Source organism: Pholcus phalangioides, unplaced genomic scaffold, assembly GCF_987345545.1.
Source record: "Pholcus phalangioides strain wild (caught in Gottingen) unplaced genomic scaffold, Ppha-v1.0 ptg000022l_1, whole genome shotgun sequence".
Classification (NCBI taxonomy): Eukaryota; Metazoa; Arthropoda; class Arachnida; order Araneae; family Pholcidae; genus Pholcus; species Pholcus phalangioides.
This window is the reverse complement of record NW_028301615.1, coordinates 26222850-26367028: the sequence shown is the minus strand read 5'-3', so window position 1 is coordinate 26367028 and position 144179 is coordinate 26222850. Positions and strand designations below refer to the sequence as shown.

The following is a 144179-nucleotide window of genomic DNA, read 5'->3' as shown; positions in this document are numbered from 1 at the left end:
TGCAAACCATTTTTTATTTCGGTTATTTTTCCGGTTTTTATGAATTTTTAAAGTTTCTACGGACTTTTTGCCCACCCTGTATAAAAATTAATTTCATTTTTTTTTTCACTTATCGATTCAATATGTATCGAGTAAAATATACTTTTAGGGACTATCGGGGGAGCACCAAACCATTCAAGTGCTTAGGGCCTTCAAATGTCTTGACCCTGCCCTGGGAGAGCCTGAAGGACAAAATGGAGACAACCAATCATGAATTCCGATTCGAGGATGGTATTTCAATGCCCATGTTTGGGAAGTTACATAATTTAATTTTAGCAAAATAATAAGTCCCATAAATCATCTAACAAAAGAGGTTATTCATGATAATGATTATTTGTAGGAATTCTTCGAGAATTTTTCCTCGTCATAAAAGGACGTTGACACGGCATTCCGAGGATTCTCGTAATTGAGATGTATGAGGTACCTGCGGACAAGTGTAAGGGATCTCTCTCTCTCTATTATACTCGTAGTTTTGTAAGGATTCTCTGTTCTCCCATGAACAAGATGGAGTCTATCCCCCACAAAAAAGAATCCCAGCTGTTGATTCCTCCTCATTAATATGGACATCCGGAGACCCTACATACACAGGGAGATTATCTGGCACATTGGAAAGTTCCGGGAGACAATTATGCGGCTTCACTATTTTTTTTAAGTTAACATGAGCAGGTGCGAAGAGCCGTGAAACGGGATAACGACAGATCGTATTCAAATTTTAAACAAAACAGCTTATTTGTAAGTGCATGGGTTGAATCTCACAAACCCATCTTTAATACGTATATTAAAGATGGGTTCCAGACCCATCTAGAATACGTTTTTTCATTCAGCATTTCTATAAATTCTGTAACTATGTAAGCCTTTTCCTTGGCGGGCCAGTGAAAAAAAAAGCTTCGAGAGCCACATGTAGCCCACGGGTCATACGTTGAAGACACCTTCATCGAACCCTTTCACCAGGAACGTAATGACAGTGCCGTCTTAAGGCATGGGCCCGCCCCCGGCCCCCCTCAAACGAAATGGGGGCTCCACAAAAATGAGATCTGGTTGAAATTTTCAAGAATTTGCCTGGTAGGGAATCAGAAAAATCATTTGGCCCGAGCATCCATGATACTCTTAAGACGGCCCTGCGTAATTTGATTCCATCATCCTCTTAAATCCTGCGCATAAAGGTACAGGGTGTCCCACCCTCAAGAGAGGACACTCAAGACCACTCCCTTCCCCCTCTCGTGGGCAGGGCTTGAAAAGAGCCGAAGATTGGGAGCTTTGGGTGCAGGGCACCCCCCCCCCCCCATCGAGCTCGATGAACCAGGCGAATATAAAAGGACCCATGCAGTGAGAGGAGAAGTATAAAGGGGCTACAGAGCGGAACAGTTCTTTTGACGAGGAGAGATGTTTTTTTGGTGCAGAAAAAATTAGTTCGGTTTTTTTTCGATAGAAGACACTGTATGAAAGCAAATCAGGCGTGATAGGACCTGAGCCTTTCTTCAATCTCTCCTGCGTCCGAAACGTTCGAAAAACTTCAGCCGGTGATTCATGACTGCGGTAAAACAACTTCACCAATAGTGCTCTATCCACTAATACCAACATCCCAATGTACACCTTATGCAAGAGCAAGTAACAGGAAAAGTAAGAAATATGAGCTGTTAATCGTACACTCAGCATTTTATGACTCATGTGCATATTTACAGTCATTTGCTTTCGTGCAGTGCCCTCTATCGAGAAAATTTGAACTATTTTTTTTTCCTTTTCAAAACACACACGCCTCTTCGTGAGAATAACTTTTCACAAACCGCATTCAAATGACCAGTGTTTCCCAACCTGTGGTCGCGAGTACTTTGTAAGGCAGGGAGCATTAGTCCTCTTCCACCCTTCAGACAAAATTGAAAGTTCCCATGAAGCCCGCGGGGCACCAACTCATTTAACTTACTAACATCTTAACAGAAGAGGGCCAATGGCCCCCCCCCCCGAGATAAACAGGGACAAAAATAATTGGTGACTTTTATTTATTCTGAAATTATTTATTTTATGAATTATCAATTAGTTCTGAAATAATTTTTTTCACTTATTGTAAAAAAAGGTTGTGATTAATCACTGATGAAATTAATTAATTCTGAGATTAATTTTAATCTGTAATAACTTTAAATGATTCTTTAATTATTTATTTCATAGTTATGAAATTATTTTCCTATTTGAAAAATAATTTCTTTCAATAATTATGCAATTATTCATTTATTTGATTATGAAATAATTTCTATCAGAAATTACGTACGTACTTTAATCAATGTATTAATATTATAAGTTACTTTCTTTCACTAATTCTGAAATTATCTGTTTAAAAAATTCTAGAATTATTTTCAATCCATTTCCTGCAAATGATCGGCTGGCCACGACAAAAAGCTCCGAGGGCCAAATGTGGCCAGCGGACGACCTCTGTTGTAGGGGTGTCCACAGCATCATTTCCATTCGCTACCATTGCATTAATAACACATTTCGTACTGTGTGAAATTATAGTTCTTTCATCAATTTTCTTATGATATGCAAATTTACACAAAATAATACGTTTTGCATGTTATGAGAGGGATGCTCCAAATTTACCTTGGGGTGGGAGGCACGAAGAATTGATATGTTTCTGTTAGTGGGGGTTCGCGATGCATTGAATTTCACTGAAAGGGGTCCGCGTCAACAAAAGGTTGGGGGAAACAATGAAATATACCAGTTCCTTTGATTTTTAAAAAAAATTTAAACTACAGTGTTCACGAATTTATGGGACACCCTGTGTTTGGAGTAGCCACAAAATTTCTTTCACATAATTACAAACAGGGCCAACAATTTCATCGGCTCGTACGAGGGGGAATAATGAGAATTCAGAATTAATGAAAGAAATAAAAGGCACACAACTCAGGCCCGTAACCAGAGATTTCTATCGGGGGGGGGGGGGTTGGATGGGACCACTTTCATTTCGGGGGAACCAAAGTGATAAACAAAATAGATTTGGCCATCTTTTTAACTTTTTTCGGTCATTTCCTCACGTTTCGGGGGAGGGGACTTAGAGGGGTTCCCCCCCCCCCCCCGTTGTTGCGGATTTGCCACCACTGACGCTAAAACTTGGCCTCGGAAATTATACCATCTTTTTAAATACATATGATTTCACATTCTCGGAAACTGGGACCCACGTAGAAATATTCCTCGTACAATAACGATAATAATTGCTATAAATATCCTGTCTATGATTCACAATTAATCATCGATCTCGGAGAATCGGAGATCGAATGTCTGTCTTATCGGAAGATTGTTTATTTTCATTGGTCAAAGTTGCAGCGTTATTGGATTTCCGTTATCGGGAAAAAGGGGGACCACTTAAAAGAGAATCATTTTCCGATGAACAAGAAGGAAGTGAAACTCTTCCAAGACATACAAGACGTGTGTGGGTGGGGGTCCCGGTACCCCCATTCCTTTTTATTTATCTTTTTACCCGAAAAAAGATCAGAAGTTTGTAGTTTCGAACCAATTCCAAATAATATGAAAGCTTTGCTCAACCTTTTTATCCTTGAAATGATGTCCTTTAATAGGGCAGTGTTTCTCAATCCTTTTTAGCCCATGGCCCTCCCCACTCTTTGTACCATATTTTCTTCAGGCGGATCCCGTGTATATTATCCAGGGGCACCATTTACTTTTATCCAGGAACGAGACCCTTTATACTATATTGAACGGATTTTTTTTGAGTAAATTTATAGCGAACAAAAATGTGTGTAATAAAAAAAAGTCACCGAACCTCTGGTTCGAACCTACATCGATCGACCTGTTTCCTAACTAGCCTAGAGCTAGAGTCTAGTGAGCTCCCCCCCCCCCCCTTGTGAATGTTCTATGCAAGGCCGTAGCTTGTGTCCCATGATTCTTACCCTCCCCCCCTAACGCCCCAGACTCAGCTGGAAGTAACAGTCTATATATTTGCACAAGAAAATCATAGTATCTTATCATATAGCCCCCCCCCCATAGATGTGAGGCCCCTCCCCCTTGGTCATGCTCAAATGGTGTCGTCTTATTTGCGACCGAAGAGAGAAACGTAGTGTTTGCGACCGAAACCACAGGGGGCAGCTAAGGGACGATGATGGGGATCTAGGTCTCCTCATCTCTTTCCGTTCTCAGGCATTTTCGTGTTGACCTTTGACCTATGGCCATCTGCGAATTTCCCTTTTGAGCAAGAACAGGAAATGAAGAAGATTGAATCACAGTACGTGCAACACCGCCGAAGTTAAAAATTTTGCATTTCAAATCAGTATTAAAGTTCATTCAAAAAAAGTACAAAAGGAAGTTTGCTTAGAAAGAAGGATGGGCTCGAGATAGACATGCTAAAAATAAATGTAAAAAACCTATCTTGATTTTTTACTGCAGATTTTACACTTCTCGTGTAATCTATAGCTTTTTTTTTCCTGATTTAATTGGATATTTCAAAGATTGACTAGTAAAAATAAAATTTCAAACATATATAGATGACGCTTAAATTCAAGTTGAAAAATCGACTTCTTTTTAACAAGAATGTGACCCATAACACCTTCAAAAAATTAATATTTCATTATTGGTGCATAAAATTTGCAAATGGGGATTAGGAAGTACTATAATCTTTTCTCAAAGTAGTGAAATTCGTATCTACTTATTATAATACGCTGGAAAATACGGTACATTTATCTCATAAGGAAAAGTCAATTTCTTCTCTAAAGCACTTCTTCATAGCTTTTATTTTTATTCATGTAAACTGAAAAAAAAAAATTCAAGTTCATGTGCGACTTGATTTATTTAAAAATTTTATCACTCTTTCCTTCCATTCATTTTGTTTTTTGAGAGTAACATTGAATTTCCATTGAAGCACATTCAGCAATTATGCCAGTCAAGTTAACCTCTTCACCCGTGAGCCAAAACTGGCTATTAAAAAGTAGATTTTTTTTATTGCATGTCAAAATGTCCCTTAAAAAAAGTATATTTTCTTTAGAAAACGTAATTAATTAATTGGGTTCGATATCCTTACTAGGACCATTGGAGTTAGGTACACCCATATGTGTACCTCAGGTCTTCACTTGAAAAAGAATCATTACAAACCAATTAAAACAGAGAACTCTTAAAACTCTTGGAGCGAAAAAGTCGAATTGTTGAACTAATTAATTAGAAATAATATGACTGATGTTCTATCCTAGTGTATATACTCTAGATCGGTTTCAATGTTTCAGGGTTGGGTTTCGGCCAGTTATTCAAGTTTCTTGAAATATTTATATGAAAGAGACTGTAACAAGTATCACACTTCGTTTTAAGAATTTGTCAAACTAGTGTAACCTTTTCTCTTTACGTATACTTGACGTGTAAATTACATTTACGTTTTAATTTAGTGATAGGTGTGTTGTAATCTACCTCAAGTTTATCTGAAATATTACACTGGAATTAATTTCCCCCAATAAGACACAACATTGCCCGATTTAACGGACCCAACTTCGGATTGAATGGATTGTATCCGGATATAATGCAGAATAAATAAACTTTCCAATTTTTGACTATCTGATCGTAATAACGCAAAAATATTAATTATGGAGATTCCACCAGAAATGAACAAAAAAGATCTATTTATCAAAAATAGTCTAAACATTCTATTCCGTTACTATCGATGATATTTATGAAGTTACAGTAAAACATTACAGCTATTTAGTCTCAGAAGAAAAATTGGATTTATCGAGAAACCGTACGCTGCTAGTCCGTTGAACTGAGTGTGCAATCCTTTCCTACTTCCAGATACTTCTGACACGTTGGGTGCTGTAAATCACCCCTCTTGCTACATCTTCCTTCAACTTACCCTCCCTTCCGTGGGTTCGGTCGCAAAAACTACGGTTTTTGTTTCAGTCGCAAATGTCCCGGTCGCAAATAAGACGGCTTCGCTAAAATGGACTCATGCGTTAAAATGTACCTATTGGACTATGGGGCTATGGACCCTATGGGGCTATTCTACTGGATTCCGCAGTAACATTTTTTCCCACCATATTTTATTTGAAAATTTTTATTTCTTCACATCTATACTTTTTATCACAGCTCTTTGTGGCCCCTGCAACTGACTCTAAGCTCTATAGCTCCTCTTTCACTTCATTTTCCACCCTGCCCACCCCCACCCTTAAAATATTCCAGGACCACAAGGAGCCGTATGGGCCCAAATCGAAAACAGCTGTTCTAGGAACCCCCCCCCCCCCTCCACCAGAATTATCTCTCATCCTCTCCCTAATAGCTAGGCTGCCTTATGTGTTCGGCCTAAAGAGGAATTACTCGTTACTGGCCTTTAAATATTATTTGGGCACCCTTATATTTGCCGCGGGGAAGGGATCTGAAAATCCATATAGACAGAATGTACAGCAATGCTGGGAAAATACCTGCAGGAAATATTTTAATAAGAATTAATGAAAATTTTCATATTTTATATTTAATTCATATTTAAAGTAAAAAAAAAAAAAATCCAGAATAATATACAGGTTGCATAGCAAACACAGGACGCATGGCATTTTATTGGCGAACTATTGATCTTAGCGGTATACTTCCAGTTAGGGAAAAAGTTTCCAAATAACGTGTAGCACTCAGATATGTCATCATTTATGTTTCAAGGGGTGTCGTATGGTTATTACTAGAGCCCGGATTATATGCACTAAAAAAGTGGCACACAAAATATGCTCTAAAAATATGCAAATATGCACTTAAAAATGGAAAAATATGCACTTAAAAATGGAAAAATATGCACTTGAAAATGGAAAAATATGCACTTAAAAATGGAAAAATATGCACTTAAAAATGGAAAAATAAGTACTTAAAATACAATATTTATACTTAAAATCCCAAAATATGCATTAAACACCCCCAGAATATGCACTAGAAATATTTATAAAGTAAAAAATTCCGAAATATGTACAAAAAAATTGAGAAAGTATGCATAAAAAAAAATCTCCATGCAAAAAAAAGCAGATGTGTTTTTAAAAGGCATCTTTTCTATTTCTTAGTGCATATGCATTAAATTATCTCCTCATATATATATATACCACATATGCAAATAACTTCTACGTATTTTTTATTCAGGCATTTTTTAATTTTCACTTTGTTGTAGCTGCTCAATAACCAAAACAGCAGTAACGAAAGAATTTCGACACAATTTCTAAAACAAATTTAACATTTTGATGCATCTCTAGAAATAGCCTTACGGTAAAACGGTTAATATTCGTAAAATATTTTATAAATACGTATTAATTCACTAAATTTCACCTGCGGGGGGAAAAAAACCCGATGTTATGAAAATATTATGAACAATATTCATTTGAAAAATTATAAAAATAATTGAGCGAGCTTTTAAATAAACCTTCAAAAATATGCACTTATACTGAAAATTCTTTGATTTCATGCATTTATATGCATTAATGCTAAAAAAATGCCAAAATATAAAAATGCATATGCACATGTGCATTTGCATATAATCCGGGCTCCAGTTATTACTTATTAAAATAAAAAAAAATTAACTTTTTATACCGTCCCCGTGTGTCCCAAAACTCAACTGGAAAGTTATTGCCCTGTCTCTTTTGATGCCAACAAAAACAATTCCACGTTTCTAAGTGAAATATTCCCGATTTTCCCACCGTTTTTTGGAATTCGAATATCTCAGTGAATATTGCACTTAGAAACACGGAATTTTTTTTGTTGGCATCAAGAGAGACAGGGCAAAAACTTTCTAATTGGAAGTTACAGAACACAGGACTGTATAAAAATTTAGCATTCTCTTATTTCGGCACACTGCATCTTCACTCTCAATAATGGTATAGGGTAATTTTTGAACGCCTTTTGAGCATTTATTTAAATTGGAATTATACCTCTACGACGGACGATTGATTAGCACTTACAGGCGGCATTTGTTCTTACAGGACACCCTGTATAGATGAAATTGAATGGGGGGAAATATTGTTTTCAGATCTCATGAAAATTAATCTTTAAATAAAGTCTTCAATAATTCGAGGCACCACCGGTCTGGTAATCACCGAAATCCAGTTGGTGGGCAATTCGGGCTTTAATCAAAGGTCGGGTCCCACATTCACGAGCCGGGCCAAAACTCCCTATGCTAATATATATCATAGATATTTTATCTATAGAAGCTGTTGGCCGGGCTCCTAGGCAGGTACCTTGGCTGGGCTGTAAATTTTCTGAATACAGAGTGCAATTGATGTAACTATCTGACACACGACTAGTATACTTTAGGGACCGGCCGCCATCGTTGAAATTTTTAATGTAGCCCATACTGTAAAAAATTGGAATACCCTTTGATAAAGTGATCATCGATTGGTGAAAACGGTCGGAATCAAAGTCTGATTTCAAATAAGGAAATAAATTCAAAGAACAATATTGTTAAGAAGCCATTGTAATTTCAGGGCCGTTAGAAAAAGTCATTGTTACTTATTGCACTGTTAAAGAGCCATTGTTGCTGGAAGCATTCAGGAAACTTGTTGCTCGAGGTATTGCGAAAATCTTGTTTGATACATTGTTCATGAATCTTTGCAATTCGGAACATGGATTACCCATTTGAGCCACCATTATTGCCTGAAGTGCCTCCTATTGTTGAGCAACCTTTTTCGAAAGTCGTTGTTGCCCGAACAATTGTCACAAGAACTATTATTGTTAATGATGGCACTTCGGGGACCTTCAAAGAAATTGTTTCTCGAATGAGCGGAGAGAATACAATGGCACTTGAGATGCGACTCCAGACTCCAGACTTGTTTTCTAGAGGCGTGCCCCGTCCTATCCGTGTTGGGGTGGTAAGACAACAGGGCTTTAGCAAAGCCTCCTAGATAGACTAGATCAGTGTTTCTTAACCTTTTTCAGCTCGTGGCCCCCCTGCTCTATTCATGGCCCCCCTCTACCCCTCATCCAAGAGTGAGATACTTACTATTTTTTTTATTATAAATGAAATTTTAATAAATCGGATTAATCTCTCGAATCCTGGCTAGGCACGGATTCAAATTGTGGATTATCATCTCTCCCAGGAGTCAAACTATATGGTAAAAAACGGTCTGTGTAAAATACGGAACGATCCAACGAACCTGCACAATAAATCGACTCTACCAATACATTAACGAGTTGCGCCCTCCATACTTAGCTGGAAATAACAGCTTACGTATGAAAATAGTAGTATTAGATCCCATATAGTGCAGTCCATTATAGACATGGAGACCCCGGGTCATGCCCACATAGACCCAAGGGTTAAGATGCCCCTGGTGAAAAGATTCTGAAAGTATAATATTTTACAACCTGTTTCACTTATAAAGCTTTTCTCTTCATAGCTCTCTGACTCCCTTCACCACCTGTCATGGATCATCTTTCTTCTATTTTTTTTCCCGTGGCCCCCCTGGAATATTCCAGGACCACAAGGGGGCCATATGGCCCCAGGTTGAGAACCACTGGACTAGATCAAGGGGTGGTCAACTCGCGGCAAGCCATGGTATCAGCTATCTTTTATCCAACCATTGTGTATGACCAGCAATTTAGCAATTTAGTTGCTCTCGGCCTGCAATTTAGCAACTACATAAAGAATAAAGAAAATTTTAGGCATAATAGCCACCAAGTAGGAAAAAATCGATTCGATTAGGCAATGGCGTATTTCACGAGAACATCGGCACCTTTGAGAATTGTGGTAAACCCCGAAATCTCAAGAACCTTGGGTGGTCCTTTCTCTCCCCCCCCCCCCCAGATTGCACAAAAAAGCGTCGATGACAAACATTTTTACTGCCCGGTTTCACCAGGCTTTTTTTTAATGTGCTTACTGTACGAGGAGAACCATCTTTCGATTCCAGCCCATCGACCACAAAAAACCACAGAATTGGTAAAAAAGAGGCTAGGCTTGCCTGGCGCTGGTTATGGGCCATAAAAAAAAGGCCCCCCCCCCCTCCACAGCAATTAGCTGGTGCTTTATCAGATCGAAATGGCTCTCATCCGTTGTAGATGTTGAAGAGGGAGGGATGAATATCCGCCAAGAGAACGACTTCCTTCAGGGCACGAGGGGAATGAATGACTGGTGATGATGGTGCACTCTTTGTGAAAACAAAGAGCTCTTGTGACTGTATCAGCACCCGTCGCCATCTTGGAAGCGTGAAGAATAGCGAGTGTCTTGGAGGTCCCTTTGTAGTTTGGTTGTAAAATGAGATGACCAGTCGTAAATTTTGAATGAATGACTTAAATGCCATGTCTTTCCCAAAAACCAGAGAAATCCATAAATTTTAGGACTGATTATCAATTTGGTTGAATATAGGGTTCGGGGCCAAGTTTCAAAATGATGAAACCGGCCAAAATTTCCACTAAATTTCATAGATTTTCGCCGAATCTTACCCATGGGCCATAGACAGGGATGAGCTGGTTGAGGGCTGACTGGGATCTAGCCTAGGACGATATTTATTATACAGCGGATCTCGCTTATAACGTTTTTCAAAAACAGTCCGGAAAAAAACGTTGTTAGCGGGAAAATGCTTTGAACGGGAAATATAAAATCAAATCTAGATGAGTGTTGGTAAGAGTTGTGAGACCACAGGGACTGTTCCTCTAAGTTCGAGCCCTATGCAAATATGAATTTTTGGAGTTATTATATATATATATAGTGCTCTCTCTCTATTTTTGAGTCAGAGGGTAAGCAGAGGGAGAGGGCATGTGGGGCGTGCCTAAAACCAGTGGCGTCTTAACGCAGGGGCCCACCCAGGCCTGGCCCGCGGGTCTCAAGAGAAGAGGGTCTCACAAAAAACCACTTGGCCCGGGAGCCCATGATGCTCTTAAGACGGCCCTGCCTGAAATACAAAAGAAAAAAAAAACTTATTTTGGAGGCTCTGAACACGTTCCCTTTGCGATAAACAGGGCTTGGTTTGTGGACCACGAAAATGAATGAGTCGTACTCATACTAAGCGAGAAAACGTTATAATCGGGATCCAATGTATTTTACACTATAACTATAGACGGGGGGAGGGGGCGTCAAAAAGTTTGGCCTGAAGGCCGTGTGAGCAGGGGGGTTGTGGCTCTAGGATGAGGAGAAGTATCTCAAAATTATTAGAATTATACTTGTGATCCTAGAAACATTTTAAAAATCAGCCAGGACCCCTGATCAGGTCCCTCAAACCGAAGAGTCTTGTCGCACCCTCACGATAATAATTGTATAAGTAATGGATTTAGGTTCCATCTAACCGGGATGCGGGAGGGGTGTTCTTAAACTTTCCCGTGACAAGAGCACCATATTACCCATCATCAAAAGAGAGCACTAATATTTCAACTCTAGCATATGCTCAAATTAGCATAAAACTAATTAATCCTATGACCAGAGGCGCCGAAAATTGAGGGAGCTGACAATTGCCCGTCGTCCCGCATATACGGGACTCAAGCCATTCGACTAAGGACGAACTTGTTTTGTTAGTCCAGGTAGCGCCGTAACTAGGATTTTTGCCACTCAGGGCACACATGATTCAGCCACCCGGGCAAACATTATTTTGCCGCCTCCAAAACTTAAAAATTTGATAATTTTGTAATGGTGTTCTTTGTTCCCACCTGAAACTCTCGCCCTCCCTAAATTTTGCCGCTCGGGGCAGTTGCCCCCCCCCCCCCAGTTATGACCCGGAGTCCAGGGGTTATCAACCTATTCCCAGCCGCCACACAAAATCCGAGAAGGGTCGAATTACATTAGAAAGATTAGCTTCGCGACCAATGCGACTGGTTTTTTTTTTGTCAAAATTAGTAAAGCCATCAACGCAATAAGTGCATTTATAACAAGATTATAACCGTATTAGTATGACCCATCTTCGAAGTCCTTGCGTGTCAAGTTTGGGTCGTGACCGAAAACTCAAGAATCCCTGGCTGTAAGTGGATTTGTGTGACTCTTGTCGGAAGCCCGTATGAATAAAGTTTTGGTCCATGACCCCAAGGGTGGGGCTGGCAGGGCTCTAGCCCGGGATGATGCTCATAATTTCACGCTGTATAAATTAACTATAAAGGTGCCCGTGAAAAGTCTGGTCTGGGGTCCCGTTCTAGAATGTGGGGCCATGCATGACCTTAGCTCTGGTAACTGTATTTGTACGACCCTATCTTGGAACAGTTCCATTCACAATCCCGACAGGGTCGAAATCCCGACAAGTCAAAATCCCGACGCGGTCGAATTTAAAAATTCATTTTGGCCGTATAAGCCGCACTTCGCATTTTCTGTCGGTATTTACATTCGAAATTGGCCACTTCGCGTACTGACTAGCCCAGTTGACCCTTCCAATGTCCGAAATACTGACTTTGGCCAGCCTTTGTATATCGACGCCTATGATTCGAGGTTATCACCGCATTGGAATATTTTTTTTGTGATAATTATGGCCATTTATAATTAGCCATAGCTAATCATAATTATTATGGCTAGCTATGGCAACTCTAACAGTGAAATAAATCTGAATATCGATATCTTAGTGATCCATATATACGGATCGACATGTAGGGTCCGGCGAAAGCCCGTCATTCGGACTTCGCCGGTCATCCCAACGCATCTCGCGGCGAGAAATGCTAATCCAAGCGGAAAACGCAACGTGCGGCTTATACGGAAAAATTAAAATTTGAAAATTTATTTGATCGCAATTTATTATTCTTATCGCCCCAACGTTCCTCGCCGCGAGAAATGCAAATCCCGACAGAAAGCGCGAAGTGCGGCTTATACGACGAAATTTAACATTTAAATACGACCCTGCAGGGATTTTGACCTGTCGGGATTTCGTCTGTCGGGTTTTTGATCCAGATCCATCTTGGAAGCCCCTGCGCATGGGTCGTGACCGAAAACTCAAGAATTAAAGTAATTAACTTAAAACTCAAGAATCCCCCGCTGAAAGTGGATTTGTGTGACCTTTCTTGGATGCCAGTAAGAATCAAGTTTGGGTCGTCGCCCATAATTCGAGAATCCTTGGTTGTTAGTGGACTTGAATGACTCGTCCTAGTAGCCCTTGCGACCTTGCTTTGAGTCGCGACCCGTAGATTAAGAAATCGCCACTGTGCGGTCGTGAGGGCATCGTGCGATGAACCAGCTCGTCCACACTGGACCACACGAAACAAGCGCAATTCGACAACAAAAATACGGTAGTGCCACATACACGCACGCAGAACACACACATTCCAGCATATTTGCTGATTCGTAAGAAATTCCGTAGAGGAATGTGTACGAGGTTCATGTACGGTTGAGTATTAGTAGTAGGTTAAGAAATCCTGGGGGATTAGCCAGTGAATATGTGTTGTTTAAATTTTCGGGGGCCTGGGTAAATGGAACAATAGTTCAATAAATCCTGGGTTGGTCAGTGGATACACATGTTTTTCAAATTTTCGGAGCCCTGGGTAACCACAGTTTAAGACATCCTGGGTTAGTCAGTGGATACACATGTTGTTTAAATTGTCGGAGACCTGGGTAAATGTAACCATAGTTTAAGACATCCTGGGTTGGTCAATGGATACACATGTTGTTTAAATTTTGGGAGCCCTGGGTAAATGCAACCATAGTTTAAGAAATCCTTGGTTAGTCAGTGAATCCATTGTTTAAATTTCAGGGGCAATGGATTAAAAATTCTGGATCAGTCGGTGAATACATATGTTGTTCGAATTTTAGGGGCACTGGGTAAACGTAACCGTAGTTTAAAAAATACTGAGTTATTCAGTGAATATACTTTGTTTAACCCTGGGTAAATTCAATTTTAGTTTAGGAAATCCTGGGTTAGTCAGTGGTTACACATATATTGTTTAAATTTTAGGGGCCCTGGGTAAATGCAACCATATTTTAAGAAATCCCGGGTTAGTCAGTGAATACATGTTTTTTAAATTTTAGGAGCCCTAGGTAAATGAAACCCACTTACATGCAAAAATCAGATTCAATCGTGAGCAACAGGTTGATGAGATTACGACTGTTTCAACTAATTGAGTAGGCCCACATTAATATTCTCGACTGAACGCGACGCCATCGAAAAATTTTGTCGACGTTGACTTTTTTTGGGCCCGCGTGCGTCTTTTCGCCCGTGGGAAGCCGCGGCCGCAACATTGATGGCATTCCTCTCCGTCATCTCTACCCACAAGAGGATTAATCATTGCAGGTTGAGGTCGTTTCGTGTCCACGCGTTGATACCATTTTCGACAGCGAGGTAGTTCCGCATTACCATACTGGGCCATGGCCATTCATCAAAAGAAGGATTTAAATGCATTATACAGGCGTCCGGACGAGCGGATAATCCTGGGATTAGGATTCATGAATGGAGATGATAGCAATCACGAGGGAATCATTTATCGCTCAAAGATGGCAGTGAGAGTTATGAGAAATATCGAATAATATGTTGTCCATGGTTTTCCACACAAACCAGATAGCCCCCCATATTCATAAGCGAAGGGGGAAGGGAGTGGAAACTAGTATGGTGCCCCCTCCTACAGGCAGTTCATTGATCGGTACTCCATTCAAGTTGTATCCTAGAATTAATTGGTATTGTGCCAATATGAGTTAGAGCATATCCGAGTTAAAATATGGGCGGGCCGCAATTGAAGGGAGGGGGCGCCAGCAGGCTGGTTTTGTGCCCCGGTCGTTTGCTTCAAAAACTTCACCCTTTAACCTCTCCTTCGACAAGCTGGGGGGGGGGGGGTTGCTAAAAGTTTGTGCTTGGACTGGCTGACCAAGCATCTAGTTGCGACCTTGAATATAGGTGCTCTTCTGCTGGTGCTCACGACTCGAAAAATGAGAACCCCGTGCGATGAGTGTCTTTTCTGACTTTGCTCGACGAAAAGCATTTCGGTTTTCTATGTGTTTTCTTTCTGTTTCGGCTCCGGATATTACCCATTTTTTATATATCTGTATCTGTACTCTATATATATCTCATGGGTTTCCAACGTAAAGTTTCTCGTAGAACCCTTGATGATAATGAGACTGTTTCTACAAAACTCGAACAAATTTTTGAATATTTATAAAAAAAAAAACGTGTGTCGCTACTGCCGTTCCAAGAATATCATAGCCCTACGGAAAAACGAAAGAGGGCCTAGGCAGCACCTCTTAATTTAAATATTTATTACCATAAATCATTGTGCCAGACCTTATCGTGGATGCTCCTATTCAACTAAGCCCCTCCGGGATGGGGAGGGGGGGGGGGCGCATGATGAGCATCGAGATCCTCGCGGCAAGAAGAGAAAATTTTATTCTTACACCAAATGTCCCCTTTAACAGTTTTTTTTCCAGATAGTGGGCACATAGTCTTTTATTTCACTTGTACAGACCTGTTCCTCTGCTCACGGAATTTCGATACCTGTGCGGAATAACAAAATAACATGCTACCTTATACAACATAGGGAATATTTTCTTCTCAGCAAAAAAAAAAACAAAAAACCTGTGTACACGGAAGCATTCTCATACTCTAAACATCCATATTTTGTAAACTTTTTCCCATGAAAAAAATGGTGTATTTCTTATAGGCACCAATAACCAATAAACGAGTAAAAATAAAATTTCATCAGCAAAAATATGCCTTCTAGAAAATATTGAAAGCAACTGTACAGCACAGTATTGTTCATATGTCTGTTCCAGATAGCTCAATTAATCCTTCGATGGGCAGACATTTTTCCAAAATCCATTGGAAAAAATTTAAACAGATTCATCCACTATGAGACCCACCCTCCCCCTTCAAAGAAGAATTATTATATTGATTTGATATATTTACTCTCATCAGGACGTTTTATTTATGAAATTCTTCCGCCACATGCTCTAGGTCACTCACTGACCTGGTCCCTCACTCTGTAGGTCATTCAATATGCTTGCTTTCGCTCTAAGTCACTCCCTTGCTCACTCACGTGCTTGCAAACTCTCTAGGTCACTTTTTGGTCTCTCATTGACCTAGCCCCTAGCTGTCTGGGCAAAGCTGAATTTATTGAGGGTTATAAAAATTTTGCCGCCCTTCTCCTATTCTACTAATTTTCTTCGATCATTCCCTCCCCCAGAACTTGCCGCCCTGGGCTATAGCCAGCTAAACCTCCCCTGTAAATACGACACTGAGCATAGGCCCAAACTAAAATCACCATAATGCTAATTATTGGATGTAAATTGACTAAGAAATTTAATTAAGTGTCGATCAATAACGGGCATGATGGGATGAAGTGGTGCTCGTCAACAACAGGTGTAAGATTAGGTGCCCTTAACCCTTCCTTCGGCCCTCTTAATGTTTCCGTATCGGATCTTGAGCCAAGAAAAAAAGTTATTTGGCGACGTTTTCTTTTGCCTTCATCTAAAATTAGCCAAGGATGTACGAAGAAGAGATGGCTGAATGTCCATGGAAAAATCTTTTCTTGGAACCAAAAGCGTCTTCAAGTGTCTCAAGGATGATTTCTTCTCCTTAGAATCTTGAAATTATCCTTAATCTGTACTTGGGTGCGATTTGTCTTGATTTTATTGCTTCATAAAACGAATAAAATGCCATTCATTTGAGCAATAACGACCACAGATGTCGCTATAAAAATAAATGTCCGCGGATATATAAGTACGAGTAACACTTTGAGTGTCGATGACCCATTGATGCAAAGATGCTTGAGCACAGAAGGATTAAAGTTGGTTGAGGGCCATCTAAAGAGCATCATTGGTCCCCGGGCCAATTCTCGAGAATTTCAACCGGTTCTAGTTTTTGTGAGGACCTCTTCTCTCGAGGCCCCGGGTTTTCCCATGCTTTAAGATGGCACTGAAGGACCCTTTGAGCAGAAAAAAATAATGGGTCCCTTAAATTAGAAAAACTGAAAAGCTGCGGTTTTACGGGGGTCCTTCAGAAGTCGAGGCCCAGGGCACGCGCTCGGTGCGCCCACCGTTGAATCCCAGACTTTCTTGTAAATACTAAAGGACGATAATTTTGTTCAAACCATTCGGTTGATCGATCGTTTGTACTTATTATACTGATTAGATCAAGGGTACTCAACCTTTTTAAAAGAGTGCGGGCTGCTGGTGTGGGCCACTTCATCGATTTGAAAACGCGCCGCGTGCCACTTAAATAATATGTGAATGTGCCGCGGATCACTTAAGTCAGGGATGGTCAATTTCTTTCTGTTCGTGGGCCAACATAATGGTCAGCCGCACCAGTGGTGCCACTTCGGCGTATAAGCCACACCATTACTTAAATTAATGAGTTAATTAATTACTTTCGTCTCCAGAAATAATTAGTTCATGAGCAGTTTGTTCATCGGGAAATCTGCTTTTGGACCGATAGCTCAAATATTCACAGTTCACAGATCTTATTTAATACGTGGCACTTTACCTTGTCGGGGGTCGCACAAAATCACTTCACGGGCCTCATGCGGCTTATTTGCAAAATCCCTTGACTGGCAAACAATTCCAGAACACTTGAGAGGCACGCGACATATTTCCAGATCACTTAAATGATCCGCGACACATTTACAGATTCCTATTCTACTAATTTTCTTCAATCATTCCCCCAAATTTTCCACCGCCCCCCCCAGAACTTTCCGCCCTGGGCTATAGCCAGGGGCGTAGCCAGAAATTTCGTTCGGGGGGGACCACTTTCATTTCAGGGGGGGGGGGAACCAAAGTGACAGAACAATGGATTTGGCCATCTTTTTCCCTTTTTTCGGTCATTTTCTCACATTTCGGGGGGGGGACCAGACCCCCAAGTCCCCCCCCCCCTCGCTACGCCCTTGTCTATAGCCAGCTAAATCTCCCCTGTAAATACGACACTCAAGTGACAAGCCACATTTACAGATCACTAAAATGGCCCGCGGCATGTTTAGGAATCACTCAAGTGACCCGCGACGGATTTAAAGATGTTTTAAGTGACTTGTGGCACAGTTCCAGAGCACTCAAGCTGCTCGTGGTGTTTGAGAGTTGTATTTATATAACATACACACTCACTCACTCACTCAAGTTATCCGTGGCATAGTTCTAGATTGCTCATGTAGCCCAGGACAAATTTCTTGATCTCTCAAATAGCACACGCCATATTTCCACATGTCTTGAGTGGCCCGCAGCACATTCCCAGATCACTCAAGTCAGGGTTGGCCAACGGCTGCCCCACGGGCCGCATGAGGCCCGTTTGAGAGATCAAGAAATTTGCCCTGGGCTACATGAGCTCAAACCAAGGCAGGAGCTGGTGAAGGAGTGGTTTAGGAGGATGAGCCGGCTCGAAAAAGAATCACGAACTCTTGAGAATCTCGTGCGCTATCTCGAAAAAGAGGGCATTGAAAAACTCCACAGGAGGAGAATAGACATAGGCAACCACACAACTAGACCAGATCAGCCTACGAGAAGATCCAGCAGACTGGCAGCACAGGCAGCAACACGGCGCCATTGAACAATAAGTTAGCGACCAAGTCACGGCCCAAGAGACCCCCGGGACAAACTGTGATCAGGGCTATGAATGGTTGTGCATAAAAAAAAAAGAAGAAAAATGTCGGTTTACATAGCGGCGTGAAATCTTTATGTATATAATGTATATATCATGTAAATATTTTTCTTTTGTCTTGCTTTGTAAATATTTTTTCATAAACAATAAAAAACCCGCATTAGCCCCCCCCGAAAGGGATTCGGCAGTAAATTGTCCCTAGACGATTTGCCGGGGCTATTGTCGGCGAATTGAAATTGAATTGGGCTACATGAGCAATCTAGAACTATGCCACGGATAACTTGAGTGTGTGTGTGTCTGTGTGTGTGTGTTATATAAATACAACTCTCAAGCACCACGAGCAGCTTGAGTGCTCTGGAACTGTGCCACAAGTCACTTAAAACATCTTTAAGTACGTCGCGGGTCACTTGAGTGATTCCTAAACATGCCACGGGCCATTTTAGTGATCTGTAAATGTGGCTTGTGACTTGAGTGTCGTATTTACAGGGGAGATTTAGCTGGCTATAGCCCAGGGCGGCAAGTTCTGGGTGGCGGCGGAAAATTTGGGGGAATGATTGAAGAAAATTAGTAGAATAGGAATCTGTAAATGTGTCGCGGATCATTTAAGTGATCTGGAAATATGTCGCGTGCCTCTTAAGTGTTCTGGAATTGTTTGCCAGTCAAGGGATTTTGCAAATATGCCGCAGGTCAGTTTAGTGATGTGGAGCTGTGCCACGGGCCGCCAAGTGCTCTGCAAATGTGTCATTGGTCACTCAAGTTCTTTGTAAATGCGCCGTTTAGTTCATTTTTTACAAAGTTCATTCAGAGCTGAAGATATCTGCCTTGGCTTTATTCGTAGCTGAGGGTGTCTGTGCCTCCATTTCATTCACAATTCAATTCAATTCGCCGACAATATTTCATTTACAGCTGAAGATGAAGTAGGATGAAGTACGATTTTCGAAGCGCCTCTGCTCCATTCGAAGCTGAATATGTCTGCCTTCACTTCAATTCGTAGCTGATAGTGAATGATCGATTTCGTACGCAGCTGTCCGCGTCCGCGTTATTTGTAGCTGAAGATACCGCATCAGCTTTATTTTCCAGATGACGATCAGCTTTATGAGCCCCGATTTCGTCTACCTCGGCTTCATTCGTTGTTGAAAGTAAATATCTGCCTAGGCTTTATTCGCAAATGAAGATGTCTGCTACGCACGGGAAGGGGGGGGGGAAGCAATGGCGCGATCGCCCCTTCAAAATAACAAAAGTGAGGGGGGATTTTTGTCCCGTAAAATACGGGACGATTCAACGAACCTGAACAATGAGAGAATCGCCCTACCCAACACATTACTCTGGGCCCTGCTGCAAGAAGTGGGTTCCATAGCTGCTGGGGGGGGGGGGGCAACTGCCTCGGGCGGAAAAATTTAGGGGGGGGAGTGGCAATTTTAGGTGGGAACAAAGAACACCGTTATAAATTTATTGAATTTTAAAGTTGTGGGGAGCGGCAAAATAATGTTTGCCCCGGGTGGCAAAAATCATAGTTACTGCCCTGGCCCTGGTTGTAGATGCCTCGATGTGCAGGGTGCTGCGGATGTAAAAAGATTGGGAATTCCTGTACCAGAGTGTTTTTCGGAATTTTCGAATGGCCCCTAGTCAGTATCAGCTTCCATACCAGCCGTAATTTTTTAACCGTCCCTATCGATTGTATGTCTTTTAAAAAAAAGGGGGAAGACACACCGGACAGTGGCGGAAGTGCAGTGCAGTCAACCGACTTTAGATCATTGCCCGTTTCTCTCTCCGCTAGAAAAAACATTGCAACTTATTATTATTATTTCATTTTGGCGTCATTAAATTTGTTCGGAAGGGGACAACTTGGCGACGTTTGATAATTATTTATACCGTTAATTAAATGTGCATAAAGGGGAGAGAGTCCGAAGCTCACTTTTTTGGCTCGTCACGTTCTCATTAACCGTGTTATAGATCAGAGTTCACCCCCTCATTAAAAACTAATAATTGTTTTACCGAGAAATGGTGTTAAATCTACAAACACGGCGTTGGACTTCCACGCCGTGGTGGCCCTGGGTGGAGAAAACATTAGGGCAAGGGTGCCGTAATGTTTTGGATACTGCGGGGCCTCTTCATTGATTTGAAAACATGTCGTGGGCAGCTCAAGTGATCTATGCTATGGGTCACTATTGATTAGAAATTAAAAATTATCTATACGTAGTATAAATGCGTCGTGGACCACTTTATTCAAATGAGAATGTGCCACGGGGGGCATTCACTACAGTACGGCCTCATGGAAAATCTGAACGAGTGGGGCGAGGGGGGCCGATCGGCCCTCGCAATAGTCATGAATACCATGGGAAAAATTGGATTTTTTTTAATATGTAGATAATACTACAGTGTTTCTTAACATTTTTTCACCCATGGCTCCCATTTAGACCATATTCTCTTCTCGTGGTCCCACGTTTTATTCAAGGTACCCTTCCCCCCACCATCAGACCCTCTTTCTACTTATTATGCTTATTTTTTAAGTAAATTTATAGCGAAAAAAAAAAATTATGAACCAAGTCGTAAATGTCCTTTGACCCTCTCGCGTATGTTCTGTGAAGAGCCCATGCCCCCCCCCCCCAATGGCGGGGCTAACAGGACTCTAGCCTCGGGGCCCGAGACAATTCTCATCATTTTTTGCTTTTTCACGCTGTAAATTATTTACACAAGGGCACGTGAAAAGTCTGATCATCGCAAAAGATCTAGCTGCTCCAAGATGTGAGGGCCATGGTAGAGCCATTTCTCAAAATCATGGGTCCTTGGGCAAAGTGATGTTCAGGACTGAAACTATGGGGGCTGGGGAAGGGGCAACTGCCCAGGGTGACAAAATTTAGGGGTTGGCAGTTTTAGGTGGGAACAAAGAACACACCGATATAAAATTATCGAATCTAAGTTGTGGGGGGAACATGTTTGCCCACGGCAAAAATTCTAGTTACGGCCCTGCTCTGGGACCCCGTACTTAGCAGGATGTAACAGTTTACATACCCTCGAAAATCATATAGCACCTTTTTTCCTCTCATCATATTTCACATTTTACTGTTGTTCCTTCAAATCTGTTTCTCATAGCTTTATGCACTTCTCCCTTAAACCACTTGTCATGGCTCCCCCTTAACCCGCAGCCCCCCCCCCCCATCCTAAGACCGAAGGGGAACAGGTACAGAACTACTGGCTGAACTTTCAACTTCCAATATAGTTTCATTCCCTGATATAGGGGGACCAGACCCCTAGCCCCCCCTTCCCCGCTACGACCTTGCCAAGGCCCCATGTGTTAAGAGGTCGGCCTTAAATTTATAATGGCATATATTTTGCTCAAATTTTTATTTTTTTTTTTATTTGGTAAAACTTTGGAAAATCTTTGGAAGAATTTCCCCTAAATTACATCATACTATTTCCAAAGTGCACATTATTAATATAAACCCTACTAAATATAAATTTTATTATATTATCATATCAATCGGTAATATACTTTACACAGCATGTACCAATGCACCTATTGCAATATGCTCCACGACAAAATCTTTAATCCTGCGAACTACGCGGCCGCAGAAGGCACCAACTGAAAGGGGCCGGTTTTTTTTTGAGGGTGTCAATTGAAGGGGCAATTTTTTATCACCAAAATATTGATTTCCTTACACTTGAAAAAATGTTTAGAACCCACACAATGCCATAAATGTTAAATAACGCTAGAACTTTAGAAGAGAAGTTTACAAATGTAGAGCCAATATTGAATCATTGTTGACAACATCACCAATATCAAACTATTCTAGAGAAAAATCCTTCTTCTTATTAAAAAAAGGATAAAATCATCAGTTCGCTCAAGTCTTTTAGTAGAAAAACTGTTATTTTTTTTAGCTTTATGTTGTGTATTGAAGATGAGATAACTTAAAAATTAGATTCTTAAGATATTTTATGGGGAATTTTACATCGCATTTTTCCGATGTATCCTCTTATATTTAATAGAATATACTTTTTTTGATGTGTTTACAAATATGCATTTGCTGACGTACCAAACCTATTCGACCACATTGGGAGGGGGCCCCAAGGCCCTATCAAGTCAAAGTCGGGCCTCGAGTTAAATGCCGCAACGGTAATTAAGTAATCACCCTGTATACAGTATAAGTCATGATGGACTTCATCTCTCCTCTTGACCAATCTCATCGTCCTTCAGGCGCAGATCGCGAAGGGGGGGCGAAATATTTTCCATCCGGATTATATGGAAAAAAGTTTTCTCCGTAAAATATGGGATGATCCAATGAACCTACATAACAATTGCCTCTCTCCCATCCGAGATCCGCACCTGCTGTCTTTTTCGTGTGCCATACCGTTCCGGACATGCCCCCCCCCCACATCAGCAGGGCCCACATGGGTGAGTTCTTCGGTCGGCCCCATGCCAGATTTTTCATGGGCTCCTATATATTGAATTTATATTGTGAAAAAATAAATAAATGAATTAAGAATTGTCCCGGGTCTCCGGGCTGAAGACCTGTCAGCCTAACCTTTGCGGGTCCCATCATTTGTGATGATTCAGTTAAACCTCTCTGTAATTCAGTTAAACCTCTCTGTAATTCAGTTAAACCTCTCTGTAATTCAGTTAAACCTCTCTGTAATTCAGTTAAACCTCTCTGTAATTCAGTTAAACCTCTCTGTAATTCAGTTAAATCTCTCTGTACTCTCTGTAATTCAGTTAAATCTCTCTCTGTAATTCAGTTAAACCTCTCTGAAATTAGTAAGTTTATACAAGGGGAAATTATTATACACAAAGGTATGTTATTATACAAGGTGAAATTAGTATTTGCCCATAAAAGAGGGTTGACCGCATGTCCGTTAACAGGGGTTGTACTGTGATACCACTGAATTATTATTATTATTTTCTAATGATAGCTTGCAATCACTGATGTATTTCAGAGAATTTTTTTTGATAAGAGAAAGAACTTTTTCCTCTGAGAGAGAAATCATTTTGGCGAAAAACCTTTGGCGAGATCCGGTCTGTGGCGAGCACGTGTTTCTGGGAGAAGGAGGGTAAAAAAAAAAAGTAGCTTGAGAATGAAGTGTAGAGAGATGAAAAAAAAAAAAGACAGACGACAGTTTGGGTTTCGTTTTTTTTCCTTCGCTGCAATTCTCATCATTTGGCATCTTGTCGTCGTCTCGATCGGATGGAAACGGACTTCTCTTTAAGATGATGATGAAAATCCGATTTTCAACGCACCTGTGAATAGCAGCAATAGGATTTTCTTGGTGTGTTTGTGTGTGTTTTTTTGTGTGTCTATTCTCTTAAAAGAAATTTCAAATAAATCCAATTTTCATCTGAAAAGAGAAGAAATTTTGTGAATTTACGCATCTGAATGGTATTTTGTTCCAGCCAACAATATTTTAAAAGTATTTCGTGTAATTTGTGACTGAAAAAATTCAGTAATAACTATGATGATGACGATGATCTTTGGAGTCATGATGCTGATCCTACCGTCGATAGGTGAGTGACAATATGCATTTAATACTTTTGACTTCTTACTGTGAAAACCCCCCACCCCTCTTTTACGGTCAAATAGTAATTTCCCCTGTATGATAAAAATATGAATTTCAAGCCCAACCACCAACTCCTCTTTTGCGGACGAAGTTTTTTGTCCAGCTGGTGTCCGCAAAAGAGAGGTTTCACTGTATAATGAAGCCTTGCTACAACCATACTAGATTTTTCGATAAATCCGTCTACAACGATATTTTTCCAAATCTTGTTTGGGGAATCGCCTGTAACAGCGTTTCTCAATTTATGGTGCGTAGACCAGAGGTAGTCCTTGACGATGACAAAGGTGGTCCACAGGCAGACTTGATAATTCACAGTAAAACCTCTCTCTTTAGCGGTCCCCGGCGGAACAAAAAAATTCGTCCGTGAAAGAGGGGTGACCGTTAATCAGAGGTTTGAAATGCATGCTTTTATTATGCAAGGAGAAATTATTATTTGGAGTTAAAGGGGGATACAGCATTTCTAAGCGTTGTCCGTTTTAAGAGGTGTTTTATTGTACTTCCAAATCAATTGTAAAAATGTTCAATTGTTGAAATTGATACTAGTAAATATCCTTATGGGCTCAAAATAAAAATTACAGCTTCATATCTTTTTACAGTTACCATATCTTCACGAGGAAATTGCGGCCCTAAGTAGAGAATATCACTAATTATAGAAAAAAAAGTTACGACGAATTCGATAATTATTGCAAAAAATGCAGTAAACAAAGATGTATTTCTCGAAAAAAAAACATTCGTTTTGACTTGATGACTATATTTCATTAAATAAAATACGGCAAAATATGGGACATCATCGATTGTAACCAACAACTTTGCCATAAGTCGGTAAAATCAGCAATTGTTGCTGAAAAAATTACAAGTGTTTAGGGAATGAACGACTACTAGCAATCACTGTGATTGGAAATGTACTTCTACAGCCATACTTAGGCAGGGGGCCATACAGCCCATATTTTTTTATAAAGTTTTATAAAAAGTTTTATAAAAAATAATTTCAAAACTTGAAAAATGCAGATCTTATGCAATGATCTTATCGGTTGCATTTCTTAAGTTTCATAAAAACTTTTCTAAAACTTTTATAGAGTAATGCCGGCCTAAGCTATAAAAACTATCTTCATTCATGAGTTTAGTAAGCATTCCAAATTCAAATAAGCTTCATCGGAAAAAAACGAGACAACTGCATAAAATACACAAAGACACCTCTTATAACGGACACCCCCTCAGATGCGGTCATCCCCCCCCCCTCTCTTTTATTGACAAATAATAATTTCTCCTTGTACAATAAAAGTTCGCATTTCAAACTCCTAATAAACGGTCACCCCCCTTTTTACGGACGAATTTTTCTGTCCCACCGGTGTTCACAAAAGAGAGGGTTTTACTGTAGTATAAAACTGTCTAAAATAGAGCATTCATAAATCTGGCTGTTCCGTTTAGTCCCGTAAAATACAGGATACCATCATGTTGTAATTTTGTGGTCCGTCGAATTGTTTCAGACATTTTACTGGTCATTGTATTCAGAAAGGTTGAGAAACGCTGGCCTTATATAGTCTCACGTTAAACTCCTCTCGATACGACGATATCCTTTACTACGATAACCCCCCCCCCCCTATAACGATATTTTTGAAGGGGATTTTGAAACCACTACAACGATATTTTTTAATATTTCGCTCGAAATATTCTTCAGTATATTTTTAAACTCGTCTCAGGTCTTTCGAGGACGTCTCTAATAATATCGGTATTTGTTGCCACCTGATCACACCGAAAGTGTCACGCGATGAAACTTTCAGTATTGCTAACTTTTTGTTTGATGTACCAAAGTGTATTGCGATATAAACCTCAACCCAGGGGCAAAAACTAAATTTTGTTTAACAACTAACCAATTAAAATTTTTTACGGTGGATAAATACTCAAAAGCGCATTTTTGTTTCAGTGGTACTGGCAACGTCTATCTAGAGAAGATTCCAATAGCAGCGTAAATTAATCGGATTCCACGTGATGATAATGTTGACTCTCGACATAACGGCAATCCCCCATACAACGTTATACTGTATTAATTAACGGTCACCCCCCCCCCCTCTTTAACGGCCAAATAATGCAGTAAAACCCGTCTTAACGGGCACTGTCATCCCTGTTCTTCGGCCAAATAATAACTTCACCTTGTTAAAAAGTACGCATTTATAATAAAAATTAATCATTTCAAACCCCTGATTAACGGTCATCCCTCTTTTACGGTCGAATTTTTTTTGTTCGACAGGTGTCCGCAAAAAAAAAAGAGAGGTTTTTACTGTATATACATTTTTTTTTTAAATTTTAAATATTTCAATACGAACCACCTATTTTATGGTTACCTTTTTTGTCAAACATGTGTACGCAATGGAGAGGATTTATTGTAATAATAATATACAGTGAAACCTCACTACAACGATACTATACACCATAACGATAAATCCATCTACAATGATATTTTTTCAAATATTGTTTGGAATTGCTGATATTCCAATGTTGAACTCCTCTCTATACAACAATATCCGCTGCTACGATAAACCCCTCTACAACGATATTTTTAAACAGATTTTGGAGAACTGCTCTCTCTCTACAACGACATTTTTTTTTAAATCTTTCGCTCAAAATCGTCTTGAATTTAGTTTTGACTTTGTACATTGTTTCCGTTATTATCGGTGTCTTGCACAATACGATTGTCGAAAGTGTTGATGAAGTTGTTGGTATTACCACTCTCTCTGTGGTAATATTGGAGGAAAGTTGAAAAGGGCAGGGACGTAGCTAGGATTTTTGCCGCCCGGGGCAGTCGCCTCCCTCCTGCCCCCCTTCTAGTTCCCGTCCTGCAGAAAGGACAGCATAAATGATAGAAAGGAACATTGTCCGTTAGTTTTTTTTTTTTTTGGTGTTCTTTTCATAACTTTTCTCCAGTTTTTGAATTCAAATATTTCAATTCATGGAATTTTTCTCTGTTTGGCCCCTCAGGAGATACAGGGCAAACAACTTCCTAATTGGAAGTTAGAGGACAAAGGGACCGTATAAAAATTTAAATTTCTTATTTTGTGACACATTGTATTTTCACTCTCGAATCTGGTACAGGGTGATTTTTGAACGTCTTTTGAGCATTTTTTAAACCGGAACTGTATCTCTACGACGGACGGTTGATGAGATCAAAGGGGTTGTGTAATTATTAAAATAAAAAAATTAGGTTTTTATATAAAAAGTTGTTATATATTTAAAGTTGTTCTTTCAAACTGGTCTCTCCAACAAAAAAATATTCCACGTTTCTATAAGTGCAGTAGGTATTTGCTGAGATATTGATAGCGCGGGGCCGACTCAGAGCCACCCGGCCTTAGTGCACGTGTGACAGGAGCCGTCGTACCGCCCCTCCCCCACAGCAATAATAACTTCTTTCATAAATTCCGAGTTTTCATCTATTTTGGAATTCTGAATTTTCATGGTTGTTGGAATAATTTCTTCCATTAATTCTGAATTTTTAGCGGTGCTGGAATAATTTCTTCCATTAATTCTGAATTTTCGTCGGTGCTGGAATAATTTCTTCCATTAATTCTGAATTTTCGTCGGTGCTGGAATAATTTCTTCCATTAATTCTGAATTTTTAGCGGTGCTGGAATAATTTCTTCCATTAATTCTGAATTTTCGTCGGTGCTGGAATAATTTCTTCCATTAATTCTGAATTTTCGTCGGTGCTGGAATAATTTCTTCCATTAATTCTGAATTTTCGTCGGTGCTGGAATAATTTCTTCCATTAATTCTGAATTTTCGTCGGTGCTGGAATAATTTCTTCCATTAATTCTGAATTTTCGTCGGTGCTGGAATAATTTCTTCCATTAATTCTGAATTTTTATCGGTGCTGGAATATTTTCTTCCATTAATTCTGAATTTTCGTCGGTGCTGGAATAATTTCTTCCATTAATTCTGAATTTTCGTCGGTGCTGGAATAATTTCTTCCATTAATTCTGAATTTTTATCGGTGCTGGAATAATTTCTTCCATTAATTCTGAATTTTCGATGCATGAATTTTTGGATGTACACTTCCCTCTCCCACAGAATACATAAAATCGGGACTGAAGGGCGCCGAAATCATGAAGACCCCTCTGGGCCCATAATTATTTTTCGCACCGAGTCCCGCGTCTGGTAAGAGCGGCCCTGGGCTGACTGTATTTGTAGAGAGGACATGATATACAGAATACATGTCTTTGCATGTGTATAATTTGGATTGATTGTCGACGTTACTGAAAGAGAGAAAGTGGGGGAGGGAGGGTATGCTCGCGGAATGGCGCCGTAGTATCACGTCCCGATACGCCTAGATCTGATTACAAGTTATTTTTGAGCTTTGAACACCTGTTCTTTCGAGACCCATCTTTGGGCAGCTGAAATGACGAAGTGGTGATGAATCTCAAAGAAACGCGGCGTTTCTCTTCGGAGCGGAGCGTGAAACTTTCTTACTCACTTTTATATAACGAATTTCTTCTCTATTTACAACGAAAATCTCGCGACGAAATCTCCCGAGATGTTAATCTCGTTTTTTTTTTTTTGGAAGATTTATTTATTCCTACACGCAGTTTACATTTCAGAATTTCAATTAGGCTTGGCTCAGGGCGAGTATCGTAAACGGGGGAAAAGACCTGGGATCATATTAATATGGGTCATACTAGGATGGATGTCAATCGTTCTCGTAATCTTATTGGCTTTCCTGTTATTTAGGCTCGGGGTCCCGGGGTATTGCCTCGGTGGTTCCAGCGTATTTATATGACTCGGGGGATGGGGGTGGGAAGATGGTGTTTTGTTTCTTTCGGAGCTGATCAGATTCAACAAGTATTTATGACATTCGCATCCGTGTCCGGAAACAGTAGACCCTACCCCACGCTAAGATTTTTCATGGCTTTTTCTAGTAAATTTAATGTGCAAAATAGTTTTCGAAACTGGGGATATTGCCCACTGGTGAAGGGGGCGATTGAGTTATGCAAGGGGGCGATTGATGCTATGGGTATACAGTGGATCCCGCTGATAACTTTCCCACTTGGAACGTTTTACCGCTTACTACAATTCATTTCCGTTGTCTCCGTCTTACTAATCGGGATTTCCTGTTTGAAGTGTAATATAGGACACGGAATAATATCGAAGTGTAACAAAGGATCGCTGTAATGCCGGACCCTACGCCAGGGTCGGAACTAGAGGGTGCGGGGGGGGGGAAGTGCCCCGGGCGGAAAAATCTGCGGAGCGTCAGTTTCAGGTGGAAACAAAGAACACTGTTATAGATTTATCGAATTTTAATGGGTGGGGGGTGGCAAAATCATGTTTGCCCCTTGCGGCAAAAATCTTAGTTACGGCCGTGGGTCACTTTAGTTGTCTGGGAATGTGTTGCGGGTCACATAAGTGGTCCGGGAATGTGCCGCGAGTCACTTGAATAATCTTGTTATGTTCTGCGTGCTTCATTTTTACAAAATTAAATTTAAGGACGCGGGTCACATCAGATGACTCCGAAGACCACATTTGGCCTGCGGGTCATGGGTTAAACACGTATGTGTTGAAGTGTCCGGTGTTTCTAGGACAACTGCCGGAGTTCTTGACCGTTCCTCTGTGAGCGAATGTACATTGGGGCCTATTAATTTGTCAATAGCCCGTCACATCAGAGGTGATGCGTCTTCCGAGGATTTATGCATGGATTGGTCTGTTTCACGGTCTGAAATAACCATAGTATGGATCAGTGGACACCACTTTCCTCTCAGGGATCGGCATTGCGTATAAGAAAATATACGAGTATTTCGCCTGTTGTGTCCAATATTATCAATTTTAGGGTTGACTTCTTGTAAAATCTTTTGGTGCAGTACACTGAAGTAGAGGCTAGTTTCATCCCAAACTCACCCCCCCCCCCACCACCACAACATCCTTTCACAGGAATCTATCGCTCACGAGCACCGCTGTGCTCACTGAAGCAACACGATGTTTGTGCCTGATTTCGTGCCCAGGGAGTCTTCATGGATAACCCAATTAAAAGGCCCCATTCGAGTTGCATTTAAGAATTCACATTTTGCTGTGTTTTTGGGTTTTAATTTGAACAAATTCTGATGGGGAGGGGGGACTGCAGGTGCGTCAGCCTTCCCAATCTGTGGGAGACACACACGCATGCTGCTATTGTCGTTCCTGTTTGGCTGTCGTTGATGACGAGTCTAAAGCAGGATGATTCATCATAATTTAAAATTCACTATGTATGAGGCCCTGTGAAGGTCTGGTTAGGAGCCCACCAAAGATCTGAGCCTAGGGGCCCGATGTAAGACGTGAAAAATTCGCCTCTGGCATTTCGCCCCCGATATTTGGTCCCGAATAGAAGTTTCGACTTAGGTAAGTAGCTGACCGTATGAGTGATCAAGTGAGCGAGTGAGCCACCGAATGAGTAGCCAATTGAGTGGGTAAGTGACCGTGTGTGCCAAGTGAATGATGAAGTGAGTGGGTGAGTTACCCTCTTGAGTACATACCCACTCATGATTGCACTCATACGATCACTCATTCATTCATAAAATCACTCCCCTACTCACTTGGCCACGTCCAGGGACGAAACGTGCTGGGAGCGTAATGTCGGAGGGGCTAAGTTTTCGTAAACAGCCGTGCTAAGTGTTGGTCGGGTGAAGTTGGTTTTCTGCGGTTTTCCAACTTCAAGGCGTGAATGCGAACCAGTCTCTCATTTGAAAAAAGTCTCTCCACAGAGAGCAGCAGCAGGCAGGCGTTCAACACGAATACATACGTTCGAACATTCAAATTCAAGCACGTTTACAATCAAGATATGGAAGACAGCAGCACCAGCTAGAATAACTAGATAAGCGCTATTCTAACAACCTAAATACGTTGGGAGCTTGCACACATACCCTCACACAACACGTTCCGACATGTACCGATTGGTTAGAAATTCCTCAGGGTCCTCAGGGGGACGTGTATAAGGTGCACGTTCGGTCAAGTAGCTGCAGCAGCTCTTGACTATGCCCTTCAGTAATTTCGGCAGTAATTAGCAATTTCGTCGTAAATTGAATTTTTAACCTTTACATCCCGTATTTAGGATCGCAATTTCCTGTATTTTTTTTCGTAAAAATATGGTTACCCCTAAGCATGGGTGCGCTTCTTAGATCCGGGTCCCCTAGACAGTGATCTTATGGTCCGCGGACTATAGGTTGAGAAACGCTGCTATGAAGTGCCGTGAAATCTCGGTGATGATTGAGGAATCGATCGCTCTCGTCGAGGCAATTTCGCACCAATCGCTCGATTAGGGGAATGGTGGAAATCGAACATTCGAGATAACGATAAAAAAAGGAGACACAAGGAGGCGTTTTCCCGGACGTACATCCATCAAAACTTTCTCTTATCTCAGAGAAAAACACACAGGCAGGTTTTGAAAATTCTCATTTGTCAACTCGAACTTTTCGGCGTTTTATACGGGTCTTCTTTAGAGGGAAGAGGAAGAGACAACGCGTGTCTATTTCATGTCACTGGAAGTTGATTAATTACCGCTTAATGAGTGTCGCGTTGTCATAATCTATCAATTGGACATCGAAAATATTTAGACACGTCTGAAGTTTATCGGATGCATCGTCTCACCGTCGTCTGTCCAATTTTGCTGTCACCATGTCGGTGAGGACATCAACGACATTATTGGCTCGTGAGTATACCGTTAATGTGATATGCCTCAGAGATTTATAACACTGAACCTCGCATACATATTCTGCGGTTAAAAACACTTATTTGAATAGGGAAATTCAGGCATCTGCCATTTTCACTTCTAACATTAAAGCGAGATAGCAGCACCACTAGTACACAAAACACGCATAACTCTGACAACATAAATACTTTAAGGTCTCCCACAGTGACATACACTCGGAACCCACCCCCCCCCCTTCCGTCATGTACCGATTCATTAGAAATTCCCCCGGGACAATATTTACTACGTGCATCGTACATGCTGGAATCATTTATAATGATTCTGGAATCGCATATGATTCTGAAAGAACTTCAAATCATTCTGAAATCACATACAGTCGATCCCGCTCATAACGTTCCCACTTACAACGTTTTCCTTCTTAGTGCGACTAATTTTGGTGGTCTCAACTATAAGTGATTCTTATTAAGATTTCCGTTTAAAGCGTTTTCCCGCTTACAACGTTTTTTTTATGATGACTTTTTTTTTGAAAAAGTCATGAGCTGGATACACTGTATTATATACACATATTTTACAATTTTTTCTCGAGGGAAATATGGTCAGCTAATGACTAGAACACGTCCAGATCCACTTCCAAAGATTTTTTTTCCCCAACCCAGACAGACAGACATCTAAAAGAACTTCAAAAAGATTCAGATTTTTACGTGGGATATTTATCTATCTCTTCATCTAGAAGGCGTTGGAGGTACGTATAATGGTTGATTGATTGTTGCACATGTGAAGGGTCCCCCCCCCCCCACCCACCTCCATTTATGCAGATTTTTCACCCGCCGCAGGTTCCCTGTTGATGACCTCTTCCACTATACACACGTGATGGGGCTGAGAAAATTGAGGTTCCGGTCCTTGAAAAAAAGGGGGGGGGGGAAAGGAAGAAGGTATCCGTCTTTCCTATAGTTTTATGGCGGTGATGACCACCAGGGGAAAGATCAAGGCCAAGGTTATAGCCGTTGAGAGAAAGAGCAAAGCAAAACGGCGGGAAAGTTATTATTATTATTATTAGTAGTAGTAGTAGTATTGCCGTTTCTCTCCCCCCCCCCCCGTTCAAATTCTTGAATCATTTCCCATTGTTGAATCCAATGCGTTTTATGCATGATGACATCTTGGTTGCGTGTGTATGAAAGGGGGTAAACGGATTCTCTGTTTCTTGCACCGGTCAGTGTTCAAGGTTCTGGTCCTAGTGACTAGGGCCTCAAATTTCGCTCTTATTGTGCCTCTCGGTATTATTATTTTAAAAAACTGGTTCCCTTTGGAGTGGGGGGGGGGAAAAGAACCATGTTATTATATTTTTTTGTGGATAGCCAAAATAGAAATTTCGAGGATTGTTATTGCTGTAATAGTTTACTGTGACGACGACGACGATGATGATGATGATGTTGATCAGCTTCGGTTTTTCCGCTGGTGCTGTGGAATCGTGACATGCAGAGTAGTAGTAGTAGTAGTAGTGTAGTGTCTGGGAGCAAACTCTCTATGGAAAAAAAAGGGGGAGATAGAAAATGTGAAATGTGTAGAAATTCGGCCACCCAAGAAGTACAGCCCCCCCCCCTCCGTCACCCAAGCTTTAAAAAGTGGTCTCTTTGTATTTTTCTTTTTTAAATTCGTCAATATACGGACAAACAAAACTTGACTTGAAATTGTTGGGGAACAACAAGGAAGGTCACGCTTATTCAATTTCCCATGTATATAGAAAGGAGGGGGGGGGATCTGTGTAAGAGAAGTCTTGTAGCTCTGCTAAACTGATCACGGTGATTTCTTTTTCTGAACCATTTGTGAGACTGATTACGGACGGTTCAAGTGAAGGGTGCTCAACCTTTACGAGAGCGCGGGGTCACACTTCATTGATTTGAAAACGTGTCGCGGGTCACTTAAGTGATGTGGATCGGCACTGGGGGTCACTTAAGTGATGTGGATCGGCACTGGGGGTCACTTAAGTGATCTTTAAGTGAGCCGCGGGCCATCTAAGTGACTTTTTATGATTACGAGGGCCACTTAAGTGGTGTGGAATTGCACTGTGGGTCACTTTTGTGATCTCCAAATGTACTGCGGGCCACTTAAGCTCTCTGGAACTGTGCCGTGCATCACTCGAGTGATCGGTAAATATGCCATAAGTCCCTTAAGCAATGTGGAAATGTGCTGAGAGTACTTGAGTGATCTGTAAATGTGCTGCTTAGTTCAGTTTTAAAAATTAGGTTTGAGGTCACGGGGCCACATCACATGACTCCGAGGGCCATGGGTTCGGATTGCCAAAAACTTGAGATTGTAATGAAAATGAAGGCTTCTTCAACCTGTTGCACACGAGCACCACAAATAAACATGAGAGTGCTCGACGTTTCGTATTCTCACGAGGTATTGATCAATACTCTAGTATTGTGTTTCCGTAGGCGGATTTATGATTTTGCAGCTTTTCTCCCATTCTAGTGTAGTTTTTTTTAATTACTCGCTCCTGAAATTTTCCGCCCGCGGCTATGGTTCGCTTCCTCCAGACCTTTGTGAAAATATTCTTCCCCCCCCCCCTAAGGTTTCGAACATACTGGGACTAAGAGGTCCGCGGCACAAGAATTGCAACTAGGAAGAAAGAATCGCATAGCGGTGAAGGAAGAGATGTCCGCACATAGTAAAGGATGAGGAGTATAGAGAAAATGACCGGAGGGTTATGAAATGTGAGGGTATGATGATGATGATCCCTCCACAACTCTTCCTGTTTTTTTAAGAGTGAAGGGATAAAAAGTGGAAAGAAACCGACCAATCAGCAAATAACAAAAATCAGCAGATCGAGGCGGAAACAAACTTGTTTGTTCGAGTCATGCACCCTTGGAGGGGCCTCTTTGTCTGGCTTCTCCAGTATGTGCGGTGTAGAACAAAACAATACAACTGTTTTCGTCACTAATCTCTATTATACACTCTGGTACCTCTTGGCTGCCTCACCACGCGCGCGGCCTAAGTCATTCTTTTGGTCACTTACTGACCTGGTCCCCTCTTTTTCTAGTTCACCTCCATATTTTTACAGTGTTTGGGTCTTTCTCATGTTTTCACACTGTTTTTGGTCACTCCTGTGTGCACGCACTGTACGTCAATCGTTTGGTCGTTCACCGACTCTGTCCCCTGCTCTTTAGGTCACTCTGTGGGTCGCTCCCATGTGAAAACCACTCTGTCTTGGTCAATCACCGACCTGGTCCTTTGCTCACTCAAGTGATCTGGGAACGTGTCTCGGTAGTCTGTAAATATGCCGCGGGCCACTCAAATGATCTCGGGATGTGCTTCAGGCCACTTTAGTGATTTTAAAAGGCTCTGCGGGCCACTTAAGTGCTTTAGAAATCATTGATCATTTTTGTCGCCCCACGGTCATTTTCTGCACACGAGGGCCAACTAGACCGGGACCTAAAATTTATTGCCGATTCCGAACGGCAGCTTTTTTCTATACTCACCGAGATGCGCTAACTCCCTGAGGTAGCAATATCTTTCTGTGATGATGTCGCCGTTTTCGAGAAATCTTAGTTCATTTTTACAAAATTAGGTTTGTGAAGTGCGGCGGGCCACATCATATGATTTCCAAGGGCTACATTCGGCCTGCGTTTCATGGATTGGGCATGTATGGCGTAAAAAGACTCGGCAAGGTATTCGGATGTTACTGGCAAAATAAATGCCTCAATTGAAAAAGCCTTCAATTGAATGAATCGGTGAGAAAAAAAAAAGGGGGTAGACGTATAATTTAGTACATAAGGTATTATGCAAATGCCAGGTAGTTGCTGTTCCCCACTAAACTATTTCGTTAATTGATCTCTTGTGGTGATTAAGGCGATCTTATCTGCATTGGAGCGTTAACGTTGTCCTCATTAGGAGAGACCTGAAGCAATTAGAGCCGAGCACAAGCAGCTCTTTTCCGTTAAGTGAGTGTGTCTCGCTCGGAGAAGGTTTACACACACACACACTGTGAGCGGGGATCTATCTCTTCATCCGGGACACGCTACTCTCACTGCATGACCTGTCAGCGAAAGGGTACAGGTTCGTGGTCTCTCATCGAAGACATTGGAATGGTTAATTAATTTTGAATGGCGGCGGCGGCGGCGGATCGGAGAGTTTCTAGGTCGGTGAGATCGAACCACTTTCTCTGTAGGTCGACTTCGTGAAGACCTCGCTCTACCGAACATACACAAACATCAGCGCACGTTATTTTGATTACTTTTCACCAAACCACAGGTGGTTTTGCTTTTTCCCCCACTCTGCAGATATGGTGATCCCGCTGTGGTTAGCAAATATGGTCTCACTGTACGAACCTGATTAGCAGGGAAGAATTTGGCTTAATTAAAAGATAGGGGACAACAAAATAGCAATTTCTTGGCTACCAAGATAAATGAATTTATTGAGTGTAGTCAAACTGACCCAAAAATCTACTCACATAGAGTATATGTAACGGTAAATGTGATAAATCGTTTATTATATATAATAACCGGAAATTTTGCATACTTACCAATCGTCTTGGTAAGTTTCAAAAATTTATCACTTTTACTGGAGATTATGCATAATACCCAAGGGCCGTTGGTAAATTTGATAAATACTTGGTCACCTTTATCTGTGATTATGGTTTACCCTGGTATAATTGGTGAATTTGATAAGTATGAAAAAGTTCCAAATAATTCTAGTACGTGTGATGAATATAGTCGGACTTAGATATAATGATTACGATCGTACCCCGGTATAATGATACAATATGATATCCATCAGGGCTGGACAAATCCCATGCACCAAGTCGCCATGGCGACTAAAAAATTATCGTTGGCGCCTAAAACTTTCTTTGTGTAGTTGCGAAATTGCAGCCGCATATTTGCCAACACGAGAGAGGGTCACTATGCCCGGAAAAAGTCAAAAGAAACATTATTTTGGCGCCTAAAATTTTTTTCCTGGTGCCTAGACTTTTTGCGATTTTGTATCCCCAGCCCTGCAATACATGTATGAATTATCATGTATAGCAACCATATCATATAGTACGATTTGTCATGGTCACCAACGACGCCACGCTTGAGTATTAATTATGCATAATCGCCGGTGAAAGGGACAAATTTAGGGAAATTTATCTATCTTACCAAAATGCTCGGCGATTATGAATAATAACCGGGTTTATATTACATTTACTGTAACATATACGTGGTTCTAACGTGTACTCATGATGCCAAAGGTGGCATGGGTTCGTGTTCGAGAAGTGCATCTGTCTTCTATATTGGAAGTGAAAACAGCAGATGCCTGAAGAGAGTTTCGTGCTGTATGTAAGTACCGTGTTGAAGGTCAGCCTTTCTTTCTTTCTTTTTTCTTCTTTCAAACAAATCAGGCTCAGGCTGCATCGGCTTTGGCCAATTTTAGCCATTGCCCTTATGAAAGGGCGGCGGGACCGTGTCGGAGAAAACTTTATTAAACACAACTAAATGTACGTACATATAATTTCATATATACAAAATATTATAACCCAAAAAAAAAAAGGAATGAATTCAAAAATACAGAAACAGTGTAAGTATACAAAAACAATGAAGAAATGCAAAAACACAAAATGAAGGTCTGTCTGCTCTCCGTGGAGAGATGGAGACTTCTTTAAATGCGAGACCGCTCGTATTCACGCCTTGTCTAATCGGAAAACTACAGAAAACTTATTTCAGCCGAAGTTATTTAAAACTCGACTGGACCACGGCTCTTTAGTCTCAACTGTCTTATCATCATCATCATCCTTATTGGTTCTTCGAAAAAGTAACTGCGTGGAGAGCAATGAATGCTACAGTATCTCAAAACAGCAGCCATGGTGTAAATACAGCTGAAATCCCCTCGGTGTTCATTTCGCAAAGCATACCGACCGCATTGAAGGAGAAAAAAAAACCATATCGTATATAGAATTATGAAGTGGCGTAAAAAGAAATTCAGTGTCATGACATTTGAAAAGTGTCATTTATTAACCACCTTCTGTGGCTCCAAAGTGTCAAAAGTTTTTCTCGTCGTGTGTGTGTGTGTCAACGAGGTCCAATGCCTTCTCCTCATGTAAGCGAGGAAGATGAATGTCCCGTGTTCCGCATTCGAAAGAAAAGTCTGAATGGTTGTTTTCTCCCTGGTATATATATATATATAGGGGCAGCGTCTGGAGGTCTGCAAGGAAAAGAAAAGCAAGGAGAGAAGAAAGATGGTTCTTAAGTTGTCATCGTTCTGCGTCTGTCCGATGTTGTCATCATGATGCCTGAATCATCTCCAACATGGCCAATTAAATTTCAACAGTGTGTGAAATCCACTTTTCTTTTCTTTTTTTTATCTAATTTCAATTTTGGCTCTTATTTTATAAGCGAGGTTGAGAAATTAGACCATAGAAGGGGACGGACATTAATGGAATAGCCAGAATGTAGAATTGTTTTCGAGTCGACGTAGGGAATTTCTTACAACAAGCATAGTTTGAAAAATTCTATCCAAAAACATATCTGAAAATCCTACCGAAAAGCATTCTTGTAAAATTTCTTATGAAATGTTTTGTTGGGAAAATCCTATATACCGTCATGCATTGTTATAAAATTTCTCACGGAGAAAACATTGTTATGAAATTTTTCATTAAAAAAAAATTCTCACGAGATATCGTTGTAAAATTCCCACGAAAAACATTGTTGCGAAAATACTTTTATCCTACCGAAGACTTGTGAAATTTCTCACAAAAAAACATTGTTGTGGAAAATCTTACCGAAAAGCATTCTTGTGAAATGTATTGTTGGGAAAATCCTATATATACCGTGAGGCGCATTGTTATAAAATTTCTCACAGAAAACATTGTTATAAAATGTTCTCCCCTTTCTACGCCTTGCCTAAAAACCTGCAATGAAACTCGTCTCTTTTTTAGAATAAATGATTGTACATTATATAGTCGACCCCGCTTAATCGGACAGCGGATAAACGCATACCCCGCTTAAACTGATAAAATCCTCCGGCACCAAAATTTCTCCCATAGAAACAATGTTAAAGTTTTTAGCTTAATATGTTAATTTCAACGAATTTTCGCCGCTTAATCGAATATCATGCTTCACACGTCAACTGTTGATACACACCAATCACTATACACATATTATTTTTATTAAATGAAACATTTTTGGAATTAATGGGAAATATGCTTCTACAGGTTAAGATAAACACATTTGAGAGTAGGCAATGGTCTCCAATTATTCAAGTTGACTTCAATACGTAAATTTAATTATTTCATTTTTATTCTCTGCCGAGCCAATAGACAACGCTTTTTAATGAAAAGTTTTTAATGAAGAGGATAACTTTTTAATGAAAAGTAAAAATTTTAGGTACTGTGATCATTGTAATTATGTCTGATTTATTCGAGAAGATTTATTAATATTGATCCTTTATCAGTACAAACTCTACTAACGTTGTAAAATGACAATTGAGTTGTTCCCCCATATCAGTGTTTCTTAACATTTCTGAAAATGAGGACCAGTAAAATGTTCGAAACAATGTGATAGATCGCTTGCGTCCTGTATTACGGGACATTCCTGTAATTTTCGTTGTTCCGATTTTGTTTACACATTTGTCCCGGTTTTTTTCAACGTAGGCTACATATTTGAATTTGTAATATTTGCTAAAGTCGTGAATACACGCAGCGTTCTCTCATAATATAAATTATATTATATTATGAAATTACGGCAAAAAATTACAAATATTCATCTCACATATTTGTCAGGCTTAACGTTTCGTCCTGAATTTTTCTGGAATTTTGATTAGGGGTTGGTGATTATATATGTCTGCTGCTGACAATGTTTATTATGACAATTGACGATGTCCCGTATTTTACGGATTATTAAGATATCAACTATCCGAATTTTATTTTTCTCACTGAAATATGGTCATCAGATCATTTGAATATTTTTTTCGTGAAATGCATTTTTTTTTAAATTGCGATTTGCAGCAGTCCTTTATTATCCCACCCTTCAGCAATTTAGCAGGGATTATCAAGTTACATTTGAAGCAATAAATTATCATTTTTGGCAAAATTTGGTGATATCCGGTAATTAGGATCGCCATTTCCTGCATTCTCCTCAACGATATATGGAAAGACCAAGCATGAAGGTATAATTTTATTTGAACCCATATGGATATTACTAATATCAGGGTGAATAATTTTATCAAGTCTGCCTGCAGACCACGTACGCCATCGTTGCGGACCATAGGTTGAGAGGCGCTGTCCCACGTAATCGGATATTGTGTGTTTGCTGGAATCATCAATATCGGATTAAGCGGGGGGCCGACTGTGTTTGAAAATATTGATGTCACGAGTGAGGTACCGTTGTGTTATTGTAAAGAAGCTCTTGGACGCACACAGCACTGTATATATAGGTCTATGTTGCAAAATATCTTTGAAGACTCAAGACAACCACGAGGGCGAAGTCTCACATTTCCCCTTTAATAAGCAAACTGTTCGGGGTTTTATTTTGTGAGAGACAGAGAGAGAGAAGATAAAAAACAACAAGGGAAATATGAAGTTTCACGTACATAAACACACGCACGTCAGGGCCGGTAATGAAAACAATTCCCACGTCCGACCGAAACCACCCCCCTTGTACAGAAAGATTTGTCATCAGCTCTGCAGGATCACGATCCTTCGGCTGCGGTTCAACAGTCAAAAAAAGGGACATCCTCCTCATCTTGTGGATGGGTCGCAGGTGGCCCTGATGATGAAGAGCTCAAACGGAATTCCTCCACCGAAATGAACTACGTGTAGGATAAGCGGGGAGGGCGGGGGGAGGAAACACGACGGGATTCCACCCGTCGACCACCTACCAGAAAGGCAACTAGGGTCGAAGAAGATATTCTCTTATTCCCCCCCCCCCCGGAAGGATGAGCTGGATATAGGCAGGAAGAGCTCATCATTGATGACGGGATACCAGCAACTGGGGAGGGAGGTCCACGAACAACGTTTCAACTTTGACTCCTTTTTCTGGTAGAACCACACACACACACACGCACGGATATTGAAGGGAGTGAGGGAGGTTGCTGCTATCTCATTCCAATGCTCTCTTTTCCATTATAAATTCATTTTCGGTGGCATTCGGCCATTCCTTCGGGTACCGTTTCTTTCCCCCCACCCTGAACTGAATCTGAATCTCATTTTCCCTTCTTGGATAATGAAATATTCAATATGATTCCCATTTGCGCCCCCCCCCCCGGAGAATCTCTCCCTCTCTCCCACCCGTGATTTTCATGACGTGTCCGTGGCCAACAGATTCATGGTTTTTTAATGATCGTTAGGTGACTACGAACAACATGCGTGTGTATATTTACTGGTAGACACACATATCTACATAGTTCTTGGCCCATGAGAAATGGTCATGGCGGGGCGAGGGACAGGAATGCTTGAGTGATTTTTCGTCCTGAATATTTAATGTAGTCGTGAATCTTTCTCTTGATTTTATACAATTTCGATGATTGCCCTGAATTTCGGCCTCTATCTGGGTACACGTGATTCCTGTGCTCACGGGATCAGTTCAAATACTCTATATTGGGGATTTCCGAACTTTCGTGGCACTTTTTGGAAATTTCTAATTTTGCGGCACCTCGAGGCACTATGATGAGGTGTCGCATGTCATGCTTAGTCACTACGACTTAATGACTGAAAACAGAAGCGCCGACATGAAGAAAACATTGGGGGAAGGAGTGGCAGAAAATCGCCATTCGTCTCATATAAACAGTACTCAAGCCCTTTCAGGATGTGTAATGGTGCGTTGCATTGTATATCAATAAATTATTTGGGGAAGGGGAGGCTGAGCCCTCTCACAAAATTTATTGAGGGGAAGGCCCAAATAACCTCAGCCCCTAGGTTCCGGCACGAATCCGTCAGATCGTCCCCTATTTCACAGGGCAGACCAATTTTTCCCATATTATTCGAATTTTGGGAGGTGGCACAAATTAGAGCAGTGGTTCTTATCCAGGCGTCCATGGACCACTTTGACCGTCCTTAGAGGTTTCAGGGGTCCGTGAGCTTGATTTTTACATTATTATGCTCTGAAAATTATTCTGTAAATGGATACCTGGCCTTCGTCTTATTGACGCAAAGGGTTCGTGCAGGCACGGATCTGGGAAGGGACGACGGGGTTGACTACCACCTCCCAAGAGCTGAATATTATAAAGAAATGCTCTTGCTCGGTAAGTTATGGCACCGTGTGGTGAAATTCATCGCCGGAAAATTCACCCGACATAACAAATCACAGCAAGGATAATTCACCGACAAGCAATTCATCAACAAAGTGTTATAGTGAGTGAGTGAAAGAGCGGGTGAAAGAGAGCCAGTGATTTAGTGAGTCAGAAAGCAAGTGATTGATCAAGTGAGTCGGGGAGGGGGGTTTAGTGAGTGAGAAGGTGACCAGAATGAGCAAATGAAGTAAGAGAGGTAGTTGGTGAGTGAGCGAGTAAGTGAAGGTGTGTTAACGACTGAACAAGTGAGTGGATGAATAAACAAGTAAGTGAGAAGGTGAGCGAGTGAGTAAGGGAGTTGATAAATGAGGGAGTGAGTAGGTGAGAGAACAGATGAGCAAGTGAATGAGTCACTCATACCGTCACTCACTCACTCATACTGTTACGCCCTCAATCGGTCTCTCACACGGTTACTCGCTCACTTACTAGGTCACACATTCGCTCACTTTCTCAATCATTCGGTCACTCATTTACTTTCTTTCTTTCAAACCGAGCACAGCTCAGGTCTATCACCATCTATGGGCGATTTACTACCTAGAAGTTTTGCCGGAAGTGTAACTGTGTGTGTACCTAACAGTCTGAGTGCGTATGTAGTGTTGTGTTTGATTTTTCAGTGCTACTACTACTACTAAACCAGACATGCACCTCGTCCATATTCCCCTGCGGAACTTCTAACGAAATGGTACATGTTGGAATGTGTGTGTGTGTGTATATGTATAGTGAACCTTTCGTGAAGTTTGTTTTTGTGTAATGCTTGTTATTTGTAGTGCTGCCATCTGCAATCAATTTTTTGAACTATGAGTCAATTTTTTTCAGTGCTGCCATCTATATTTCAGAAGTGTAGTGAGTAATGTGTTATGATTGAATTACATTTGTACTGTTTGTAGGTCTGTTGCTCTCTGTGGCGAGACTTTTTTTTAAAAAGCAAATCTCGGCTCGCATTCGTGCCTTGTAAGTTGGGAACCACAGAAAACCAACCTTCAGCCGACCACCACTGTGGCGACGGTGGGGTTCGAACCCGAAATCACTCATTCACCGGTAACGATGTGTTGTCGGTGAATTACGTGGCGTTGAATTTTCCGTTTATCTTACGGTATTGCCACAAATAAGCCGCCTCCTCGAACATATCACTCTGGATCCGTTCCTGCGTTCGTAAAGGTCAGGGGATTCTTATCCCCCTGAGTTAGGGGTCAGAGTTGTTGTTTTTTTTTTTGGACTGACCCTGTACATTCGTTGAAATTATCTACATCCGACGATCTTTCAAACGCAAATCCCGTTGACACGCACACACACACACACAAGAAGTTCATTGGATATATTCCAGGACACTTACGATATCCATATTCCTTTGCCTTCCCGTCACGGGGAATCGATTCATCAGTTCGTGTGCGTTTGGTACATCCATCTCCCAAATTATTCCATTAAAAACTAGACTGTATTTATTTGAATAACGTAACAGAGACGCGTCCACCCACAACGCATCTGGAATTCATCACTCCCCCCCCCCCCCCACCTTCTGCTTCTAGACAGTTCTTGTAAAAGTATTTCCATCTCCCCCCATGACAAAAACTGTTTCCCCCTTCTATATTTCAATATCGGGACATCAATCCATATTTCCCTTTCTATAAGAACCGATATATGTGCCGTATACTCATGGAGAAATAAAAATATCTTCGGTCATAGACCTCTATCGGGGGGAAAAAAAAAGGAAGATCATCGCCAGCATTTGGCCAATCCCGAAAATTGAAATGAATTAAATCAATGCGCTATAGTGTGTGCGACCGGAACGAAATATTTGAGCTATTTTTTTTAGCAGCTTTTACAGTGCATTTGTCCAGTTTTCTTAGTCGGTGTAATGTTCAAATTATGAAAAATCTCACGGAAACGCGATCGGTCTCTGGTTGAACCGATTGGTGTAATCCAGCGTTTTCTAAACCCAAGGACCCGTAAAATTTCTGTATCAAGCCGACGGACTATCAACTTAGCCGATGTCGTGGTCGAGTGGTCATAGCGACGGACTCGAATCACGAGGTCCTAGGTTCGAACCCCCCCACTGGCACCACAGTGTTGGTTTTCTGAACTTGGTTTTCTGCGGTTCCAAACTTCGTGACGCGAATGCAGCCGATCTCCCCCGTTAAAAAGTCTCAAAATAAGCATACAAACAGTACAAATATTCAATCATTACACTTCACTCATTTCACTTCTGAAATATAGATGGCAGCAATGAAAAATCAGGCACAACACTAGACACGCACTCGGACTGTTAATTGCACACAAACACGCTTAAACTTCCGGCAAAACTCACTACGTAGCTTGTGGTGATATGGTGATAGACCTGAGTTGTTCTCGGTTTGAAAGACCATTAACTTACAGCCTGGGTATCGTGCCGCTATGGCGGTCGAGTGGTCATAGTAATGGACTCGCATGACGAGATCCCGGATTCAAACCCACCATCGCCACAGAGGTGGTCGGCTGAAGTTAGTTTTCTGTGGTTCTAAACTTTGAGATGCGGGTCGATCTCCCCTTTAAATAGCCTCGCCGCAGAGAGCAACAGCCCTACAAACGGTAAAAACGTGATTCAATCATTACACTTCACTCACTTCAATTCTGAAACATAGATGGCATAACTGAAAAATCAAACACAACACTAGATACGCGCTCAACCTGTTAGGTACATACACTTCCGGAACAACTTTCTGGATAGTAAATTGCCCATAGATGGGCAATTTACTTATAGATTGCCCATAGACTTGAGTTGTGCTTGGTTTGAAAGAAAAAAGCCTGAGTATAGTGATTTTATGATCCGTATTTCACCGGACATTCTTGTTGTTTTGGTCAGATCGACTTCTTTTTTTCATAAAATTTATTGGTTCTTTCAAAAAAGCTTGTTTCAAATTTGTGATCTTTATTAAAATCGTTAATGAAGATCATTTTTATAAATCATTAATTATATCATGATAATTGTAGCTATAAATATTCATCTCACATATTTGTCATGGTCATCAGCTTTTCTTGGACTACATTGCAGTTGATCGCATGATTTCCTATGGAATTCCCCCTTCTCTTCCCCCCTTCCCCATTGGTGCATTTGAGCAGTTTTTACTATAATTCTTGATTTTTCCGCCTTACAGCAACTTTTTTGCGATGTCCCGTATTTTGCTGTACTTGAGAACAAATTTCCCACATTTTTATTAATGAAATATGGTCACTGCTCGGGATCAATGTAGATTGTTTTTCTCTCTCTCGTGAAATATATTTTTGTTACTGGAATTTGCAGTGATTCTAATTTTGTCGAAGATTAGATTTTCTGATGAGAGTAAGTGATATTCTGTATTTAAAATCGCAAACGAAATTTCCTGTTTTGTTTTTTTTCACACCACCTATAGGACGTAATTTTTTGTTCTAAATTATTCCATAAGGAATATGGAATAATTTATTAATATATAATTATATAAATATTAATTATATTTTACTAATATCGGTTGCGTACAACTGAATAGTTCTTCAATGAGTTAAATTACCAAGTCTTCCTGCGGACCACCTATCTCATCTTCACGGATCACCTCTGGTCCGCGGACCGTAGGTTGAGAAACGCTGGTGTAATCGAATTCGGAAATGGATGAAGGATTCTTATATATCGGTTCCTTATCATTATAGTACACTCGAGAATCCGAAATGAACGACGGGACCGACCACCTCGGATTACTGAAAACTGAGATTATCCGAAAAGCAATACAAAATGACATTGTAAGTGATTCAGGGGTTACTTACCTTTTTGCCCTGAATTCAACTAGTTTTGGTTCATTAAAAAACTGCCAAAACCAGGGGCCCGTTTCTAACATGAAGAGGTCCAGAGCAAGAGCCCCTTGAAACAAGGATCAAAGTTGTTAGGTTGATCAGTGCAGGATGATAACTAGGATTTTTGTGGAGGGGGGGGGGGAGCAAGGATAAGCCCCCAACACTGTAAAATTCGACGATTTTAGTGGTGTTTTTGTTCCCTCTTAAAATTAGCCACCCCGTGAATTGGCCCCAGGACAAATTTTTCACGGGGACCCCCCCCCCCTCCTTCCATAGTGAATTTATAGTGTGAAAAAACGAAAAAATGATGAGAGTCGTCCGGCTTCAGGGCTGTAACTTTGTGAGACCCACGGGGGCAATTGTCGTGAAGCCACTGAGAGGTGTACGCTTATTCCTGAGGATTCAACGGAGTACATTATTGGATTAAGGAAATGATTCGGTTAAGGCGTGCGTTGATTATAAAAACCAGGAAGTCCGTGGGAAGCTCTGTCAGTTTTCCACTTGTTGCTCGTTAGAACCGCAAAGCGTACGCAAAAATGCTCGATAATTGTACCCGCGAGGCATTGATGAGACACCATTAATCAAACTTCTCGTTCGGGGATTAGCAATCCAGTATGCTGATTTGAGTTTCAGCACATATAATTCTATTTTGAGAAATAGTTCTAATTTTCCTCATTGTAGGGGGGATTTTGAAACTTCTCAAACATGTTATTTAAGTAACCAGTAATCTCATGCAAAAATTATGGGAATTTTCGTTAAGAAAATGGAAGAGCCATCAAAAATCGGTTGATGCAATTAGCTTAAGAAGTTTTTACTAGCGCTCTCTGTTGGTGACTTAAGACACTAATTTCTGAGTTGATGCATGTAAGCATGTAATAGGAATATTTTGTTATTTGAAGAAATTTATGTTATAAGTAATTATTTTTTCATAAATTTATTACAATCAAGCTGTCATAAAGAAATTTAATGTAGTTAAATGTTGGTTAATATATATATTTCAATTTTTAACAAATTTTAAATCTATAAATTTTATGAGCCTAAAAGTAATTTTTTTTAGCGTCACCTATAAATAACCTAGATGCTTTCAACACTTCTTTCCTGATTTTACACGTGTAAAATCTGGATCATATTTTTTCAATTTCCATCGTTTTTTTCATCCGAGAAATCAGTTGCTTAATAATTTACAGATTTTTTTGCCCACTTATCAAGTCATCAGATACAGTGAAATATCAGTTAATACGATATATCTCTTCTACCTTTATGAACCTGAACCATTGCAATAATGTTAAAAGACATGGTGCCCGTTGTAATATCATTTCGTAGTATCTATTCATTATGTCCTGAATGTAGGAAGCGGGACTGGGGAAAAATCTCTTGTCCTACATTCCGATTTTCGCTTAGCGTCTTTGTATATTACAGTCGACGCTGCTTATTATAATCACGGATAATGTTACCATTCGGGTGTTGTTATAATTTCGCAAAGAACAAAGCAGGCCAATATCATAACATATATTGGGGAGGGGGCGTTTATAGGTTATATTCGTTCGCATCAGAACTTGGGATAGTACTATCAAGTATTTTTTTTCCGTTGAAGTTTTTTTTGCGCATTCTGAAGCTAAGGTTTAAAACTTTTTTTTTCAATGCAAGTTATTATTATCTGACTGCAAGATTATGTAGAAGGATATGTAGAAGGTGTTTTCCTTCACACCCCACCTATCTCTTGTTGGCAAACAATTCCGTACTTAATGTCGTAACCAGGCTTGTTTTGGTCACCTTCTCCCTCACTAACCCCCACACTCACTTGATCAATCACTTGCTTACTAACTCATTCGATCTCACTGGCTCTCTCACTTGATCAATCACTTGCTTACTAACTCATTCGATCTTACTGGCTCTCTCACCTGCTCATTCACTCACTTACTATAACACTTTGTCGATGAATTGCTTGTCGATGAATTATCCTTTCTGTGATTTGTTATGTCGGTGAATTTTCCGGTGATGTGTTTCCACCACACGGTGCCATAATTTACCGAGCAAGAGCATTTCCTTATGATATTGAGCTTTTGGGAGGTGGTAGTCAACCCCGTAGCCCCCTTTCCGGATCCTGCGTCAATAAGATGAAGGCCAGAATTAAGGTTGAAACACGCCTACTCTGACGTGACGTGATTTCACGTCATGTCAGACGTTGTGAATCCTGAAAATTCTATGACGTGATCTCCGACATAACGTGAAATCCTGTCACGCCAGCGACAGTGCGTTTTGGCTTTTAGTGAGAGTATAAAGGGCGTACGGTGAATATACATATCATAGGTCCCACATTTTGGCTCCCCTCTGAATTCGCATCTGGTTCAAGCTGCCCTTCTATTCTTTGTTACAATTTGGCTAATTAGATTGAAAAAATTATTAACTAAATGGGGAAAAAAACGTTAAAAAATTAGAGTGGAATTGGCTTATGGATATTAGTTGTTTGGTGGATTTGATATTTTATTCACTCCGTGGAAGGAGTGAGTAAGGTTTTGAAGCTTTCGCCATCCTAATCATGATTTATCCTTGGCTCCGCAGAATAGCCTAGGGAAAAAAAAGCACATCATAGCGCTGGATAGCCAATTTCATCATCTGAAAGCGACGACCCTCCCATAAGAACCACGGCGCACTCTTTAAGATCCCCTGCCTCAAAAATGGAACATACCATCTCGATTTCGTGAAGTGACAATGATCAGCAGTGAGGACCCTGATAAGAGCATATTTTCTCTCCAGAAATATAGCTGGAATGCGAACTGCATCCACAGTTGATTCTCGGAAGCACAACATGAAACAACTTCGAAGTGGATACATTCAACCTTCTTCCAGTATGTGAGAGGAAGAGACAGTTTTTAAAAACAAAAATATATCCTCATACTCGGTTCCCAGTTTGACCTGTAACTGTAACTAAAGCCACCTGTGGTTTCCGTCGATTACGATGACACCTCATTCCATATTATAGAGTAGGGTCAAATATGATGCGAGGATCATGGATGTACACCATACTCGTATATAGCGCTTCCGGTCGGTAACAACAAACTATACTTGAACAAAGATCTCCATTGTTTCTTCAATATAGTTTTCAACGGTGGAAAATACCGCCTCCATTAAGCTGTGGTTGCACGAGCTTTTTCCTGTCCGGAAGAATTTCTGATATGACATTGGAGAGAAAAATGTGCGAAATTCACGCCAAGAGATTATCTATGTGCGGCCTCGATCGTTTTTTTTTTAACTGTTCGGCGTCTCTCTGTAATGGGCCATGGCTCATTAATATCGTTGATATACTGTATGAATGAATCATCGTTATTAATGAGAATTATTGATGCGGTAAAACGAATGGCTTTCTCTCTCTTTTTTTGTCGATGTCTGTTCGATTCATGTACCGTATATGACGAGTTAGTGTTTGACTAGCGGATTAAGAGCAGTGATGACTCATTTGATAGCCGCGGCGGAGTCCTAATGGTCTCTTAAACTCGATTAAAATAGTTCGAGATGTCTCAGTCAAGATTCAAAGAAAGGAATTTTATGTCAGTTCGTATCTCTCGGGCGTATCAGTGAATGTAAGTCACTGAGTTAGGCATTTTTTTTAAATGGAATTTTGTCCAGTCATTCCACGGCATTGATCACTCAAGTGTCAATGCCGTGGAATGACTGGATTATGGGCAATCCTATCAGGAGGCTATTGATATATTAATGCATGTTTGTGTCATGGCGAAAATTGGAAACGCAGGGTTGCCATATGATGTTGTGCTATGGTAAGAATATAAGCTATCTCAGTGGTTTTCTCATCCTTTTATGTTTTAAATACCCTAACTGGAAAAGCGTAGAGGGGTTTGCATGCTCCTAGAAATACATAGAGGGCGTGCTTATTCATAGAAGTGCCTGAAAGAGTTGTTTAGTTTTAGAAATGTGAAGGAGACTTAACTCTACAAAAGGGGAGACTTCCTCAAATGACGCCAAGACTTGCTAGAAATGTGGACTTGCTCAGCTCTACAAATGTGAAGACTTGTTCAGCTCTACAAACGTGAAGACTTGCTCAGCTCTACAAATGTGAAGACTTGCTCAGCTCTACAAATGTGAAGACTTGCTCAGCTCTACAAACGTAAAGACTTGTTTACCCCTAGAAATGTGTAGAAAGGTTGCTTGCCCCTAGAAATGTGTAGAAAGGTTGATTGCCCCTAGAAATGTGTAGAAAGGTTGATTGCCCCTAGAAATGTGTAGAAAGGTTGCTTGCCCCTAGAAATGTGTAGAAGGGTTGCTTACCCCCAAGAATGTGTATCCCAGAAACGAGTAGGGGGCTTACTCAGCACTAGAAATGCGAAAGAGGCTTGATCGGGATCTGAAATGTGAAGGAGACTTGCAAAGCGCTTGCTCAGAACTAGTAATGTGAAAAAGGTTAGCTCAGAACGAGAACTGTGAAGAAGGTTGGCTCAGAACTAGAGCTGTGAAGGAGGCTTGCCCAGGACCAGAAATGTGAAGGCTTGCATACCGCTTGCTCAGGACCAGAAATGTGAAAGAGGTGCTCTCTCAGCCGTGAAAAATGTAAAACAGACTTCCTCACCCATAGAAATGCGTGAGAGGCTTACGTAGTAGAAATGTGGAGAAGGCGTGCGTATCTCAGAAATAACAGGGAGATTTACTCAGGCCTGGAAATGCAAAGGAAACTTGCTTACACATAGAAATGCGGAAGGCTGGCGTACCCCCTAGAAATGCGTACGAGTGCGTAAAATTGGAGGGAAACTTGCTCACGACGAGAGATGTGAAGTAAGCTTGCTCTATGATAGCACTAAATTCACTAAACAGTAGATAAGCGCACATGCTGTTTAGGTGCAGATACGCACATTTCCGGCACAACTCATTCATCTTGATTTGAAAAGAGGCAAAACGGTAGTAAATTGCTTATAATGGCGACGGACAATGGGGAGGGGAGTTGTGTTCGGATTTTGAAGAACAAGTGAAGTACCAGACGTAAAAAATAGCGAATACCTGAAATTGCTGAAAAGGACACGTGAAAATTAAATCTTTACTTCCCAAGTTGTACTTCAACTTTTTGCTGGACCCAGCTGGTTTTCCCAACAACTTGCATCCTTATTTTTAGAATATATACCTATTATATATCTACCGAGCCAGAAATACTTTTTTATATTATTCACCGCTGAAATACGCCAACCACATATATGCACACACACACACACAAAGCTATTAATTCTTTTGGGTTTTCTTCTTTCATTCTCGCTGCGAGAAGACATTTGCAGTACACAGTAAGTTATAAGCCGGCATATTTGTGGATAAGATAATTTGTCACACTTCGCATTATTTGAATACAATGCAGTCGGGGATGAGCAGGAAAAAAAGAAATTCCCAAGCATTAAAAACATCTTATATGTGAGAGAGAGAGAGAGAGTCGAACTCTCACATTTCATGCACAAAGAGCATGAATGGAATGGGAATGTTCATTTGAAATACACACTTACTTTCTCGCCGTGTGTATGCAAACTCTCTACCCGTGCGGAACGATACTTTTCCACATTTATTCAATTCTTTTTTTTTTTTCAATACTCTCACTGACTCGAGGCTGTTCTCCTTCCACTGTCATTTTCGGACAAAGTAAAAGATGAGGCAAGGAAGAAAGATCTCTCAAGGATTCCTTGGAGAAGATTCTTATTTAATGAACGAAGAAGTTGCTATGGTGCAGGCATTGTGTCGGGTGGAAAAGTACAATTAGATTAGTATGTACCTTTTTACTTTGCAAAGTGTCGCCCACTTTCAAAGTGTTCATTTTTCAACAGAAATTATGAAAAGAAGGCTAAAATCTCGCTATAAGCGGAAAGAAAGATTTTGGGAGGGAGAGCTGCAAGTAGAAGCAAAAATTTATCTGTCAACATGGATTTTGGTGCCTCCTGCGATGCTGATCATTTAGTCGAAAGAGGATGAATGACAAGTTCGAAGCACCCCCCCCCCTTTTTATTCGGTACTGAGCACTAGACCCTGATTGCAATGGAAAAAAGGCTTATATCCCGGGAGGGACAGAGCCTGGGTTGTCTGGTCTGATTGCAATGGAAAAATCCTGATTCGGTTTGAGAAATTACGTCCTTCAAATCCTACAAAGTCACCTTCACGATCATTTGATCATTTTTTAATGCATTACCTATTTTTCCTGTACTCCAAACTCTACTAACAAGACCGGGACCTAAAACAGAGTCCTTCACAATCTTTTCAGACTCAGGATCAGTTTTGTATACCTATACGCCCGGTGGCGCAGTGGTAAGAAGGTTGCCGTCTCGCCATGAAGGTTCAATCCTGGGGAACAATGCGACGGATCACCAACTTACACGGGTTCAATCTCCTATTTTCACCGATGCGGTTTTTTCCCCTAAAAAAATTGGTTGAATAATTTTAATTCGATTTCAAGAAGATGAGAAAACTGCCCGTGGACTACTTGTTTCACCTTCGCGGAATAGCTCTCGTCTGTGAACTGCACATTGTGAAACGCTGACCTAAGGGCATTGGGGTGGCATAACTTGATATGATGCCCTGGGCAAAGCACTTCTGTGGACTGCTTTGCTAACTTTTTTATTAGATAAGTAAAAGTTTTTCGAACACCACTCATTCAAATGTCTTGAAACTTTGTTTTTGTCTCAACACTATAATGTTACATACTTTAACACGAGGATAAAATATATGAAAAAAAAATTTATGGCACAAAATATGGGTAAATTTCAGTGATTTTTGAAAAAGTTGCATGTTGTGTTGAAGTTAAAATTAGATAAAACAATAACCACCAACCGAAGTTCTAGAAGCTCGTGTTAAAGTATGTAACACCATAGTGTTGGGAGACACAAATTTTCAAGACATTTGAATGAGTGGTGTTCAAAAAAACTGTTCCTTATCGAACAAAAAACTTAGTTTTGAGAAAAAAGCATTTTAGTGAAAAACATTAGCATGTGTAATGTCTACCAGCGCAGTTTATATTAAAGTATTTTAAAAATATTTTTAGTACAGGTAGAGCAAAAACCAGACTAAGAAAATTTCATAGTATTTAAAAATTGAAATATTGGGAAATGTGTTTTTTGGAAAATTTGCGTGCACCAACCCCCTTTAATCACGAGTAAATGAGACTATTGAACGTTTCATATACGCCTCGTAAACATTACTCTGGAAACTGCTATCAAATTGGTGTATGCCGGAAAGTGATGCGTGTGTGTATATATTTGACGTTAACGTATTTCATCATCATCAACAACAACCGTTTTCAATCCATTGCTGGAGATAAAGGTCTCCTCTAAATTTTTTCACTTTACGCTGTCTGACGCTTCTGCCATCTAGTTGACTCCAGCCACTTTTAAGATCTTGTCAACCCATCTTGTTTGGGAAGGCCTTCTAGGACGGGGGAACCAATTTAGAATACTTGTGGTCCATCTGTTGTTCTGTCTTCTTGCAATATGTCCAGCCCATTTCCATTTTAAACGTTTAATTCTTTCCATGATATCATGCACCGTTATGTGGCTTCTATAATGATTCGTTTTCTGTCTCTCCTTGTGATGCCTAACATACAGGCTCCTTTGTGTTGTCTGTACCCTTTGTATCATCTTGCTTGTGAGTGTCCATGTTTCAGCTTCATAAGTCAGTGCTGCTAGCACACACCGGTTGAGCGCTCTTATTTTCAGGCATAATGGCATGTGGCTCTTCAGAATTACAGTTTTTGTTGAAAGTGCTCCATCCGATCCTGATGCTTCTGTTCATTTCAATACGATTCTGTTACCCATGATAATTTCTTGTCCCAGGTGGTGTTCTTCTATCACTGTGTTGTTGAGCAAGATCTTCTTCAAAGCAAAGGAATTGAACATAACTTCAGTAACATATTTATGATGTTTCTAAATTTGAAGTGGAAGTAACGATCTTCGAATTCCCGTTTTCATGTATCCTTAGGGCTTGACAAATCTCATGTGCCAGGTCACCATAGCAACCAGAAAAATCGGTATTGGCTCATAAAATGTTCTGTATGTGATTGCTAATTTAGAATCTTTGAATGGCACGAAATTTTATGAAATAATGACCGTGTGTCTTTTAGCATAGGAATGGGTCATTGAGTGCCGAAAGCCGTAAAATAATATTATTTGATCCCGTTTTTCTCCAGCAAAAACCATGCTTGACTTCTAAGCAATTTGGCTGGCACCTAATTTTTTTTCCGACCATCTCCTATCCGGAGTCGAATCTACAGAAATATACGGTCGATTCCTATGAGCCATCACGCGACAGGAATAAAGATGGCGTCATTACATAGCTTGATATCTTTGCACAGTTGTTTCCAGAAAAGAGTAGAGTTGCAAATAAACAAAGAAACAAAAACAAAAAGGCAAGTCTTTTTTTGTTTTCTCAAATAAACAATTCAAGCAAAGAAAACATTTTCTTATTATGTCGTTTCTTCTCATGAAGAGAAGGGAATAATAAGAAAAAGATTAACATCTGCTTCTTCAATGATCCCCGTTCAGTCAGGGAAAATGGTGGATTCCTATGCGCCCAAATTACGTTTCTTCTCTTTCCTGCTCGCACTGTGTAGACTGTACATAGATAGCCATGAGAGCGGGAAGAGGAGAGAGAGAGAGAGAGAGTCATCGCACAGCCCAGTGTGATTGACCTATTGACAAGCTTTCGACCACAAACCGTGGACCACAGTGGAGAAAAAAATGCACCCTTTCTCTCTGTCTCACCCACGCTCGTCGGTGTGTAGAGCCTCCTACAACCGGTTCGCATTTATTTTACACACTTTCCCTCTCTCTCTCTCTATCCCTTGCTCGACCACTTTCGTTCTATCACCTCCTCCTTCAAGCCTGCTGGAATTCATGCTTGACATTTTACCAGAAAATTCTGGAGGGTTGGGGGCCATCTGCAAAATATGGTTTTGAAATCTGAAAATAAACATCATTCTCAAGATTTTCAATTTAAACGGTACCTAGTACCTTCCGGAGCAGAGGTTGTCAACCTATGGATCGCGACCAGGGTTTCTGACATGTGCCGTACAAATCTATATGATATCCCGTTATAAATCCTTTTGCAGTGTCACTGGTTTTAGAAGCATTAATTCGGGGTGCACAACCTCTTCAGCCCGTGGGCAAAATGTGGTCCGTCAAGAGGTTCCATGCAGCATGGAAAGTTATTGCTGTAGAAAAGTATCTACAGCAATATCTACACAATACGATAAGTACATCCCCCCTACCCTGAAGAGAAGAATATCAATCATTTTTGAGGGACATTGCCATTAATGGTAATGCGCATTTTAGCAAACCACTGTGCGGGCTTGTACTGACCCTTATTTTCGGCTGGAACGTGATTAAAAATGTAAATGCATTGATCCTGGCCTGAAATAGGAATTAGGGGCTCTTCGGCAACAGGTCATGTATCACAAGTTCGATCCTTCATGAGCGCGGACCGGGGGGGGGGGGTGCTCATGTGCATGGAAGACGTCGTGATAATGAAATACAGTGCTATATGATTATCGAGAGTAATGTTATTCAGGTTTTTTAACGTTAATTTAAGGCTCTGTAACGACGCCAACTTTCAAAATCAGAAAACCTGCCGCACTATGTTCATCATACCCTAAGCAAGTAAATTGGTAGATAGGATATTTAAGTTGAGTAGGGGGGGGGGGGGGACTCGGAAACATCATTTTGCCGGAGGAAGAATATGGTGCATGTGTATGCTTGACCAAAACCAGAATGAGGGACTCTATTGCGAGGGTTATGTATCGTAGGTTCGGTCCCTCACATGGCCATCTTAAATGGACGCAACTGGTCACGAACCGGGGCCTGAAGTTTGTAGAGGGCTTCGTAATAGTGAAATTCCATACCATAATTTTCAGGGAGTAAGCATGGAAAATAATCAGGCACCCACTTTCAGCTGGGTTAGGGTACCAGAAAACATTAGTTTGCCTAAGACCGGGGGGCGACCCAGTGTATGCGTCAATCCTTGGAGCATTACAAGATTAAGGGACTGTAGACTCTCCTAAAACAGGCCATGTGTCCTGCTCCAGTCCTTCTTAGCCGTGCTAACGCACGGACCAAGGAGAAACTCACTCCATTGGGATTTCGTGAGATACGGTACTACTATTTTTGAGAGAAAGCACGTAAATTTGATAGGCAGACAGTTAGGAACATCACTCCACCCACAAACCTTTGTCCCCTCGATGTGGGACTCCCCGCGGTAGCAATTTTTACTGTGGTCATGTCACCGTTTCTGTTGTACCCCTGTGTAATAAATTTTTCGGACAAGGACGAACGATTGCTCGTGGTCCCTTCCATTGAAAAACAGGACCATATGTAAGTTTTTAACTCCCCAATCAAAGAGGTCTTTTAATAGATTTAGGTAGAACGATTATCTCTCACGTAACAGAATTATAATACCAATAGTTTTATAATGACAATGAAGAGTCACAAACACAACGTTCTCACATGCTAGAGTTAATTCTAACTGTTCGTCTTTTTGCTATACGTATACATCCGTATATACTTACTGTATCTGTGGTTTATGAAATTCGAACTGGATCCGTTTCTCCCCTTCCGGAAAGGATCTAACGACTTGTGTTTGGATTTCCCTGTCAATGTCCATCCAAACAAAAACACATGCACAAAAGACTTTTATTGTGAAGACATTCGACAACAGGAACGATTGTTCATCGCGAAGAAAACCGACTTTCTTTGTTTTGCATATTCGCAGTATCTACTGTGCCATCTATGATACTCGAATACACCCAGCTGTGGACTATAGAAAGGAAACGCCGCCATGTGCGTTCGGTCCCTCACCGGTAAACAAAACCGCAGAATCTCACTAACGGCCACTCTAGAACAGGGATTCTTAAAACCCGCGAGCACGCGCAAGAGGGTGTTTGACACCCCCACCAGAATATATATCGCGAATTTTCTAACTTTGCTATTTTTAAAATGGGTATAACCCAGTGTAGTTGCTTTTAATTTGATCATTTTTGTCGCACCACGGTCATTTTCTTCACACAAGGGCTAATTAGACCGGGGCCTACAATTCATTGCCGATTCCGAACGGATGGCTTGCTTTTTTTATACTCACCGAGAGGTTGGTGCGATAGCCCCTGCGGTAGCAATTTTTACTGCGGTCATGTTGCCGTTTCTGTCGTACCCCATGTGCCAGTTTTCTGACAAGGACGAACCGGGTATCGAACTCGACACTTCTAAACATCCTTTGGTACTTTAGGCGAGTATCTTTATCTACCTGGGCTACCGTTTTCCAGCTGCTTTTCAGGTCATCTTTTAGTAGGGGAACATGTCAGATGCGAAATTTTTTCTTTTGTTCACTTGAATGCAGCTACTGGGGTGTTAAATACCCCTTCGCGTATTGGTGTTATTTTACTTGAACGAAAATGTCTCTCAATTTGAGTTACGAAGATGAGATTAAAATGGTTACAAAATTTTTTGAACATATTTCTATGGATGGAAAATCAATAAATGAATTAGATTATATCGTAATTCATTATGGTATATATCGTAAGAGATGAAGAACGTGCGTTCCATATTATACTTTACCATACTATCAGTCCATATTATCAGTCTTTGCGCGGAGTGTGTGGAATAATGTAAGTTTCCATATCAAATAAATGCTGATATTTAGTCATAATTTTTTCCATTTGAATTAAATGTTGTTTTCAAGATATATATTTACTAAAATTTAAATAAAAACCGCATTTTTCAGAAGAAATTAAGTAGTGGAGTGTAAGCACCCCCCACCCCCTTGCGTGCTCTCATATTCTTCCCTGTTGCGCGCGTGCTCCCGCGTTAACGTTTTTCAGCCGCGATCCACAGCACTATGAACTTTACGACCCAGGGGTCTATATTTTATTTATAAATGCTCGTCGTACAATTCGATTTTCTTGAATAACAAAATGTTTGATTTTCAAAATCGGTGAAACTAGTCTGTGGGTCTTTAGCCTATAGGCTTCGAGGGTCCGAGGCCCCAAATTATTGATAGCTTTCACTAATTTTGATATTATATCTTTCACTGATTCTCAGATTATTTATTTCACAAATTCTGAAATTATTCCTTTCACAAATTCTGAAATTATTCCTTTCACAAATTCTTTTCATTAATTTTCAATTACTTCTTTCATTAATTTTCAATTACTTCTTTCATTAATTTTCAATTACTTCTTTCATTAATTTTCAATTACTTCTTTCATTAATTTTCAATTACTTCTTTCATTAATTTTCAATTACTTCTTTCATTAATTTTCAATTACTTCTTTCATTAATTTTCAATTACTTCTTTCATTAATTTTCAATTACTTCTTTCATTAATTCTCTGGTATTACTTTGGTGAATTCTATTACTTTCATTAATTCTGGTATTACTTTCATTAATTCTGGTATTACTTTCATTAATTATGGTATTACTTTCGTCAATTATATTACTTTCGTCAATTATATTACTTTCGTCAATTATATTACTTTCATTAATTATATTACTTTCATTAATTCTAGAAATGTGTTTTGTTTGTTCTAGAATTACGTAATTCGTTCATTAGTTTCAAATTCTCATCGATTCGGAATTTTCATTAACTTATTGTTTAATGTGTAAATGAATGTAATAATTTTTTTTAAATCATTGCTCGAGAGACCCTCAATAAAGATGTCAGATATCCGGGTCCCAGTCGTGGCCGCCGAAATCATCAAGATCAGGAGTGCGTGCATAACCTTTTCATTCCGATCGAGCGGATTTTATGCGGATTATTTACTTGTATTTGACAATTTTTTCGACTGCAAGTAACAACTTATTTGCCTCTGACAAATTTTTCGTCTAAATGGGAACTTTACTTGCTCTGACAAATTTTTTTGGCAATATTCCGTATTTTAATGAAAGAAATATGGTGAGCGCTGGGACGACCAGGAGAGTAATAGAAGCTACGAGTACAATATGGACCCTCTTAGCAGGAAAAAAAAAATGCTTAGAATTTTGTTCTTCTGACAAGAGGGTGGTAGAGTAATATTTTCGATCTACGTCAAGAAACACCACTGACTTCTTGTTTGGAACTTAATATAGGACAGGAAGTCCATACTAACACGGTAACAGTCACCCATCGCTTTACAACGGGACTTGAACCAAAAATGTACTCAAATAAATAACGATGGCACTTCTCTATGTGACATCCGGAAACAGACGTGTCTGTTAATATATGCTGACTCGTGTTTCACTGACATGCTCAAGTTTCTTTGATGATATCAAAGATAATTATTAGCAAAACTAGAGACATTTCAGTGAGGTCTCCCAATTTGAAACATACCGTGTCCATTGAATAGAGAAGAACACTCTGCTCCTGTGGCAGCCATACGCATGGTGACGTCATCCCCAGTGAAGAGTTTTGTTGACATTAATAAATATGCATATGAGGAAACTAGTGTTTTTTTTTAAATCTTTTTCATATTATTTTTTCATTTTTTATGTTCTTTTTCTCTATTTCCTTGTTTTAATTAATTTTGAATAATTTTTATTTTTTTCCATCATTTATCACTATCGATTGTTTTCTTTCCTCTTTTTATTTGTTCCTGATTTTTTTCCAATTTTCTTATACTTTAATTATCTTTTCTAATTTTCTTCTCTCATTGCTATTTTCTCTAATTTTCTTGTTTCTCTTTTCCTAATTTTTTATTTCTCTTTTTATAATTTTTTATTTCTCTTTTTATAATTTTCTTGTTTCTCCCTTTTCTATTTTCTTCTTGTTTGAAATATTTCTTATTTTCTTACTTATAATTTTTCATTATTTTCTCTCTTTTTTTTTATTGATTCTTTTTTTTTAATTCATTCTTTTCTCTGTTTCCCTTTATTCTTTTCTCTAATTTTAATCCATTCTTTTCTCTAATTTTAATCCATTCTTTTCTCTAATTTTAATTCATTCTTTTCTCTAATTTTAATTCATTCTTTTCTCTAATTTTTTTATTCATTCTTATTTCTAATGGTTTTTTTAATTTTTTTCCTACTTTTTAAATCTTTTATTCTGATTTGCTCCCCCCCCCCTTTTTTTTCATTTTTCCTTAACCCAAGTAAAACTTGTTTTCCAAACAATATGTTGGGGTGGGGAATCTACCACTCCTCCTTTCATATTGCTTAGCAACAATCTTTTGAAAGTACAATAACTTTTATTTTTGGACAGCTTTGTTCAAATGGCACAGTAACAATACTTTTTGTCTGTTTAATATAAGCACAGAGCTGACTCAAATTTCGGACAGGATTAGGTTTATTCGATGAGATTGCAGACCGTTATCAGCTGCCGATATAATTTGAGACATTTCAGTGATGTCTCGCTATTCGAAACATACCATGTCTGTTAAATAGAGAAGCACAAAAGCCCGTGTGCCATACCGTGTGGAGAGTTTTGTTGACATTAATATATTCGCAGGAGAAACTGGTGCAATAAAAAACACTTGACCAACATCCCACGCGGGCAAACAAGGAAGTTTCATTTCATTTTAATGTACATATTTTAATGTTTCCGAGAAGAAGGCTCTTGAGAAAAGATGACCTACGAAAGATACTAGAGTTTATATTCGACTCTCCCGCGACAGGAGAAATGGCCGGAAAAAAGTTTCCTTAATAAACTCCGTTCATTTCACCCTTCTCTCTTTCTCTCTCGCTCGGAAGGATTGGACAGTTTCATTGGATGGGCATCAGTCCAGACTACTTGATGAGCCCGGAAGCTATCGGGTTTTTTTTAAGCGAGACCGAAGTAAAAAAACAACAAAAAAGAGAGAAATACGACTCTTTCGATATCGTTTCCGAGAAGAGTAAAATACTTTATGCCATATAACAAAATACTGTCATCATCATTAAATGTTATAATTGAAATTATTGTTCGAGTCTTATAACGGACGTAAATATGTTTGCTGTCTACTACGAATCTTCCAATACGTTATATCGAATCATTCCTTTCTTCATTTTTTTCTTTACATTGATACTTAGAATAGAACCAGAAATGTAGTTCTTTTACTGGAAATCGAATTCGTGGAAGACAAGAAGAATCGAATTTCAACGCCACTCGTTTTCCGCGTACATAATTATACCGCTAGTGAATAGCCCGGTGACTAAAAAATGAGACATTATCGAATATCAGAGGTTATATATTCAATTTAGCAGAGTTCTGTACGTGTATTTGGTGTCTCTGCATTGTCTGCGAAGAAAGCTAAGTTCGATTCCAAAAGATAGAATGATCTCTAGCTCAGTGGGCTCTCAACCTGCGGCCATATGCTCCCGGTGGGGTCCTGGGATAGCATAAGGCAGCGGTTCTCAACCTTTTTGACTCGCGGAGCCCTTACAAGTAGAAAAATTCTATGGCGGAGCCCCGTAGACCAATTTTTAAATTATTCATCAAAGTTAGTGATTTATTTTTACTATTTAAAAATATTTATAATTGTTTTCTTTCAATTTTACTGTTTTTTTTATTATCCTCGTCCTTCCACGGAGTCCCTGGAGAGCGCACAAGGAGCCCCAAGGGCTCCGCAGAGCACCAGTTGAGAACCGCTGGCCTAAGGTGTCCACGGGTGAAAATCAGATGAAAGGGGGAACCACGATAAGTGGTAAAGGGGAGGGGAGCACAGAGAGCTGTGAAGAAATAAAGCTTCCAAGTAATATTGGGGGGTGGGGGGTTGGCGGCTACTTTCACAATCCAGATAGAACCAAGGGCATCTCTTACCCATGGGCCCAGAGCTTCATATTTATAGCGGGTGTACATGATGAGATCTGGTACTGATTTGCAAATGTAAGTATGTAAATATGTAAGTTGTTATTTCCAGCAACCGATGGGGCTCTCCAGAACATCACTTTACTCGGGGATCCACCATTTTGAGACGACCATTCATAAAACTCCCAAAAGAATTTATTCAAACTTTATTATTCAAAAGGAAAAAAAAAAACAAATACAAAAGAAACAAAATAATAAAAAAATAACCAAGGAGCTAAATTGCTCTTACTGGCTATCACAACTTCAAATGAGAAAAAAAAAATTACAAGCAAGAAGAAAGCAAAGACAAAAACATTTACATCAATTTTATAAGTCAATAACAGTATTTATGTATAATATTAAACAGTAAATCATGATGGCAGGCAGGCATGTGGTGAAAAAATTCAAATATTGATAGAGAAATAGGATGTGTTTAACTCTATGTGTGTCAATTTGTAAAGGAGAAAGGGAGAGGCAAAGGTATACATAGAGAAGGAAGCTATACAAGAAATTAAAAAATTAAAAAAAATCTTCTATATTACTGATTGAAAACAGATATAATTTCAATTTTTTTTTTTTTTTTTTGAACGTCGGAAATGAAGTGTTGTTGCTAAGGTCTTGAATAGGAAGAGAGTTATAGAACTTGGGGACAGGGTAGGAAATGTGTTTTTGACCAATCGTTTTCTTGGTTCTAGGGGCAAATATGTTTCTTCTTGCAGATGAAGGAAAGATATTGAAAGATAGAGTATGCTGGTTTTTCATAAGTATAAGCATTGATTTAAAGAAATAGAGGTAGCGCAGTGGAAGAATATTCAGGGAACGAAAAAGATCATAGGAATGTGAACTGCAATTGTTTGTTATCAACCTTATAATTTTTTTATGTAGAATAATCAAGGGACTTTGGTTAGTGACTTTATGACTACCCCAAGTGGTTAAGTCATAAAGTAGTTGCGAATGAAAAAAAAAAAGAGTAATATAGTACCAAAAGGAAAGAAGAATTGACATAATATTTGAGATAAAAGAACCTGTACAACAAGTAGCCAGAGAAGTTTTGTACACGGGAATTCCATTTTAAGTTCGAATCTACATGTATGCCAAGGTATTTAATCGAGTTTACTTGTTCCAGAATATTACAATGACAATCATTAAGAGAACAGTTGAGATTATGGAAAAATATGATTAATGTTAGGTTGAGGGTTATTCACAGTAAAGAAAAATTCGTAAATTTTGTTTTTGAAACATTAACAGTTAAATTGTTAGCTAAAACCAGTGACGTACTTTTAATAGGTCTTGGTTTATTATATTAGTCAATGTCTGATAATCTTTAGCGGTATAGATTATAGCTGTATCATCAGCTAAAGTTACTATCTTTCCACAAATTTCAAGGCTGCAGAGATCATTGATAAAAATAAGAAATAACGGGACCAAGAACAGATCCTTGGGGATCGCCGTTGATAATTTTCATTAAATTACCATGTTTATCTCGGCATCGAACATATTGGTATCTGTTGCTAAGGCATGATTGCAGGAGTTCAAGAGGAATACCTCTAATACCACAAAAATTGAGTTTTTCAAAGAAGATTATGTGAAAAACGCTATCGAAAGTTTTTTTTTATATCATAAAATATTGCAACAGTTTTGTATGATTTATCAATATCAGTATAAACATTATTTAGTAAAATCTAAGAGAGCTGTTTCAGTGTTTTTATTGGGTAGGAATCCGTGTTGCTCTTGGAAGAGAAACAGTTTGATTTATGTAAAGAAACATCAAATCATGATTTTATAATTGTTTAAAATATTTTAGAAACAGAATTGAGAAGGAAGCTCACTGAAATCATGCTGTCAAATAAATGTTTTTCTACTTGTTATTTGCTTTTTTGTTCCTCTCGAACTCACACCCTTTGTAAGCTGTGGTGGTCGAGTGGTTATAGTAACGGACTCGCGATGCGAGGATCCGGGTTCGAACCCCACAGTGGTGGTCGGCTGAAGTTGGTTTTCTGTGGTTCCCAACTTCAAGGCGCAAATGCGAGCCGATCCCCCAGTTAAAAAGTCTCGCCACAGAGAGCAACCGTCCTACAACGATAAATCATTCAATCATAACACTTCACTCATAGTTAGAAAAACTGGTGGCATATGGCAGCACTACACATAACAAGCATTACAGAGAAACAAAAAAAAACTTCACGTCAGGTTTCACTACACGTACACGCACATTCCCGCATGTACCGATTCGTTGGGGGTTCCGCGGAAAGGGGGTTTGGGCGGTGTGCATGTGTGGTGTAGCAGTAGTAGGTAGGGCCTCCAAAAAATGGCTCGGGGAATCTATGATGTTCTTAAGTCAGCCAACTCGGTGGGCAATTTGCTTGTTGTGGCGTTGTATTTGTATTGTATTGTAAGTATTCCTGCGATTTTTACCGACTAAACGTGGTTTGCGATACCATGTTCTATGGAAATTTTTGTTCCTCTTGATATTCCCCCATCTGGGTTTATCGCCACTTCAGGGCAACAACCTGTATGCTAAATCCATGACCCGCTGGCCAAATGTGGGCCCGCGGAGTCATCTGATGGGGTCCGTGACCTTAAACCAAATTTTGTAAAAATGAAATAAGCGGCACATTTCAGTCCACGTAAGTGAATCGCGGTACGGTTCCAGAACATTTAAGTGGTCCACGACACATTTACAGATCACTTAAATGACCCGCGACTATTTACAGATCCCTTTAGTGACCCGCGACACATTTAAAGATCACTTTAGTGAACCGCGGTATATTTACGTATCACTTAAATGGCATGTGGCACAGTTCCAGAGCGCTTAAGCAGCTCGAAATGTAATTCCACATCACTCAAGTGACCCGCGGCACAGTTCCCCATCATTCAAGTTAACCGTGAATCCAGTTCCAGGTCACTCAAACTCCCCGTGGAACTACTACTTCTCCTGCATTCCCAGATCACTTAAGTGACTCACGGCATATTTATATTTACAGATCACTTGAGTTAAGTGCGGTAAATCACCTGTATGCGCTGCTGCAGGATGTGAGGACATGCTGCCAACGTACCCTTCAAAAATTTACTATGAAAAAAAAATTTTATTAGCGTCATCTGCTGTTCACGTAAAACACTAATTTCTGAATTGATTCATATTTTAGCAATATGTTTATCAGTTTTTTTTTTTTGATAAATTCATATTTTAAATTATTATTTTGATAAAATTTAATATAGTTTCAGCTGAATTATAGAAAAATTTGATGCAGTAATATATCAGTTGACATAATTTCTTTTATTATTTTGTTCTGGTGGGGAAATTTTTATTTGGTTTCGATTTCAGTTCATTCTGCGTGTATAAATAAATTAGTTTCGTTTTCGAGTGCCATCTATCTTTGTCTTTATATATTACTTACTGATTTCACACGTTTCAATTTTGGCCATATTTTTTTTACTTCAATCGTCTTTTTACCCGAAAGATCAATTTCTCAATAATTTACAGGATGTTTTATTACTTTGTTGAGTCATGCCCACTTAAAAAAATAATCGGATACGGTGAAATATCAGTTAATATGGTGTTTATTTTCTGCCTTCATGGGGCCTAAATCAGTCTCCCAACCTTTTTTGTCCCATCGCGCCCCCCCCCCCAACGCAATCTAACCCACAGGATCCTATGTTATACCCGTAGCTTCTACCGCCCCCAAGGGGGCGTTAACGCCCACGTTGGGAATCACTGGCCTAAATCATCAAAATATCGTTTAAAAACTTGATTCCCTCCGCAATGTACGCGTATGTTGTATCTTATTTATTATGCTCTTAATGTAGGACCCACAGAGTTGGACTATAGAAGAGGATTTATTGCCCTTATAAATTTTCCAGGGATGCCGCACACTACTGTATAAAAAGTTTTGAAATACCGGACCCACTAAATTAAAATGATTTTTCACTGATATTATGGGTACCCGTACCACTTAAGCTCTCTGAAATTGTGCCGGAGGGTCACTCGAGTGATCTGTAAATATGTCGTGGGTCATTTAAGTGGTCTAGAAATGTGCCACGGGTCATTTAAGTGACCTAAAAATGTGTCGCTTAGTTCATTTTTTAAAATTAGTTTTGATGACACGGGCCACATCACATGACTCCGAGAGTCACGTTTGGCCGGCTAGTCATGGGTTGAGCATGTGTTTTACATGATGCAAGAAAGACAAAAATGCCTTTACAAATACAAATACAAATACACAAGTTTATTAACAGCAGATGCTGTTTCTGGTGTTCAGTAGCAATGATCATCTCCATTCAGAGAACATCCTCACATTTATCAAAAAATTAAAAATGATAATAATATTGTCTGTCACTGATTCAATAGATAAATGCGTAAAATTAAAATAAGTGAACAAAAAAAAAACTTTTTTATTCTTCTGTATCTAATTTTATTATGTTATTGAGGTTGTAATTTCCGAATGGGACAATTCGTGTGGCGTACACATTCATCGGTATCAGTTATTAGGTCAGCATGAAAAGATGTGTCCATGTAGGAGGAGGATGTTCAATTAGCCGGTAGTAATGACCCGAAATGCATGAGAAATGGACAATGAGAAACGGTGAACGCCCTCGAAGTCGACTTATATAATAAGAAGCACACGAAGCTCCCGGTCACTCCTTTTATATCTTTTTTTTCCTGTTTTTCCTAGTGACCTATTTTACGCGTTCCCTTTATGTCCCCTGTCCATCTTCCTGTGTATACATATCTATATGATAAAATTCGTGACAAATGACTCGTGAAAATCCGATCTATTGATAATATACAACAAAGAACGAAAAATTAATTTACATGCATATCTATTCCAATAAATTATCAACACTGTCATCGCACAACATCATGATTGCACACGTTGGTTTATTGCACGAAAATATTTTAAGCAGCAGAAAATCTGACTTTACTATCGTAAAGATGATATTGTTGAAAATAATTTTTTACCCGATTCGGTTTATTTTCTTCATTCAATATTTAAATGCTTCCAGATTTTTCTTTTTGCTTTTCCACTTTTTCTCCCCTAAAATAATATATTTTAAATAATAATAGTTTTTGGAGATTGGAACTTTTTTTTTCCTGTGAGTTTTCCTTGTTTTTTTTTTTTTCTTTCTTGAATTCTTCAATTAATTTTTTTTTCTTTTTCATATATTTTTGTAATTTCTTGTATTTTTTCATCTTTTTTATTATTTTTCATTTTTTATTATTTTTAATTTTTTATTATTTTTCATTTTTTGTTGTTTTTCATTTTTTATTGTTTTTCATTTTTTATTGTTTTTCATTTTTTATTTTTTTTCTATTTTTTTATTTTTTATTCTTTCATTTTTTATATATTTTTTGTTTCAATTAATTTTTCAATCATTTTTATTCATTATTTTCCTCATTATCGATTTTTTCCCTCCCCTTCCTTTTTTAGATTTTTTTCCCCTAATTTTCTTCTTATTTGTTTTTCTAATTCTATTGTGTGTGTTTTTTTTGCTTTTTTTAATTTTTTTTCTAATTTTATTTTTATTTAAAATTTTCTCCCTTATTTTCTTATTTTCTCATTTTTTTTCTAATTTTTTTTGTTTCTATTTCTAATTTTTTTTGTTTCTATTTCTACTTTCTTATTTTCTTATTTATATATTTTTTAATTTTCTTCGTAATTCTTTTTTTTCTATTTTCTCATTCGAAATATTTTTTATTTTCTTATTTATAATTTGTTTATTCATCCTATTGTATATATTCATCCCTAATATTTTTCTTATTCTTATTTCTATTTTCTCTCAACCAACAGAGAGTCTCCCAAGCAAAGATTGTTTTCCAAACAATATGGGAAGCAATCCTACCAGTCTCCTTTCATATTGCTTAGCAACAATCTTTTGAAGTAACAATGACTTTTTTTGGACATCTTTGTTCAAACAGCATAGCAACAATACTTTTGTTGACATTCTGACACAAGAATGCTTTGCAAAATTCTTCAATAGCGATGGTGTTTAGGTGATATCATTAATAATGTTTTTTAACAAAATATTTTTGTTTCTTAACAAATTCACCAAAGCTCTTGAATTCGAGTTTTTGTCCCTTATACATTAAAATGCATATTCTTTAAAATATTCTAATAAGTTTCTTCATAAATGACACATCAAAAAAACACTTTCGGAGTTGTTAGCGAAAGGAGACAATGTAATTCCTCCGCTGTCACCTCGTGGACTAATAACAATCCATGTTATTTCCAGAATTGTTAAAGAAAGAGCGAGAAAAAAAATATAAATCTGGTGGCACATCAGGGAAGGAAAATTTATGATTTCTAGAAAGCGAAAGCGCAAGGGTAAAAAAAAAAGTGCTCAGGAAAAACCTCGTTATTTTCTCGCCACCGTGATTTTATTTATTTATTTTTTCTCCCCTCAGACATGTTCTTGGCAATGATGCCATAAAATTAATAGTGTCCAATCATAAGTGCTTTGACAGTTCTGCCTGAGGAAGCCAATTACGGAGAAATAAGCCAAAAGGAGTCAGGGAAGTGAAGGGGGGTAGGATGATGCATGTTTCATGAGCCAGTGGCGTAAGAGAGGCCACAACTCTTCTCCTTTTCAATCCCAATTTTCATTACATTGCAAGGAACGAGGGTGTGAAGGGTAGAGGGTTATGATCGGCCATGGTCCACCAAACAACTTGGGATTGGACTCATGGACTAAGCTATTATATAGCGTGCGCCATCGCTCGATATGGTACTAAGATAGCAGTAACAAGTCTCACTTTTTGGGAAACGTGTGGTTACATCCTATTCCTGAGATGGTCCACCCGGGCACCAATTCCTATATGTTATTTATCAAATTCGAGAGGAGAAGAATTTATTGTTTCGCACGTATTTATATATATAATAGTGTGTTCTTGACTATTGGCACTGAGATTGCAGGAATGACCTTTAGTTTCCTCGCGTGGCTATTATTTTCTCGACTTACATTACCTAAAATATTATTGGATAGAAAATAATGGCTATAAGTGGTAGAGAAAGAAGGACCGTGTACATCATTTCACAGTTCTGTGCACATATTTCCATCGGTCATATGAAGCGACTATTTTTGTCACGGGATTTTGTTGGTCTGTTAAGAATCGTTTTGGAATAATGTATATGTACTGTATTTCTAGACCTCTCCGCCGTAGTCGAGAGAAAAACAAATAATAATAATAATGTTTAACGTTAACGCCGCACCTGGAGGCGTACGCAGAGGGCCAATACAACCAAAAATTCAATTTATCTTCGAAATCCTTTAAATTATAACAGAAATTGATTAAATTAGCATATGAAAAGTATTTTCTTTCGAGATTTCAATTTTTTTTAATGAAAATATTTAAAGGTTAGTAACTCAAAATTTCTCTGAAATAAGCTTTTTGTGCTCCCCCCCCCCCCACCAAAGGTCGACTCTCCTAGCCATATCTGCATATCCGCCCCACCTTTCCAAGATGCAGTTCAACTTTCATGCAATCACTGTTTTCTCGTATTCTAATTCTACAAACAAATACAGTGATACCTTGGCTAACAAAGTAAACTCATTCCGGGATTACGTTCGTTGGCTTAAATCTTCATCAGCCGAAACAGGATTTTCTATAGGTTTCCATGGAAAATCGTTTAATTCATTCCAGATCCGGGGCAAGATAACTTTTCTGAAACATCAAGGGATGCCATAAAAAAAGACGAGAACTGACCGAATGCTAAAATGAACAGCTCCAATATCGGATGAATGAGAATTTACAGGAAGATCTTTGTTTTACATTATGTACACAATGAAGTTGTGCACACAGTTATTTAGTCACACAGTTGGTAGACAAGCTGGTGTTGACGCAATCCAGTCTAGTTCCTAGGTCTCCCCTACCATTTTTGACTTTGTCAGCTCATTTCTGTGTCTCATACATGCAAATGGAAAAGATACGCTCCTAGAATGTCCAGAGTGTTCAGTTTGATGCTAGTCTTACACTGAAAGAATGTGTGATCTGAAAACATAGGCTCTTGTTTTTCCTCCAATGCATTTTCTATTAGCTGAATATTTCATTTGACAACAAACTGCCCCAGAACTTTCAGGAAGGGAAGCGGAGGTTAATCTGGAAAAGGATTCCGAGGTGTGCATTAGTAAATCGGGTTCGAGTGACAGTAATTCTGATGATATTTGGCGCGAAATTCAGCTCACGACGTGGCTGTTTTATGTTAGCTTGTACATCCCTATCAAAAAAAATGTTCGTTTGCCGAGACAGAAAAACATCGAAAAGAAATTTCGTAAGCCGAGGCATTTGTTAGCTGAGGTATCACTGTATTTGTTAAAAAATGCTTTCTAATGTTCGGACTTAATCCAGAATGGTTGAAATTATAAATTAGAGAGGGAAAGGTGTGGGTAAGAAGTACGTATAGTATTTGGACCACACCGTATTTTGGACCGTTTCCCTCGAAGACAAAGTTCAGTTGGCTCCTGAAAAATTCAGTTGAAGATTTTTTTCCGAACCCATATCCAGAATGCCGCGTAATCAATATGACAGTGTTCTTGCTAGAGAGAGTCACTAGGTTCTTTGATCAAAAACGACTTTGAAATCTTCCTTTTTTTTTCTTCTTCTGAGTAAAGAAGTCTACGAGGAAATAGAAGAAGCATAACCGTTGGATACTTAGAACGCTTTCGATTATACTATACATACTGAATCTTTATTTTATTTCCTTCTGGTGATATATGATATTATATGATGGATCTGCATCATGGGATATCGAATATCGAACAATATAATCAAAAACAAAATTCATACGCGCCAGTGTGGTGGGTTGAGTCACACGCATTTGGAAGATTTCCGTTCACATAAATCAACGATATCTTTTTTCCGAAGCATGACAGGGTTTTTTTTATTTATATCCGAATGACTTTCAAGCCTCTCTCGTGAATAACTTGAATTTTAAAAGAAAAGATAATTCTTGAAGCGAAATTCAATGTTTATCTCTCTTACCCCTCTCTCTAGTACGTACTTCATTCTCGAGTGTTGCTCTGCACGGGGGAGCAACGGACTCATCAATGGCGAACACATGTAACCCTTTTTTTCCAGAGAAATGAGTCAAGGTCTTTTGTTTGAATAAACTTGCGTTTTTTTGTGTGTGGGAAGCCCCGTCTATAGGAACAGATTGGAGCGACGGGAGGTGCGAACCCACATATGCAATCTCTCTTCATTGAATATGATTTTTGCTTGAAGAACTTCATCATGTTCAGTTTGATTCAAAAGTGGATTCAAGCAGGTGTGTAGCGTGTGGGCGGGAATAACGAATGACTGACTCATCAGTCGGGTGGTGGCTGTGACTATTTTCCTGGGGCTTCTTCCCCAGCCTGTAGTCACTTCATCCCGTGAGCTTGGGATATCAACTTTTCTAAACCGAATTCACTTTGTATGGTTGCCGCAACTTTCGAAATTGCACATACTAATATAAAGGCTAATTTTAGAATTATTGAAAAAAAAGTAATTTCAGTTGATAAAAATTTATAATTAATGAAAAAAAAACCAGTTACAGAACTATTGAGAGAAATAATTTCAGAATTAGTGAGAATCAGCTTAGTATTGTGAAGTGTAATTTCAGAATTACCAGGAGTAAATTCAGATTTGCGAGACCAAATTTCCGAATTGCCGAGAATAATTTAGAAATGTTGAGGGTAGTTTCAGAATTGTCAAGAGTAATTTCAGAATTGATAAAAGCAACAATTCATAAAAAAAATTAAGAATTTTTTTGAAAGAAATAATTTTATAATTAATGAAAATTTTAAATGAATGGAAAAATCGAATTTCAGATTAATAAAAAAATATTGCGATTTTTTAAAAAGAATCTCAATTAATGAAAGGAAATTATTTGCTGATAAATAAAAATTCAAATTTAATGAATGAAATAAATTGAAATGAGTAAATAAAAGTGTTCAATAAATTCGGAGAACCCTGTTTTTCATAACTGAGAATACCACAGTGCGTGAAATAAGGAAGGCAGGATCGTGTCTTCAGTGGTGTAGATGGCCCAGCTGCCACGAAGCTGGACTGGAAGAGATCTCGGCCACGGGATAAGTCCAGTGGCAAAGTTCTGGCGTTCATTCATTTATTCAGTGGTGTAGATGGGAGCATGCTTGTCCGGTATGCAAGAGAGCCTGGGTTCGAGTCTCGGTGGAGACAAGGTGACTTTTTTTTCTGAGTTCACCTCAGCATAATATCCAGGAAGTACCTGTTTTCTTGATATCGTGGTAAGTGTTGAAGAAATCTACGACAGCATCGAAAAGAATGTTTCTATCAAAAATGATTTCTGTAAAGACATTATTGATATATTTAAATACTTAATATTTACTAGAGTATAGTTAGAGAAATATATTATGATTATACAAATACAAACTCCACAACAGGCAAAATGCCCAACGAGGTGGCTGAGAAAAAATAAGCTTACGAACAAAGGATTACTTAGGTGATTATTGGAAATATATTGTTATCATATAAATAACAGCCTCTTTAGAGCGATTAAAAAATGTTGTAGAAACATAAAATAACTATTAAATCCAAAGAACGTAATCAAGATTAAACTGTCCGTTCTTCTGGCTGGTGGGTTTAATCTTCACTGTATTCTTACTGAAAGCATTGTTGGGGAAGTGTTGATACCAACAACAAAGGCGAAATAATATTTAAAACATCATTTATATAGTATTATTATTATAAACTGAAGAGCTAAAAAAACTGGTACAGGCATGCGTATGCAAATAAAGAGATATGGAACCAATCAGAGTACGGCGCTGCGGTCGGCAACGCCTATATAACACAACAAGTGTCTGGCATAGTTGTTAGATCGGTTACTGCTGCTACAATGGCAGGTTATCGAGATTTAAGTGAGTTTGAACGTGGTGTTATAGTCGGCGCACGAGAGATGGGACATACCATCTCCGAGGTAGCGATGAAATTTGGATTTTCACGTACGACCATTTCACGAGTGTACCGTGAATATCGAGAATCCGGTAAAAAATTAAATCTACGACATCGCTGCGGCCGGAAAAAGATCATGCAAGAACGGGACGACTGACGAGAATCATTAAACGTGACAGACGTGCAACCCTTCCGCAAATTGCTGCAGATTTCAATGCTGGGCCATCAACAAGTGTCAGCGTGCGAACCATTCAACGAAACATCATCGATATGGGCTTTCGGAGCCGAAGGCCCACTCGCGTACCCTTGATTACTGCACGACACAAAGCTTTACGCCTGGCCTGGGCCCGACAACACCGACATTGGACTGTTGAGGACTGGAAACACGTTGCCTGGTCTGACGAGTCTCGGTTCCAATTGCTTCGAGCTGATGGACGTGTACGAGTATGGAGACAACCTCATGAATCCATGGACCCTACATGTCAACAGGGGACTGTTTAAGCTGGTGGAGGCTCTGTGATGGTATGGAGCGTGTGCAGTTGGCGTGATATGGGACCCCTGATACGTCTAGATACGACTCTGACAGGTACGTAAGCATCGTGTCTGATCACCTGCACCCATTCATGTCCATTGTGAATTCCGACGGACTTGGACAATTTCAGCAGGACAATGCGACACCCCACACGTCCAGAATAGCTACAAAGTGGCTCTAGGAACACTCTTCTAACTTTAGACACTTCCGCTGGCCACCAAAATCCCCAGACACGAACATTATTGAACATATCTGGGATGCCTTGCAACATGCTGTTCAGAAAAGATCTCCACCCCCCTCTTACTTCTACGGTTTTATGGACAGCCCTGCAGGATTCATGGTGTCAATTACCTCCAGCACTACTTCAGACATTAGTCGAGTCCATGCCACGTCGTGTTGCGGCACTTCTGCGGATTCGCGGGGGCCCTACACGATATTAGGCAGGTGTACCAGTTTTTTTGGCTCTACAGTGTAGAAAGCATGATTTTTCTTCAATTTTCAAAATTTCAATATTATTCATTTCATCTCTTACAAAAATTCAAAATGAGAAAATAAAAAAATCAGCCAAGGAGAATCAGGAGACCACCCATACTGGTTGGCACATTGCAAATTTATAATACAAAGCAACGAATAAAAATGCATATTAAAGAGGAAAATAACAAACAAATGAAAAAGAAAGAAAAAACAATGTTTTTGCAAGGAAAAAAAAATAGTGGATGATGTAAAGAAAAAAATCAAATGTCTATACAATACTTCAGAGAATGCAGTTACATAAAATACACATTGAGTGATTTTTCAGATTGATGCTAATAATTAAAATCAGACTGATATTGCAACGTGTAAGATTGAATTGATTGATAACTGAATAAGGAGCGTAGAATAAAGGAAAAGAAACTCTCGATGTTCCTGATTGAAAATAGGTATTGCTTCATGTGTCTTCTGAAAGGTGATAAATTAGTAATATTAAGAATATCGGGGATAAAGTGTTGCAAAATTTCGGGATGAGGTAAATGAAATGCTTCTGCAGAAGTGTTTTGTGAATAAAGGGTGCATATTGTTTAAGCTATTTGAGAAACGAGAACTGTTTAAAGGCAAATGAAAGAAAATTGGCGTTTAAAAATAGTTAAAGTAGATTTGTAGAAGTAAAACTGACGTAGAGGAAGTATTCTAAGACAGAGAAAAAGTTGTTTTGAAGGAAAAGTGTTTGGAAGTACTTCATTATTATAGAAAGCATAGTTAGAGGAAAGTATTTTTACAGAGACATTATTAGAAGTGATAATTGTTACCAAGAGAATGTGCAGTTGGAAAAGAGCGGTTGTAAAAAAAATGCAATCGGGAAAGTATTGTTATCAAAAGAATACATTTGGTTATAAAGTATTGTTATCAAAAAATACATTTGGTTACAAAGTATTGTTATCAAAAGAAATGGAGTTATGAAAGTATTGTTATCAAAAAATATAGGTAAGAAAATATTGTTGTCAAAAATTATACAGTTGGGAAAATATTGTTGTCAAAAATTATACAGTTGGGAAAATATTGTTATCAAAAATTATACAGTTGGGAAAATATTGTTGTCAAAAATTATACAGTTGGGAAAATATTGTTGTCAAAAATTATGCAGTTGGGAAAGCATTGTTGTCAAAAATTATGCAGTTGGGAAAGCATTGTTGTCAGCAGAGTATAGTTGAAGAAAGTGTTGTTGTGAAAAGAAATAGAGTTGAGAAAGTATATTGTTATCAAAAGAATACATTTGGGAAAGTATTGTTGTCAGAAGAATATAGTTAAGAAAGTACTGTTGTCAAAGAAACAGTGGCGAGAAAGTACTGTTATATTGAGAATACAGTTGGGAAAGTATTGTTATTGCGAATGTAGTTGGGAAAGCATTATTGCTGAAAAAATTGTTAGAGGAAACGATTTTTAGTAGAGAAGCGTATAACCACAAACGCATAGATACATACATATATATTTATAGGTTGGATTGACGTACGGGACGTTACGGTTATGAATTATCTATTTCGGAAACCAAATTTTAAAAAATGCCATCAATTCATACGGGGGGACACACACACGGTTAACACGGAACACTCGAACAGACAATCATCCTTTTTTTAAATTTAATAATAATTGTAAGCGAATATTCATCATTGGATTGGTTGTCGAAGTCTATTCACAGCGATTCTTCTTTCGACCGTGGAATGCTCGTGATGCCACTCACTGTGTATAATAATATTACGTAAGGTCTTGATGTCTACGTTTATATTTGGCCCAAAAAGGAAAAAAATTGCAGACTGACGTTACGACACTCCTGACACGTGGTCTTAAATCAGACACCATTTTTTTTCTCTCTCCTGTCAGATGACGGTCGCGTGTTTATGTCGTTTCACGGAAAACTATTTACTACTATCATATATATATATTTTTCTATTATGCTTGAACTGCCCACGTGGTGAATACGCATGCAAATTCGAGCAGGCCGTACTGACTCGCAATTTTTAGGAGAATGCCCCTCCTTTTGCCCTTTTTTTCTTTCATTGTCTTTGTTATTCCAACGAGGAACTATCCGAATCAAAAATACGTCTGGTATACTCGGGTGGAAAGGGTTAGCAATATGCGGACGTAAAATATTCAAATACGTGAGATATATTTTGATAACAAGGCCTGTGACATCTTTATGGTATTTTGAACTTCGGACCTTCTTCCTGAAAAAGCTGTATCATTTTTTTTTCCATTTCATATACTGAATCTCTCGTTAGTTTTCTTCAATGTGAGATGGCCATCAGTGAACATTTCTCTGAACTCTTCCTCTTCAACGTAAATCATTGTCCGCTGTAGAGAGATAAGCAGAGAAACCAACTCTCCACTATTAATACAGCGTACGCCACTTATTAGAATCAAGGATAATATCATTTGAGTGTTGTTATCGTCATCGGGTAAAGTCATCAGGCCTTCGGTTTATATTACCATTTTCTTTTTTTGCATATTTAGACTCATGTTTTTTATTATAAGAGTTATCGTTATCAACCTGGAAAACTATGTAGTAGGTCAGAAGGTGTTTCCTCTCCCTGGGTCGCAACTAGGATTTTACCGCACCCACAACTGTAAAAGTCTATAATTTAATAACTGTGTTCTTTGTTGTCACCTAAAACTGCTGCCCCTAAATTTTTTTGCCCTTCTTTGGTCAGATTCTTTCAACTGACCACATTCACAGTTCCTCGGACGAAAGACTTTCACAAGGGGTCTAAGGCCGAGTGTTGTGTACCCGGCCTAAAGAACGTACCGTACAATAAAAAAGCATCGTAATTCGTGATGCCCATTAGACAGCTTCATTCTAACTTATCACAATTCCCGAATGAAAAACAGGGATCTTAGCTTCAAAGAAAGGAAAATCTCGTTTTAAAACAACAATATCGAAAAAAATGGGCCACCTTTTACATTCTAATACCAGTTACATGGGCAAGAAAAACGGAGAGTGATCCCATTTCCATACTCCCTGTTCAACCAAACGGGACACATGGTCATCGTACTTATAACAGGGTTTTTTGGAATATAGTTATCAGTTACTGCTCACGGAAATGTTAATGGGGCTTTCTGACCTAAGATAATAAATTAATTTAAAAGAAAAAAAAGATACTGTATTTTGGATGAATGTGAACCCCTGTAAAATAGCTCGTTTGAAATTCTGATTTTTATATAACATTTAGCTGTTGGACTGATTTGCGACAGTACTTTTCAGCCGCCATATCATTTATTATAATTCAATGCAAGAATGTAAAATATTTATTGTATGTAAGCCCAGTGGCACTAAATTGCTGCTCGCGAGATGTTAATGGAGATACCTGGGGTAGGATGTGATGTTTAAATGGTTTTCTTTTCTTCTTTTTTTCGGGGAGAGTAAATGTTCATTTCGGGGAACCCCGTATGGTGAATCATATTCGCCAGACCAGGGAAAGTGTCTCATAGTTATCAATCGGTTATTACTATCAGAAACACGGAGTTCCGATGTAATCACTTTAAGCGGTGTTCTTATTCGTTTGAACTTATGAGAAGAAGAAAAATAGCTAGATGTATATAGCGCATTCATCGCTTATATAGTAATGCCTATGAATATACAGTACATACTAGGTCTGATCAAATAAAAAAGTGACAAGAGTCCCCGATGATTAAATTTACGAACCAGTTGGAAGTAACTGCCTGGGGCCGCAACTAGATACTTTGTCACCCAGGGCAAGCAGGAATTTCGGTGCCCCTTGCATGGAGAAGAAGCAGTAAAGGGATGAATTTGGCACCCATTCTGGCCCAGCACCCGGAGCACCAGCTTCCCCTAGTTGCAGCCCTGCTAAAGGCAGAGATCCGATTGTTTCTCTAACCTTGTCTAAGCGTTTGGCTGTGAAGACAACACCTTCACCTCAGTGGCCGAGACACCTCCGTTCTTTCAAATGCCTTTTTGAGGATAGGGAACGGTGACAAGAGAAATTGGAATCAACAAGGGAGAATTTCCAATTTCGAGGAGTGATTGTGAGGTGGTCTCCGATTTGAAAAGTCTCTTCAGGTGGCAGGCATAGCCACTACCACTTCCAGTATGAAAAGCAGACGGCAGCACACCTTGCGAACACGAAAAGTGCGTAGCTCTTGACATTTTACTTTGCAGATGTTGCTATTGCTAACAGTACACTTGTCAATTGACAGTGGTTACGTGTTTTAGGAACTCATAAATAGCACTGGTAACAATCACCATAGACTTCCATGGACCGCTGCAGATGGTACCCCCGAAACTGTATGGCAGTGTGCTTCTCAAAGTGTGTGCCGCGGCTTCTGGATGGGGGGGTGGGTAGTCGTCGCCAGTTTTTGTCAGGGGTATCGCAGCGAGCTGGAGATATTGATTTGTGTGCATATTTATACGTTGAAGAGGTTCTTTTGTAACTCTGTGCGTGAGAATTTCTATTAAACTATTCTCTGGAGCTGCAGATGAGTTATGAATTGGGCTAGGGAGCCGTGGAAGACTCTTAACTCCGAACGCACAATGTCATACTGATGTATCGCACGTGTATCATCAGTATTTTTGTTGATCTCTACAAAAGGCCGCATTAGGCTTCTGATATATGTGCTGTGTATTATTTTCCTATATGCCGTTCTCGATCATAAACGATATATGCTGACAAAAGTATTTTCGGAGATTAGTCCATTAGAGAAATTCGAATTTTTATTTCCAAAAGGCTGTCCTAGTTCCCTGGACGTCAAAGAGTTGAGATGTCTCTATAATCTGCTAATATTTGACATTGATTACAGATGGTCACTATTTTTAGCAGATTTAACAAAAATCAAGTGGGAAACGCTGAGCTCCATTCGCGTTGTTATGATCATTTTAGCCGTAGGAGGAGTCTGTTTCCTCCAACTGTGGTTATAAGTCTGATGATTTCGCATGTTGATATGCAGGTAAGATGTTTCGTGATCGAAGAAGCAGGTGTTTTTTTCTTTCTTTCTTTTTTGTCCGGAATATTGAAACCTTGAACTAGTATCAGTCCCTTGAGGATTGCAGTAATTACGGCTTCGCAATCGGCAAAAACGAAAAACAGCAGCCGCCCCCGAAACCTACAATCATCACGAAAGCGACATTCAACGTGTGCCACCATTTGAAAGGGGGAAAACAAAAAGAGGGGGGGGGCAAAAAAGCATATCGGAGCTTACATAAGAGGGAAAAAAATCTATTTTTAATATTTGTTTTGAAAAAAAAACAAACAAACGACCTTTTGCATGGTCGTAGCAATATATGTTAGTTTTTAAGAAAACACACCCAAGGCTATTTGTTTTCTCACCATATTACTTAATTGGATGAGTAAGGATGCAACGCACCGTGAGCTAGAAAACAAGCGCAGATGATTCAACCTTTGACAATGTTAGAAAATTTTTTTCAAGGCTTACTGTATTTCACAATGTGCGAACCAATGCAGTTAATTACAACCTTGATGCATGACATGTACTCAAGGATTCAGAATTGAAGATTTCTACTTATTCGTCAATATTCGACCGCCTATGCATTTTTCTGTCACGACCCCTGTAAAACTGCTTCTTTACATAATCATAACGCTACACATGAAGCCCACTTTACAAACATCAATGGGTTGTTCCGTGGTCGGTGAATCTGAAGCCGTTATCCACAAGTTCGTGCATGTGTGCTTATGGTTAGTCAATGGAAGCACGAACTTACACTTTTTCTATTAAAACATTTAAGAAAACTTCTTTTTCTACTTCGATGTTGGGTTGTCCTTTAGTTTTATCGGTATTATCTGAATAATTGTCGGGGAAGGAAGGAAAATACATTGCGGGAAAATAGGTCTTCGATGTGCGTGGAGCACCAACAAAAAAGTCTTACTCGTAAACTACAAAAGGAAAAACTCTCATGTGAAGATGCCAGTAAAAGCTCTCATTCTGAATCAGCCGATAAAAAAAATCTCATTCAGAGATGACCGATGAAAAAGCAAAAAAAAACTTCATTCAGAGATGATTGATGAAAAAAAAAAGCCTTATTCGGAAATAACCGAAGAAAAAAAATCCCACTCTGACATGGCCGATGATAAAAGCCTCATTCGAAGATGACTGAAAAAAATCTCATTCGGAAATGACCGAGAAAAAAATCATTCGGAGATGACCGATGGGGGGGGGGGAAATCATTCGGAGATGACCGATGGGTGAAAAAATCATTCGGAGATGATTGAAAAAAAGCTTTATTCGGAAATGAATGATGAAGTAAAGCCTTACTCGGAAATGAATCATGAAGTAAAGGATTACTCGGAAATGACCAATGAAAAAAAAATCCCACTCAGATATGACCAATGAAAAAAAAATCCCACTCAGATATGACCAATGAAAAAAAAATCCCACTCAGATATGACCAATGAAAAAAAAATCCCACTCAGATATGACCAATGAAAAAAAAATCCCTCTCAGATATGACCAATAAAATATAACCTTATTCGGAGATGACCGATGAAAAAAAGCCTCATTCACAGATGACCCCTGATGAAAGACCTCATTCAGAGTCCACCAGACAAGTATTAAATTTTTGCATCGTTACCTAGTCTGTGCCAGCTGTCTGGCGATTTACAGGCCACCGGGAAAGGTCTGTGAAGAAGAGTAGACAAGTCTGTGCATGTGTGTGCGATGAAAATATCCCATACGGAGATTACCAATGAAAAAAGTTTTATTCGGTGATGACCAATGGAATGACCCAACTCGAATGAAAAATTCTTGTGCGCACATGGTATCAACTGCACACTCGTTATACTACCATTAAAATCCTAAACTGATCCAACGAACCATGCTCTCGAATACGAGAACCCATTGGAACAAGCGATTTTGTGAACACAGAAAGCGTGTTTATAGCCATCAGTGCTTGCACAAATTTCAAGTAGAAGATATTCGGGTCGGAAGTCGTTAACTTTTTGACTCACCCTAATCGTATTGAGTCACAACTGGAACTCTCGAAACCTATCCAATCATAAAACAAACAATTCCGAATCACAGCAGTATGAAAATTCCAGTCTACATACGAATACATACATTACTCAAGCACTATTAATGTTATTGAAATCACACCGGCAACATTGAAATTCAAGCGTCACGCAATTTTCTATTTCGAGCATTTCACACGCGGTTTCACTTGAATGGCACCAAAGAATTTCCTCTTCAAACATGTCGTCTTTTTATTGAAAATGTCTACAATATACAGACACGGGTTACGACGACGATCTGAGGGGTAAAAGTAAAAGGAGGTTATGCGCATAATCGTTGTAACATAACCTTGTTCCGGAAACCTCGCCGACCGTAACGCGCTGTTATAGCACTATCAATATCTATCTACGTCCATTTGGTTACCGCACCCTTCTTCTCCCGTTTTCAAAAGAATCCGATTCCTATCTAGTCCAGTGTCAGACATTAAAAATTTAAATACATATAACGTGGACTAGAAACCAACGAAAATTCTAGAAACATTTCCCAAGTACAAAAAATAGGAGGATCCAAGCACTGGGGGGGGGGGGTTCCTAACCACAACAAGTTATTAGACTCTTTTCTCTCGAACGAAATAAAATATTCAAGATGTCATTTAATATCCGCGAGTGGCAACATCCTGGAAACGCTTTATCTTGCCCGCCAAACCGTGACCGAAGTGTAGATCCGCCATACACGGAGTCCTACATACATACAATGAAATAACTCAACATGATTCGTTATACGAAACGTGAAGCAACTTTCGATTTCGGGGTTTTTTCTTGGAATGTTACGCCATTGAAAGAAATTAAGCCACCTGCTTGACCTCGTGGACTTCCCCCCCCCCATTTTAGCTCGATTTTTTTTACGCTTTTCTTGTTTCTTGGTCAAGTCATGGGTCAAATGGGTTATCGATCCGGTAACAAGCCAAGCTCCGGTTGACGGACAGACCGTGAAAATAGAGAGGAATGGCGATTACTCTCTGGAAACATCAAGCCGTTCACGGGGTGTAGGAGGCCTGGACTCATTAAGAACTCCATAAATGAATACAGAAAATAAATACAATGGTTATAGCTTGATTTGAATGGGTGGTCTTCTGATAAGAAGAAAAAGTGCAGATTCGATTCCTGGAAGTAAATTCATCGTGTAAGGTCAAGGGCCCACTAAGAGAGCTTAATAATAAAAGCATTGATTCCAGAGTTAACCGTATATTGGTCGATACATACGATTGAAAATGAAGATATAAGCAAGTGGTTTCCAACATACATGCACATAACCTACATGTCAAAGGGGCAGAAGAAAAGCGTGCGGCTGCAATGGCGCCCGCGAGTCCCAGATTAGGATACCACTGATGTAAGTCAAGTAGACCTATGGCTTTTCAAACAGTGACTCATCATTATAATTTTAATTGATGGTATTTTCTCTATTCTCTAGTCAGTAATGGTTTTTGTAACTATCCCTTGGTCAGCAATGGCTTTTGTGACGATCTTTTGTTTGGTCAGCAATGACTTTTATTACTATCCTTTAGGATGGGATAGGAAATGCCGATAAAGGATTAATTTCAGAAGCCTATTATATTGCTAAGATCAATTTAATGCTTTTGATAATCCTATGGGGGACCCCCCCCCCCCCCAAACGAAAGTTTGGGTAACGATCCTTTGAATCGAAGTGGATTTTGTAACGAAAGTTTGGCTAACGATCCTTTGACTCGAAGTGGATTTTGTAACGAAAGTTTGGGTAACGACCCTTTGATTGGAAATGTCTTTTGTAATGATCCTTTAGTCTCGACAATGGAGTTCCCAACTTCGAGGAGAAAATGCGGGCCGATCTCGCCGTTAAAAGGTCTCGCCACAGAGAGCAACAGGCGTACAGCGACACAATTATTCAATCGTTATACTTCACTCATAGTTGAAAAAACTGCTGGCAGACGGCGGCGATACACACATAACAAGCATTACATAGAAACAAACTCAACGTCAGTTTCATAACACGTACACACACACATTCCAACACGCACCAATTCGTTAGAAGTTCCGCAGAGGAATGTTGACAAGGTGCATGTATGGTATCAGTAGTAGTAGTCTCAACATTGGCTTTTGTAACGGTCCTTTTGTCTCGGCAGTGACTTTTGTAATAAAAGTTTTGGTAACGATCCTTTTTAACCACTTGCCTGATGGATTTTTAATTTTTTTCGGCAGAGAAAATGTTAGTTTTTTTTTTTTCATTCTATTCATGTGTCTATGACAAGTACAGAAAATCGTACTCAATTTTTTAAATTCAAAAATCTAAAAATTTCGATTCACTTTTTATATATATTTTTTTCAAAAGCTCTTATTTGAGTTTTTACATGGAATATAAATAACCTAGTTTTTAGATAGATTATGTAAAACTGAACTAGATTATGTGTCTGTGCAATTAGATTGCACGGTTATGTATCTAGATATCACTATATTTCTATTGCATGAAGCCATAGCGGTTTTTGTAGGTTTAGTTAAAGGTTTACTTTTCGTTAGCACCCTCTAGGGGCAAAGGTGCCCGTGCAGCACAGGCAAGTCAATTTCGGGAAGAAGCGGGTAACCCGTGTCTGACCCCAACATCTTCTAAAGCAGAAGGTTCTGTTAGAGAAGGTGTTGGTCTGACACGGGCAAGTTAAGCTAGTGGTTAGTTAGTTGGAAACGGCTTTTGTTACGATCCCTTAGTCTCGGCAATGCTTTCGTTACGATCCTTTTAGAAGTTACGATCCGTATAGGAAATACCGATCAGGGGATCACGAGCTCTATAATGCGCCAGGTATTTTCAAAAAATCGCATCTGGCAACTTCGTGAATCTACAAACAATGCATCATAGCGTTGATTTCACTTTGCGGTAACGACGCGCAATATTGCTCATCTGCGTATACTGTGCTTACATTCGGAGACGATATTTTCGTCCTTTCGCCGTGTCCTTCCCAACTGAATAATGCCACTTTACATGATATCTCACACATACATGAGCGTATAAGTGTCCCTAAACGGTGCTGATGAAACAACGGCAGGAAATGGAGGAATGCCTTTCCCCCCCCCCCATAGTGTGAATTTTTCGCTAATAGTTTCCTTCCATTTTTTTCGAATGGACAAATATTTCCTTTTCTCTTATTATACCCTATGCGGTGCGTTCGTGAGGTTTTTTCCATTATCAGTTTCAAAGTGTCATTGAAAAAGCAGCTCTTTTCTTTTTGCTTCCATCGACGCACAACACGCAAAATTCGAATAAGACATATACGCCCCGTCCATCTTATAGACACACTTTGACAATGCCAGTCATTTAGGACGTCATTTACGAGCGAAATTACTCACTTTAATGGACCGTCTTATACACTCGCAATCTTGCCTCTTCGTATAATAGATTTTTATCCCCGTTGCGATATAAGCACCATCCTACTATTGATAATTGCGTTTTCCTATGCTGAATTTTACGTTTGAGCAAGGGCTTCGAACAGAAGTACATAAACTTTTCAGGCCCTGACTATATGACCCACATTTCACGGGACATTCTCATCCAGACTTTTTTATTCTGATAATGCCCCCCCTTTTTTTTCCCAACGAGGCTTACTTGAACTTTTATTTTTTACTGAAATCAGATTATCTATGTAACTCATAAATTATATTATGATGATTATGACAATAATTATTATATCAAATCAAGGGACTTTCGGAATATGCATAATATCCAGAAAGTCACTTGATTTGATGTACCATGGGCACCGAGAAAAAACAAAATCATACAGTATAATTATTATAATTATTTATCATCATTATTCACCTCACACATTTTGTCAAACTAAAAGTTTTTTTCCGTAGAATTACATTTCAGTGCATTGCGATTTACAGTTGCACTTCATTTCTCGCCAATAGCGAATTTTCAGTGATAAATAGCGAACTTTTCCTAAGTTTTTGACATTTCTGGCAATGTGATGATGTCCCGTATTTTCTTTTACGCCCCTAGGAGCACACTTTGGGAAGCACTGTTTTGGGAAAAAGCGTTTTACCGTATTTTTATCGAGAGAATACGGTCAGCCGAAGTCTATATCGCGTTGTGTGTATTGATGCTTTTCTACCGAAACACCTTTCACGGACCAGTTGGAACTTCGCGAGCTGCATCTGGTCCGCGGGCCGCAGGTTATGCACCCCTAGTCAGAGGCATGCGCAGGTGGCCGACCAAAAATTAAGAAATTTAATATTTCAGTAAAAAATTAAAATATATCGACAGAAAATACATTTCATATACTATTTTATGCAATTTTAACCAATTCTGATAATTTAAATGCTTTTGGGGTGCTAACTCAAAATTTCTCAATTTCTTGGGAAGAAAACTTTGGGTTCTCTAAGCTTCGCGCGCCCCCCCCCCCCCTTTCCAAAGATCGTTCCTGCGTATGCCCGTCCCTGATTTCCAGGCTGGCATCATCTGACGTGTATTGAACTCGCCGTGCCGACTTGAAAATTCGATATTATTCTTCGCCATTTTCACTTTTGAAACCACGGGGTGCCCTTTCATGATCATCCGAGAAGAAGGTCTGTCTGTTATCCTCAAAAAAGCCTGTCCATTTCGTCGTTATGTCAGGAATGCTATTCCAACAATAAATAGCATTGGCCGTGCGCTATTATAAGCAGGACATTAGTGAAAGTCCTCTTGTCACGTGCCGTGTTCATTGTTATCATTATTTTAGATTCCCTGGCCTATTTCGCCGAAAACTCTTCTTTCACCGCAGGTTCTTCGATGAAACTAGGGATTGGAATACATTAAAGACACGATTTCTAACGTCCAACACACGCATACAAACCGCCACAGCCGTCGAAAACAAAAACGCACGCATGGACACACGTACAATGTTTGGCTGTATACAGTCATTTCTTCATGGGCAGGAGGCTAATGCTCCGGCTGGTGTCCATCCAAGCGGCAAAAATGTAGATTGCCCTCCTTATTTCCCGAGGAAGCAGATGAAGATTAAGACGATGGTTGCTGATGATGGATGCTGGAATGGAGGCTTCCTGTGCGAGATCTTATCTCGCGACTATCCATCTCCGCCGTCATTTTCAGGGGAGAAAAAAAAAGTCGTCAACCTCCAGAAGAACACCAGCACCCGTGTCCGCTTCGGTAACCGGTAGAATTCTTCATTTTTCGGGAAGAAAGGAGATAAGGAGAAAAGATTTTTATCTGATGTCGAGTGTCGTTCAAGATTACTGCTTAACGAGCAAGAGTAGTAGTATTGTATTTGGAGACCACCACAACTATTAGATGCATTTGGAGAAGTTGGCTATTGGAGCTGGACTTCTTCTCCCTGATCTATCAATCATTGACGAGAGGATAGTCCGCATCGAAATATTATGCAAGAACGGGAATGGATTTGGAAAAGTCACGTGACATCGAATGGTTATACATATGACTCAAGTTCAAGTCTTCTCAGTCTTACGGCCAAAGCCCGAAGTAGGCCAGTTTGCGAATTGGCCTATTTCGCTGTAAATTGATCAGCCAATGTCCAATCTTTTTTTTTTTTATTTCGGACTTTGGCCAGCCAGTTCGCGAAATGGCCTGGAGTGATCAGCAAAAGTCGGAAGAAAAAAGGCATGTGCTACTATATATATATAAACCTATTTATTTATTATCACCAGGTTGCAACAATTTCACGGCACGCCACTGTCAAATCAGAAGCAATAGATGTGCCGCCTACCGGACCGTCTTACATCAGCACATTGAAATTTTGCCAAGGATAGCCAGTCACTTTGCGATTCACTGGGTGGTGAGTTGGTAACATAATCTTCTTCCATCATGAAGGTTGCCGTCAGGGTCCGTGGGAAAGAGCTCAGATAACAAGTTCTTTCCAGCAACGGAACTAAGGTGGCTACCGATAGATGGCGCCTTCATTTCCAACTCAACTTCATCGGTAGTAAATTGCCGTAAGGCGATATGACTGGAGTTGGTGCGTGGTAACCACTCCAGTCATTACCCACTTCACGAAATGACTTGCAAAAGTAGAGAAAAACACTAGTCATTTCAAACAATTGGACTTTGGCCACACTTCTCGACCATTGCGCAAACTGGCCGTAACATAGATAGGGCTCCTTGAAGCCAGACTGACTTATCTTCCTTTTTGAGCGCAAGTGTGACGTAAGTATTGAAGGTATAGCCAATCGTTGTTCTCCTATCCTGTTTTAGATGAACCATGAACAAAACAAGGGAGTTGTGAGCGACGAAAGTGTGAGAACCCCTGCATTAAGACGATAACCACCCAAGTTATAAGTAAAAGTTGTTTTTTTCTTAGAAAATGTTATAACCCCCGTCAGGGAAGCTCCATTTGGATTCAAATTGGGAGCCTTAACTGATGAGCCATTTGGACAGCAATCAAATATCTGTTACAAGCTTATGAGTGCGATTCGATTTTTCAATATCTCTTAATTTATATTTCCAGGACTGTCTCAGGATGTGATAGAATCATCTGGCGACATCTCGACAGCGATCGACATCACTGCGGAGCCCCCGTACAGCGGCGACATCCCAACAGAACTGTCTCGTGCCAACAACACCGAGGGGATCGCGTTCCTCAACCTGGACGAAAACTCAACATCCATCGATTCCGCTGAACAGGAGGGAACGGACGTGGGCGACACCACGTCGACAACAACTTCATCTCCTGCAACAACAACAACAACAACGACAGCAGAAACGACAACAGAAGCTGTAACAACAACTACGACCACGGAAGCACCGACGACACTTCCTACAACTACCACCACCACTACTACGACTACCGAAGAGCCAACAACGACCACGACGGCCGAACCAACTACTACAACCACCACCACTACCACGACGAGGAGACCAATGACTACGACGACGACGACAACTGCAGCACCTGCAAAATCTCTAACCAGCAGCTCGACTAGGATACCACCGGCTCAGACTTTCTTCAGCACCGCCTCGTCCAGACTGGAAGGTAAAAATGCTCCTCCTACCAGGGGTTTCAACGCCGGGCCACTTGTGGTCCTCGAAGCTTTTTGCAGTGGTCCGCCGACTAAAAAGCTTATATAGTTACAGTACTTATGGTAATGCTGAAAGAAAAAAAACATCTCAACGAAAAAAATTTATTCCTGAATTGATTGAATTCAAAATTATTTTAGAAAACATTTCAGAACTAATGAGAGAAATAATTTCATAATTGATGAGAAATAGTTTCTCTGTCTAAGAATTAGTAGGGGGAAAGGTATGCATTTTTTCCGCAATTCATAAAAATTCGCACAATTAATGAAAAATATTTCAAAATATTATCACAAAAATGAGAAACTTTGCCTGGTTTTAATTTATACAAAAATTGCCACGTTTTCAAGACAAATAAATTCAATTGGTCGAATGGTCGACGCGTTTCGGCTCTTCAATGGAGAGCCGTCATCAGGACCTCGTGGTCAGAATTCACACGAATGAGTCGTGGAGGAGTGATATTTACGTATGGTCGTCCGAAGAGTTCGCCTTTGTATTTGCTGCGTCCGAGTGGTCTTTGGATGCGAATTGGGGAGCCATCTGTTGCAAAGTGTTGAAAGTTTTGTCACGACTGAGGTTAATAAAGCCTGTCCAAGCTGACGAAATAGGTGGCGTGTTTCTTCCATCATTAACGAGGAAATTCTGGCATGTTCTGATGAAGTATCCCTCGAGAAAATTCAATTCAGAATTGTGTGTTGCTTTTTTAAAAACAAACGCTTTATCAAAATCAAAATAATGTGAACGTTGCCAGCAGTGTTGGGCAATAGCCGAATTATCTGAAAGCATGTTAAGAAGGGACGGACGGATAATTCGGCTATTGCCCAACACTGTTGGCAACGTTCACATTATTTTGATTTTGATAAAGCGTTTGTTTTTAAAAAAGCGACACACAATTCTGAATTGAATTTTCTCGAGGGATACTTCATCAGAACATGCCAGAATTTCCTCGTTAATGATGGAAGAAACACGCCACCTATTTTGTCAGCTTGGCCAGGCTTTATTAACCTCAGTCGTGACAAAACTTTCAACACTTTGCAACAGATGGCTCCCCAATTCGCATCCAAAGACCACTCGGACGCAGCAAATACAAAGGCGAACTCTTCGAACGACCAGACGTAAATGTCACCCCTCCACGACTCATTCGTGCAAATTCTGACCACGAAGTCCTGATGACGGCTCTCTATTGAAGAGCCGAAACGCGTCGACCATTCGACCAATTAAATTTATTTGTCTTGAAAACGTGGCAATTTTTGTATAAATTTCAAAATGTAGAAAGAAATATCTTCAGAATTAATAAAAAATATTTTATGAAAAAATAACCTCAGAGTTGATAGGAATTCGTATTTAATGAAAAAAAATGTATGTTAGGATTAATGAAAAATCACATTTAATGAAAAAAAATGTATGTCAGGATTAATGAAAAAACAATTTCAGAATAAATGAAAATTCATGTTCAGGGAAAGAATAATTTCAGAATTAATAAAAAAAAAGTTATGTTCAGTGGAAAAAAATAATTAATTAATTAGAATTAATGAGAAAGTAATTTCAGAATCAATGAAAAATGATTTCAAAACTAATGAAAAAATAATTTCAAAACTAATGAAAAAATAATTTCAGAATTTATGAAAAAATAATTTCAGAATTTATGAAAAATCAATTTTAAATTAATGAAAAAAATAACTTCAGAATTAATGAAGAAATAATTTCAGGATTAATGAAAATTTGCATATTTAATGAAAAAATAATCTGAAAATAAGAAAAAATTCTCATGCAATATACGGGCTTCTGTTTCCCTCCAATCCCTTGGCAGGCCCCACCCGTTAAGAAGCCACCGTGTGAATCTTATAGATACCGCAGTATGGCTTGTTAGCCCTAGGGCTGCATGGAATTTTTTGTTTTTGTTTGGCCCACAATGTCTGAAAGGTTGAAGACCCTATCCTTTATCTTACGCGGTAATTCGTCAGAAAATCTAACGAGAGAGGGAGCTCGGTATTTTCAGTCAAATGTCACGAGACCTTGATTGTTTCTGTATTAACATTTATTAACTTAATTGTTTGTATTAACAAGCATTAAACGAACTTCTTTCCTTTTTTTATTTGCAGCGCCATGTGAAATCTTGGAACAGGACTTGGCTTGTGACATCGAGATCAATTGCTTCGGGGAAGGCATCATAGACTGCGACGATTCCATTGACGAAGGTAAGTTGGAGCAGACGCCACGTCACACACTTGAAGTATTAAAGGCCTCGGGATGTACCAACTTTTCGTCCCTAATAGGAATTCGGTCCCAAGTGCGAATGCTCCTCCTTTTAAAAAATCTTGCCACCGAGAATAACAGACCTTACACAACGTTTAATTTGCATTTATTACAATATTCATTCATGGCCAGTTCCGTCTTTATAAAATACAGTAGATGGCAATACCCGAATGCACGAAACCTACATTAAATGCACAGTTGGCACTCCCCCTCACAATGCGTACTCAGAAATCTCCTCGGAGATAAAATGGTAGTAAACAGACCACGTGGTTGGTTTCGAAGAAAGTTCCAGAGCCGTTTAAAGAGTACCTACGAGCGAAAGGGTGTTTTAGGGACCCCATGCCAAGTTGAAAGTATCTGTGTCTATCTATTCAAATGCCTACGCTCGAAAATCGTAGTGCCAAAGAGGCTCTCTACTTGCTTGAACCCCCTTAACCCAGTGCCTAGACCAGGGGTCTTTACCCTGTGGATCGCGCGTGACCCAGACTTGATTCGCAGGGGCTTCCGAGATGGGTCGTACAAATCCACTTACAGTCACGAGTTCTGGTCCGGACCCAAATTTGAGTCGCAGAGGCCTCCGAGATGGATCGCACAGGTACACTTAGCCGCGGGTTCTTGAGATACGGGTAACGACCTAAACTTGTGTCGCAGGAGCCTCCGAGATGGATCAGGGAGCGGCCTACAAATAAGATTTTTCGCATTGAAGGATCAAGCCCGACAAACTGACTATATCTCTTTTGTCGTGGCATCGCTTTAAATAAGGAAAAGAAGGATTCTGCAAATTTTTGGCATGTTCTCACGATCTCCACTCTTTTTGGTTGGAAACACCACGTCGCTTTATCGGAACTGTCACCAAACGTTCCAACTTGGCGCTATTTCGAGGGGTTTACAAAAAAATTGCGTTATTGATTATTTACAGGTGAAAAATTACAAATAATTTAACATAATCACGTTACATAATTTTCATAACAATAATACAAATCCACTTACAGTTAGGGGCTCTTGAACTGCAATCATGTTACACATCCATTTATTGCATCACCCGTTTCACTAATTTCGAAAAACAGTCTCGTACGAAGCGTGAGTCGCGGCTGAAAAAAGTTAAGAACCTCTGGCCTAGACCGTGCCTGGGGCAGGCTCATGCGTTAAAATGGCCATGTTCAGTCCTTTTTGATCCATAGATTAAAATGACGAGAAAGAAAGATTTCTCTTGTAAAACTGTAATTGTCTTTCAAACTAGTTCTAATGTTTGCGACTAACCACTCTTTTAGGATGAGGGCATGGTACATCCCTCTTGCCTTGCTGAATTGCTAATGGTCATGGCATAGAGATACTCGACTTTTGAATTATTATTATTATTTGTCAATTTTTCAGCTCCAGAGGAAGACCAAGATGTCGAAGAATCTCCAGATAACGACGAGGAAGAAACCGCGGAAGAGCTGGAGGAGTACAGCGAATCCGACGGAAACGTTGACGAAGGACAGATCGAATTCTTCCCTCCCGACCTCGTCGGCAAGGCTCCGACGAACAGCAGATTCCCCATAGTCTGGAAGATGAAGTCGATATCCTCCTCTGATTTCGCGAATTCATCGTCTTCATCCCCATCATCATCATCATCCACGGATGCCTCTTCGTCGGTGACGGAAAACATCACGAGTTCGACAGCTGAGTCGACGATCTCAGAGACGACATCTACAACGGCGGTACCCACGACATCCGAGAGTGGTACACCGATGGCGACGGTGATCGTCACAACGAGTGTCGCGACGTCGTCGTCATTGACACCGGAGACTACACCAGAGGCGAGTGATGTCCAGATCAACAGCAATTCGTCTTCGATGGAAGGCGAAGAGAAGGAGTCGCTATCAAACGACGAACAGTTCAGCAATGGAACGGGCGACGACGCACTTCAGCCGATGCTGGTGGAAGCTCTCAATGCCTCCGACGTCGTCGTCGATAATTCAACGACATCAAACGTCGGCAACGATTCCGCTGCCGTGATGGAGTCATTACCATCGCAGAACCTATCCGTCACGGAACCGACCACGGTCGTCGTCCCGAGCGTGACGACGGAACCATCCACCACCTCCACGACCACGACGGAAGCCACGAGGTTGACGACGGAACTCGTCAGGACCACCGAGACGACGTCGTCCAAACCTCGCACCAGGAGGAGGAGGAGGAGGAAGAGGGAGAGCAACAACTACATGTCCGAATCCTTGTCGTCGTCGTCAGAATCCCTGCACTTGGCGTCGCAACAACAGTCCAAGAGCAAAGCCAAGTACTGCAAGTTGACGGGGAACTTACAGTGCACGCCGATGCCCAGCACCATGTTCTGCAGGGGCAAAGGAACCTGCCGAAGTAAGTATCGTTGAAAAATTCAAAACCATATGCATTAACAGATGACTGATAACGGGGTGTCTGCTTCTTGCCAGTAAAATAAATTGATGCCCGTCGACGTATTTGAAAAAAAGTGCCCTTTAACGGGAGGTGAACACCAATCGGGACTGTCCGTTAATGACCACTAACGTAATAATGTCCGGAATATGACCACTAACTGGGAGTATCCGTTTTTTGACAGTAAAATGCACAGAGGACCCCGTCATGTAATTCAAAATAATTTCCGTTAACGGAAAGTGACCATCAACTGGGACTGCCCGTTAACGGAAAGGACCACTAACTGGGAGTGGGTCACAGGGACCTCCGAGATGGGTCGTACAGATAAACTTACTGCCAGGGACTCTTGACCTATGGGTCACGACCATAGGCGTACGCAGAATTTTCTCAAGGGGAGGGGGTTCACTTTTTTTTTCAATTCTCGGGGGGAGGGGTTACGTTTTTTCCTGCAAAATAACACTATAATCTCGGCTTTGCGTACGCCAATGGTCATGACCCAAACCTGATTTCCAGGGGCTTCCGTCACTCACTGACTGGTGACGAACTGGTTGTCGGTGAATATTCCTTTCGGTGAACTGCTTGGCTGCGCATTTTCGTAAATCAGACCAATGACGTGGCCCGCACTCTCCTAAACGTTTCTCAGGGTAAAAAGCGGCACGGCCTCTTCTCGTCGAGTGTCCGAATCTCCAGTTTTGATTTCTCCAATATAATTAAGAGATTCTCACGTATGTTTTTATTTCTTTGCAGAGATCTCAGTAGAGAAGAGTGAGAAGTCGGCAACGGCCAGAGGAGTCGAGAACTGGGCCATAGCTGTCATCGTGATCTGCGCAACAGCCGCTCTGCTGACGATCGGACTGCTGGTCTACCTCGTTGTCACCTCGTGAGTATTTCAAAAAATTTCGCAGACCCATTGCAAAAATTATTAGAAGATTTTACTTACTTCTGCGGTGAAATGCTGCTGCCATCTGTCGATGTAATATTGCGTTTCTAGTTTCGAATTCGTTTAGATATCGTAAAAAACGGTGTTTGTTTTCTTCGATCGGCCATATTCCTGCAATAAAAATATGGGAAATTCTAAACCCAAATGCGGAATATAGCCAGTTGTCACAAAAAAAGTTGCGAATTATCGCTAATGATGGGAAATGAAGCGCGCTATCTGCAGGATTTCCAGCAAACTCTGCTTGATCATTTCCCTAACCATAACAACTACTGTAGAGGGAAGTTTTATTCGAGAGAAATCTTTTGCAAATGTTTTTCAAATTGTACTTTTTACCCCTTCAAAGAATTTGACCCCTCGATCTTTATCAAATATTAGCATATTTTCCTGACTTTTGCCAAATATATATTTTACATTCCCCCGACTTTCCAGATCCAGGAAACCTTTCACTGCTAACCGTGGTGGATTAAATGTATTTCACGAATAAAAGAGCAAGCGTTGTTGGAAGTACGGGGGGGAGGGGGAGCGAATTTTATCAAAAAGTCGGAGAATTATGGGGAATGTCCTGTAAGATACGGTTCATACGGTCATCCTATGTTTCATAGTCATCTTATACATACAAAAATAAAATTCGTGACTTTCTTCTCTTAAAGCTCGTCGATATAATACGCGATATCCTGTCACGATTCGTTTCACTAACTTGACGTGACGACAGTCCGCAAGAAAGGATGGACGCGTCACACAGGCGTTTAACAACTCGCACGACTATTGGTTTTGTCTTTCAAATTAATGAGCCTCTGATTGTAAACGGGGCTGTGTGTATATTCTTGATTGTACCAAAGAATGGATTTTTGTTTCCTCGCTGATATTATCGATTGTAAAAAAAAAAATAATGTATTGTCGCTTTTAATCGGAAGTTTTAATTTTGTTCTTATGGCAAATCAATAAAATGTAAAACTTGACTCTTTTGGCGAACTTTCACGAGTGTGAAATCTTGATAAAATGATACTCAGCATTAGAAATGTGAATACACTCAGAACACACATTCTGGCATGTGCCCATTCGTTAGAAATTCCGTAGAGGAATGTGTACGAGGTGCATGTTCGGTTAACTAGTCACAAAAATGTGAGTTTATTATAATATTCTCCCGGATCTAAAAAAATTGGAGAATAATCGAGAATATTTTTTTTTCTTTTAACTAATGCAAAAAAAATTTACTAATTTTGTTTGTTATCAAATATAATTCAGTTTTCGTTGACTAAAAAAGCAAAGGTTCTCAACCTTTTGGAGCGAAAGGGCCACTTCCTTGGTTTGAAAACGTTTCACGGGCCACTTGAGTACTTGACAGCCACTTCAAGTAATCTGTGAATGTGCTGCGGGTCACTTAAATGATCTGGAACTGTGTGATGGGCCGCACAGCCGCAGTGATCTGTGAATGACGGTGGATTTTTTAAATGAACTCAAAATGTGCTGCGGGCCGCCAAAGTGATCTGGAACTGTGTTTTGGACCGCTTGAGTGATCTGTAGATGTGCTGCGGTTCACCTAGGTCATCTGTAAATATGCTGCGGGATCACTTACGGGTGATCCCTAAACGGTTCATTTTCACAAAATTAGAGTTTGAGGTCGCGTGCCATGAACTGTGTATATTTGCCTTACGGAAACATTTAAGTATACTTGAAATCTGCATAATCGTAATTCTTGAATGCAAATCTGGCATGAGCATTGAGCACTCATGGTGCTCACGAACAACAGGTTGAGGATGGCTGAGTTGAATAGTCCAGCACATTTACAAATCGAAAATAGGTGGCAATGCCTACAACGTTTAGCGATTTTTCACTATGGCAAGGTATATGCGAATCACGGAAATTTAAAAAAACCGCTCAAAGGATTAAGTGGCCCACACTTTCCAAAAGGTTGAGGAGTTTGAATTAAATTCATGATGCCCCACAAGGAGGGGGGGGGGGGATGTGGCAATTTGACTTTCAATGTAAGCAATGAGGATTAATGAAAATTCATATTCGATGCCAAAATAATTTCTCGGAGATTAATTACTTACCGTATATAGGGTGGTAATTATCGACCGCCCAATAATTACACACGCGATTCCTTGCGAAAAACTAATACAGAAAAGTGTTTTCCGTTTTTCAATCGGACGAATATTAAGTGAGTTATAAGCTTTTAAAATTTTGTGACGTGTCATTTTTCTAACGGTCAGTTATATGCCAGACACCGAACCAAATTGCATTTCTCCGCCAGCGGCGGGTTGTCACTTCTTAAAAATGAACTGAAATATTCAATCCCATTAGAAGCCAAGTTCGGCTTTTTCTTTCACGATTGGCGCTTTTACTCCCAATGCAGTGTGATAGTATAACCTTGTTGTTACGTGTAATTACGTATTAGTTTCATCCACTAAATTAGCAAATTTATCACCAGATTTTTAAAGTGTTATCCAAATGAGGTCTTCTTGAAATTTTTTTTAATCAAATCAACACTTTTTTGATAAAATGTGGTAATTTGTTCTCTTTCACTATCAAGTCAACATTTTTTGGGGAAGGTGAATACCGTTCGTTCTGTTTACTACGCAACCGTTTTTATACGCTGTCGTTTTAATCAGATCACATATTGATCAATGTAAGTGGACAATATTTTTTGAGTTATTTTAAAATCTCATCGAAACAGTCATGTGTAATAAATAGTGGTTTCTCGGATATTTTCTATTGATTCATCGAGTCACATTTTCATACCGATTTCTGCATGTTGCAATGACTATTTTTCATTTCCTTTTGACTGCAATTGATTTTTATCGCGATGAAATATTAATAAATTTTTACTTTTCACAAGAAAGATTTGGACTACAGCCTACATGATTCGCGCAGAATCGGTCATTTTTTTTAAAATGAAGGTTTATTCAGGGGCTTATTTGTTCGATTGGAGTTTGATTTTTGTAGCGCAAAAACCAATTAGGTCAAACTGCGCCAAAACAAATGACCAATTGAAAATAATTGTGCTTGTCAATGTCAGGAAAGGAGGCAATTGCCCTGGGACCCCTCTTAACAGAGACGGACTTCAGGATTTTGCCGCCCCGTTGCTCTTATGTGTATTTCGTTTCTTAATTTTTTTCCGAAAAATCATGATAACCTTCCTCCTGGTTCTCAATTTTCGAAATTTGAGAATTTTTTTATCACCATGTCTTTACTGTCTGTTGCTCCAAATATGGTTTTGAGTAGAGCCTACTGTTTTATACGCACATTCATAACATAAATGAGATGCCGTAAAAATGTTAAACTGTAATAGAGACAATTTGTAACTTTGATCGATTTCATTCATTATGTTTGTTGTGTTACTCAGTTAATTGTGTTGCAGAATTTCAATCAAAAGCTGTGATGCAGCATGTAAATCTTCCAGAACTTCTGAATTGGAACTGGGAAAAAAATCTCATCTTAAAATTGTTAGAGAGGATTTATTCATTTAAGGGGTGTCGTGACCCCTGAAAAAAGTAGAATTTTCAAACATGACTTTAAATGATTCAAACTAAAATTAGATGCAAAAAATTTCTTGTCAATCGGGTTAATTTTTTTTTTTTCAAAATAAAACTAAAAATTAATGAATTATAGTGTAAATGTGAACAAGAAAAAACGCTTTGAACGCGATTTTCACAAATTGCATTTTTTGAGCTCATCCGTTTAAGATTTGAAAGAAACCTATATATATACTACACACACCAAAAATTATGAAATTTTGCAGAAATATTTGACATTTTTTAGTGAGATGAATCTCGAACTTCGATGTTTGATCATCTGTTAGAATTTTACAAATTTTAAAGTTTCAAAAAATGTATAAATTTTCAAAAATATGAGAAAATATTCAATATTTGTTTCAAAAAATACTAGGGTTAACTTCGAAATCTGAGGTTCATTTTACTAAACATGGCGAGTAACACATTTGAGCAAAATTTCAGAATTTTCAAAGTGTGCAAACAAAAGCAAAAGATGGAAAAAAGAGACTGGTTTACTTTCTCGATTGCATAGGGTTATATCATTGTGCAGTTAAAAAAAACGCCAAGTTATACATTCGTTGTACGTTTGGTGAATTTGGCAGGATTTTTAAGTGACGTCATCAATTTTTACAGCGTTATAACTCATTATGGGTCAGATCAAAAAACGGAAAACACTTTCCCATATTAGTTTTTCACAAGGAATCACGTGTGTAATTGTTGGGCGGTCGATAGTTACCACCCTGTATACTCGTGTATAAGCCGACTCCCCCATTTCAGGACCACCAAAACCGCAATAAATTGAAAACCCGTGTATAACTCGACCCCCAAAAATCCGTGCATTTCAGAGAAAAAAAATTCTTATGTTTTTATGCGAAATCAACAGCTTACGAAAATTTACAATAGAAAATATATGATTCAAACTTTTTAATCCGTGTCTTTTAAGTCTCCAAGCTCGTCGTAATGCATCAGATTATCATAGGGGGCGCGGCATCTTCGTTTTTATCCTCATCTGGGCTGTCATCGCCATTGTCACTTTCAAAGAGGATATCATCTTCAGTTCCGTACATCGCATTTCTGATACAACAATTTTTGAAGGTTCGGCGGAAACAGAATTCCACGCCTCATGTACCACCATTAGCACCCTAGGCCAATGTCAAGTTTCTTCAAGGCACCACTTTTTGTAGTTTTTTTATCATCGGAACTCATCCATTCGATCCACAAATTTCTTAAATAGTCTTAGTCTTGTCGATGCTCACATCTAAAGGCTGTACAATCGACGTTATCCCACCTAGTATCGAAGCCAATGATGTTTTCGATTTCTTTGCCTCGGCTTTGACATAATCCATTCCATGTGGTGTTTGAACATATCCCATACCAATAATGCTGGTTTCCCGAACACTGCTGCAAAAATGACTACTGCTTGTGGGGGGGGGGGGGGCGTTTTTTTTCTCATCAAAAACTGACCCGAGTGTAAGCCGACCCCCCCCCCCCTCTCCCCTGAGGGACGAATTTTTCCACAAAAAAAACTCGGCTTATACACGAGTATATACGGTAATCTAATTATGTGATTGATTGCTTAATCATATTCAGTGGGAAAATAATTTCAGAACTGGGAAAATTCATATCTAATGGAAAAATCATTTTGAAATCAATGAAAGTCAAGATTAATATTTGATAATTAATGAATATATATATATATATATATATAATTTAATGAAAAGATAATTTTTCAGGATTGATGAAAATTTTTATATTTATTAGGGAAATAATTCAAGAATGAATGAAAATTCAAATTTAATATAAAAAAAATTAGATCTCAGAAAAAATAAAATTCTCTAATAAATGTAGGGTTCCCTTATATGACTCAGAGCCCTGGGCCCCGTCTGGTCTACCTGTTAAGACGCCACGACGTGGATCATGATATCACAGTATGACTTGTAGGCCATTAGACGTGCTTCATGGATTGTTTTTAGCCCACACTATCTCAAAGGTTGCTTTAGACCAGGTAAATAGTCTTATAGGAATCCTCCACGTGAATAGAAGTTAGCTTTTCGAATAATAAAAACTAAAACTGTCACGGAAAGGAGACAGCAATGTAAACAGGACCTGTGTTTGGGGAAGAAGGAGCATACAGGCTAATTCAAGGTTTGGGGGAACAACAAAGAATCTCTCCAAGTTAAAGAATTTTGAGTTTTTAAGCTTCGAAACGCATTTGCAATTCGCAGGAGTTAATTGAGAGAAAAATAGCATTAAAATTTTTTTTTTCTTAACATTTTTTTTAAATTATTTCAAATTTTGATCATCTTGGGGCCTGCATGGCCCCACATCTCTTCCCCCCCCCCCCAGCCGCACGCACCGCTCAGAAGGGGGGAGGGTAATCAAGATTTTACAAGATGCTTCAGGGTTGGGAATGGCGAAGAAATGTTGAGAAACACTTGTTTTAAATCTTGCTAAAAATTACTTATATTCCTTCATCATTTGAGAGTAGCCCATTAAAGCTGGAGAGTCAAACGTGGTGTCATTTTATAGCAGGGCTGGACAAATCCCATGGGCCAGATCGCCATGGCGATGAAAAAATTGATATTGGGTGCCTAAAATTTTCTTTGTGTTGTCACTAAAGTGCAGGCTGAGAGCAGCACAAAGTGTTTGGAGTTTATCGTAGCATATCATCTGCCAACATGAAAGAGTCACTATGTGCCCTGAAAAAGTCAAAAGAAGCATTATTTTGGGACCTTTTTCTCTGGATAATTTTTTTTTTTTCTGGCGCTTAGATTTGTTTGCGATTTGTCCAGTCCTGTTTTATACATATGAAAACAGCTTTCCTTGGATGTCACAAGCATTGGTCGCTGAAATTTTTTTTTTGATTCTTTTCAAGGTGGAAGAAACTCAAGGTCCAGCCTCAAAACGGAGTGACAACGCTGACCTACGTCAACAGCACACCACCGTGAGATGAGTTTTGTTTTTTTTTTATTTTTTAAATTATGCGATTGGACAGACGCAAAGAAATGAAGAAACGTTTCGTTGTGATATTGAAAGACTTGTATGATAATATGTATAACCAAGATGTGGACATCCATGTCATTTCAATGGTTTTTTTAGTTACCATCGATCCATAAAACAATAGACAGATGGACTCAAAAATACTTGGGCGTTTATTTCACAAAGAAAGCTTTAAAAAAATTATTGCTAATGTATTGTGTGCGTGCATGTATGTGTGTAAATGTATTTTTCAATGTAAAATCGTGTATTATGTACTATTGCGACAGGTTTTTCCAATTGGTGGAGGAATTTCTTTTTAATAGTCATTTTGGGGGTGAGCTGGTCATTGTAAATATATTTGTATGATTATATGACTTTTGATGATGTATAATTATGTAGGATTATATATTTTTAAAACCGCTTCTTTTTTTTGGATATAGTTCCAATATTTTCACTGATGCAGAGTAACAAAATTACCACTGATGGTCGTAACCAATCTCACCTGATAATTATTTCACTTGCCCATTTTGTCACCTTGTTTCAAACGGCTGGGAGAAGACATTCACGACCAGGCTTGAATTATTTATCACTGTGAGTGGGTCCACGACCAATCTCACCTGATGTTATAATTTCACTCATTCATTTTTGTCAACTTGTTTCAAATGGCTGGGGGAAAACGTCCAAACATAAATTATCAGAGATCAATTCGAAATTGAGACTTTAACCTTGAATGAGAATTTTTCAAGAAACATCCACAATTAGAAATTAGTGTTGAAGAATGGATCAACCAGATTCATTCTCATGCCCAACCAAAGAGGGATGGACTGCCCTAGAGGGTCTCACTCTTGGATGATGAGGGTAGGGGACACACGAGAAGAATATATAAGAAGAGAGTAACCATGGGCTGAAGAAGGTTGAGAAATACTGAAGTACAATATTCTGACCTATAAGAAATACTGAAGTAGAACTTCTGCTGCCATCTATCAAATAAAAAAACACAAGTGTTATAACTCTTCTGTTATAACTGGTGATCAGTATTCAAGTGTAGTTCACGTTCACATGTTCAAGTTTGTTTTAATTAAGGTGAGTTTAGTTCTTGATTACTTCACATTAATGGCAAGCCGTCCTTTGCTGTTTGTAGAGAGGAATGCCTCAGGCATGAAGTCATAGATGCTGTTGTTTTGTAAGTCTGCTTAGGCAACACCACACTAGAGATATCTCAAGTGTGGTGTTGGTTTAGGACCTTCTCAAAGAAAACCTAAGACAGCAATAGCAAGAAACCCTTCAAATCAGCATCTAGAACTGATCATTGTTCTTTTGAATACTTTCAAGAGAATGAGGGACAAACAAATATTAGAAAAATGTCAGATCTGAACCCTAGGATGTCCGCTGCATTTCAACAAAGTTTGGTGCGAAAATATTGGTTGTTTGACAAGAGATAGATGGCTATGATGTTATTTATTGGCGTAAGCTTTGTTGGCCATAGTTCTATATTCATGGAACTTGGCAATCTATGGTTGTTAAAGATGAAGTACTGCTGCTGTTTGAGTTCTTTAGTTGTTGACAAAGATGACCAAGCTGATGCTGCGAGAGTGAACTAGACACGTAGCCTAGTTAAACTGTTTTTTTACCCAGGACTCCTCTCTGCAAATATGTCATGCACATACAAGATTAGCTAAATGTCAACCTTCTTTCACATAATGTGTGGCAGGGCCTTCCTAACATCATCGGGCCTGGCAGAGATGCTCCATCGAAAGGAGGATGATCAAACCAAGCCGTAAAACTTTAATTGGCCGTTTGGACTTTAATATACTAATTATTTTGTCATCTTGTTTCAAACGGCAGGGAGAACACTTGAATCGCCCCAAGGCTTCTAGTGCAGTGGTTCTCAACCTTTAGAATTCCATGGAAAAGTTTATTTCTTTTTTGCGAGTGAAAGGCCTGATCCTGTGCTTCAACTAATAGAAAACAAATGAAAAACGAAACGGTGAATCATTCACAACCCATTTGACTAATGTCTAGGATCTGTGCACAGCTGTGGCCCAGCGGTTGAGAGACACTGTTCTAGAGGGTTCCCAAAAACTAACTTTTGGTGGACATAAAAAAAACATTTTTAGTTTACTTTGGACCTATGAACCAGAGCAGTGTCACAAACTGTGATGAGGGTTGCAATGTGGCAATTGAAGTGCCAGCTTAATTACGATCTCAATGACTATATAAATTACAATTTATTTTTAAATCATGGGCTCATCAATATGAGGTCCCTCTGCACCAGTGTTTCCTAACCTTTTTTGTCCATGGACCCCTTTGTCTTATATAGCCCTCTTCCCCATCAAGGAGAAACTTGTTATTGAGCAAATTGACAAAATGAAAAGTAATTTCACGAGTAAGGTCACCACATGATTCAGTGAGGTTTTTCATGAGAAAGGGGGTTTCTATGCAATACAGTTTCACCTCTTCATGAGCTCTCAACAAAAAAAGATGTTCTGGAGTCCCTCACTTTAACTGGATTCAACAGCTTATGTGTTTACTCCCTCTCGCAAATCATGGTACCAGATCTTACCAGGGCCATCTTAAGAGGATCGTGGGCTCCCGGGCCAAGTGATTTTTCTGAGGGCATTTTACATTTGCCTGATTTTACAAGGCAAATTCTCAAAAATTTCAATCAGATCTCATTTTTGTGAGGTCCCTCTTATCTTGAGGCACCCGAGTGGGCCCATGCCTTAAGACAGCACTGGATCTCACCCCTGTAGGGACCCCCCCCCCCAACTCCCATTTATGTCATGACCATGCTTGGATGAGCCCATGTTTTAATATGGTCCTGCTTTCATGCAGAACCATTTCAGCGGTATGCCAGCTCCACCATGCTGAAAAAAAAAAAAAGTTTTAAATCTCATTATCATGAGGCCCTTCTATGTGTCCCAGGCTGTGTGTCTGAGCGGGCTTGTGCTGAGATGGCCCTGGCTCCGTGGGCAGTTCCGTTTCATTCTGAAAGCAGTCACTTTTTCTCACCATATTTCACTTGAAGCTTCATTTCTTTACATCTGAATTATTTTTCTCCCAGCACTTTATGGCCCTCTCTCTTATCAACCTGTTATGGCTTCTCTTCAACTAGATTTTTCACCCATAGCACTCTTGGAGTATCTCAAAGGACCACGAGGAGGACATATGGCCCCAGAGTTGAGAAATGCTGCTCTGCTGCCCCCCCCCCCCCACCTTCTTGGTAGGCTCGTGAATTAAGGTGCATGGTGTATTTTTGTCTTCATCTTTTTATCATATATATATATATATATATACACGCACACACCTAATTAATGAAATTTATATCCAAATCTTCTCAGTGTAAAATTCATATTGTGCAATGTAACATGGTCATGTATTTGAATTTCAGCGATACTTAAATTCATGCAAATTGCGTATTGAAAAATGATGTACATATATATTTTTTGGCTATGTAATTAACAATTTGCTTTTAAGAGAAAATGTTTTAAAAGCTGATGAGCTAGTAGTAAAAATATTTTCGATCTTATTTTGTTCAATGTAATATAAAACGTGTGCATGTTAAGCTAGAAAATTATTTTTGTGCTAATTACATTTACTAATGTAATTATAATTATTAATCTGATAATTGGTTTTGTCTTTCAAATTAATGAGCCTCTGATTGTAAACGGGGCTGTATTCTTGATTGTACCAAAGAATGGATTTTTGTTTCCTCGCTGATATTATCGATTGTAAAAAAAAAATGTATTGTCGCTTTTAATCGGAAGTTTTAATTTTGTACTTATGGCAAATCAATAAAACTTAAAACTTGACTCTTTTGGCGAACTTTCACGAGTGTGAAATCTTGATAAAATGATACTCAGCAGTAGAAATGTGAATACACTCAGAACACACATTCTGGCATGTGCCCATTCCTTAGAAATTCCGTAGAGGAATGTGTACGAGGTGCATGTTCGGTTAACTAGTAACAAAAATGTAAGGTGAGAATATTCTCCCGGATCCAAAAATTGGAGAATAATCGAGAATATTTTTTCTTCTTTCAACTAACGAAAAAAATTTACTAATTTTGTTTATATTATCAAATATAATTCAGTTTTCATTGAGTAAAATATTTAGAACAAAACAATTTTTGGCCTAATCACCTCATAACGACAAGTTTTAGTTCCAAAATATTCTTAGCCATGGTGAGGGGTTCCAAAATCTTAACTACAAAAGCTTTTGAAACCTCTCACCATTGCTGAGAATATTCTCGAACTAAAACTTGTCATTATGAGGTGATTAAGATCTTGAAGATTCAAAAATGTTTCTTTTAAAATTAGGTAAATTTTCAGAGAAATAAGTTCTAAGTATATATATATATATAGAGGCGAGAGGGGTGAGAATATTCTCTGTGAATTCGAATATTCCACGAATATTCTTCCGGATGTAAAAATTGAATAATCAAAAATATTAATTTTCCTTTTAAATAATGAAATTTTTTAAATACTAATTTTGTTTATATTATGAAATATACATCAGTTCTCACATCAGGGCCATCATTTCAACTTTTTTCGGGGGGGGGGCGGCAAAGAACATGTACTCAATGTATACATATATACTATTTTTAATGTATTTTTTAAAGCCAGGGCCCAAATGGCGGACCTGGTTTTCATTGCCTTAAATAAAAAAAATTTTGGCATAATCATCCCACAATGACAACTTTTAGTTTGAGAATATTCTCTTGGTTACGAAGATTTTAGAAACCTTAAGAGATTAAAACCTTATATATAAATTTTTTTTTTAAATTAGATAAATTTTCAGAGAAATTAGTTCAAACTAAAGTTGATTGATAAAGGAAGCTATTCTCACATAATCACCTTCATTATAAGATACAGAGCGGTTATTTTCTTCAATGAACATACTCTTAAATTCTTTCTTTCTCTCTGCATATCACTCATGTATTTTTCTTTCTATATAATCTGTATTACTTTGAAGGTTGTACATTGGTTTCATTTTCTTGCTTTTAAACTTCAATATTGTGGGCTACAAACTTCAGTATTCCCCAGTCTTCTTGACAGGGACAGAAAATGCATTGTTCAATAAATTTGATAATTACAGCCACAATTGCTGAAAAGTTGGGAAATCAATGGTTTCTTCGAGTCACACGAAGCCCAAAAATGTTTTCCACGGGGAAAAAAGCCTCATTCAAATGAACGGGTGGCCATATTACAGAGAAAAATACGGGAAACTTGGATCTTAAATACTGTAAAATACAGGACACCTCTAATTGTCGCCAAAAATATATTGACATAAATATATATTACATAATATATTGACATAAATTGTCTGTAAAATCACCAATTGTTGTTAAAATTGCTGCAATAGAAGGGTAAATGTTAAGTTAATGAAAATCGCAGTAAATCAAATATTAGTGCATGTGGAAAAAAATGGGGAACTTTCATTACCTGAGTATTACCCAATATGTGAAATTAATATTCATGTTTGTAGCCATAATTATAATATAATTTATACATTATGAAAATTATTTTCATTTAGGGATTTCAGTAAATATTACAAATTCAAATAAGCATTATTGAAAAAACAGGACAAACGAATAAAAAAAAGTTGGAGTGGCCGAAAATACAGGAATATCTTGTAATGCGGAACACAAGTGGTCCGACCATCGAGCTTATACTACATTATATATATAGCTTTTTCTTATGTAATGTAAGATCCAACGAATTGCTTCAGTCATCTTACTGGTCCTTGAATGATACAACTGAACTTAATGGACATTTTCGTTATTACTAACATTTTTTTTTCTTTTTGTGAAAAGTCTAATAGATTAATATAGAAGCCCTCAATTTCACTTCCATCGGCAAAAAAAAAAATTTTGCTCACAAATGGCAATGTCCCGTATTTTTTCATATATATATCCTGATTTTCTGTAATATTTGCTATGGAATATGGCCAGCATTGTCATACCTATTGAATACCAGCTGATTAAACACATACAAAAAAACTTTCAATGTGAATGGGCTGCCATATTCGTTAATGGTGGTAGATTTCGACGGCTTTAGTTACTATTCAGGTGATGCGATATCACAAGAGCTTTTTAATGTAAATAGGGATTGTGGGGGGTGGGGGTGTCGATTTCTAGAGAAAAGAAACAGTGGCAGTGGAGAAAACAACAAACTCGATGTTTCTTTTCTTCACTTTCCAAGTTTATTGTTTTCCATGTTGATGACAATAATTGAAATCCGGTAATATGAATTCATAACTCGGAAGCCCTGTAAATGTGAAATCCAGCATTGCCAGGCTAAATACGTAAGGTTGGCAGGACTATATATTATGCTTCAGAGAACATCAATATTTCTGTGTGTCCATCATTTGGAATTTTACAGTTCGAAGATGATCATTGATAATTTTTGTCACACCACAGCCATTTTCTACACAATTATCAAGCCCCACAGAGATTTACAAAATCAAAATCTCTCACATAAAGTTCATCAAGCACCCACAGGTCTAATTAATTGAGGTGCCCCCAATATGTTGCATTCATTCTGTGTTCTGAGATATAAATTAACCATTTCATTGAGAAATGATTCAGAGAAATATATGTTCATGGATACATATGAAATAGGACAGTTTGTGTACACGTTAAGTTTCACAACAAGTGTTCAAAGTTCTTACCACCCGCAGTTATGCACGCTTCACAACAAAATAGCTTAAATGATTAGCGCGCCATTACAACTACAGTGCTGATGGACAGCACCCTCCGGCGACTTGTGCATGGTGAACATGCACTGACACTGACATTGACTTGCGTACAGGACTGGCACAAGTGAACCATAAACTTTTGCTTTTTCGGACATCTCGTTTATATCTGCTTCGTGCGGCAGAAGTATAAGAGGCTTCCAGTGATTTCTGAAAGAATATTGCAATGTATTTTAGCCGTTTCTTCTCTTCACTTCAGTTAACTTATTAGAATATGGTAACTTCCGACAGGGTCCAACATCTTAACAAGAAGAATAGCTAAAGTTGATAGAGCCTTAACAGTGTTCGGTTTGAAAGAAAGAGTATGGTAACAAGGCTTCCTCTTCCAATTTTTATACTTGTGAAAAATATACCATAGATGGGTCTATGTCATGGAAACAGTCCACAGCTGATTTAAACTTACGAAGCCCTTGCGCTATATTGCTCATAATGAACTTGTTTATCACTTGTTAATCTTGATCATCATACAGCACCTGCTTTGGTAACGCAGCAATATCTTTCATAACTTTTTCGACTGGCTCCATTAAAATGGATGAGTATTCTGGAACACATTGCGGCCAAAACATTTTTCAATATGAGATGTTCCCATCTTTATAGCTTCTACAGTTATAACAATGACACTAATGGCATCAGTGAAATTCATCCATGATTTCAAGACATTTACTGCATTCACATTTTCGATGCATGCCTGCACAATCATCAAGTGATGTGTACAGAGAACCATAAATGTTTGCAAAACATCTGAACAAGCAGCTGAATGCTAGATGTGCAGTTAGAAGGCATATAGAGGACTTAAGCCCTAGCAAAAACTTCAGGAATGTGTTCTAAAATATTTATTTAACAGGTGGAACTCATATTTTGTTCAGATACGAGAATTGGCACTGCAAGAGTGTTTTCACAGAAAACTGGGAAGGAGGCCACGAATAAGGAATTTTCAAATACTGAGGGTGAACTGTAGTCTCTAATTTTTTTCCCAATACATAGCTGCCAACTTCTGAAAATGAAAATTCTGGAGATTTTCGCACACACCTGTATTTTATGCTAAAACCACTCCCTAATAAATACAATAGGGATTTTTCCAAATAAAATAGGGATTTTCCAAACATAAAAGTTGAAGCGTAGGGAATAAAATCCCTACTCAAAAACTGAAGTCCAATTAAAATAGGGATTTTACACACATGGAAGTTAAACCCTTGGGAATAAAATTCCTACGCAAAAAACAAGTGAAATTGGAGGCCAAAACTTCAATGATGTAAAAATAAATATTGTGTTCAATCAGAAACGCTGTGAACAAACATTCTCCGCAAATGACCCCAAAATCATCGGAAGATGAAGGAAAACACCGTCAATTTTTGAAGAACACTGACTTTTTGTGACACTTGCTTGATGTTTTTTTTTCACTTCACGACTGATGATGGCAGTCTTTCCATGCCCGATGTTTATGTCCGTAAGACAACTTGTACAAAAAGGAAAAGTCAGCCCTCTTCTGGAACGTTTGATGAAAGGAAATTCATCGGAATAAGTATCTTTAAAATTGATTAAATATGTTTTTGCTTATCATTATTCATGCTTTGTTATATCGCACGTACGTAACTTCAACAAAAGAAATTTTGACCACATGTGCATCACCATAATCTTCAATTATTATCCAGGACTATTGGCTGCTAAGCCATTTCCCTGCACGATAAGACAAACAACTTTCTTGTTACCATCAGAGGGTTTTTAAAACTTCCTTAAAAAGGGAATTTCCTTTTTAAGGAAGAATTTAAAAGGGAATTTGTGACGTCATTTCGAAAGGGAAAAAAAGAGGCTTCATGCCCCACAAGAAATTCCTTAGGGATTGTTTTCATAAGCAGGGATTTTTTTAATGAAGTAGGGAATTTTTAGGGACAATTAGGGATTTTTGTGATTTTCGTAAAAATTCGGGAGATTTAAGAACTTTTCGGGAGATCGAGCGATGAAGATAAAATTCGGGAGATTCCCGAAAAATTCAGGAGACTTGGCAGCTATGCCAATACATCCTCACCTTAGAACGAACACCCATTTCACAGAAACAACTTTAACAATGTCAAGATACACAGGAAATGAAAAGGTTGATACAGGAATATCCAAATAGTCATTTAAAAATGCATTTATTTATGCTTGTATCAAAAATGAGCATTGAATGAAACTTACATGAAAGTTTAGTGAAGGAGAACACAATATTCTAGACTATCTAGAAAACTTGTAAAACATGGAGCAACACCTTCAACTCAATGCAATTTCAAATGTGCATCAATATTAATAAAATTCAAATAATTCACCCAAAATGCTCTCTCAAACGCCATTTAGTATTTCAGAGCTCACATGCCATCAAATTCAGATGAAAGAAAAATATGGCGCGATTCTAAATTTTTAGACAAAAGAACTCCCCCCCCCCCCCCTGCACAACTCAAATGTACAAAATGTTCACAAAAACCAGTTTTTTTCCACAACACAACTAGACACAAATGATTTTCATCATCATTTTCCAGATGACTCGGGGACCAATTCTGGTTTGACGTTGTTCAGAAATGTACCCATGACGAAAGAATACAACTGCTCTGTAACTGTTTGGCTCTCCATGAGTTCTCGTTCCATGCTGGATTTTTGTTTTGGCTCCATACAAATATCCTGAAATGGAAAAAATTTAGTTATCAAATCAACCAAAATAGCTACAAATATCGAAAAGTCTTTCCTCTATTCAAATAAGATATAATTGACCATAAAGACCTTGATAAAAGGTAACGTATATACTCGTGTATAAGCCGACTCGTATATAAGCTGACCCTCCCCCTCTTCAGGACCACCAAAACCTCAATAAATTGAAAACCTGTGTATAAGCCGACCTAAAAAAATCTGTGCATTTTAGAGAAAAAAAATTATATTTTCATGCAAAATGAATAGCTTATGGAAATTTACAATATAAAATGATTCAAACTTTTTAATCCGTTTCTTCTGAGTCTCCAAGCTCATCGTAATCCATCAGATCATCATAGCAGTTGCGGCATGTTCATTTTTATCCTCATCTGGGCTGTCATCACCATTGTCACTTAACAAGATATCATCTTCAGTTCCATCCATTGCATTGCTGATGCAACACTTTTTGGAGGATCGGATGATAATTTCAGCGCAAACTGAATTACACGCCTCATGTACCCATTGGCACACTAGGCCAATGTCAGGTTTCTTCGAGGCACCACTTTTTTTTGTAGTTTCTTTATCACCGGAACTCATCTATTCAATCCACAAATTCCTCAAATAGTACTTGAGAAGCTTGTTGATGCTCACATCTTAAGGCTGTATAATCGACATTAGCCCACCAGGTATCGAAGTCAATTGTTTTTAATTTCTCTGTCTCGGCTTTGACATTAACGGTTCTGTGGGGTCTGAACATATCCCATACCAATGCCAGTTTCTCGAACACTGCTACAAAAATGATTACTGCTTGTAGGGGTCGATATTTTCTCATCAAAATCTGACCTGAGTATAAGCCGACCCCCCCCCCCCCCACCTAAACGAATTTTTCCACAAAAAAAAAATAGGCTTATACACGAGTATATACGGTAATCAATAAAGGTTCTTCAGAAACATATGTATACAGCAAATGCTGCATACTATGTCTTAAAAGTAATTCCCCATTACCACCATGTTTCCAGTGCTCTGCATGATTAGGGTAATCTTTAACACTAGATCAACAGAAAGCAATCATTTTGACCACAATGGGCAAAACTCAACATTAATATTTTTCTTTACCGAAACATCATTAAAACAGTATTCATTCCGTCTCTGACACTTTTCAATAAACCCTTGTTCATGTACCAATTGTTCGGAATTTTGTATGAAAGAGCTTGTTATTATGAAAACTAAGCCTGTGTTTCATTACAATAAAAGAAGGTTTAACTATGATTTTTGAGCTTTGTGGCTTCATTTTCCCTTGGCAGGTTTGAAGTATAATATGCTTAAGAAATTTGCAAAGATGTGTTGCATGCGCAGAATTAAAAAAAATTGTAATTACTTCATAAACTGATATTGGTATCAAATAAAACTGGCTATTAATGCAGGACTGGAATAACTTTTAGCATCTTACCATATCAACTTTCGGAACCACCATTATCAAATGTTGGAGCTACATCTGGCTAATACTGAGGATGATCAAAGATTAGGAAACCTCTTTTTGCCAAATAAGTCGCGGACAATCTTCAACTTTTGGGATGGAGCGTTATCACTGGGAGTGAACCTTGCTTCTTCGTACAAACCATTTACAGACATTTCATTTTCCATCAAAACTTAATGCACAGGATTATTTGATATTCACATCAGGTCAGTCGAGGACCTGATAGGAATATCTAATAAGTAGGAGCTCATGAATGCTCCTGCATTAATGTGCAGGAGCACACTAATCTGATATGAGCGCTCTGGGCACTTTTTTGGTGCAACTTGTTCTTTGACTTTAATGAGTGTAAAAGGACTGGAATGTACTCCCAACAATAAGCAGATGCAAGCTCTTTAAACAGTGGGGGGGGGGGGGGGGGGTCCACAGAGATTGTATATACAGCCCCTGTGGTGGTTGAGTGGTGATAGTGATGTACTCGCATCGCAAGGACCCCCAGGTTCGAGCCCCCACCGTCGCCACAGTGATGGTTGGCTGGAGTTGGTTTTCTGTGGTTTCCAACTTCGAGACACAAATGCGAGCTGATCTCCCCGGTAAAAAGGTGCCACAGAGAGCAACAGACCTACAAACAGTACAAATGCAATTCAATTATCACACTTCACTCATAGAAAAATTGATGGCAGGTCTACACATAAGCATGCGAACCTGAAACTATCTGGACCTGAACATTTATATCGTGTTTCGTTAGCTCTCTGGTCAACAGACATTTCAGGATGAGCAACTAAACACTACTGTTAAATTCAAGGTCAGAACAAGCAATGCCAGAGTTTTGCTTCGAAAGTATAGACAGCCATAGCAGAAAAATCAAGTACCTAAATGTAATCTTTAATTGATCAACCCAACAAGAAATGCCATCCCCGAAAAACCAAAACAGAAAAATCTCAACGTAATTTTGACACACTGTGTATTACATGGGGAGAAAATTAAATTGCAAACATTCAACAAAATAGCCACTTACCCTAAAGCATACATGGTTGATTAGTTCGTCTGATGGTTCTTTTAACACCTGAAATTCAAAGTTGAATGCATGAGTGGAATTCGTAAATAAACCACAAAAAATGCAAGTCAGCCCTAATAATACGTGGTAAGTAGGCCATAATTTTTGCATGAATGTATAATATAATGGCCAAATTAGTCTGGATGACTGAAAAAAATTCCACTTAAATGTATTGCAAATATCCTTTGTGTCATATAAGCTTTATAAGTTTTGTTCTAAAATCATGACACCAGAATAATAATTAGGGACGGGACAAATATTGGGCTACTATTCCGTATTCGGTCTTTTTGCCGAATATTTGGTTTGAGCAAATAATGCTTAGGTTTATTTGGCAAAATATCTTAGAAAATCTAAGTATATCAAACTAATTTTGAGAAATTATATTAAATGGAATTTTTGCCATAAATGGAAAATTTACTGATTATATGTTATATTGTGTGGTGTGTATATCCTTCTGTGAAAGAAGTTAGGTCAGGGTGAATTTCTAGGATAAGGAAAACATGAAACTGACAATAGAATCCTACTGAAATAAGTGGAAGTGAGCAAGAATTACACGAGTTCACTACCTAAAGGATGGACCTAGACAAGATACATATCAAGCTACTGAAAGGGACAAAGAACATCTAAAGAAGAAAATAAGCAATGCATAATGATAATGCATTACTAGTTGGGAGTAAATAATGGTTGAGACATTCTTTTGATTAGATGTAAAAAGTGCTGAAAAAAAATCGATTTTGTAAATAATATTAAAATACAACATACCATCATTAAATCTGATTGCCAGTATCATGGCAACAAAAATTTCCCATTACCAGTTTTTTAATGCTTAAATAACATATTACACAATTAAAAAATTCAAATAATTTAAAATTACCAATAATATTATTTTCAATTGAAAACAATTTTGTTCATAATTGCAATGAATTTTAAGAAAATTGATATTCGGCCACTGAATATTCGGTATTCTGCCAAAACATTAGCCAAATATCTGGTATTCAGTTATATTCGGCCAAATCACTATTCGTCCTATCGCTAATAATAATACTGTAACTACAGCCGAATCCCATTATAACGAACTCCAAGAGACCGGAGAAATCACTTTGTTATAACGAAATTTCATTATAAATGAATTCCAGGATTTCGCATTATTCTTATGTAAATTTACCTAGGGGGATTAGAAAAATGTCTATTAAAACAAGATTTTCACCATAACGGTATACACTAAAACAGGATTTGACTGTAATTGGGGACAGGGAAAAGTATTCTTATCTAGGTCATCACTTTAGTAATAACAGTGCAATATCTACAAACAAAGGCTTTAAGAGCATGCATCAGTGTTATTCAAGTACACTGTAAGATTTCTAGACAAGATCTGTTGTCAGAAATAGGAATTAGAATTCCTGCTTGCATTTATTTGCAGGAAAACTTCAGAAAGTATAAATTTTTGCAGCATATTTTTGCTCAAACTATGTCTATTGTGCTGTCTATGAATTGGATTTCTAATTGGTGTTCTGTGGAATCATAGGGTTCTGAAAAAGATTTTCTGGGGTTTAGTAGTTTCAAATTAGACTAAAATTGTTCATTAGTATTGCAAAAAAAACTATATTTGATAGATATTCATACTGTTTGCGAGTTCCCATGAAACGGTACCATAGAGGGTACAACATGAGCAAAAATATTGGAAACCTCTGTAGTCTACACTTTTTTTTAAAAAATTATGCATTATGAGGAGTGGTAAGCTGATGTTTGCTGGTTGTTTTGTCTTGATTAGGCTCTCACTCAACAAAGCAGCATCACAAAGTTGACTGAACACTTCACTTTTTCAGCTGTTTCGTGAAGAGTTCGGAAAGAATGGGTGAATTGCTACTCATGTGATTTATAATTTTTTGTTTTTAATCAATCAAAGCCATCACTTCCTGCTTGCATTGTATAACTTTATATTGATTCTTCAAAAATAAATCAAACTTTTGTTATCCAGAGTTTTTCGAATATTTGGGCATTTATTTCAATTTTTAAGACAAATTCACATTAAGAATCTGACTTTTCATATATCAGAGAAGAATAACAATCACAAAAACTCACTATTCTTGGAACCTCTGATGATAACTTTGAAATCAATACATTGTCTGAAGAATCTGATGTGTCCATGGACCTCTTCAAAGGTGAAAACACAAGTTCTAGTGTATCTCTATCTGGACAGACCAGGGCATATGGAGCGATAGTGAAGAAGGCATTTGTTACTTGACCTATGACAATAAACGAATATTGCAAATGGTTATTAACTTTCCAATAATCCGATTTTAAGTATAAAAGCACTGATTACCTAGATCAGATTTCAAAATAATAGTACAGAAATTTTCAATTTAGAAAAAAATTGATTTGAGGGAAGGGGTGTTCTTTTCTCTTTTTTACACATGTAAAATGTATCTGAGAATTTAAGTAGAAATTGATTAAAAATCTTTTTCCATATACAAAAAAAAAATAGAATACATATGAAATAAATATGCATATAGTTATTAAAATATAAGATAAGTGAGGGTAATATATGGCTATGCTAAGCTTCAGTGATTTTTGCTGCAGTATAGGGTTATCAGACGTCGTTCTTTTTGGTGTCATTTCAAGCATCCTCCTATGTTTTAGAAAATTTGCCCTTTACTGGTTTTTTGAATTATTTCTTCATTTTTTTAATGAGGAAAAATTTTTTTTCACTGAAACAGTACATGTATTGTTTTTCCCCCACCCATTTTCACCTGCTTTGACCAATCGCAATCAAAATTCGCAGAATACAAGAACACAACTTGCCCCCCACCCCACCCAGAAAGGCAAGTGCTTTTATAACTCTGGCCCAGCTTGCTCCGGGATAATATGAAAAAAAAAACAGTTCAAAAAATAGATAAGGAAGAATAAAACTGCAAAATCTATCTTAAGGATAGAATTGTTTGATCACCTACAGCTAATACTGTATACTGAAGTGTGGAGGAAAATGGGGGGTGTTGCCTCCTCCATTCAGAAATGAAGAAAATAGGTACACAAACACTGAATGCTGATTTTTATAGTGAAATTGCCTCCAGTAGAAAAAGCAACGCTCTTGAAATAAATAAAAAACCAAGTAAACAAGCATTTATTGGTTACAAGAACTTATTGATTTAAAAGTTATTCAACAAAGCAAACTTTCAATTGAAAATTTAATACAAAAAGAAAAATATACTCTCTTCATCCAGAAAATAAATTTTGTAAAGCTTTAATTAAATTAAAATAATGAATCCAAAACTGAAAATTTTTCAAGTTAATTAAAAGTTTGATTGTCACATATCGAACAGACGAATCTTTTTTTTTCCTTCTTAGTGAATAGAAATTGGGGAGGAGGGTCCCAGAGACCCGGTCATGCATTGCTTGTCATTTTAGGATGAATTCAATTTAAGAAATAAATTTCTACAATGAGTTTTTACTTGTATTATGAACAATATATTTAGAAAGGTATGTTCACATGAAATATTCACTATCGCATATTCAGTAACAATGCTATAGAAATAAAAATCCAAGTTATTTTCAACAAAAATTAAATAAAGCTATCAACTCTTTTATTCCTGCCAATGGTTTGTCTCAGCATAAGGAGACTATACAGAGATTTTTTTTTTCTCCAGGCCGTAATGTTACAATTCAACTTTTATACACAAAGCACATGGTGCTTCGTCATCTCTTAACTAAAGTTAATCAGTGATGTCATTTGTCTAGTTATCAAAATTTGACAAACTGCAAAAAAAAAAAAATTATTATTATTTAGGCAATAACCAAATTTCTTAGGAACCAGAAATTTATTTTTCCCACTGAGAAGCAGTTTAAAAAAATTCTTTCATTTAGACTTAAATTAGAAAAAAATTTGTGTTGTCCTCAAAATTCAATGCAATGAGAATGCATTGAAAAATTTAAATTTTCACAGCATCCTGTAATCGATCAAGCACTGCTAGTTACAACATTAAACAACACCAATCCCCCCCACACCTAGTCTCAGGCATACTGTAGCGCTTGGCTTGAAAGCCAAAAATTGTCCTTTTTCTCTGGTAAGTAGTGTTTTTAACGTGTTAGTAACGGCTGATATATTTTCAGAATGCTTACATTACACCAGCAGTTCTCAACCTTTTTTTACTCGCAGAGTCTTCTTTTCAGTAAGCCTATATAATTTCCATGGCAGAGCCCTGTTTGACTCGAGGAGCCCTTTTTGTATATAATTTTTATGGCGGACCCCTGTAACATTTCAATTTGTAAATCTTCCATCAACGAATAGAGAAAATACATTAGAATGCACCAATTAAAGATATAATCACACATAAATATAGGATCGTGATAAATTATCTTACCTTGGTGTTTGAAGGTTTTGATGCATTTCGCAAAGCACAGATCCCAAAGTCTCGTTGTGCCATCCACTGACCCTGATAGAAGATATCTACTGTCCGAGGACACTGACAGGCAGGTAACAGCATCGCTAAAAAAACATAAGTGTCAATTACCTTGATTAAAATGGGTATTTACCCCCTACAAAAACATGAAAAACAGCCCCCCCTCATTAATTAAATTACTGGCCGTACACTGTCACGATCACTCTATTTTCTCAACAACTATTACTCCAACTACTTCTTGTTTTATGCTTTACTACTGGGGTAACTTAAACTGATCGGCTGAGGTCGTTAAACAAAAAAGTCATGTCATAACTTGAATAATTTGTTCTCTAGTTTCCGGCTGGTATGATGAAAATGATTTTATCCCCAAAACTTTTTATAATGAAAGTCTAATAACTCTACGAGTTTTATAGCACTGGTATGATGACTAGCTGTCTGCTCTGGGGGACGAAACCCTGAATGGATTATCAGTGAAAAGGTGTACTTGTGCTGACTTAGACGTCCAGTTATTCTACGTTCTACGACGTTGGTCTGGCTTATTTTCGAGGATATTCATCGGTGATCACTAAGAGATCTTCACTTGGTGTTGGTTGGCATTGACTCGCCATGAACTCTAGAATTCTATTCTTCAATTGGTTCTAATAACATGGATGGACCTGCATCGAGCTCACCCTGGTCTACGACCGGAAAGGTGATGTTCAGCAGAACATGGACTTCCAATGGTGAGATCCACCCACATCTACTAAAACGAATGTTTGAATTGATAACTTGAAATCTAAAAATTTTTTAATGAAAAAATTAAAAGTTAACCTGTTAATGTAATATCGCAAAATTAACTATTGTAATAAAGCAATTGAAATGATACAAAACAACTTGTTTTTATTTCCTGCATGTTGTTTGCCTTTACTCAGGATATTTCAAACCTTAAGCATTTAACTCCCAAGGGATGATACACATCCTTTAAGCTATCTTTCAACATTACAAGTGATGGCGAAAAATATGTGCTCACCCTAAGCATTTAGTTTAAAGTTTCCCAAATATTTTGTTCCATCGCCCCTTTCTTCAGAAAATGTTTTCTCTTATCACCCCCCCCCCCCAAACTCAAGCTAACCCATAGAATCTTATGTTATACATGTAGCTTCCATCGCCCGCCCCCCGGACTATTCCATCACCCACCGGGGGAGATGTTGCCCACTTAGGGAAACACTGATCTAGTTGCAGCCCTGTTAATCGATCTGAAGCACTATTTCGGCATCCTTGAATTTAGGATTGCAGTACTAAGGTAGAACACACAATAGAAACAAATTGTTGAGAAATACTGATATGAACCAAGATGGTGAGCCAGCAACCCTCCAAATAATCATTTACTCCCACCCACCAATCAACTACATGCTGATGAGACACGGACCAAATGTGACCCTGAGTCATTTGATGTGGCCTGCGACTTCAAATCTAATTTTGTAAGAATGAATAAAGCAGCCCATTTATAGATCACTTTAGTGACCTGGGATGCTGTTCCAAATCACTTAAGCGACTGTGGTACATTTAAAAATCACTTTAAGTGACTGTGGTACATTTAAAAATCACTTTAAGTGACTGTGGTTCATTTAAAAATCACTTAAGTGGCCTGCAGAACTATGGATCACTGAATTGGTCGCAGCACAACTATAGGTAACTTAATTGGCCTTTTTTCCCTTCTCCACTGCCTTCAATGCACCCATCTAGCATTTGTACCCAGGAAAAGAAAAACATACACAATTGAGTTTTGGGGGGAGGGGGGACTCCCTTGAAAATTATTCTTCACATAGCAATATGCATTTTTTTTTCTTTCTGACTCCATGTCCAAAGTAGCCATTGTTTCAGAGGTTACCTTTAATGTTAAGTCTATGGGACGCATTAGGTACCAACAAAATGTAGCCATTGTTCGGAGGTGGCTGTTACAGGAAGTTTTACTGTACTAACGTAAGACAAATTGAATGATACACAATGAAATGACAACATCTATAAACTTACACATGCTCTTTATGCCATTTTTTGATATTTTCTTTCCCAGGTACATTCACCAGATTTTCATGTGACACTTGAATTTTCTACAGGTGAGATTAATATTCATTATTAAACTTGATCTACTTTCAACAAGTTATCTTGCCAACACAGGTAAATAAATCATACGGATGAACAAACATCTAGTTAAGCAGCAACCCCATCACTGTAATGCATTCAAACTTTTGACATGGGAAAGTCCTGATTTTTGCCTGAGTGGGAGGCTGTTGAATGTGCAAATGATATGATGAAATAACGTAATCATGTCAGAGTTGAATATTTGAAAGGTAAGAGTCATTAAAGTATTATTTTTGAAGCACAGACTCATCATTCAATAAATATAAACTTCATTCTTGTACTACAGTTTTTCTCAATCTGAGTAGTACCCTTAGTCTAATTTCTCGATTAATATTGTTATATAAAATTTTTCATGGTCAACATAGATACTTCTAATATCTTAGTCAAACCATTCTACATCTCTAGAAGACTCGACCATTCCCTCAGAATAAAACCTATTTTTGCTTCCACGGACTGTTTTAAATACAGCTTATTTTCTCATACCATTGGTGAATGGAACTAACTCCCAAGCTCTATAGTCGAATCCCCCACTATCACTAGCTTTGTGTCCAATAACAAACAATATCTTTGTCATTTTCAATCGCATCCTCTTGTATAGGCTGCAGGGTCAACAATATTGTATAAATAAATAATACAAGTTTGATATTTCATAAAATTTTTGTTCATTTTCGAAGAACTCAAAACTTCTTACACAATCCTTTAAGTCAGGGTTTAACTCCTTCAGGGCAAAAGAAAAAATTCTACAGTAAGAAAAAGCAACCCACACATCTGTAGCACCAGGGTCTGAAAGAGTTAAGGCATACTTGTAATCTCTGGAACTTTGATGTGTGCCAATGATGAGAATTCCATCATTTAGGATTTATTTTTCAGTGATCATAGTAGACTGAAATTCCAGAACAAGAAGCAGAACTTTATAAAAAAATTCTGCTTCACAATAAATATTTCAATTTTAATATATTAATATTTATAATTACTACTACAGTATTACATTGATTTTTCATGCATAGTAACTTAGAAGCTTTCTCTGAAGAATAACTTTCTTAGATTAGAGACTATTTAATAAATAATACCTCGGCATGCATTTCTGCCACGTAGATATCACCACTACTCGACCCCAAGTATAGAAAAAACTGGCAAGGATCCATGACAACACTGGTGAAAATTGCATCATGAAATAAGGAGTGAATGTGTACTCCATTGGACAAATCATATACCTGCAAATGTAGAATTACGAGGAAATCATTTATTGCTTGTCATTTTAGGATGAATTCAATTTAAGAAATAAATTTCTACAATGAGTTTTTACTTGTATTATGAACAATATATTTAGAAAGGTATGTTCACATGAAATATTCACTATCGCATATTCAGTAACAATGCTATAGAAATAAAAATCCAAGTTATTTTCAACAAAAATTAAATAAAGCTATCAACTCTTTTATTCCTGCCAATGGTTTGTCTCAGCATAAGGAGACTATACAGAGATTTTTTTTTTCTCCAGGCCGTAATGTTACAATTCAACTTTTATACACAAAGCACAAGCAGCTTATAAATACTGTATTTTTTAAGATTGTTTCTTGACACTGAAGATTATGAAAGTTTAATTGTATGTAAATAAAATTATCTGCAATCAGCAGACTCTTTTTCCACTCTTTTGGGCAATCATCTCTATTAAACTGAGGACCTCGTTATCTGATATGACAAAGACAAAAACCATTATTCCCCCCCCCCCCAGATAATCAAGGCTCTATATTCAGGTGCGCAATCTTTTCAGTCTGATCATTTGATCATTTTTGTCGCACCACTGTCATTTTCTGCACACGAGGGCTAATTAGACCGGGACCTACAATTTATTGCCGATTCCGAACGGCAGGCTTGTTTTTTATACTCGTCGAGAGGTTGGTGCGCTAACCCCTCGAAGGGGGACTCCCTGCGGTAGCAATTTTTTGCTGTGGTCAAGTCGCCGTTTTTTTTGTTGTACCCCTGTGTCAGGAAAGTTTTCTGACAAGGACGAACCGGGTATCGAACTCGCGACACCTCTAAACATCCTTTGGTACTTTAGGCGAGTATCTTATCGACCTGGGCTACCGCGCCCAGTCTGCAGGCCAGATATGTGATATTGCTACTACTTGCACAGCCAGAAACAGTCATACATTGAGTGACCACATGGTTTGTATTTTAAAGGATATTTTCTTACTAAAAAAATTGACGAGAACTTTTCCACCAAATTAAAATCTAAACGATAAGGTAAAACCTGGTCTTTACAATAGTTTTGGCATACAGTAAAAGCTTGTTATAACAAGTACGGCTTATAATGAAAATCTCAATATAACGAGTGATTTGCAGGTGATTGTCAAAGAGCCAATTATTACAAAAACATTCACTTATAACGAAAATTCCATTGTAACAACAATTTCTCCCATGATTGTGAGCTGTCTTTATAACAAATTTCTACTGTACTTTTGAATCTTTTTCAAATGGAAAAAACCAAAAAATCTGGTTATTATGGTAGAATGCTTACTAAAGATTGAAAAATCACAACAAACGCTTAGTTGTTTCTTTCATCTGTTTTAAATTCTCTGGTTGGTTTATGAATTAGTGACATAGCATATTTTGATACAAGAAATCAATGGTGTTGATTTCCCATTGTTAACTAAATACTTCACGTATATTTTAATAAAAATTGCTTTGAAGAAGTCTAAATATGCTGCCAATTTTACTTTTTGGATGATCCGAGCTTCAGAAAAATTAAAAACATGACTTTCACTCCAGCAATGAAGATGACAGCAGATTTTATGAAAGGTTTTGATTCTTAACACATGATAGTTACTTTAATCGTATTTCCAATGACGTTTTTGTTTGCTCTATGTAGCTATGGGAGCATTCAGCACACAGAATAAAATAGATGCCACATTGTTTGCCCACTTGCATCTTTAGCAATGGGAAGGGGGTGTTTCTTGCTAGGTATGAACGAAATATCAAAACCAAAATAAGAAAGTGGAGCTCTGGTTTTAGGCAAAAAACATTGATGAAATGGTATAGTTTTGGCCCTAATTTACTGCACACCAACTCCAGTCATATCCTCATATGGCAATTTACTACCATTGGAATTGGGGGAAATCAAGGCGCCATCTAATGATGGTCACCCCCAGGCTTGGTAGATAAAGAACTTATTTTACAGTTTTGGCTGCCCGACTTTTTTTAATTATAAAAATGTGCTGTATTTTCATTGAAGCTCACCCAAATTTTTATTCCCGCTAAACTCAAGGAATTTGATATAATTTTCATGACATAAATTACATTATGATAATTAGAAGTATAATTATTATCAATTATGAATATTCATCTTTTATATTTATTAAAAAATCACTTATATCATGTTTTGTCTCACAATATACCAAAGGGATTCCATCATCCTGTATTTTCCTTTGGGGAAATGCAGTCTGCAAAGGTATACATCATGCTTGATGCAGGGCTGCAACTAGATATGCTTGGTTAGCTGAGGCAAGCCCGTATTTTGACGTCACTTGTAGTATTTGTAGTATTGAAGAGGTTAAAGGGTGAAATTTGCACCCTCCCTGGTAGCAGACCCACCTTGGTTGCAGCCCTGATTGAATGTATAATATTTTTCCTCTCAGAACACCTTTCGCATGCCAGATGAAATCCCTTGGTGTGGACACTGGAGTGCTCCCCTGTTCTATATGGTCTACACTGACTACAGGGCTAGCTGGAGCATTGGTGCTTAGTGACCTAAAAGGTTTGAAAAGTTCAGGAACTAACTGCACTAGCACAAAACAAAAACTGAATCATGAAAAACTTACAAAACAAGAACAGTCTGTTCCACATGACACAACTTTAGTGGTATATCCGAGACTAGAGACAAAGATATCACTGATGACAGAACTGTGATCATGAAATGTATACAACGGCCTTGGCGTCTGGTTTGAATCGAGCACTCTGAAGAGAGGGGAAAAATTTAAATGCACACATACATAAATATACACTGATAGACTAACAGAAATTGAGCAAAACACTATTGCAGTAGAAGCTGCTTATTAGAACCATGAATAATGTTATCATTTGACATTTTTATCACTTTTGTAAAACATGGAACAGACTACTGTTGTAACATGGAAGAGAATTTGTTTATAGTTATTGAGACTTCTTGTTATCAATTTTTTTTTCAGCGAAAGTTTCCGTTTCTTTTATGCATTTTGAAGCTAAGGTTTGACTATTTCAGCCAAATACTATTTGTCTCTTTGCTTTTTTGCAATGTCAGCAAGATGAAAAATAATGTGCTTGACATGTATGAAAAGAATTTTTTTAAAAGAAATTAATGTGTGAACTCTTACAGACAGAAATTGAGAAAAAGTATGGTATTCCAAAAATTACATGGAGTTCTCACACTAAAGATCAAAAAATTGTTTCAAGCAAGTGGTTCCAGCGGTGTTTCACCAACCCAAAAATATTTCAGAGAAGCGAGATTCATCCGAAATGTCATCCTACATCAACTACACGGAAACCTATGCTTACCAAAGTTTTGCCATGAAGCAAACAAAAATAAGTGATTTTTAAGTAAATCATCAATACAGGTGAATGACTAACTCATTTTCTATTTCGCCCTTCACTTTTTTTCATTTTTAACTTTTGATTTTATGAACTAATGATCAAATACAAATACAACGCCGCAACAGGCAAACTGCCCAACGAAGTGGCTGACTTAAGAACATCATGGATCCCCGAGCCATATTTTTTTTTTTTTTTTTTTGGAGGCCCTACCCACTACTGCTACACCACACATGCACCCCGCCCATAACCCCCACCCTCCGCGGAACCCCCAACGAATCGCTACATGCGGGAATGTGCGTGTACGTGTAGTGCAACCTGACATAAAGTTTGTTTCTGTGTAATGCTTGTTATGTGTAGTGCTGCCATCTGCCACAAGTTTTTCTAACTATGAGTGAAGTGTTATGATTGAATGATTTATCGTTGTAGGACTGTTGCTCTCTGTGGCGAGACTTTTTAACGGGGAGATCGGCTCGCATTTGTGCCTTGAAGTTGGGAACCACAGAAAACCAACTTCAGCCGACCACCACTGTGGGGTTCGAACCCGGATCCTCGCATCGCGAGTCCGTCACTATAACCACTCGACCACCACAGCGGCTTGCAAGAGACAAAGGGCACTTCTGTGATGAACTGAGACCTTAAACTTCTTTAGCAGGAACTTCGGAAAGGGTCACTGGGTTCTACTTACATTCAGGGACCATCAAGGGATAGGTCGCGATATCAACATGAGTCTACGGGGTTTGTAAAAGGGTCGCACTGCCGAAATATGAGCAAAGGGTTCCCCAGGTATGAGTCAAACGCTTCGGGCTGCTGCTAGATGGGTCGCCAGCACCTATGGTCTTGAGATATGTCTGTATGAGATCAAGTCCGTACGAATTCGTAAAAATGAACATCAATTATATCTTTCCAACTTTTAAGGCCAAAAAATTAGGGAGGGGGGTCTCCCTTATAGACGTTAAAATATGGTAAGTGGAAAAGAAAAACTGAGTTGTATCAAAGCAACTTGATTACCAGGAACACACGGACTCCCTATCTGCTTCGGAGCACCACACACAACAGCGTTCAGCATGCTGCCATTTTAGACAAAAGTCTGGTAGCTCTGATTCATTTATGGACAGTAGATTACTCAACTGTAGTATACGAGTCAGCCACATCAGGGAGGCCATTAAACAGAGTTTCTATGGAATTCCCTAGTAATTTTGATAAAATTAAAGTTGGCAAATTTCCAAAAATTTCTGACACCCCCCCCCCCCCCATAATGGATAAATATCCTGATGTCCATGGCTAAAATAACTAAACCCAAGGAACCTGTTTACTGAGTCTACCTGTGTTACTTACTTGAACATGTCCCATACCACCAATGAGATTTCTTTGGTTCCAACTGACACGATGTAGCGTTCACATTTCGACAACTTCAAGCACTTTATATTAGTGGGATGATAATCGATCACTCTCAGAAGGTTTCCCGTACTCACCTAGATAAATAGAAAGTTGAAAAGGATTAGATCAAACAACCTGGAAAGTTTAAGATATTGAATATATTTATCAAAATGTTATCAAAATTTATCAAATGTACTCCCTTCATGAATAAATCACTCAGATCATATAAATACTAAACTAACTATTATGCAAACATAACTCACATGCCAAATGTATATTTTATTGTTGATTCCCATGATGCAATGATGTCCGCTGGCACTCACATCAAGAGTGGAGGGAATACCTGGCAGGATGATTTTGTTTTCGATTCGGTTCTGAAACAAACACATAATTACTCAAACTGATCATGTGGTTGAACTATTTTAATATTTCATGGTTACTGGGAAAACAAGTGGCAAAAATGTTAACAGGGCTCATACTAGATTCAAAAGTCATCATATGGTCCTCCAAGGACGACATGTCACGTCTGGTGATTTGATTTTTTTCAAGAAGGACAAGCCAAGCGAGGAAGTTCAGTTTTTCTGATGAGCAATTCTATTGTACATAATCACTTTACTTAAAAGAATACAATTGATTGGCATGATATAGCCAAGTGTCCAATTTCATGCACAGAAGACTACACTAGAAACAAGGGAGTCAACTCCCTTCTTATCATTTCAGAATGTACAATACACTATGAATCCAGCCCCCACCCTTGTTACTCTTAAATGTTGCATAGTACAAATGTCCCACATACACACTTTTAAATGGTGTATGCAGGATGACTCACCTAATCTGCCAAACAAAAGGGGGAGGTAGATAAGGGGCCATTCAAGTAATATGTTAGCAGATTACAGCATTATGTAGCCATTTTGATCTCCCCGTCAGCAACACTAATCCCCCCCCCCTCCCTTATCAGCGAAAATTTCATTTCGGCTCTGTACACCCTCCTAATTTGTGTTGGAATCAGACATATGCTGGGGGAGGGGGGAGGCGAGCCCCCCCCCCCCTGCCTCCTTCCAGATGATCAATTTTTTTTTTGATGCAAGATATTTTTAATAAAAAATAAAAATAATTTCTGTTGATTTCAATGCTATTTGAAGGCTAAGAACTCAAAATTTCTCTTTAAAAAACCCATTCTGACCCACCCAATAAGCCTTTAGTGCCCTTCCAAAAGTTGATGCTGTGTACGCCTCTGATTGGATTGCCCTTCAAGAATATACGTAGACTTGACCATCACCATTTTACACTGCTATAGTGAACTTTGTTATGCATGCACTGGGATTACTTCTCACATGATTGCAGACTGAACACTATACATTTAGCTTGTGTTTTAAGTTTATTAATTACTGGTTTAAGTGAACATTAAAGGAGTGGTTTAGATTGTCATTTCTAGTTGGTGTGAAATACCGAAAATTGAGCTCTCATCTTCTCCATCGTGGTTTCTCTAAATTCCAGAGATGTAGATCAGGCAATAGCAAGATGGTTGCTTAAAAACCATTTGAGTAATTCAAAGTCATTCCTTTTTATTTAGCTATTGATGTGATAAATGGAATTATTGTGGATGTGTCTGGTCTTGCCGCGTCAATGATTACCAATTTTGTTCTGAGTGCAAGGTTTGCAATTATATTAGTTAAATCTCTATAACGGTCAAAAAATAACTGCTACCATCGTTCTACATAGAACTTTATTTTACCACTAAACTAAGAAATCTAGAATATTCATACTTTAGGAATTAACAGACTCAACAAGATAAGAAAAGTTATGAAATTTGAAGTACCTGAGATAAGTCACTCGGGTGTAATCACATGTCAAAGTAGGTTTGCAGTCAAAATCAGGGAATGAAAAAATCATGATTTGAAAAAAAATTGGATTTCTTGATTAAAATTAACTGACTGTTTATTAATTTGAAAAAGTCTTTTTAATCATTTATGAATGCGTATTTTCATATGACCCAACTGCTTTTTTCTCCTAATTGCTCAAATTCAATTCAGCATTAATGAATCAACTACAAGGAAAAAATATGAACCCAAAAATCTGTGTTTATGTAACATGAAAGGTTATTATGCCCAAATTAAGTTCATGGATTAACATTTTTCTTTTAGTGAAAAATACTTTTATTCATAAAGGCTCCCCCCCTCCCATTAAAGTAAATGTGTGGTGGCAACTCAGTATCACATATATGGTGCAGACATTTCAATTTACTCGATGTACAACCACAGGGCCATTCAGAATCAACTAAATAAAACAAATTCTGTTGACAAGATCATTCCTCTCACAATTAATGGACGTATTTCTGACTTGCATAATGTTGCTTAATACTTTACCAGGGGTGGGAAGTGACTAAGTCCATTTTGGAGCAGCAAATTCAGGATTTGGAGCAATTTTGGAGCAGCAAAATATGGGATTCGGAGCGGTGAAATTAACAAGAATATTTTCATTAACCCTCAACCCTTTTCAAAATAAAACTGTACTGTCTTTTGTTATCAAACATCTTTTTGTCATCTTGATTTTTGTTTTTGGTGTTTTAGGCTTTTGACACCTTGTTTGAAAGAGTGGCTGTCATAAAATTTTTTGCACCTGTCTATTTAAGATAATTTTTGCTTACTGACGACACTATTTGCTGCCTTGAACAACAGCACTTCAAATGAGCTAAAAAAATTTTATAAGTTTTTAATTTTTTTATACTTGGAAAGAAATTGTTGCAAAATGGGAGAGAATTTCGGAAGATTCAACTCGATGTTTGGCGATTCAGCACTCATTATCTGGCGAGATTAGCTATCTGACGCTCGCTATTTGGCGAGATTGACGATTTAATTCTCGTTATTCGGCGACATTGGCGATTTAATGCTCGTTGTTCGGTAAAGTTTCTAAACTAACATTCGTAATTCGGCGGACATGCGCTTTTTACTCCCGGAATGAAAAATTTTTCACGAAACATCAGGATTTAACACAATGACAATAGACTACAGTAATTTCTGCTGCTTCCAGTGACGACTTTTTTTTTTAAACGGAAACACTCGAATTTGCACATTAAAGCTGAAAGGCATTGCAAACCATCTTCAGTTCCACGATCACGGACAATATCGGGGTTTCGCGATGGAAAGCCCGATCAGGGGCCGATAGTTTAAGTATAGTGGAATAAAACATGCTCTTCTCGTAAAGAAACGTTTCGTGGCTAGCAGGAACAAAAAAATTTTGGCGTCTTTTCCGAGATTCCGGACATACTGAAGCAAAATTCGCTATTTGGAGCAGAAAAATGTGAAAATACGCTTTTGGAACAGGATGGCGCAAGATATCAGTTTTGGCGCAGTGCGGCGCAATTGCCGCCGAGTTCCCACCCCTGCTTTACACATTTTTTTTCTTTCACAGATTTAATTTTTGGTTAAAAAAATGAGCAAACTAAAAATTTTAATATGAAAAGTCATCAAGTGTAATTTGAACTCTACATTTTTTTGTAATTTTTTCTATGCACAAAATCTATAAATAGAGCAGCTTTCTTCTGCACTGTATGTAGGGAATATGTTCAAGCGTCAAGCCTATAGTATATTTACCCCCAAAGATCTTCTATAGGCCTACCTCTTTTGATTAAGAACTTTAACACATATCAGCAACATAACATACCAGGTTACTTTTACTTTAATATCATTGAAGTTATGTAAAGAAAAAAACGTTGATTTAAATTGGCGTACCCTAGTCAAAATGAATGCTTCCGTCGACCTAATGTTAAACAATCTAGCCAGCACAACTTTGTAACTGAGAATTTAAAAAATAAATAAAAACATGAAACTCACTTGATTATGCCAACTCCACACTTGCAACACTGGTTTTTCTTGCAACACACTGATGATATAATCACGGCCAACAGTTGCTAGACATTTCATAGCAGCATTGCCACCTTTGAAGGCTGTTATGATCTTACCGGTCTCAGGATCTATAATGAGGCTGTTCTCTTTATCGTTGAGACCAGAACTCACAATAACCTGCAATAATTTAAACCAGAAATTGTAAGAACATTTTTTTATTAATGGTAGTTAAGAATAGAAATTAAAAAAAACAAAAAACCAATCCGAAATAAAAGATGCAAATGTATGGCAAAACTGTGAAAGACAATTTTTCAATGAAAAGTCCTTCCTCATAGCAACTACAGTCAAACTTGGTTACAATGACATCAAAGATTCTGAGAATCTTTGTCTTTAACCAAGGTGTCATTCCAGCCGTTTTGGAGAACTTTTGTGACTAAACAAATGTTATTAGAACTGGGAGATTTTAATGACTTTCTTTTTAATGATTTTGCTATTGTTATGTGAATATGTGATAGAACATTTTTTCATGATTTTCTGTAATTTTTTTGATCATTCAATCAATCAATATATTTTACTTTTTAAAAATGTTATACGAAAAACGGGGGGGGGGAACATTTTAAGGTAATTTTTCATGATTTATCGAATTTCATGCATATTTTCATATTTTAGAGCATTAATTTTCATATTTTAGTAGAACAATAGAGGGATTCGCCCCCCCCCTTTTGCTTGAAATATCCTTCAGTTTTTTTTAAATTCATTTCACATGTTTCAGTTCTTTCGAGGACATCTATTGATATCGATATTAAGAGTATCAGTGGTCCAGCACCTGGGCTGGCCACGACTAAATGAGGGCTCACCCAAGCCAACCGGCCAAGGCAGCAGTAGTCCAGCACCTGAGCTGGCCACAGAGACAAGCAGAGGGCTCATCCGAGCCAACCAGCCAAGGCAGCAGTGGTCCAGCGCCTGGGCTGGCCACAAAGACCAAATGAGGGCTCACCGAGCCAACCAGCCTAGGCAGTAGTGTTCCGGCACCAAAACTGTTGTGAAACGTGGTGAAAAATGTAAATATAAATGCCACGCCCCATGGGGGCATGTCGCTTGGGCGGCCACAAAACAGCATGTGTTCAACGGCATAAAAATGTATATAGTGTCATCACAAATAAATAAAACATCCAGGGGATTTCTGGGGTCGGTCTTGGGGATTTGGGTGTGGGAGCTCTTGGCCACGGCTCAGGTTTGTGTGTCAGCCCTGTGGTTGGCTGCCTGGACGGGGGAAGCTGCTGCCGCAGGTGGAAGGAAGAAAACCCTGAAGACCAGGCCATGCATTGCAGCTAGGGTCTTAGACAGAGGGTCAGGGTGCCGGGAGAGGGTGCCTTCCGGTTGTTCTCCGGTGGGTGCCCCCGCCTGTCACCCCTGATTCTCCCCACCACGATCCAACCCACATGGGTAAAAGGCTTATATCCCGGGAGGAACAGAGCCTGGGTCGTGTCTGGTCTGACGGTATTGAGAGTATCACTCAATCACTGGAAAAAAAGTGTTCTGTACCACTACTTTTTGTGTGATGCACAGAAGTATAGAGCAATAAACCCCTTTACTGGGACAATACATACACATCTAACTGAATTTCTTTTTATCAGCTAATCAATTTAAAGATGAGAACAGATGCAGTATAATCCAGATTGCCAAGGGTGCTATGAGTCATCAAGGCCGGCATAATGGCGGTTTGTTGCCATAATTTCTCTCTTGCTTCTAGAACCTTCCATTCCAGGTGGTGCTGGAAGCGCGAGTAATTTCAAGTGGATAATGTGCCATCTTCTCCCTTTGTCTAGTAACATCATTTTGTTTCCAATGCACCATTGTCTAGTCCAGCGGTTCTCAACCTTTTTTGACTCGTAGAGCCCTGTTTGACTCAAAGAGCTCTTTTTGTATATGATTTTTATGGCAGACCCTCTGCAGACCTCTTTTTTATTTATCTATCAAATTTACTGATTTATTTCATTTTCCTTGAGTGGCCGCAGAGCCCTGAGCACCGGTTGAGAACCGCTGGTCTAGTCAATAGGATTACTCCTGATTACCAGGTTGTATTTTTCAGACACACATTTCTTCTTTTTTATACTTTTGTAATAACATTTTTGTAACTTCTCCCCTATTTTGTCATGCCTTCAGTTCTCAGCGTGGTCAAGAAATACTAGGGTGCGATTTCAAATGACCTGGATTTGAAATTTTCGAATGGTAGGCCAACCTTGGGTGACGAGAGAATAGAGAACTTGGTCCTCTATCAAGCTTAACTGAGTCAAAATAGGCTCGTTTTTGCAATTACTTACAGTTGCTGGGCTCCTGAAATTGCAAATGCTTTGCCTAAAATGTGGCGGCAACATGAGGCAGGATGTAAAAAAATATCTTTCAAATGGTTTTGTAGGAGCAGTAAATGCGGAGCTCAGAAATTGATTTGTTACATGTCGTGGTTTGGGTGCAGTGAGTTAAATCTTCATGAGATTCTGCTACTAACTTATTTGATGGTGATAGGTGAAAGCACCACTAGGATAACTCTCTGGGTTTTTTTTTTTCCAACACACCTTAGTTGACTGGTAGCAATTCATTAATGAAAATATATTTGATAAAATTGAATTGAAGTCGGAGAAAATAGATGGGCCGGGTAAGGTTGTTGAAATTGATGAATCAAAATTTGGGAAGGGAATATATAATAGAGGTTGCAGGATGGAGGGTCAGTGAGTTTTTGGTGGGGTAGCAAATCAGGTAAGTTTGCTCTTGGTAGCCATCCAAGGATACGCTCCTTGGGTGGATCGAGGCGTGGATAGAGAAGGGGTCAACGATTCATTCCGATCGCTGGAAGCCGTATAATCGTCTAGGGGAGAGAGGGTACAATCATTTAAAAGTGAACCACAGTGTTTCATTCATCAACTCCGACACAGGGTCCCACACAAACACCATCGTGAGCTTTTGGCGACATGTCAAGAGCTCACTGGATTATGATCAGCACACAGACTTAACATTTTATTTGGCTTTGTTTCTGTTAAAAAAAGCTTGCTTAGAAACAAAAATAAAGTTAATGCCTTTTTGGAAATAGGGATGTTAAATGGGAAGAGATTACAAGGTATCCGTCTAGTCGATTATATGCTTATATAATAGACTTATTTTATTAGTTTATTTCATTGTAAATGTGGAAATATTTATTTTTAACCCAGAAAATTATTAATTTATAACCCAGAAATTATTTATTCTTGTTGAAAATTTTTGTTATGTTATTTTATTGTTATTTTTCCTGTTATTGTTAAATTTTTGGTTCTGGGGATTTTTTTTTTCGCCAACCATTTGTCATGGTGACTTTCGTCCACGGCATCAAAAATGTTTATCACCCAAAAAAGATTATTCGGCAAAAATCGTCAATCTCTGGATTAGACAGCATCTGTTCCAAAATATGCTGATGCAACCCGAAGCAAAATGTTTTGCACTGTTTTGCAATGGACCCTCAGGCTGACTGGAAATGTTATGCAGTAAAAATCACCTCCGGCATGCTGCAATTCATTAGGAATTCCATAGAGGAATTTGCACGAAGTACGTGTATGGTCAATTAGTAACAGTAAAAATCACAATGATAGTGAGTGTTCACTATCATAATAGTGTTTTCTAAACTTTTCCTTAAAATTCTTTCAATTGTTCTGCAATAGCACTGATAGTTAGGCGACAACGTGCATCACATATTTTGGTATATTCTGCTGTAAGGCTGATGCATACAGTCATACAAAGAGAACTATCTGCTCTGAATGCATTGGAAAGAAAAAAATGCCCAAGTATTTGCTTTTCCCTGAAACTCTTCTCTATAGGGAAGTGGCCGTGGACAGGTTGGCCGTTGACTGCATACAGAGGTGCCATGAAATAGGGTGATTTTTGTATTATGTCTGTGGAACATATTGCCAGTTCTGAGAAAAACAAGCCACAATGGGAAGTTGGCAGAGGTATAGAGGTAGCCGCCTAAGGAAGTTTCACTATATTTGGGGTTGAAGGGCCAGATGCACTTACTGCATGGGGGTGGCAGCCATAGGCCCTGTGCGAGCAATCATGATGAAACGTGTAAAAGCAAAATCACATGCTAATTATAATACAGACCAGATAATTATTTGCTTTATTATTTTCAAACGATACGGCAAGCCAGTGACATGATGAACAAACCTACTATACCTCAAATAACTGTCCGGTGTCATGTGCCTCTAAAAGATCCACCGCAAGGTTCATGACGTTGCTGCAAGAATAAACGGTCGGCTCTGTATACATTCCCCCAGCTTTAATTTTAATCTCAATCCCCTTCTTTACTCCAAGAAAGTTGTTTTGGTGTTCCTTTCTTATCTTTTTTTTTTTTTTGTATTAACCAGTCAAGTGGTTACGAAGGCATTTGCCGTCGCTGCCATACATAATGTTGGTGGCTATGACGGCATTTGCCAACGCGCAGCCCTTTTTCGGCCTTTTTCACCAGTCAAGTAGTTAAGACAGCATTTGCCATCGCTGATATATGTAATGGTGTTGCCTACGACAGCATTTGCCGACATGCTGACTTTTCCACATAGATATGACAAAATAATTTGTCATACATGTGCTGCCATCCTTCTACTTTATTATCTCATCACTAGATGGAGTTGACAATTATATTTCAAGGTCGTAGATTATTATTGCTATTATCTTTGTCATGTTTTGCAAAGCTGCATCCCCATCGCTATTGTTTCAATTTCCAACTCCCTTGCGAAGATGCATATGTTTTATTACTCATATATCTTTTAGCAAAGGTTCAACTACTATGGTTCCACATAAATCCATCAACAGCATTTCTTTTAGTCACAGGACATTATGACTGCCTCACCCCACATTCGAGCTATAAAAAAAATATTTTAATATTTCAAACCTCCGAGAAAAGGAAAAAAAGGGAAAAAGCGTGTGCATCTTCAAAAAAAGTGGGCACTGCGGGTAACGCTCGGAGAAATTAAATGGACAGTTGAATGGTTAACAGCAACAGCGTTCTATCTCTTAGGCAATTTCTTTTTTTTAGCAAAAAAGATGTTCAAGAAGAATAACTCCATTTCCCTCTTAGCGACTCCTCGTCCTGCTTTTGGGCATTTTTCTGCTCAAAGGGGGGGGGGAACTGCCAAAAAGGATTATACTATAGCTTGTACCTGTTCCTCAGTTTAGAAGAAGGGCTGCAATTTAATACCAATTAGCAATAGCAAGCGGTCTCAAAGCTGTTAAATAGACACAGAGCCCCGCTATTAGCCACAAAACTAGTTACAAATAATAATATCCTTTATATTGTATTCTATGGGTAAATTGATTCGTAGAATTCGTGAAATTTAAATCTCCGTCAAATTTACAAATTGATTTTTTTTTTAATTTTCGGAAATAATAATGGACGGTTTTATGCGATTCGAATATCCCGCACATGCAGCTTGGCGACAATGTTAGAAATAACCGAAATATTTCGCGAATAAAACTATAATATACACTCACATCTTCGCCAACGAAGTCCATGTTTACAAAAACGTGAAACTCTCCACGACAACCAACAACTGCCGGCCAGATTTATAGACGCACACGGCGTTTCAGTGTTGCTTTCCAGCTCAAGAACGTTAGATTTTCAGTAAGGAGCAGCAACGGACGTGACGGAATAGCTCAGTGACGGATCACAATTTCCATCCAAAATCATGCTCAAAAATAGCCGAAAAGTAGCCCAAAACATTTGAACTCGATATAGTCAGCTGTGTACTAAAGTCCACATCGAAATACCGCAACTTTTGCTGCCGTCTATTCCGAAACTCGAGAACTTCATTAATGAATCACAGACAGGAAAAGAATAGAAACTTGTGCTGTTATCTATTACTCAAAAAAGCAAACGAAAAACTACCAACTCTGGTACTATTTTTAAACTATAGATGACGGCAAAATAAATATATGCACATGATATTTTTCTTAATACTAGTCAAAGCCGTCTGGATTTTTAGGTCAACAAACATGGCGGTCCGCATGTTAGATTTGCAGCAAAGCCGTAATGGAATTGTTGGTGACGATATTGCTGATACAGGCAAGGTCCCCCACATCTTAGAGCAGGGCCGCTAAGCTGAAATCTCTTGCGAGGCCCCTGGTCACACTTTTCACGGGCCCTAGTATGGTTAATTTATAGCGTGAAAAAGAAACAAAAAATGATTACAAGTGTTCCGGGTTCCAGAGCTAGAGCCCTGTCAGCGGACTGACAATGAAGGGACTTAAAAGCCTATGTACATCTCATTGGTGGGAGGGGGGGGGGGGGTTAACAATTGGTAGAGGAGAAATACTAAAAAATCCCTATAGAAGGGTTCGTGGAAGGTCTGGGCTGGGTCCCACCAAAAACTCCAAATTAGGGGAACCTACTGTAAATTGTGGGGTGGGAGGGTCATGAATTTAAGTGATGCGCACTGTTCAAAACATAACAAAAATCTATTCTGCTATCTGAGAGTAACTCGCTACCGTTTTACCTTCCACTTTCAGGGGCATCTGTCTATCTGTGCACCCGCAAGGAGAGCCACTGTATGAGAGATGGGATGATGCAAAATTTTCGGAAGAAAAAGAAACGTAAGAAAATTTCGCGCTAGATACCGCTGTAAGAAGGGCGCTAAATCAGATGTAAAAGACAATTGCAGAAAAATTTGGAAAAAAATTATTTGTCTGTATAGAAATAATAATGTAATAATAATTTCAGAAACCTGAAAATGAGGACAAAATGGAGAAATTTCCTAAACCTGTTCGAACACTTAGAATGACATCAAAAAACATGAAGGTCTGGTAACCCTAATTTAAAAAAAAGGAATTCAGTAAAAAAAACGGTGAGCACATGTTAAGTTTGTGACATGAATATTTGTGTTGAGATTTAAGTGCTGCCCTCCGATGAAAGCCCCGAAAGTTCATATTCACGTATATCTAACTCAAAATAACCATTCAAGTCCGGCCTTAACTCTCCGAGGTCAAAAGAAAAAATTCTACAGTGAGAAAAAGTACACCGTCGCCGCAGTGGTGATCGACTGAAGTTGGTATTCTGCGGTTCCCAACTTCGAGGCGCAAACGCGAGCCGATCTCCCAGTTAAAAAGTCTGGCCGCAGAGAGCAACTGGCCTACACACACACGAAACAGTATAATTATTCATTCCTCACACTTCACGCACTGAGAGTTGAGAAAAAACTCATAGTTTATTAAAAAATTGATTGCAGATGGTAGCATTAAACATGACAAGCATTACACAAAATAAACTTCACGGAAGGTTCACTATACATACACACACACATGCAGGGCCGGATTAACCATTAAGCAAAATAAGCACGTGCTTAGGGCATTAGTACTGAAGGGGCACCACAAAAAGTTATCAAATGTTGTTTTTTTTATGTAAATTTTTTTTTCAACATCGATCATCCGATAGAAGATGCTAAAATTTTAAGAACACTTGATTGTATAGTTGAAGACCATTATCACACAAAGGATAGCACAACAGATGAGAAACTAATAATGTTGCAAACTAGACTTCACATTATTTTGCTGAGTTTTCCCCCGATTAGATTTTAACAATTTTCATAAAGTACGCCCAGGGCCATCTTAACATTATCATACGCGATTTTTCTGAGAGAGGCACTACCTATTTGCATATTTACTCTTGAAAATCGGAACCAGATCTATTTGTCACTTGACACCCCGGTGCCAGAAGTGCCCAGATGGGCCCAAGCAGTAAACCAAGTTTTACAGAATAAGGACATGATTTTTGTGGATCAACTGCGTAGTTTGATCTATAGAAGCAAAAGAAATGCTACCAGGTGTAAATTACAAACTTGAGAATGTATCTAAAAGAAAAAATACCCAATATAACGGTGATTCATCAGAAATAAGATACTTATTGGCAGGGCGCAATTGGATTCTTGGTTAGCCGGGGCAACTACTCATTTAGGCATCCCCTCGTAATGCTGAAGGATAGGTTAAATGGTTAAATTTCCGCTCCGCTTTAGTGATGTGCCCGGGCACCAGACCCGCCTGCCCCCCGCCCCACTATTTGCTGCCCTGCCTATTGGTATATTACCAATAGGCAGAATTGAATAGGCCATTGAATCACCATTTTAAGATTCAATGGTTTCTCCTTGGAGTGTTGTTACAGCCTTTATCTCATCAACCGTTCGTCGTAGTGGTATGGCTCTAATTTTAAAAATTCTCAAAATGTGACAGAAATCACCGTGTACGAGTTTTGAGGATGAAAATGCGATGTACACAAAATAAAACAAATGTACATTTTTATTCGATCCTCCCCCCCCCCCCCCCGTCCTCTAACTTCCAATTAGACTCTTGCTCTTCTCTTCTGAGCGCAACAAATGAATTACATGCTTTTAACTGCATTATTCACTGAGATATTTAAATTCAGAAGTCGGAGACAGGTCCGGGCTTAGAATTTCGCGGCCCAATGCAAAAAAAATTTTGCTGTCCCTGTAAAAAATTTTATGTAGTTACTTCCAGACCTACAGACTTTTTGACTTACGAACATTTAATCTTGAAGGGGAAATTTTTTTTCAGAAAGAACGCATTTTATTACAATCATTTTTTTTTTTCATTATTTCAGGAACGCGTTGATAGCCTGGATCGTAATCAAACGCGATCCATTGAGAGGGAATGACAGTTAAATTAATTTTACAAAATTCATAAATTATTAATAATAATTAGCGCGTGGTCCACCTGCTGACAATTCATCGTGGCTCGAACCATATTGAACAGACATAAATTTTTGTCATACTTTTTAAAGCGCTTCATCATCTCTTTATCAAATATACGTTGCAATTCGATAACTTTGATCATTTTTCGAATTTTTTATTGCTGTTTTTTGTTTAATTAATGCAAATTAATAGAAGTAAAGGAATCAAGTACTGGAATTCCACGACCCCCACAAGGGTGGGGCTGACAGGCAGAATCGTCTTAAGAGTATCATGGGCCCCCGAGCCAAGGATTTTTTTGGAGGCCCTACCTGAAAAATTCTCGAAAAATTCAATTCAACTACGTCTCGTTTTTCTGAGGCACCTCTTCTCTTGAGGCCCTTCGGGCACGGCCCGTGGGGGGGAGGCAAACTTTAAGACGGCACTGCCTAAGGTTCGCACCAGACGTCCTCCTTTTATTTCAGAAATCATTATTTTTTTAGTTATATACAAAAATTGACACGTTTTTAACACAAATAAAATTTAATTGGTCGAATTAATGACCATTCGACCAATGATGTTAAGTTCTAATTTTTGTGGTAATATTTTTTCTACATAAAATTGATTATTGCAAATGTACGAAATTTTGTTACCGAAATTTTCGTCTCATAAAAAAGTTTTATGCTAAAAAAATAACAAAGAGAACTCACTCTCTCTCGTTTTTCATCATTGCATGAGTTGTCTGAAATTTCGAGATTAGATGGAAGCACCAATGGAATATAATTTCAAAGTTACAATCAAAACACTGAAAGGAAAATTTAAGATGCGTTGAGTTAAGAAGCAAATAATGTGGGAAGAAAAACCTTTCTCGATTGAGGGTCCATTTCATCGATTAAAGTATGTAAAAATATATGATGGCTCATCTCTACCCTAAGTATAGACACAAATGTGGTAAGTAGCATTAGTTTTAAAGATTCTAGTTCAAAGACTTTGAACTAGAGAAAGTAGGAGAAAGCTTTTAGATAAATAAAGTGAGTGCTCAGAGAAATATTATCCTGATCATATATTCAACCTTAGACACAGTCACAAATCCACAACGATGAGTCAGGAGGGGTGTATGATTGTAGGATTGTCCTGTATTTTATGGGACAGGCCAAGTTTTACCATATTATCCGGATTTTGGGAGGGGTGATAACTCTCCCACCCTACTTCTGGATCCACGGCTGGTCTTAGATTAGTTACTTCTGAAATGCAAAGTTTCATTCAATGTTTTTTTTTTCTTCCATTAATAGATTCACACATGTGGGGGAGGGGGGCACCAAAATCATTCAAGTGCTTAGGGACTTAAAGCAGCCGCTGTGGTGGTCGAGTGGTTATAGTGACGGACTCGCAATGCGAGGATCCGGGTTCGAACCCCACAGTGGTGGTTGGCTGAAGTTGGTTTTCTGTGGTTCCCAACTTCAAGGCGCGAATGTGAGCCGATCTCCCCGTTAAAAAGTCTCGCCAGAGAGCAACGGGCCTACAACGTTACAAATATTCAATCATTATACTTCACTCCCAATTTGAAGTATAGATGGCAGCACTGAAATATCAAGCACAACACTAGCTACACACTCAGACTGTTAGGTGCACACACTTTGTTCCAGACTCTGCCACGTCAGACTGTTCCACGAAGCTGGGCTGGAAGAGATCTCGGCAACGGGATAAGTCCGGTGGCAGACACCCTGGCGTTCATTCATTCAGGGACTTAAAGCATCTTAAAATCCGGGCCTGCACACATTCCAACATGTACCAATTCGTTAAAGGTTCCGCAGAGGAATATGGACGAGTTGCACGTCTGGTTTAAGCAGTAGTAGCGAGAAAAAAGCAACCCGTACATCTGTGGCAGCAGGATCTCTGAAAGGGGTAAAAATTCAAGTGAATTTCGTTGAAAAACGGGACACTTCAATAAAACATGTCGGGGCGGTATAAAAAAATGTAAAAATACGTGTCGCGTATGGTCACCTAACTGACAACCCATCATTAATAATGACCGAATATATTACACGGGTATAATTTCCGTATGGTTCAGTCGTAATTGAAGCATTCGGTGAGAAATTATAACATCGCATGAAGCTTAATTTCGGAATTACTGCCGGGGACGAAATAAATCGACGGAAAATATTCACACTGACCTACTTGGCAAGAAAAATATAAAACGATTTCTTTCCACTCTATTTTCAAATGATCAAATTGAATTATATCTCGGATGAGTAAAATAAGCACACAATGATCAATTCAAAACTCGTTCACATAATGTTATCTTTTTTTTCCCCCCTCCTTCTCTATCCAATTGTATAACATGCATCTTTTTTTTTTCCGGACTGTGAGTGAGTCACGCTTCCCGTAGACGCCTCACCCAGTAAACGATTTGTTGATGATTTGCATGTTACAGTGACCGCACCTGTCACATGCTTACGGATCTTGTAAAAAGAAGACTACGCTATATATTCGCGATTACAAAAGAAACGACAGTAAAAACAACATCGGAAGTAGAAAGTTTGGATTGCGGTTTGCTTTTTCTTTTGTGGAAATTGCTTTTTCAAAACCCATCTGTGGTCGACTGTGTGTGTTGCAAAATGCAGTCGCGGCTGTAACGACACCTTGCTTATAAGGTCAATAATTGGCAGTCCGGACTATAGAGAATAATATTAATTAATGAACTTTGTTTGTAACGTCAATGAAACGCAATGACTTTTGATGTAACCAGAGGCGGATTTATAAGTTTGCCACCTTATTATTTACAACTTTTGCCGCTCTTCTCCCATTTTAGTCTAATTTTTTTGATCACTCAGTCCTGTTTGCTGGCCTGGGCTATAGCCCGCTTAGATAGCCCCTGTAATTACGCCTCTGTTTTTGTCGCTCTTTTGGTCGCTCAAGTGTATGCTTTCTTATAATAACAAAAAATTTAAACACCTCTTACTCAATTTTTAACCTCTTTATGATCAGGGACGTAATATTGCGTCCAAACGCCAGTATAATAAATTCAATTCATATATTTCTTCAACTTCTTTTTTCCTGATCGCGAAGGTTTATTGAAACCATATGAAACAGAGTTGTGTGTGTTTTCCTCTTTCTGTTCTCCCACCACCATCGTGATATCTCTATCTAGATAATGATAAACTGATAATGATGATGGCCGTTCTCCTCAGCTTTTCCCTCAGCTCCTCTTTCTTCTTCTCACTCCATCCTTCTCCACCCAAACACACACACATAGAATGTATCTTTCTCAGAACTAATCCTACTATTACAGTATATACTTCACATAGAAGTGAGGAAGAGGCAAAAGTGTAAATACTACAAAACAAGTTTGTAGCTGAGGGTGAAAAAGCAAGGCACTGTACTAATACCCTCTTATACAATTATCTCTATTTATACTCTTCCTTCCCACCCTTATTTCTTTTTCTTTCTTACCCTTTCTTCCTTTTATAACGTGGAACAAGGCTATCACATTTATCGCCTATACGTCTAATACAGATCATTCAAATTTATCACCAGCAGCTTATCCGCGAAGAGGTTCATTTTTTTATCGACGATGATGCAAGTGTTCCTACACACATGTGTGAAATCCCCCAGAAATGCTTTCTTTGGCAGCCATGATGCAAATGTGAACGTAAATCAATTGCACATGTCAACGTTATTTCGATATAGTATTTTCGTCGTTATAGTATTTTGATCGAATAATGTATAGGTAGAAAGAAGGAAATCTCGAGTTTCACGCAGTTGCCGACAGGTAGCACTAACGCTTTTCCTTCGGCCGCTACTTCAGTGTTTGTCAAAATGACGACTGCACAACAGAAATCGTTTTGTGTTCTAAGCTTCACGAAGTGTGAGTCCGTAACAACTGTTCATCGTGCTTTTCGTCGACAATACCCTTGGTGTTGAACTTCCTACCGCTCAGATCATTAGGCGATGGTATAAGCAATTCCGAGACACGGGTTGTCTGTGTAAATTGAAATCCCCTGGCTGCCCCCATGTTTATGTTTGTCGCTGAATTTATTTCTGTAAATACCAAAAAACATAGTAACCGATACTTTGGCGCATTCATTTTGTACCGATATGCAGCATAAAAATGAAAAAATATATAATTTTTGTACCTCGTGTTCTTAATTTTTGTTCTACACGTTGGTTTAAGACAACAACCACTTTATTTAAGAATAACAGATGGGTTTTACTCTTTCATTCAATATATGACACAGCATGGGTTCTAACTTACCGCAATTTTCCGCAGTTTCGTATTTTTCGGGCGTGTAAAATATTGATTCGGGAATCTATTATTTTAAGATAAATGTCCGACCGGGCATGTAAAATTTCGGAGATTCGCCCAGCTGCGTTGAAAACTCTCTAGGTCACTCACTCTTTTAAGTTGGTCGCTTTCTCTCTGGGTCTCTCTTTTGGTTATTCACATTCTTGCAGACTGTTTTGTTCACTCGTTTGGTCACTCACCAAGCTAGTCCCTCGCTCTCTAGTTCAATGGTTTTACCATCTGTGGAGCTATGCAAATCTTGCCACCCTTCTCCCATTCTACTGATTTTCTTGGCCACTCATTCCTTAAATTTATTTCCTCCGAACATGCTACCCTGGGTCACAAAAAGTCCCACTCCACCCCTGTAAATACGCCTTTAACTTGGATTTGATGACATTGACATTTCGGAGCCGGGGATGCTGTGGGTACTTGAGTACCAGGGTCGTAGCGGGGCCCTTGGGCAGATTGTTCTTGGGGGCCTGGGAAGGGCTCAGAAAAGGAGGGGGTTTATCCCATTCTCATTTTTTCAATGATTCGTTTTGGAAGCGAGTCTCTCTTGCAGATTATTTCAAACGAGAAAAACATTTCCAAGAAATAAGCAAAATATAAGTGTACTTTTTCTTTGGGGGAGGGGGGAAGGCTGTTACGGGCCTGTTGAGCACCCACGGTAATTTGCCCCATTGGTCCGAGAACCCTCAGAATTGATTCAGAGAAATCGAAGTTTCCTACGCAAAGTTGAAGATGAGCACCCACAGATTCGAAATACTTCCGATGCCCCCTGATTTTAAGGCCGTTTTGTTGTTGTTCTGAATGTAGAAAGTAATCAGGTAGTACCCGATTCTCATACAAGTATCAGTGCCATAGGCTTGACCAGAACAACAAGGCTGAAATAGTTTAATTTTTGATAACCCTATATCCTATATATTAAAATGTACAGGAACCAATTGCAACCGAAGAAAAACGTCGTATAAATGTGAAAGTTGGATAAACGAGGTTCCGCTGTATATTTTACCTTCTCATTAGCGGACACTCCCCGTTAGCGGACAAAATTTTTGGTCCCATGGGTGTCTGTTATCGAGATGTTCTACTGTGCCAGGGGTAACTTATGGGTCACGACAGAAACTTGATTCGCAGGGGCTTCCGAGAGAAGGGTTGTATAAATCCACTCACAGCCAAGGGTTTTTTGAGCTATCAGTCACGACCCAAACTATACTCGCAGGCATAGGCGGAGATTGACTTGGAAGTCTGGGGGGGGGGCACGATGATGATGATATCAATTCATTTATACATATATACATTAGATCAGTCGACTCCACGTTTGACGGGCCCCCCCCCCCCGTATCTCCGCCCATGCTCGCAGGGGGTTTCCGAGATGAGTCGTATGAATTCATTTACAGTCCTTTTACAAATGTAGGCTAATTATTGCGTCACTGATTTCAATGATATCGAAAAACAAACAGCCCCATGTGTCGCAAAACTGATCTTGCTGTTTATTTTGGGTCGTGGCTGAAACAGGTTAAGCCTCCCTGGACTATTTGAATATAGTATACGTACATAACTCGTGTTCTGGAAAAATATTTCGCGCATGCGTAGTTCCAATTCCAAAGAAGAAACTATAATTTTTTTGTGTGTGTGTTTTTATACAGTAAAGGTATCTTCTTTACCTATTTCAGCAAGAAAGATAAAAATGAATGACAATGAAATTGACTAGGCAGGGCTTGCAGACGTTGTCTGCACGCAATGTCATCTACAAACGATCTAAAAGAAAAGTCAAAAGTGAAAAGAAATCACCGTTGAGATCCAGTTACATGATCTTCACAGGACAATACAATAAATGATATCTGATAGAGGTCACGAAAACTTAATAGAATCTAGGGTTTGTGACGAATATAAAAAAGCTGATTAGAGAAGTAATGGGTATTTTTTTAATTTTGGTGTGATATTTTAGCATGATAGATTTCAATGAGGCAGAACAAAAGTTAGGAAGGGATGCTATTTCTCTAGACAGGCCCGTAGCCAGTGCCATCTTAACGCATGGGCTTACCCGGGCACGGCTCAAACAAATGAGAAAAATTGATTTTTTCGAGAATTTGCGAGGTATGACCCTGAGAAAAATCACTTGGTCCTGAGACGTAGCCATTTAGAGTTTCGTTATCGTGTTCATCATCATTGAAATTTGTTTAGGCCGAAACCCTGTTCTTCATAAGGCATCCTTTGCTTTGGAATTTTTCAATTTCTTATGTGTAATGCCCAGCTCGTATTGGTAAATATGATAAATCGTCAATAAATTATTTAAATTTACCCGAAATTTCTCTCAAATTTCAGTCTAGGATGATGGGTTCGATCAGTGGTGTTTCCACTTCAGCCACTGATCGAGTTTCGTTAAAAACCTTCACCATTTATCATTTGCCAAACAATTAACGCCTTTATTTGCCCATGCTGCGCTCAAGTGACGAGTCTCTTATACTTTTCAAATAAAAGCATTTTATGTTTTGAGCTCGTTTCAGCATTGATGCTTCTCTAAAAAACTCCTATACATTCGATTTTCACTTGTGAGCTGTTCGTGAAGTTTCTATAATAAACAGCAGAGTGTTGCTCAAATTCCCACGTCACCTATTCCGTAATAAACCAAGCAAGGATGATCTTATGCCATTACATTTTGGAGGGGAAATACCATGTGTGGAGGAGACGTATTGCTGTGCATTATTCGTCACCGATAGAAAAATAAGTTGGCAAACAACAAATAGTATTTTAAAACTATTCAAATATGAATACAGTGTGTTCCCTGAAGTGCAACATCCAATATTTTTTTAAATATTAGACAATATATATATATTTTTTGTCATGTAATAGCATTCAGGGTTCTTCATTGCTTACAATCCCCTGACATTTTTTTTTCTCTTTATATTTCAATGCTTGACAATTAAAGGATTAAACAACTATCTATATATATATATATAACACTGATTTTCTGAATTGAATCTTCGTCAAATTTAACACGTACATCAAACAGGACCCGATTTGAACGATAGACTACTTTAAAAATTTGTCAGAGCTTAGAAAGTTCCCGAAATGGACAAAACACTGACTCGGGCAACGGCAACAACGGTTCTTAAGCATCAACAGTGACTTTTGGAATGTCTACTTTGGTTACCGTGGTTCCCAAACAATGTGTTTCAGGTGTGTGTAAATGCTTTTAAAATGGTTTGTCACTTCTTTATTGCTGCCAGTATATGTATAACAGTTTATACCTTGATAATGGTTTGTCACTTTTTCAATCCTGCCAGCAATTGAAGAAAACCCAGGCAGCGCCGGGTGTCATATAGCCAGTAAACAATAAAATTCTAGTATAAACGCGAAATGGATGGTTTGCAAACCTTCTGATAATAATCGACAACAATGACAATGCCTAGTTCTCGCACCGGCACGCTTCAAAACGATTAGTTTCACTGCAGAGATGTGTGTGTGTGGATAAGTCTTTTA

The 144179-nt window shown here is 38.8% G+C and overlaps 2 protein-coding genes across 2 annotated transcripts; one reads left to right on the top strand and one right to left on the bottom strand.

Annotated features, from left to right (window-relative positions):
* Window positions 1-23538: 23538 nt before the first annotated feature.
* Window positions 23539-103273, top strand: LOC149070100 (uncharacterized). The gene is made up of 6 exons (XM_089250248.1): window positions 23539-23937; window positions 86830-87354; window positions 89498-89593; window positions 91026-92012; window positions 92796-92928; window positions 99358-103273. Exons 1-6 carry the CDS (start codon window positions 23886-23888, stop codon window positions 99428-99430), a joined length of 1866 nt encoding a protein of 621 aa, XP_089106374.1. The 5' UTR covers window positions 23539-23885; the 3' UTR covers window positions 99431-103273.
* A 5057-nt stretch (window positions 103274-108330) lies between these two features.
* Window positions 108331-133357, bottom strand: LOC149070099 (WD repeat-containing protein 18). The gene is made up of 11 exons (XM_089249667.1): window positions 133230-133357; window positions 127704-127892; window positions 124134-124244; window positions 123829-123965; window positions 121746-121881; window positions 118995-119138; window positions 117817-117893; window positions 115765-115889; window positions 113489-113652; window positions 111368-111415; window positions 108331-108869 (listed from the first exon to the last, which is right to left on the bottom strand). The coding sequence occupies exons 1-11, from the start codon at window positions 133248-133250 to the stop codon at window positions 108720-108722; spliced, it is 1302 nt and encodes a 433-aa protein (XP_089105793.1). The 5' UTR covers window positions 133251-133357; the 3' UTR covers window positions 108331-108719.
* Between the last annotated feature and the right edge of the window lie 10822 nt (window positions 133358-144179).

Coding starts and splice junctions, on each gene's coding strand:
- LOC149070100 (XM_089250248.1), top strand. CDS start 23,886: ATGATGATGACGATGATCTTTGGAGTCATGATGCTGATCCTACCGTCG. Junction 87,355..89,497: donor CGCCTCGTCCAGACTGGAAG/GTAAAAATGCTC, acceptor TTTTATTTGCAG/CGCCATGTGAAATCTTGGAA. Junction 92,013..92,795: donor GGGCAAAGGAACCTGCCGAA/GTAAGTATCGTT, acceptor ATTTCTTTGCAG/AGATCTCAGTAGAGAAGAGT.
- LOC149070099 (XM_089249667.1), bottom strand. CDS start 133,250: ATGGACTTCGTTGGCGAAGAT. Junction 124,245..127,703: donor TGTGGAGTTGGCATAATCAA/GTGAGTTTCATG, acceptor TGTTTGTTTCAG/AACCGAATCGAAAACAAAAT. Junction 117,894..118,994: donor TGGCAGAAATGCATGCCGAG/GTATTATTTATT, acceptor TCTCACCTGTAG/AAAATTCAAGTGTCACATGA.